Source organism: Pseudophryne corroboree, chromosome 11 (assembly GCF_028390025.1).
Source record: "Pseudophryne corroboree isolate aPseCor3 chromosome 11, aPseCor3.hap2, whole genome shotgun sequence".
NCBI classification, from domain to species: domain Eukaryota; kingdom Metazoa; phylum Chordata; class Amphibia; order Anura; family Myobatrachidae; genus Pseudophryne; species Pseudophryne corroboree.
In genome coordinates this window covers 330230736-330374914 of record NC_086454.1, presented here as the reverse complement: position 1 = coordinate 330374914, position 144179 = coordinate 330230736, and the positions used below count along the sequence as shown (strand labels likewise).

Here is a 144179-nt window from a genome sequence, read left to right as displayed (position 1 = left end):
TCCGACAGCGTCATGATGACGTTCGGGCGCGCTCGGGTTAACCGAGCAAGGCGGGAAGATCCGAGTCGCTCGGACCCGTGAAAAAAAAAGTGAAGTTCGTGCGGGTTCGGATTCAAAGAAACCGAACCCGCTCATCTCTAGTGGTAAGGGGAGACTGGGAGTGACTGGAAAGCCCCCAGGAGATGCTGCGGCTGGAGGGAGGAGGGGGTCATAGCATGCACGTGGCGCGGACCTCGCGGCTAAAGGGCACTGTGGTAAGGGGAGACTGGGAGTGACTGGTTAGCTCCCAGGAGACGCTGCGGCTGGAGGTAGGAGGGGGTCGGAGCCTACAAGCAGCGCGGACTTCTGCAGCGCTGCCCGCCGACTAAAGTGTGGGAAGGAGCTGGGCGCACCTCACTGCGGGTGGCAGCGCTGCAGCTAGCGGTGGGGTTTGCCGGGGCTGGAAATAACAGAGGCAGTACGGAACCTGCACAGCGGCAGGTGCCCCACAAAACTGCAGCTAAGAAGCGTGGAGTGTGCCAGAAAATGACGCTCCTCCGCGCCAGAGAGACCCTGCTGAGTATGCCGATGTGGGGGGTCAAGCACACAGTGAGCCGGTGCCCGTCTGTCTGTATGACATACCCCTCACACACACCCATACCTCCCAAATGTCCCGATTTTCGCGGGACAGTCCCATTTTTTGGGGTCTGTCCCGCTGTCCCACCCGCGGGTCGCAGTGTCCCGCGGTGGGGGGGGGGGGGGCAGTTGGGAAGCTCCTGTACTCGCTGTTCTGCTTAGCAGAGCAGCGGTGAATAGTGGAGACAGAGGGAGAGGGGGCATCAGGGGGTACGGATTAAGGGGGGGTTCCAGCAGCAGAGCCAGATTAAGGGGGGGGGGGCAGGGGGTATGTACCGTTGACCCCACAGTTTTAGGGGGCCCCCGGCTCGAGTAGCTCTGTCCCAGCTCAGAAGCTCCCCCGTCCTGCCAGCAACAACGGCAGCATTGTGCTACAGTCAGCACACGCTGCTGCATATTGGCATGTCTGTGGTGTTATAGGGAGGCAGCAGTCTCCCTGCTTTCTTCTGCCTGTGCGGGTGTGTAGGGGGGAGCAACCACCTCCTCTGGATTTAGCCCTAGCTGAGGGGCCTAAATCCCATTAAAAAAAAATATTCAGGAATTTGCATAAGGGGGCGTGGCCGCGCGTCCCGCGATTAGGCCACACCCCCAACCCACAGCAGGCACAGCAATGAGATAGGGCTCCCCTGTCTCAAGTGCCCTGGGCCCCCCGGACTCATAATCAGCCCCTGGGGGCATGCCAGCAGCTCACAGAGCGCTGGGCATGCCCCCTCACTGACGAAAACGGGGACCCTCCCGTGAAGCCACGCCCCCTTTTCACCGAGTGTGTGTCCCTCCTTCTGCCTGAAGAAAACTCCTGAAGAAAGCTGGGAGGTGTGCACCCCTGCCTGTGCCATGCCCATACTATCTGCTTCTGCTCCTAGTCTCCTATAGATTTGGCCAGATCTGTGACTCATTTGACTAACTCCGCCCAGTGTTGTGACTCCGCCCAGTGTTAGCAAATGAGTCACAAAGTCACAGATCTGGGCTATTATATAGGAGATATATATATATATATATATATATATATATATATATATATATATACTTTTAAACCATATATGCATCCTATTTAGATTTAAGCTTTCCACCCTTTTCCAAGATTGTCTATCTGCTACTTTGCTAATAATATTATAACAATAACCCTGGGATTATTAGTGGATATATTTCTGCACATATAAGGGGGCATTGTTTCTTGGACTCATTGGATAATGTATACTATCAGAGATATATCATTTACAGCAAATTAAATTTTTTCCTCACAAAATACATAAATAAATACAATCTATGAGAGATTAATAAATATCAAGGTTAATATAATTCTTTCACCCTAGAATTCTGTGCTCTCTCATCGGCTTATATCAGTATAATACGGACAGCAGAAGCGCACTTCTTACACCATTCTCACTCCTGTGCAAACATCTGAGGGGCCTCTCATCTTCTATTCTATGTCTTAAAATACGATTGACAGTAGAATCCCGGGATGATTAACGCTTGCGAATTCTATTTTTTCAGAAATTTTCCACTCTGATATTCTTTGTTTGTGATCTGCATCACCATCAGCATGGAATAGGGGGACTGATGTATTAACCTGGAGAAAGTATAAGGAAGTGATAAACCAGTGATATGTGCAAGGTGATAAAGCCACCAGCCAATCAGCTCCAATATGTAAATTAATAGTTAGGATCTGATTGGCTGGTGCCTTTAACACATTGGCCCTCATTCCGAGTTGTTCGCTCGCAAGCCGATTTTAGCAGGTTTGCACACGCTAAGCCGCCGCCTACTGGGAGTGAATCTTAGCTTATCAAAATTGCGAACGAAAGATTAGCAGAATTGCAAATAGACACTTCTTAGCAGTTTCTGAGTAGCTCCACACTTACTCGGCATCTGCGATCAGTTCAGTGCTTGTCGTTCCTGGTTTGACGTCACAAACACACCCAGCGTTCGCCCAGACACTCCTCCGCTTCTTCAGCCACTCCCGCGATTTTTCCCAGAAACTGTAGCGTTTTTTCGCACACACCCATAAAACGGCCAGTTTCCGCCCAGAAACACCCACTTCCTGTCAATCACATTACGATCACCAGAACAAAGAAAAAAACTCGTTATGCCGTGAGTAAAATACCTAACTGCATAGCAAATTTACTTGGCGCAGTCGCAATGCGAACATTGCACATGCGCAATTAGCAGAAAATCGCTGCGATGCGAAGAAAATTACCAAGCGAACAACTCGGAATGACCACCATTGCACATATCACTGGTTTATCACTTCCTTATGCCTTCTCCAGGTTAATACATCTGCCCCAAGGATTCCTATCTCACTACTATCCATCCATATACCACTTCAATTGTGACAATTGCTTCACATTTATGAACTATGGGGATTTTTTACTTATTATTAATTTTTATGATTATTTTTCATTTTGGGCACACTGATTTTGAGCATATTATGGTGATAACTGTATCTTCATTTAGGGACCTCTCCCCTGTACTCTCATTAACTCATGCCCAACACAGGGTACACTGAGTGTTAACAGCAGATACAGGTCTTGGGACCAGTACATATGCTCCAGGAGGTTCTCTCATTGAAAATTCAATGTTCTTGTAGCAAATTGTCAAGAGCAGAAACCCGGCATATGTTACATATTGCGCCCCACTTCCTTCTAACTTTTTTCTCTGTCCTCTGTTTAATTTTATGATTTGAATTATTTGGATTAGAATCTTCCAAATTAGGAAGAAGATATATTATCCTATACTGTCCATAGTTGATTGCAGCTAATTTACACTGTAATTACCATGAAAGAATTTAAGCCTTATAAATTATCACGAAACAATCATTCTTTTCCACGGGATCCGGATTGAAAGTCGACAGTAACTAGGTCGACAATGTCTAGGTCGACCACTACTTGGTCGACAGTAACTAGGGCGACAGGGTGTCTAGGTCGACAGGGTCTTTAGGTCGACATGTTCTAGGTCGACAGGTCAAAAGGTCGACATGAGTTTTTCACAATTTTTTTCTTTTTTTTGAACCTTTTCATACTTAATGATCCACGTGGACTATGATTGGAACGGTAATCTGTGCCGAGCGAAGCAAAGGCACCATGCCCGAAGCATGGCGAGCGAAGCGAGCCATGCGAGGGGACGCGGTGCACTAATTGGGGTTCCCGGTCACTCTACGAAGAAAACGACACCAAAATAACATTAAAAACTCATGTCGACCTTTTGACCTGTCGACCCAGAACATGTCGACCTAAAGACCCTGTCGACCTAGACACCCTGTCGACCTAGTTACTGTCGACCAAATAGTGGTCGACCTAGACATTGTCGACCTAGTTACTGTCGACTTTCAATACCACACCCCTTTTCCACACAGGGCAGACAGAGAGACAGTATACATTTGGCAACAATGTTGTTCTAGAGGGCGACTGTAAAAATATCTCCTGAAAAGGATTGATATTATTTCTTGATCTGAAGGGAGTGTTACACTGTCATTATGTTTCATGGCTATTGAATCATTTAACTGGTTCCTATAAAACCACCACATTACTTTGTTCCAATTTAGGAACATAGATAGAGGTCCATAAATTGAAATCCTACAATGCTTTTTAGAATGACATGTTATATGTGTGTATGTTAAAGTGAGTCTTTTTTTATTTAATTAAAAGTTAAGTTTTATTATATAAGAGTGCCCCATAAAAAAGAGTTGTCTTTTCTACTTACGACAATTTATATACTTTTACAACTCCAGGGAGCACCACCGGCCCTACAAAACAAAAGTAAAATTTGTTCCTCTCCTAGGATATGACAAATAGGTATAATTAATTTATCTCTCTACAATACCGGTTTACTTACATATTATCTATACCTAGTGCGCTAATCTATCTCCCAAAACATACCTTCTTCCCCTCCTACCAGACTCAGTTTAGAAAATGCGACCGACGCAGCCGGTCACATCTCTGGAAGCTCCTGAAGAGTTTTCTGCATTTACTTTTAACGTTTGTTATTTTCAGGCAACACTGGAGGGCAGCAGCCTGCCTGCTTCTTGGGACCCCACTAAGGGTTAATGGACCCGTTCCCCACTGACAGAACACTGAGCTCCTGAGGGAACTATTCGCAATCCCCACCACAGCGAGCGTACATTCCCGCAGCACGCCACCACCCCTAACAGCCAGAAGAAAGAGTGGTGAATACAAAGTTGGCGTCCCGGCAAGCGGGTCATCGGCCATTATGGCGGCATTAGGGTACGTAGACGCACGGCTTCTACACGCAGCGGAATGAGTCTCCAGACTTAGTACACTGTTGTGTACACCGTACCCAGACTGGCAATACAGGCTTAAAAGGGGGCTTACTCCATTTTACGCACTTAGGGGGTCATTCAGACCTGATCGCATGCTAGTTTTTTTCGCTGCACTGTGATCAGGTCTGAACTGCACACGCGTATACACCGCAATGCGCACGTGCACTGCATGGATACAAAGCGTATTATTGCTGTGCAATGGGTTTTACGAAGAATCCATTTGCACAGCCGATTGTAAGGTGATTGACAGGGAGAAGGCGTTTGTGGATGTCAACTAACCATTTTTTGGGAGTGTTTAGAAAAACGCGTGTCCAAGCGTTTGCAGGGCGGGTGTTTGACGTCAATTCCGGGACCAGAAGGGTTGACGTGATCGCAAGGGTTAAGTTCTGAGCAACTCAGAAACTGCACAAATATTTTTTGTACTGCCCAGCTGCACATGCGAGCGCACACTTGCAAAGCGAATATACACTCCCCTATGGGCGGGGACTATCTGCTCATAGCAGTGCAAAAAATCCCTAGCGAGCGATCAGGTTTGAATTAGGCCCTTAGACACTAAGCCAGTATAAAGAAGAGCGGTAAGACTGTGCACCATTGCAGGGGCGGGGCTTCAATATGAGCGGATCCAGCAGCTCACAGGCGCCATTTTTCCTCACTGCAGCAGCACAGATGCTGACAACAGGGTCGCGCAGCTCTTCCGGAGAGACTCCAGATTACCTCAGCGGTATCAGGGTGTCATAGCAGGGGGGAGCTATATACTAGGGTACTAAGTCCCTAATCTAGATACTTTGTCTGCGACCCGGCTAAGCTTGGCTTTAGCGATAAGGGCACCATGTGCTGGTTCTCTTCTCTCTCTGTGTCTATCGGGAAGGGCTCTTTGTAGGTTAATTGTGTATTTAACCTTTTCCTGTGTTTGCACTGTTACTGCTGCAGTATGTCAGGCAAACTGTGTGTTTCATGTAAGGCACAGCGTTCCTCTTCCCCAGGGGGTTCACTAGTGTGTACTCACTGTAGTATCCCTTCTCAGGCTAGTGGGGCGGGGCCAGCATGGCTGGACTCCATTCGGGGGATGATTTCCACCATCTCTACTAAATTATCTCGTAATAAGAAAGAGACGCAATATTTGAGAAAATCTATGACTGCGTTTATGCAAAAGGACTCGGTACACAGACCAGCGTCTCAGTCCTCTACCATTGATCCGCAAAAACATACTTTGGCCCATATCCTGCATTCTGACTCTGATGATGACGGGACAGAAATGGAGGAAGGTGAGGTGGACATAGAGGTAGGGGAGGGTATTATGTCGCAAGGTGTAGAGGCTCTCATAGAGTCTATCAGAGAAGTTCTAAATATTCCTGCAAAGGTGACAGAGGAGTCTGAGGAATCTTACTTTAATGTAAAGAAAAAATCCTCAGCCACTTTTCCTGTTTCAAAGGAATTAAATACCCTGTTTGAAGAACCACAGGTTAATCCAGACAAGAAAAATGTAAAATTCCTAGGCGGTTATTATCACCTTTCCTTTTCCTCCTGAAGATAGGGAAAAAATGGGAAAATCCACCGATAGTGGATATGTCAGTCTCCAGGCGCTCACATAAAATAGTAGTACCTGTTCCTGGTGCAGCCTCCCTAAAGGACACAGCTGATCGTAAGATTGAGACTACCCTCAAATCTTTGTATACTGCTGCAGGGGTGGCCCAGACAGAGCCGGCCCTAGCCAATTTGATGCCCTAGACAAGATTCTGAATGCCCCCCCACCCCATGGAGATAATGGGTGACTGAGAGACTGAAACAGGGAGATTTTGGGGAGTGACTGGTGAAGCAGGCTTGACAGGGGGATGGAAACAGGGAGATAGTGGGTGACTGGGGAGGCAAATGGAGACAGGGAAAGGGTTAGGACAGGGGGAACAGGGACCAGACATAATAGAGGGGACAAGAGAAAGTGGTGACAGGGACATGACAGTGGGGACAGGACAAGGACAGAGGTGAAAGGGCAAGAAAGAGGTGACAGTGACAGGACAGTGATGGCAGAACAAAAGGCAGGATAGTGGTGACAGGGACAGTACAGAAGTGACAAGGCCAGGACAGAGGTCACATTGGCAGGGATAGAACAGAGGTGTCAGGATCAGGACAGAGGGGACCGGAGAAAGGAGTGACAGGAACATGACAGAGGTGACAGGGCAAGGACAGACAGGATATGGACAAGACAGAGGGGACAGGAGAGTGGCGTGATAGCGCAGAGACAGGAATTCCCACAGCCCCTTCCCCGATGCGCATGGTGGCAGGCTGGAGGTGCTGTCTGGCGGGATACGAGGACGACCAGCAACAGTCACGCCACAGCTGCAGATATGATTCCAGACAGGCAGCTCCGGGAACAAATAGCGGGCAGCTGACTTCCGGGGGCGGAGCCAGCTGGCATGGCCGCTTTTTAATCCTGCTCCTCCACGCTGCCTGAACTATCGGGGATAATCCTTCCCTGTTTGGGGTTCTGCAAGGACCCGATTTATACCACACTGCTGTGGAATCTTCCGTGCACCCGTGGATGCCCATATTGTGCCCGTCCGTGGATATTTACCCCGAAGTCAAGCCATCAGCAGAGATGGCCCGCATAACCGCCGGCGTGGTGCTGGCGCGAAGCCGTGCTCCTGCACACTAACAACCTCTTGTTGCTGCCTGTGACCGTATGGCTCCCTTCACCGCCCTGTATGCCACCCGACCCTTGGAAGTTACCTGCGGTCTACCCTTACAGCCCTGAGGCGGCTGGTTGTGGATCCGGTGTGGGACACTGTCTGGCGGGAAACCTGGTGACTGAGCCGAAGACTCGGTGGGCATTGTGGCCTGGGACTCCTACCTTCTCATTATCGCTGGTGCCCGTGGGCTACGCGCCGGCTGACGGGGGCCCCCCCTGCCTCGGGGAGCTCACTGCGGCTCACCTGCTGGAGTGACGCGGCTGCTCTCCACCCCGGCTCTGCACGTTTCTCACGACACTGGCTGACGCTGGAGCCCCGCTGCTGTGGACACCATCACCGCCATAACCTTGATCTGCCTGGATGCGACATCAGTCTGTGGATGCCCCCAGAGCTGCTACAGAGGTAGATGACCCTGACTGGGTATTTGCTGCAGTGCCTTCAGTTGTGGGGTGTCTGGGCTCCTCATACGAACCCTGCTTCCTGTGTCCCGGTCCTCTGACTCCTGGATCCGTCTCCTTCCCGGCTGACCCTCCTTCATTGCTCCTGCCCTGATTCCTGGACATTTATACCTATCCCGGAGGAACTTTGCGGTGGTGCTGGGTGGCAATATTCCTGAACACAGGCGGAAGCGAACGCGGGGTGCTCGGATCCTGACCCAATGTTCTGCTAAGGAGGCAGCGTGGGAGTCTATACCGAGCTCATCACAACGCGCCTGCCTGATCCGCAATTCCACGCTGCTCTGATACTCTCCCCCAGGTACTAATACTGTTTGTGTGACCCCATCTTTTTTCCATTAACACTTCTTATAACTGCCTACACTCCCCCTATACTTTAATCCGTTCCCTTCTTGTGTGTGCTCCATACCCCCCCCCCCCCCTACATGTTCTACCTCCCCACTCAGTGATCCCTCTTGCACCCTTCTTTTCTCTGATACCCTCATAACTCCTGGACAATTGGACCAATATTGTGTCCGTGATCTCAGGGACGTACAGGGAGAGATGCTCTGAGCTGTACTGTGGACTGTTCTTAACCAGGCTCCAACTGTTTCTCACATTTAACTAACTGAAGGTGTGAACTGTCCTATATACTGAAGGGACACGTATCTGTCCTCTTGAATTGCAGGACTGTTATAAAAAAAAAATTCTCTTATTATTTTATTTCTATTTTCTTTCTCTTCTTCTCTCACCTTAACATTGATTGCCCGCCTGTATATATATATGCGTACAACCTGCACACTGAGATATTGATATTCTTTTCTGTGATTATATTGCCACCTGGTGGCTGGTTTGAAAATACTTGTTATAGAATCCGCAGTGCTGCACTTTACCACTGGAGAGAAACATTTAAGATCTTTTGCAGTGGAAAACTTTTACGATGCTGTTTACCTATTTATCTTGATATGTGACTTCCTTGTTGCCACTGTATGTAATATCTTTTGGGTCTCAATGTTTGTGCTTCAACTACTACTCAGAATATTATACAACTACCTAAGCACACTCACTGTTATATTACGCTTAGGGTAATTTTTACTCTAGTATTTACTGTTTGATTTTTAGGATGTGACCTCACTGATTCTCAGGAAAGCGGTCTCTTTTCTATTTTGTTATATCAATTCCGGGTTGGAACTGCTTTATCCATTGATACTTTGAAGTTTGGGTTACTTATCTTTTAGCTTGGTGTATGGACAAGTTCCTTAACAAGCCACCCAGAACTACTCGTACTATGGTTAATCCCAAAAAAACGCCAGCGAAGTCTGGCCCTTCTCCACCTTCACCGCAGGGTGGCTCCTCTCCCATACATTCAGCGGGGGAGAGAGGAGGACCTCATGCACCATCTTCGGACGTGGCATCGTCATTACTTAATGTGTTAATGCCAAAAATAGAGGAGAAATTTGAACTACTCATGCCTATGATAGACGAAAAATTTCAAAATTTCCACCCCAGATTTGAGGCTAAATTTGACCAACTTATGCCTAAAATTGATAAAAGGTTAGACAAATTACAAACGTCCTTAGATTCAGCTTTAACCTCCTTGACTGACCACACTAATAGGCTGGGCGCACTGGAACAAATGGTTAGTGACGTTGAAGATGACTTACTTGCCATTCAGTCGTCCAACACATCTACTATGGCCTCCTACCAAGCGATTGTCGACAAAGTGGACGACCTAGAAAATCGACACAGGCAAAATAACCTCCGCTTTGTGGGTATCCCCAAACAGGTTAGAGGGTCGGCCCTGATAGATTTTATAGGTATACAGCTGGTCGAGGCGCTCAACCTCCGTAGTGACATGGACGCCCCTCGCATTGAACGAGCCCATAGGTTGGGCCCAGAGCGTGATGGACCTGATAGGAGGCCCCGCCCAGTAATTGCCAAATTTCTGGACTACCGTGACAAGGAGAGGATTCTAGCTGCTTTTAAACGCAATCGTGACCTGGTCGTTGAGGATCATCGTATCCTCATTTTCCAGAACTTCTCCGTCGCGGTGGCCCAGAAAAGTAAAGAGTTCTAACCGCTTAGTAAGTTCCTAGTTGATAACAACAAGCGCTTTGCATTGTTGTACCCAGCCAAATTAAAAATCACCGAGAATGGGCAGACATTTATTTTTGACAATCCGACTGAAGCCCGGGCCCACTTACAACCGACTCGCCAATCTAGGAGCCCGCCTACTTGATCATACTTAGGTTCCTCCCCTCATTAATTAGCCTTTATGGCTTTCTGGAATTGAGATGATATGCTCTCCTGACTTTGTGATAATCGATACTTTTGGTTTTACCACTTATATGTTACGCTTTCAGCTGTTACGATGTTTATTTTCTATGTTTGGTATTGTTTATGTCTATGCTTGCCACCCACTGAAATGTTATTCAGGGGCTGGCGTGGAGTTTATTTGGATGGGAAAAAGTTTGAAAATTTTCTTTTGAAGCTAAATTTTTCATGGTTGTACTCATTGTGCATGATTTTATTTTCTATGTTAGGCCCGGATCCGTACCTATTATACACCCTTGGGGTTTACCCTGCTTGCTGGGACAGGAGTGACCCCACGTCCGATAGTTGTACTCGTATCTGCATGCACCCCTTGACAGGTATAGGATGACGACTCCCCGTCCTAGGCCACACAACTCTCTCCAACGACTGCCCTGTTCCATCAAAATTACCTCATGGAATGTGGGGGGTCTCAAGACCCCAATAAAACGCAAAAAAGTGACCTCCGCCCTTAAAAAACTCAAGCCTGATATTGTCTATATTCAAGAGACGCATTGGAAGAGGGGGAGGATTCTACACTACGCGATAGGTGGATAGATGATTGCTTCTCTGCGCCTTACCGTACTAGCAATAGTTCTGGCACGACACCTCCCCTATACTATCTTGAATACGGACCTAGATCCAGAGGGTCGTTATATTCTTATGGATGTTCAGATGTATGATGCTAAATTCACTCTGCTCAATCTGTATGCTCCTAACGTTGTTCAGCCAGCTTTTTACCAACGTATCTCGCAACTACTCCATAGTAGAAGCAATCACGAACTCATAATAGGCGGTGATTTCAACACAATTTTGGACCCTTCGGTGGATAAATGTCCGACCCCGGTGAACAGGACGGCCCCTCAATGGTGCCAGATTTCTCGATTGCTCGTGGATCATTCCTTAATTGACCCATGGAGGATGTTTAATCCCACGGATAGGTCTTACACGTTTCATTCGGCGGTCCATGGGTCCTTCTCCCGCATAGATTATATACTGTTTTCCACGCCTTTGCTCTCTGACATTATGGATGCCCAGATAGGGGATATTGTTGTCTCCGACCACGCACTGGTGTCAGTTACGCTCAGTGCTCGCTCCATGGGCTCACGCCCTCTCTTCTGGCGATTCCCCTCTTACCTTTTCCACTCAGAACAGTTCAAAAGGTTTCTCAGATTGAAATGGGCGGAGTTCTCGGATGATAATCTGGAACACTGGGACAACCCTGTCTTATTTTGGGAAACGTCCAAGGTGGTGATGAGGGGGCACATTATGTCATATGTAGCGAATAGAAATCGGGTAAATAAGGCACAACATGATGACTTGCTACATACTATGCGGGCGCACCTGGCAGCATACATCTCAGACCCTACTTCCCTCACTCACAGTGCCTATGTTGAGTCCCGCCGACTGTATGATAGCTTCTTGGTAGCACAAGCTCAGCAAAAACTGGACTACACTAAACAAAAATATTTTCGCTGGGGAAACAAAACGGGGACTTTGCTGGCAAACATGACTAAAAGCTTTAAGCGGAGTGGACACATTTCTATTATACTTGACAGTCGCACTGATACGCTACACACTAAAACTGCGGACATCGTACGGACATTCCAGGACTATTTTCGTCAGCTTTACACACCAACCCCACATGACCCGGTTTTGTCGACTAAACTACTAGATGAGGCGAATCTCCCTTGTATAACACCCTTACAGAGGGAGGACCTCGAGAGAGAGCGATTACAGAGGAGGAGATTGCTAAGGCAATCTCTTTTATGCATCTCAACAAAGCGCCGGGACCAGATGGATATTCTATAGAATATTACAAACTCCTGCATCATGATGCTATCCCAGCGATACATGCCATATATAGACATATCCAATCAGAATCTCCTATGTACCCCACTTTCAATCAGGCTTTCACAACTCTTCTACCAAAGCCCAATAAAAATCATTCCCTACCATCTTCTTACCGGCCCATCACACTTTTGAACGTTGACTTCAAAATTTTAGCTAAGATAATGGCAGACAGGCTCCAATCCTTTTTAGCGTCCATGCTCACAAACCACCAACTGGGCTTTACCAAGGGCAGACACTCAGTGAAAGGAATTCGTACTGCCATAGCTGCAGTGATGGCGGCGAACCTCCAGACTGATACTCCGAATATGCTTTTGAGCCTAGATGCGACTAAAGCATTTGATATGGTCTCTTGGCCCTATCTATACGATATACTAGAGAGAAGGGGTTTTGGACTAACATTCCAATCCTTAATAAAAAATTTCTATACCCAACCATACACCTCATTATTGATTAATGGGACAAAGGGGGATAATATCGAGCTTACCAGAGGGACGAGACAGGGTTGCCCCCTTTCGCCCCTGCTTTTTAACTTGGTATTGGATCCTATGCTACGGGTACTACAGAATTGGTCTCAATTCAGAGGCATTAGTATTGGGGTGGAGGAGGTAAAGATATCGGCATTTGCCGACGATGTCCTCTTGTTCCTGTCGGAGCCAAGGAGGGCCCTGGGGCCGCTGATGGAACGTGTTACAGAATTTGGACGGGTATCGGGGTTCGAGGTTAACTTTGAAAAATCCACGGCCCTGTATTTAAAGCCAGGCTACGTGCGCCCGGCTTGGTTCAGGGAGGCCACAGTTGGATGGACAACTAAAGCGATTACTTACCTAGGGGTACAGATCCCGAAAAATTTGAACAACCTGTACAGTCTTAATCTGAAACAAATCGTGCGCAGTATGAGGGAAGATACTGAACGTTGGAGACATCTTAAAATATCATATTTGGGCAGGGTGAACTTGGTGAAAATGATTCTATTTCCTAGGCTTTTATACCCATTGCAATCCCTTCCTATCTTACTGTCTAGGAATGCCACGGCAGAAATTAACAAAATAATACGTACATTCATTTGGAATGGTAAGCGAGCACGAATTAGCTTGGTGAAATTGCAGCAACGTAGACACAATGGAGGTGTAAATCTTCCCAATGTGTTGGAATATAGTTACGCCTCCCACTTACGTTATTTGAGAGATTGGCTACACGGGGTGAATATGTACTCCAATACGGTCTTAGAGTCTGCCTTCTTGGGTGGTGGTAGTATTATCTCCTTCTTGCACTTACACGAGGAAGAGATACCCACTTCGGTTCAAGCGAATCCGCTACTGATGTCCACTCGGAAAGTCTGGCACATCCTACGACGTAAATGCTCCTTTAACCCGCATGCGTCCCTTTTCCTCCCCCTAGTCCGCAATAATCGTTTTCAGGATGGAAACGCGAGTCATCCTTTCACTCTCTGGGAAAGGTATGGCATTACTTCCATACGACAAATTACAAGTGGTGAGTCGCGAAAACCACTCACGCTGGTACAGGCAGTGGCACTCTTTCCAATACTGAATAGGTTCCCCTTAGCATACCTACAAGCCCAACATTACGTGGCTGCTGTCTCTAGATTATTGTCCCCACAGGACTATGACAACCCGTTAGATAAATTGCTACTGACTGGGAACCCCTCTTCCAAGGCGATCTCCACTCATTACTCATTCTTACACACGCCCTTACAATATGCTGACGTGACGACGGGAATGGCGCAATGGACAGACCATTTTCCGTCCCTTAATGTGACGAAATTGTTGAAGTATTTTGAATTATCCATCAGACTGATACCTGCTGCATCCTACACCGAACTCTTTTTGAACGTGTGGCATAGAACATATCTGTCGCCACACCGTAGACATCTAATGGGTTTATTAGAAGACTCTTCATGCCCTAGATGTGGTATACAGCGGGCTGAGTTGTTTCACTGCCTATGGGGGTGCCCTATAATCCGGAGATTCTGGGTCCAGATATGGAGATATGTTACCCAACACCTAGTTAATTATTTACCGCTTACCCCAGAATGGGCAATATTTGGTATGATGCCGGAAGGTACTAGGGTGGCACAGGGCGTTAAAAAGTTGTTGATGATAATCTCGGCAGCTGCCAAAAAATGTATTTTACAGATGTGGATACAGCCCTCTGCCCCGCCAATATCACTTTTCCTAGGGAAGATCTTTCACATTTTCAGAATGGAATGGCTGGAGGCTTCTTTACAAAAGGAAAAGTTTACAATAAAATTTTTCGAAACGTGGGAAAGTTATATAGAAACCCCGTCCCACCCATTGAAGGAACAGGTGTGGAAATGTTTCCACAACACTTTGTGGTACGAAACTAGAGTTTATGAACAGGACCCCACAGTTTCATTTGTGGCTGGTTAGTTTATTACTACGCTTAATTTAGGGGGGAACATAATGTCTTGCCCTGGGCGAGAGTGGATGTAGATGTTGGTGTAGGTATGAATCCGGGCTCATTCTGTTTGTTTTCGATATTTGAAAGACACTTTGTCGTGACTTATATATGTATACTGGTCCCCACAATGGATCACGATGCTACTTTGTCTTTATTATATGATAGACCAGTGTTCATGCTATAGATCTTACTAATTGTATACTTCACTATACTTTGATGTGAATCTTTGTTATGCTTCAATTGAAATAAAAAAGAATTGGAAAAAAAAATAGCGGGCAGCTCAAGTTGACATGTGTGTGTATGTGTGTATATATTATATACACACATATATATGCAACCTGCCAAAATTACACAGTGGACATTACCACTTTTGAATAATGTGATTCAAATGGCTTACATTTTAAAACAAATATGGTACCGGCCAGGTCCGCCCCTGCACTTTGAAAGATTCTGCTTTGCTGTGGGTGGTAGAAGGGCTGTGGCTCAGCCTCAGTGGTGGTGCAGTGCTGGAGTCTGTCTGACTCCACAAAGGACCATGGAAGGAGGAGCTGCTGCTGTCGGGCATGCGCAGCAGCCCTCCTCCCGGAGCGGCGGCCATATTTGTTAGGGGCAGCAATGCTGGACCACCTAGACTGCCCCTTAGAAGCGCCGGAGCCGTCCGTATCTGTAGGTACACTCGCTACACCTGCTCCGGCGCTACAGCGGGCGGCTCTGCTCTGATATGCAAGAGCAGAGCCGCTGGCGGCGCCGATCAGCGTGTGCCCCACTGACCACCAATAGCATCTGAGAATGCCCTTAGACAAAGGCAGATGCCCTAGGCAATTGCCTATTCTGCCTATGCCTGGGGCCGGCTCTGCCCCTACTTGATTTTCCACAAGGACAGACCTGAACTCAGGACTCGTCAGCAATTCCTTCCTAAGGTGGTGTCGGCGTTTCACATCAACCAGACGATTGTGGTTTCGGTTGTTGCAGACACCTCTACTGTTTCAAAGTCCTTGGACGTTGTACGGGCTTTGAAGGTATAGGTAAAGAGAACGGCTCGTACCAGGAAGTCAGACTCGCTGTTTGTTCTCTATGATGCCAACAAGATTGGGTGCCCTGTTTCAAAGCAATCGATTGCACGCTGGATCAGGCTCACTATCCAGCATGCTTATTCCACAGCAGGTTTGCCGATTCCAAAATCTGTTCAGGCCCACTCTACTAGGTCGGTGGGTTCCTCCTGGGCAGCTGCCCGGGATGTCTCTGCTTTACAGCTCTGCCGAGCAGCTACTTGGTCAGGTTTGAACACGTTTGCAAAGTTTTACAATTTCGATACCTTGTGTGTATGGGTGTCAGCCTGCAGGCCGCTGTGCGTATATGTGTGTGTGTCAGCCACTGTGCGTATGGGTGTCAGGCCGCTGTGCGTATATGTGTGTGTGTCAGCCACTGTGCGTATGGGTGTCAGGCCGCTGTGCGTATGGGTGTCAGGCCGCTGTGCGTATATGTGTGTGTGTCAGCCGCTGTATTTATGGGTGTCAGGCCGCTGTGCGTATATGTGTGTCAGCCACTGTGCGTATGGGTGTCAGGCCACTGTGCGTATGGGTGTCAGGCCGCTGTGTGTATATGTGTGTGTGTCAGCCGCTGTGCGTATTGGTGTCAGGCCGCTGGGCGTATGGGTGTCAGGTCGCTGTGCGTATATGTGTGTGTATCAGCCGCTGTGTGTATGGGTGTCAGGCTGCTGTGCGTATATGTGTGTGTGTGTCAGCCACTGTGCGTATGGGTGTCAGGCCGCTGTGCGTATGGGTGTCAGGCCGCTGTGCGTATATGTGTATGTGTCAGCCGCTGTGTGTATGGGTGTCAGGCCACTGTGCGTATATATGTGTGTGTGTCAGCCACTGTGCGTATGGGTGTCAGGCCGCTGTGCGTATGGGTGTCAGGCCGCTGTGCGTATATGTGTGTGTGTCAGCCGCTGTGTGTATGGGTGTCAGGCCGCTGTGCGTACAGTATATGTGTGTGTGTCAGGCCGCTGTGCACATATGTGTGTGTGTCAGGCCACTGTGCGTATATGTGTGTGTGTCAGCCGCTGTGTGTATGGGTGTCAGGCCGCTGTGCGTATATGTGTGTGTGTCAGGCCGCTGTGCGTATATGTGTGTGTGTGTCAGGCCACTGTGCGTATATGTCTGTGTGTGTCAGCCGCTGTGTGTATGGGTGTCAGGCCGCTGTGCGTATATGTGTGTGTGTCAGGCCGCTGTGCGTATATGTGTGTGTGTGTCAGGCCGCTGTGCGTATGTGTGTGTGTGTGTGTGTGTGTGTGTGTCAGCTGCTGTGTGTATGGGTGCCAGGCATAGGCGTGTGCTGCTAATTTTATGAAGGGGTGCACCGCAGGAGGGGCGTGTCTAGCACTATTTTACATTCTCTCAGTAAAATCACATGGCTTAATCTGATTTCTCCCTAGTTCCTAATAATGAAGTAGATATAATACACCCCAGAGAAATAAAATGAAACATAATGGTGTGACCACCGCCTGGTACTGACTGTCTGCTACAGCGTAACCTTGATCCCTAGCTGCCGCTGCACTCTATCGCTGCTTACACTTCCCCAGTGTGGGACATTATGAAAAGTACGGAAGATTTAGGGGGCCGAACATTTGAGTTTTAACATAACACAAGTACAGTTTAAAATATGCACATGTGTCATCACAGCCACATCTGCCTCTTTCTATGACATCACACTCTTCCTCTGTATGACACCAGCATTTGTCACACATGTCCCCATGCTCACCAGCTACTGACAGTAGTGCCCCTTATACACATTATGCCACACAGTATGAGCCGAAATCCACATTATGCCACACAGTATGAGCAAAATTCACATTATGTCACACGGTATGAGCCGAAATCCTCATTATGCCACACAGTATGAGCCAAATTCACATTATGTCACACAGTATGAGTCACATTATGCCACACAGTATGAGCTGAAATCCACATTATGCCACACAGTATGAGCCAAATTCACATTATGTCACACAGTATGAGCCAAATTCACATTATGTCACACAGTATGAGCCAAATTCACATTATGTCACACAGCATGAGCCAAATTCACATTATGTCACACAGCATGAGTCAAATTCACATTATGCCACACAGTATGAGCCAAATTCACATTATGGGGATCATTCCGAGTTTATCGCTCGCTAGCTAGTTTTAGCAGCTGTGCAAACGCTATGCCGCCGCCCACTGGGGAGTGTATTTTAGCTTAGCAGAAGTGCGAACGCATGTGCAGCCGAGCTCTGCAAAAACAGTTTGTGCAGTTTCAGAGTAGCTCTGAACCTACAAAAATGGGTATACCAAAGTAAAATGTCGGGCGCTAGAATGGGGTGTTTTCCTAGCTGCTGTATAAGGGAGATAGTCAGTCTCCCTACATATACATAAAGTAAAAGAAAAGGAAAACAGCGCTAGATTCAAATTCCTGAACACATTTAATATATTGGTGTTAAAAAGATAAGATTAAGATAAAAATTAAAATTAAGCTAATAAATCTCACATGAGAATATAATGTCCATTGACAAATGGGGATAAGGAAAAAAATTGACTATATACTGCTGTTGTATTTGCAACACCTTATGACCGTGTTCCTGATAGATTAGTCAGATTCACACAGGAGGACTTAAAGATGTCAAAATGTCCAATGTTACCAGCCTTGTGTTCCTATATGAGGATCCAGTAGCTGTGCCCCGAGTAGTTGTGACCCCTGTCGCTGTGCCCCCTGTAGCGTTGTCTCCAGTAGCTGTGCCCCTTGTAGCAGTGCCCCCAGTAGTTGTGCCCCCTGTAGTTGTGTCCCCTGTAGTTGTGTCCCCTGTAGCTGTGCCCTGAGTAGTTGTGCCCCCAGTCGCTGTGCCCCCTGTAGCTTTGTCTCCAGTAGCTGTGCCCCTTGTAGCAGTGCCCCCAGTAGTTGTGCCCCCTGTAGTTGTGCCCCCTGTTGCTGTGCCCCTTGTAGCTGTGCCCCCTGTAGCTATGACCCTTGTAGCTGTGCCCCTTGTAGCAGTACCCCGAGTAGTTGTGACCCCTGTAGTTGTGCCCCCTGTTGCTGTGCCCCTTGTAGCTGTGCCCCCTGTAGCTTTGCTCCCAGTAGCTGTGCCCCCAGTAGTTGTGACCCCTGTAGTTGTGCCCCCTGTTGCTGTGCCCCTTGTAGCTGTGCCCCCTGTAGCTATGACCCTTGTAGCTGTGCCCCTTGTAGCAGTACCCTGAGTAGTTGTGACCCCTGTAGTTGTGCCCCCTGTTGCTGTGCCCCTTGTAGCTGTGCCCCCTGTAGCTTTGCTCCCAGTAGCTGTGCCCCCAGTAGTTGTGACCCCTGTAGTTGTGTCCCCTGTAGCTGTGCCCCTAATGGCTGTGCCCCCAGTAGTTGTGACCCCTGTAATTGTGCCCCCAGTTGCTGTGCCCCTTGTAGCATTGCCCCAAGTAGCTGTGACCCCAGTAGCTGTGACCCCAGTAGCAGTGCCCCCAGTAGCAGTGCCCCGAGTAGTTGTGAACCCTGTAGTTGTGCCCCCAGTCACTGTGCCCCCTGTAGCTTTGCCCCCAATAGCTGTGCCCCTTGTAGCAGTGCCCCGAGTAGTTGTGCCCCCTGTAGCTGTGCCCCCTGTAGTTGTAACCCCTGTAGTTGTGCCCCCAGTCACTGTGCCCCTTGTACCTGTGCCCCTTGTAGCTGTGCCCCCTATAGCTGTGCCCCCTTGCTTTACTCCTTGTAGCAGTACCCCGAGTAGTTGTGACCCCTGTAGTTGTGCCCCCTGTAGTTGTGCCTCCTGTAGCTGTGCCTCCTGTAGCTGTGCCCCTTGTAGCAGTACCCTGAGTAGTTGTGACCCCTGTAGTTGTGCCCCCAGTCGCTGTGCCCCTTGTAGCTGTGCCCCCTGTAGGTTTGCCTCCAGTAGCTGTGCCCCTTGTAGCTGTGCCCCCAGTAGTTGTGACCCCTGTAATTGTGCCCCCTGTAGCTATGACGCTAGTAGCTGTGTCTCTTGTAGCTGTGCCCCCAGTCACTGTGCCCCCTAGCTGTGCCAGTGCCCCAAAGCCCAAACACACACACATAAAAGAAACCACACACACAATACTTACCGCTCCTACAGCGCTGCCCTCCGTCTCCGTCCGCCGGCTCCTCTCAGCTATGGGAGAGACGTCATGATGTCTCTCCCATAGTAGCGCCTCTCAGACACTAAGGGTCAATTATGAGCTCTAGTGTCAGTCAGCGATACCGGCTGCAGCGGGCACCCGGACAGCCCACGACGCCTGCTGCAGCCGGGAACGGGGGGATTAGTATGCGGCTCACTGCTGATTGGACAGCGGATCCAGCACTGGATCTGCTGGGCCAATCACATCTGGGGGACTGACAGGGGCATGCACTGCCTCCCCTGCCTCCCCTGACTGCACGTCCCTGCTACAATACTGACATCCATGTTTACACACAACATTCCCCCATACTGACATCTATGTCTACTCTGCACATTGCCCTCCTCAAATACTGACATACATGCACGCAGGGGTGTAAGGGTGACGGCTGGCCTCTTTCAGCCAGCGGCACAGATCGCCCCTGTCAGCCAGCCACCGCTGTCACTCAGAGGCAGAGAGGAGGAGCCAGGGTCGGGGAGAGACGAGAGAGGAAGCCCCCATTGCTCCTCCTCCTGACCCCTGGCTACTGGCTAGTTTGCGTCTACAAGTTACTGAGCATTTTTGTCACGGCTCATGGAGCGGTGCGCTCCCCCACCCCCTGCGCACCCCACTCTCATTACGCCTATGAGTGTGGAAGCGCTCAGCATACCCCTGGCTGTGGCCGGTGCAGCAGAGCGGGGAGTCACACATCCAGGAATGAGCAGCAATCTGGGCTCGGCGGTGGGCCACGACGATCACCACTGACCAGGCGTGGAGTGTGGGGGGTGCCAGTGCCGGACATTAAGGGGTGCCTGTGCACACCAGGCACCCCCCGTGTGCACGCCTATGGTGCCAGGCCGCTGTGCGCATATGTGTGTGTCAGCCGCTGTGTGTGGGGGTGCCAGTCCACTGTGCATATATGTGTGTGTGTGTGTGTCAGACCGCTGTGCGTATATGTGTGTGTGTCAGGCCACTGTGCGTATATATGTGTGTGTCAGGCCAATGTGCGTATGTGTGTGTGTATCAGCTGCTGTGCGTATGTGTGTGTGTGTGAGCCAATGTGTGTGTGGGTGCCAGGCCGCTGTGCGTATAGGTGCGTGTGTGTGGGTGCTGTGCATATGTGTGTGTCAGCCGCTGTGTGTGTGGATGCCAGGCCATGGTGCGTATGTGTGTATGTCAGGCCGCTGTGCATATATGTGTGTGTGTCAGCCGATGTGTGTGTGGGTGCCAGGCTGCTGTGTGAATATGTGTGTGTGTGTGTGTGGGGGGGGGGGGGGGGTACTGTACATATATGTGTGTGAGTCAGCCGCTGTGTGTGTGGGTGCCAGGCCGCTGTGCGTATATGTGAGTGTGTCAGGCCACTGAGCGTATATGTGTGTAAGTTAGCCGCTGTGTGTGTGGGTGCCAGGCCGCTGTGCGCATATGGTGCGTATGTGTGTTTGTCAGGCCGCTGTGCATATATGTGTGTGTGTCAGGCCACTGAGCGTATATGTGTGTAAGTTAGCCGCTGTATGTGAGGGTGCCAGGCCGCTGTGCGCATATGGTGCGTATGTGTGTTTGTCAGGCCGCTGTGCATATATGTGTGTGTGTCAGCCGATGTGTGTGTGTGGGTGCCAGGCTGCTGTGCATATATGTGTGTGTGTGTCAGCCGATGTGTGTGTGGGTGCCAGGCTGCTGTGTGAATATGTGTGTGTGTGGGTACTGTACATATGTGTGTGAGTCAGCTGCTGTGTGTGTGGGTGCCAGGCCGCTGTGCGTATATGTGAGTGTGTCAGGCCGCTGTGCGTATATGTGTGTAAGTTAGCCGCTGTGTGTGTGGGTGCCAGGCCGTGGTGCATATGTGTGTGTGTCAGGCCGCTGTGCATATATGTGTGTGTGTCAGCCAATGTGTGTGTGGGTGCCAGGCTGCTGTGTGAATATGTGTGTGTGTGGGTACTGTACATATGTGTGTGAGTCAGCCGCTGTGTGTTTGGGTGCCAGGCTGCTGTGTGAATATGTGTGTGTGTGTGTGTGTGTGTGTGTGTGTGTGTGTGTGTGTGTGTGTGTGTGTGTGGGGGTACTGTACATATGTGTGTGTGAGTCAGACCGCTGTGCGTATATGTGTGTGTGTGTGTCAGGCCACTGTGCATATATATGTGTGTGTCAGGCCAATGTGCGTATGTGTGTGTGTATCAGCTGCTGTGTGTGTGGGTGCCAGGCCGCTGTGCGTATGTGTGTGTGTGTGTGTGTGTGTGTGTGTGTGTCATCCAATGTGTGTATGTGGGTGCCAGGCCGCTGTGCGTATATGTGCGTGTGTGTGGGTGCTGTGCATATGTGTGTGTCAGCCGCTGTGTGTGTGGATGCCAGGCCATGGTGCGTATGTGTGTGTGTCAGGCCGCTGTGCATATATGTGTGTGTGTCAGCCGATGTGTGTGTGGGTGCCAGGCTGCTGTGTGAATGTGTGTGTGTGTGGGTACTGTACATATGTGTGTGAGTCAGCCGCTGTGTGTGTGGGTGCCAGGCCGCTATGTGTATATGTGAGTGTGTCAGGCCGCTGTGCGTATATGTGTGTAAGTTAGCCGCTGTGTGTGTGGGTGCCAGGCCGTGGTGCATATGTGTGTGTGTCAGGACGCTGTGCATATATGTGTGTGTGTCAGCCAATGTGTGTGTGGGTGCCAGGCCGCTGTGCATATATGTGTGTGTGTCAGCCGATGTGTGTGTGGGTGCCAGGCTGCTGTGTGAATATGTGTGAGTGTGTGTGGGTACTATACATATATGTGTGTGAGTTAGCCGCTGTGTGTGTGGGTGCCAGGCCGCTGTGCGTATATGTGAGTGTGTCAGGCCACTGAGCGTATATGTGTGTAAGTTAGCCGCTGTGTGTGTGGGTGCCAGGCTGCTTTGCGCATATGGTGCGTATGTGTGTTTGTCAGGCCGCTGTGCATTTATGTGTGTGTGTCAGCCGATGTGTGTGTGGGTGCCAGGCTGCTGTGCATATATGTGTGTGTGTGTCAGCCGATGTGTGTGTGGGTGCCAGGCTGCTGTGTGAATATGTGTGTGTGTGTGGGTACTGTACATATGTGTGTGAGTCAGCCGCTGTGTGTTTGGGTGCCAGGCTGCTGTGTGAATATGTGTGTGTGTGGGTACTGTACATATGTGTGTGAGTTAGCCGCTGTGTGGCTGACTCAGCCAGGCCGCTGTGCGTATATGTGAGTATGTCAGGCCGCTGTGCGTATATGTGTGTAAGTTAGCCGCTGTGTGTGTGGGTGCCAGGCTGTGGTGCATATGTGTGTGTGTGTCAGGCCGCTGTGCATATATGTGTGTGTGTCAGCCAATGTGTGTGTGGGTGCCAGGCCGCTGTGCATATATGTGTGTGTGTCAGCCGATGTGTGTGTGGGTGCCAGGCTGCTGTGTGAATATGTGTGTGTGTGGGTACTGTACATATGTGTGTGTGAGTCAGCCGCTGTGTGTGTGGGTGCCAGGCCGCTGTGCGTATATGTGAGTGTGTCAGGCCACTGTGTGTGTATATGTGTGTAAGTTAGCCGCTGTGTGTGTGGGTGCCAGGCCGCTGTTTGCATATGTGTGTGTGTCAGGCCGCTGTGCGTATATGTGTGTGTCAGGCCGCTGTGTGTATATGTGTGTGTGTCAGGCCACTGTGTGTATATGTGTGCATGTGTGTGTCAGGCTGTTGTGCTGTGTGTAATGTTACTGGCAGTAGGAGGAGGTAGAAAAACATTTGCTGTTGGCTGTAACAATAATCTACTGTAAACCTGTGTCTGTGTATGTAGCAAATAAAACATTGGGGATTTTGTTATATTTTGATCAAAACATTTAAGCTTGCAGCCCACGTCAGGGGCCCCAACCATTCTGCTAGTCCCTACACTAGCCTATATGCTCAGCTCACCTTTACATTGCAGTTACATGTACTCCCCTCCTAGCTACAGAGTGGAACATCTATACAGAGCTGGCGTGTGATCTGCTCCTAATTAGGCCTGTCATAGCCTTAATTGTAAGATGCCATGATAGCACTAGGCAAACTATTTTCAAACAAAAAACAAAACAAAAATATGCCCGCACTCGGTGTTACCCATATTGTACATGGTACCAGCTGCGTGGCAGTATTAATGCCATATATTTTTATAAAACTGAAAGACATTTTATGTGGGCTGTAACAATAATATACTGCAAATCTGTGTGCATATAACAAATAAATTAGAGGAGGTTTTATCATGTTTTGATCACAATATTTAAGCTTGCAGCCCACGTCAAGGGACCCCAATATTCTGCAAGTCCCTCACCTGGCCTATATGCATTTAGGCAGCAGGTGGTGCTTCTACCGGGAGCATAAGGCAGCTGGTATTGCTACTGCCGGGATGAGGAGGCAGCAGGTGGTGCTTCTACCGGGAGCAGGCGGTAGCTGGTGGTGCTGCTGCCGGGATGAGGAGGCAGCTGGTGGTGCTGCTGCCGGGAGGAGGAGGCAGCTGGTGGTGCTGCTGCCGGGAGGAGGAGGCAGCTGGTGGTGCTTGTGCTTGGAGGAGGAGGCAGCTGGTGGTGCTGCTGCCTAGAGGAAGATGCAGCGGCTGCTGGTTTGTCTTACGCAGTTCATTGTTGTCCACATGTCACTGGTAAAGGAGAATCCTGTGAACAGGCTCTCATCCTCTGCAGATATTGCAGATTCTGTAAGTGAGAGCAGGTCATCCACCGGTATAACTTCAGCCATTGTCTCTGGGGCAGGATACATGGTAAATGGGGGAGTTATCCTGCCGGCCTCTAGCTTCTCCCAGTTTATGGACTTGAAGAATGGATGACATGAGATGTTACTACAGCGATTCAGTCTCTCCTCTGGGTCTTTGCATAAGAGTCTTTCAATGAGGTCCCTAATCTCTGGATGGAGATTGTTCGGATAGCATGGAGCATCATGCATGATAGACAGCGCAATCTTGGTGGAATCATTGCCAGCATGAAAGGGGTATACTCCGGTAGCCATTTCAAATAATACTACCCCGAATGAAAAGAGGTCTACCATGATGTTATATGGGAAGTTACAGATAACCTCTGGGGCCATGTAATACAGAGTCCCAGTTTGTCCTGAGATTTTCATGTCGTCATGGACATTCATCACAGAGAGTCCAAAATCTGCGATTTTCACATGGCCAGATGCATCCAGAAGTATATTGTCTGTCTTAATGTCCCTGTGGACAATGCCTCTTGTGTGCAGGAATTGCAGCCCACAGAGTATTTCTGCTGCAAAAAATCTGATGGTAGGAACATCAAATGGTCCTCTGCTCTGTATTAATTGGAAGAGGTCTCCACCACTCAGGTACTCCATTACAAAGAATACATGGCCCGGTGTGTGGAATGCAGCATATGTGTGTGGGAAAAGTGCACTCTCCCCAGTTATTTTCAGCACCTCTCTCTCTACACACATGGAGTATTTCTTAATGCTGTTCAATACTTTCCTCTTTTCTATTACTTTCACTGCCAGACGCTGTTTGCTGGTGTAATGGGAAGCTAGGAATACCTTCCCGAAGCCGCCCTCTCCAAGCATTCTGTGGAAGGTCAAACTGGCTAGCACGTGAGACGCAGCTGATGTTTCTGGGGTGCTGGCTACGGATATCCCACTTGCACCTGCTGATCTCTTATTTTTGTGGCCAGTTTCCTCACTTGTGTGAGTTCTCTTTATGCCTCTCCGTCCAGATGCCTGGGGTATGATGGGCACACTGGGTCCCTCGTCTGGACTGTCACGATGTTCCTCCTCTTTCTTTTTCTTACATGGTCCACTGTCCTCTGTCCTGTCTGAGGATCTTTTAGTGGCCACTTTCTTAAGCATGTCCTCAGTTTTGCCGCTGCTGGTCTTTCTCACCTTCCTCATAGTTGGGGACTCCTCTGATGACTCTCTTTTTCTCTTATTTTGAAGAGTCTTTGATGCTTTCTCAGTTGACTGATTCTCCTCACGCACCTGAATGTCTGCAGACATTACGATTTTGGAAACATTGCCTTTCTCCTCACATCCATCCTCCTTCTTCCTCTTGCTAGGAGCCGCTAGCTCCTTTGTAGCAGACCCGTTGTTATTTGGTCGCTTTCTCTTTTTTGGACTCATATTGTAGAAACAATACAAACAATTTTGCCAAGGGCAAAGAAAAGCAGCTTCACACTAGAATAGGTGAAGATACAATAATGTAAATGAGGTTCGTGAGCCCCTGAGCCAGCAGCCAGTGACATCACAAAGCTTCGTGACATCATCAGCAGCATTGTGACATCATCAGCAGCTGCTGTAGGCCCAGTGTCACTGCTTGCTACCTGCTGTCCTTATAATATAAACAGGTTTAATGTAAGAAAACTCCCTCACAACCTTGGTGCTCTAGGATGAGAATTTTTGGGGCCATTATTGTACTTCCTTTTCCCTGGTAGAGTCAGGTGATAGTAAACACGAAGGAAAAACTTCCGCACACATCATATTATCTTCCAATATTTGTTATTGAACCATATAAGGCCTGCAGACTTATTTTACACAGATTAATAAATTATAATTATTATGCAATAACAGACAGGAAATAGCGTCAGTCCGTCGATAATGTATGTGGGGGTCTTACAATCTATACAGTAATATATGTACGGTACATTGTCAAATTAAAGTTACATTTATTTATCCCACATCTACCTTCACTTTTTTACATGAATCATTTAAAAATACTTTTAATAATAAAATCTTACGCCCTAGGGGATACTGGGAATCCATTAGTACCATGGGGTATAGACGGGTCAATTTGGATCCATGGGCACTATAGAAGTTTGGTTATGTGTGCTGGCTCCTCCCTCTATGCTGCTCCTACCAGACTCAGTTTAGAAAATGTGCCCGGAGGAGCCGCTCACATCTCTGGAAGCTCCTGAAGAGTTTTCTGCATTTATTTTTAAAGTTTGTTATTTTCAGGCAGGACTGGATGGCAGCAGCCTGCCTGCTTCCTGGGACCCCACCAGTGGCGGATCTAGACTTAAATTTTAAGGGAAGCGGTTTAAGAATTATGACTCCTCCCCCTAATCATAGCCCCTCCCTCTTAGTAATGCCCTTCCCGTTCGCTTCTAAATTTCCTATTGTTGCCATTACTAATAAAATGTTGCCAGTTAGTGGAGAGAGAACCCTGCACACTGGTGATACAGACTGGCGAATCGCCATTCCTTCCATCAGGGGTGGTAGAGGCTAAGACAGTAGGGCAATTTAAACATGCATGGGATAGATATAAGGATATTCTTATAAAGAAATAAGGATCAGATAAGGTTAGAGATAAAAAATAATGTAAAAAAAAAAAGGGGCAGACTAGATGGGCCAAGTGGTTCTTATCTGCCGACAAATTCTGTTTCTACAGCACACAGAATGAGCCGAAATTCACATTATAGCACACTGTATGAGCTGAAATTCACATTGTAGCACACAGTATGATCCAAAATTCACATTATAGCACACTGAATGAGCCGAAATTCACATTGTAGCACACAGTATGATCCAAAATTCACATTATAGCACGCAGAATAAGCCAAAATTCACGTTATAGCACGCAGAATGAGCCAAAATTCACATTATAGCACACTGAATGAGCTGAAATTTACATCATAGCACACTGTATGAGCCGAAATTAACATTATAGCACGCAGAATAAGCCAAAATTCACGTTATAGCACGCAGAATGAGCCAAAATTCACATTATAGCACACTGAATGAGCTGAAATTTACATTATAGCACACTGTATGAGCCGAAATTCACATTATAGCACGCAGAATGAGCCAAAATTCACGTTATAGCACGCAGAATGAGACAAAATTCACATCATAGCACACTGAATGAGCCGAAATGCACATCATAGCACACTGAATGAGCCGAAATGCACATCATAGCACGCAGAATGAGCCGAAATGCACATTATAGCACGCAGAATGAGCCGAAATGCACATTATAGCACGCAGAATGAGCCAAAATGCACATTATAGCACGCAGAATGAGCCAAAATTCACGTTATAGCACGCAGAATGAGCCAAAATTCACGTTATAGCACGCAGAATGAGCCAAAATTCACGTTATAGCACACTGAATGAGCCGAAATACACATTATAGCACACTGGATGTGCCGAAATTCAGATAATAGCACGCAGAATGAGCCAAAATTCACGTTATAGCACGCAGAATGAGCCGAAATTCACATCATAGCACACTGAATGAGCCGAAATGCACATCATAGCACACTGAATGAGCCAAAATGCACATCATAGCACGCAGAATGTGCCGAAATGCACATCATAGCACGCAGAATGAGCCGAAATGCACATTATAGCATGCAGAATGAGCCAAAATTCACATTATAGCACGCAGAATGAGCCAAAATTCACATCATAACATGCAGAATGAGCCAAAATTCACGTTATAGCACACTGAATGAGCCAAAATTCACAATATAGCACACTGAATGAGCCGAAATACACATTATAGCACACTGGATGTGCCGAAATTCAGATAATAGCACGCAGAATGAGCCAAAATTCACGTTATAGCACGCAGAATGAGCCGAAATTCACATCATAGCACGCTGAATGAGCCGAAATGCACATCATAGCACACTGAATGAGCCAAAATGCACATCATAGCACGCAGAATGTGCCGAAATGCACATCATAGCACGCAGAATGAGCCGAAATGCACATTATAGCACGCAGAATGTGCCAAAATTCACATTATAGCACGCAGAATGAGCCAAAATTCACATCATAGCATGCAGATTGAGCCAAAATTCACGTTATAGCACGCAGAATGAGCCAAAATTCACAATATAGCACACTGAATGAGCCGAAATTCACATTATAGCACACTGGATGAGCCGAAATTCACATTATAGAACGCAGAATGAGCCAAAATTCACGTTATAGCACGCAGAATGAGACAAAATTCACATCATAGCACACTGAATGAGCCGAAATGCACATCATAGCACACTGAATGAGCCGAAATGCACATTATAGCACGCAGAATGAGCCAAAATTCACATTATAGCACGCAGAATGAGCCAAAATTCACGTTATAGCACGCAGAATGAGCCAAAATTCACATTATAGCATGCAGAATGAGCCAAAATTCACGTTATAGCACGCAGAATGAGCCAAAATTCACGTTATAGCACACTGAATGAGCCAAAATTCACGTTATAGCACACTGAATGAGCCGAAATTCACATTATAGCACACTGGATGAGCCGAAATGCACATCATAGCACGCAGAATGAGCCGAAATGCACATCATAGCACGCAGAATGAGCCGAAATGCACATTATAGCACGCAGAATGAGCCAAAATTCACATTATAGCACGCAGAATGAGCCAAAATTCACGTTATAGCACGCAGAATGAGCCAAAATTCACGTTATAGCACGCAGAATGAGCCAAAATTCACGTTATAGCACGCAGAATGAGCCGAAATTCACATCATAGCACACTGAATGAGCCGAAATGCACATCATAGCACACTGAATGAGCCAAAATGCACATCATAGCATGCAGAATGAGCCGAAATGCAAATCATAGCACGCAGAATGAGCCGAAATGCACATTATAGCACGCAGAATGAGCCAAAATTCACATTATAGCACGCAGAATGAGCCAAAATTCACGTTATAGCACGCAGAATGAGCCAAAATTCACAATATAGCACACTGAATGAGACGAAATTCACATTATAGCACACTGGATGAGCCGAAATTCACATTATAGCACGCAGAATGAGCCAAAATTCACGTTATAGCACGCAGAATGAGTCGAAATACACATCATAGCACACTGAATGAGACGAAATGCACATCATAGCACACTGAATGAGCCGAAACGCACATCATAGCACGCAGAATGAGCCGAAATGCACATCATAGCACGCAGAATGAGCCGAAATGCACATTATAGCACGCAGAATGAGCCAAAATTCACGTTATAGCACGCAGAATGAGCCAAAAATCACGTTATAGCACGCAGAATGAGCCAAAATTCACAATATAGCACACTGAATGAGCCGAAATTCACATTATAGCACACTGCATGAGCCGAAATTCACATTATAGAACGCAGAATGAGCCAAAATTCACGTTATAGCACGCAGAATGAGCCGAAATTCACATCATAGCACACTGAATGAGCCGAAATGCACATCATAGCACACTGAATGAGCCGAAATGCACATCATAACACGCAGAATGAGCCAAAATGCACATCATAGCACGCAGAATGAGCCGAAATGCACATTATAGCACGCAGAATGAGCCAAAATTCACGTTATAGCACGCAGAATGAGCCAAAATTCACGTTATAGCACGCAGAATGAGCCAAAATTCACAATATAGCACACTGAATGAGCCGAAATTCACATTATAGCACACTGGATGAGCCGAAATTCACATTATAGCACGCAGAATGAGCCAAAATTCACGTTATAGCATGCAGAATGAGTCGAAATACACATCATAGCACACTGAATGAGACGAAATGCACATCATAGCACACTGAATGAGCCGAAACGCACATCATAGCACGCAGAATGAGCCGAAATGCACATCATAGCACGCAGAATGAGCCGAAATGCACATTATAGCACGCAGAATGAGCAAAAATTCACGTTATAGCACGCAGAATGAGCCAAAATTCACGTTATAGCGCACTGAATGAGCCGAAATTCACATCATAGCACACTGAATGAGCCGAAATGCACATCATAGCACACTGAATGAGCCGAAATGCACATCATAGCACGCAGAATGAGCCAAAATGCACATCATAGCACGCAGAATGAGCCGAAATGCACATTATAGCACGCAGAATGAGCCAAAATTCACGTTATAGCACGCAGAATGAGCCAAAATTCACGTTATAGCACGCAGAATGAGCCGAAATTCACATTATAGCACACTGGATGAGCCGAAATTCACATTATAGCACGCAGAATGAGCCAAAATTCACGTTATAGCACGCAGAAAGAGTCGAAATACACATCATAGCACACTGAATGAGACGAAATGCACATCATAGCACACTAAATGAGCCGAAACGCACATCATAGCACGCAGAATGAGCCGAAATGCACATCATAGCACGCAGAATGAGCCGAAATGCACATCATAGCACGCAGAATGAGCCGAAATGCACATTATAGCACGCAGAATGAGCCAAAATTCACGTTATAGCACGCAGAATGAGCCAAAATTCACGTTATAGCACACTGAATGAGCCGAAATTCACATTATAGCACACTGAATGAGCCGAAATTCACATTATAGCACACTGAATGAGATGAAATTCACGTTATAGCACGCAGAATGAGCCGAAATGCACATCATAGCACGCAGAATGAGCCAAAATGCACATTATAGCACGCAGAATGAGCCAAAATTCACGTTATAGCACGCAGAATGAGCTAAAATTCACGTTATAGCACGTAGAATGAGCCAAAATTCACATTATAGCACACTGAATGAGCCGAAATTCACATTATAGCACGCAGAATGAGCCAAAATTCACATTATAGCACACTGACTGGTCCGAAATTCACATTATAGCACACTGAATGAGCCGAAATTCACATTATAGCATGCAGAATGAGCCAAAATTCACATTATAGCACGCAGAATGTGCCAAAATTCACATTATAGCACAATGAATGAGCCTAAATTCACATCAGAGCACAATGTATGAGCCGAAATTCACATTACAGCATGTAGAATGAGCCGAAATTCACATTACAGTACACTGAATGAGCCAAAATAATGCAGGGACATATACACTTTAATTAGGAGAAGAGGGGGGAGACATGGAACACAGGCACTTTAGCTAGGAGCGGAGGGGGGAGACATGGAACACAGAGGACACACACACACACACACACACACACACACACACACACTTACTTTAGCTTGGAGAGTAGGAGACATGGCTGGCATACACTGACAGTGACACCTGCTGCAGCCAGCAGCATGAGGAGTTGGATGGAGGCCGGGTGCCGCCGCAGCATTGGGAACGAGGTGGAGAGCGGTGCAGCGCGGCGGGGGACGGGGACAGAGAGAGAGCGTCCTGACGCGCGTACAGGAAGGAAAGGGCGTGGTCAGAACAGAGGCCGCTCAGCCGCTGTATGCGCGTCAGGACGCTCTCTCTCTCTCCCCTTCCCCCGCCACGCTGCACTGCTCTCCACCACGTTCCCAACACCGCGTCGGGACCCGGCCTCCATGCCGGTGCCGGTATGTGTAGGGGGGGCGTTCGCCCTAATCGCCCACCGCTAAATCCGCCACTGGACCCCACTAAGGGTTAATGGTCCCGTTCCCCGCTGACAGGACATTAGCTCCTGAGGGAACTATTCGAAAACCCCACCACGGCGAGCGTACATTCCCGCAGCACGCCCTCACCCCTTACAGCCAGAATAATAATAATTGTTTGCTAGATTAAAAACATTTTTTTCCCCTAAAAACATTTTTTCTTTGGCATATATGGAATATGTATGTATGTGTATGTGTATGCATGTATATATATGTATGTATATGTGCATATATATATATATATTTTTTTTTTATATATATAAAATCCGCGCTGAACTGGACAAACACTAGAATCTCTATAAATATAAAGAATATTTATATAAATTATGAATACATTAGTATGGTTGGTAGATGTACATTTCATAAGAAAACTATGCCGCTTTTTCGTTTGATTTTTGGATACAACAAACTACATATCCCATGAATCATTAAGTTGCATCCGGTCTAACCTAATTGGAGGAAACCCGATGCACACTGTGATTGGATGACGGGACTATACCTGGACAGGTAAATATTGCATCTGTAAGGTAGGATTCCACATTCCCTGATGAAGCCGCCCAGGTGAAACGTGCACGTAGGAGACACAGCGCACGTGCACGCCACCGTTACTGCTCTGGCGCATGGGTCAGACCCGTCGGAGTTAGAATCACTTGTCATCGGCGCTACCATGCAGAACCATCCCCAGTGATGACCAGACATAGAGGGGACAGCTATATTAACGGCGCCCGCCGGACACCAATTACAGTGAGTGCCTCTGATCACAGACACACGGGGAACGGGAAGCCACACCTGATGCACCTGCCGATTAAGAACAAGTGCCTCCAGTGACGAGCGCTGAAGCAGGACTGTTAGACGTGCGCGCCAAGCCGCCGGGTCCATAGCAACGGGGACGCCATAGGCGGACCGCGTTCCCCGTTGCAGTTTGTGATTAATTAAGTGTTCACACATGTTCTCTGGTCGTGCAGCAAGGCAGCTGCACGAGATTGTGTGTAATTGGGGCTCTGTGCTCTTATTGGAGGGTTCTCTGTTATATGCCTCCTCAGTGCCTCACACAGACGCCGGTGATAGCTTCCTGCATGCTGCTCATGTTTGGTGAACGTCTGTTCCTGGTTAGCTGTGTCTGGTCCCTCCAGTTCTCTGAGTTCCTGAATCTTGGAGTTAGTCACCTGGTCCCAAGGAGTTCTTCTGGTCCTCATTTACCTGTGGCAGTCGATTGAGGTTCCCACTTGGTTTCGTGAGTGGCGGCCCTGCCGCGTGTTGCGGCCTAGGCCACTTTTAGTATTGTTTTCTTGTACTGGTGCATTTGCGGAGGTTTCCGCTTCCATAGTCCTCTTCGGTACTCGGCGGTACCGTGTAGGAGAATGGACAAGTGGAATATTTTGGTTGTTCTTTTCCTTGGCGGTAAGCCGCGCATACTTTTAGTTTCAGGTTTGCCAGTAGCCCCTGGCCTTGTTGTTTAGTTAGAGGGCCCCTTGTCATCACCCTGTCTCAGTTCACTCTTTGTCTCTCATTAAGACCTGAGGGGACATCGGAGTTGGGCTGACGTAATCCGCCCTTCAAACGCGGCTGCCATGGGCCCAAGAAACCATAGTCTCGCAAGAGTGTACTGACAGCACGGGTGAGACAACGGAGGTAGGGTGCCAGGGGCTATTCCCATTCCGTTTCCCTTTCCCAGCATTACGTCCTGGTATTCAGGTCCCACCGTATAAGATCTCCCCTGACCTGAGTATCAGGATCATAACAGGACTGCAATCAATTGCATGAGATAAGTACAGTCTCCTCAGCAGCACACTTACAGGAATTATTAACAGAGGATAGTGATAATCAATTTTTCTCAAACGGCTGTATATTAGTTCTATAGGAATTTATACTAGTGTTTGAGTAAATTACCTCTATACATATGTTATTTGGGGGCATGCAGTTAAGACGCTGTTAGCAAATGAGATGCCTATATATATATATATATATATATATATATATATATATATACTTTTAAACCATATATGCATCCTATTTAGATTTAAGTTTTCCACCCTTTTCCAGGATTGTCTATCTGCTACTTTGCTAATAATATTATAACAATAACCCTGGGATTATTAGTGGATATATTTCTGCACATATAAGGGGGCATTGTTTCTTGGACTCATTGGATAATGTATACTATCAGAGATATATCATTTACAGCAAATTAAATTTTTTCCTCACAAAATACATAAATAAATAAATACAATCTATGAGAGATTAATAAATATCAAGGTTAATATAATTCTTTCACCCTAGAATTCTGTGCTCTCTCATCAGATTATATCAGTATAATACGGACAGCAGAAGCGCACTTCTTACACCATTCTCACTCCTGTGCAAACATCTGAGGGGCCTCTCATCTTCTATTCTATGTCTTAAGATACGATTGACAGTAGAATCCCGGGATGATTAACGCTTGCGAATTCTATTTTTTCCTAGATTTTCCACTCTGATATTCTTTGTTTGTGATCTGCATCACCATCAGCATGGAATAGGGGGGCTGATGTATTAACCTGGAGAAAGTATAAGGAAGTGATAAACCAGTGATATGTGCAAGGTGATAAAGCCACCAGCCAATCAGCTCCAATATGTAAATTAATAGTTAGGATCTGATTGGCTGGTGCCTTTAACACATTGGCCCTCATTCCGAGTTGTTCGCTCGCAAGCCGATTTTAGCAAGTTTGCACACGCTAAGCCGCCGCCTACTGGGAGTGAATCTTAGCTTATCAAAATTGCGAATGAAAGATTAGCAGAATTGCGAATAGACACTTCTTAGCAGTTTCTGAGTAGCTCCACACTTACTCGGCATCTGCGATCAGTTCAGTGCTTGTCATTCCTGGTTTGACGTCACAAACACACCCAGCGTTCGCCCAGACACTCCTCCGTTTCTTCAGCCACTCCCACGATTTTTCCCAGAAACTGTAGCATTTTTTCGCACACACCCATAAAACGGACAGTTTCCGCCCAGATACACCCACTTCCTGTCAATCACATTACAATCACCAGAACAAAGTAAAAAACTTGTAATGCCGTGAGTAAAATACCTAACTGTATAGCAAATTTTCTTGGCGCAGTCGCAATGCGAACATTGCGCATGCGCAATTAGCGGAAAATCGCTGCGATGCAAAGAAAATTACCGAGCGAACAACTCGGAATGGCCACCATTGCACATACATATCACTGGTTTATCACTTCCTTATGCTTTCTCCAGGTTAATACATCCAGGTTAATACATCTTCCCCAAGGATTCATATCTCACTACTATCCATCCATATACCACTTCAATTGTGACAATTGCTTCACATTTATGAACTATGGGGATTTTTTACTTATTATTCATTTTTATGATTATTTTTCATTTTGGGCACACTGATTTTGAGCATATTATGGTGATAAATGTATCTTCATTTAGGGACCTCTCCCCTGTACTCTCATTAACTCATGCCCAACACAGGGTATACTGAGGAATAACAGCAGATACAGGTCTTGGGACCAGTACATATGCTCCAGGAGGTTCTCTCATTGAAAATTCAATGTTCTTGTAGCAAATTGTCAAGAGCAGAAACCCGGCATATGTTACATATTGCGCCCCACTTCCTTCTAACTTTTTTCTCTGTCCTCTGTTTAATTTTATGATTTGAATTATTTGGATTAGAATCTTCCAAATTAGGAAGAAGATATATTATCCTATACTGTCTATAGTTGATTGCAGCTAATTTACACTGTAATTACCATGAAAGAATTTAAGCCTTATAAATTATCATGAAACAATCATTCTTTTCCACGGGATCCGGATTGAAAGTCGACAGTAACTAGGTCGACAATGTCTAGATCGACCACTATTTGGTCGACAGTAACTAGGGCGACAGGGTGTCTAGGTCGACAGGCAGTGGCGGATCCAGGGGGGGGGGCACTCGGGCCCGTGCCCCACCTGTCATTTGTGGCTCCCCGTCCCCCGTCCCCCCCCCGCGGCGTCAGCGCCGCACAGGGAGATGACGGGCGCCCGCTGAGATTGTGTTACCAGCGGGCGCCCGTCTCCCTGCACAGCGGTAGCCGGAGGCAGGAGCTCAGTACTGAGCTCCGGCTTCCGGCGCTGTCACTGCGCCGTGCGCTATGGGAGAGACGTCAGTCATGACGTCTCTCTCATAGTACTGAGGAGAGGACGCCAGCCAGAAGGAGGACTGCAGCGGCGCGGGAACGGGGCTCGGTAAGTATTATGTTTTTTTCTTCCTTAATGCAGCGGGGGCATCTCCTGGGGGAAACTACGGGGGGACATTACTACTGGGGGGGGGCACCAACAAGGGGCATTACTACTGGGGGGGGCATCAACAAGGGGCATTACTACTGAGGGGGGGCATTACTACTGGGGGCATTATAACTGGGGGCATCACTACTGGGGGGGCTGCTACTGGGGGCATTATTACTGGGGGGGGGGCAGCTACTGGGGGCATTATTACTGGGGGGCACCTACAGGGGGCATTACTACTTGGGGGCTAAACTACAGGGGGAGCCAAACTACTGGGGGCATAACTACAGGGGCCAAACTATTGGGGGCATTACTACTGGAGGCTAAACTATAAGGGGGGCATAACTGCAGAAGCTAAACTGCAATGGGGCAAACTACAGGGGGGCATTACTACTGGTGGCTAAACTATAAGGGGGGCATAACTACAGGGGCTAAACTACAATGGGGCAAACTATAGGGGGGCATTACTACTGGTGGCTAAACTACTGGGGTCATAACTGCAGGGGCATTACCACTGGGGGCATAATGACTGGGGGCATTACTACAGGCAACATTACTACTGGGGGCAATACGGGCATTGCATAAGGGACACCACTACTATGGGGTCTATATAAGGGGCACTACCAGTACAGTGGACATTGCATAATGAGGGCTACAACTGTGGGCATTGTATAAGAAGCGCCACCTCACATGCACCGAAGCCGCACGCAAATGTACTTGCCCCTTCCATGGTGCCCCCCCCTATCATTTTCTTCTGGATCCGCCCCTGTCGACAGGGTCTTTAGGTCGACATGTTCTAGGTTGACAGGTCAAAAGGTCGACATGAGTTTTTCACAATTTTTTTCTTTTTTTGAACCTTTTCATACTTAATGATCCACGTGGACTATGATTGGAACGGTAATCTGTGCCGAGCGAAGCGGTAGCGGAGTGAAGGCACCATGCCCGAAGCATGGCGAGTGAAGCGAGCCATGCGAGGGGACGCGGTGCACTAATTGGGGTTCCTGGTCACTCTACGAAGAAAACGACACCAAAATAACATTAAAAACTCATGTCGACCTTTTGACCTGTCGACCTAGAACATGTCGACCTAAAGACCCTGTCGCCCTAGACACCCTGTCGACCTTGTTACTGTCAACCAATAGTGGTCGACCTAGACATTGTCGACCTAATTACTGTTGACTTTCAATACCACACCCCTTTTCCACACAGGGCAGACAGAGAGACAGTATACATTTGGCAACAATGTTGTTCTAGAGGGCGACTGTAAAAATATCTCCTGAAAAGGATTGATATTATTTCTTGATCTGAAGGGAGTGTTACACTGTCATTATGTTTCATGGCTATTGAATCATTTAACTGGTTCCTATAAAACCACCACATTACTTTGTTCCAATTTAGGAACATAGATAGAGGTCCATAAATTGAAATCCTACAATGCTTTTTAGAATGACATGTTATATGTGTGTATGTTAAAGTGAGTCTTTTTGATTTAATTAAAAGTTAAGTTTTATTATATAAGAGTGCCCCATAAAAAAGTTGTCTATTCTACTTACGACAATTTATATACTTTTACAACTCCAGGGAGCACCACCTGCCCTACAAAACAAAAGTAAAAATATCATTTGTTCCTCTCCTAGGATATGACAAATAGGTATAATTAATTTATCTCTCTACAATACCGGTTTACTTACATATTATCTATACCTAGTGCGCTAATCTATCTCCCAAAACATACCTTCTTCCCCTCCTACCAGACTCAGTTTAGAAAATGCGACCGACGCAGCCGGTCACATCTCTGGAAGCTCCTGAAGAGTTTTCTGCATTTATTTTTAAAGTTTGTTATTTTCAGGCAACACTGGAGGGCAGCAGCCTGCCTGCTTCTTGGGACCCCACTAAGGGTTAATGGTCCCGTTCCCCACTGACAGGACACTGAGCTCCTGAGGGAACTATTCGCAATCCCCACCACAGCGAGCGTACATTCCCGCAGCACGCCACCACCCCTAACACCCAGAAGAAAGAGTGGTGAGTACAAAGTTGGCGTCCCGGCAAGCGGGTCATCGGCCATTATGGCGGCATTAGGGTATGTAGACGCACGGCTTCTACACGCAGCGGAATGAGTCTCCAGACTTAGTACACTGTTGTGTACACCGTACCCAGACTGGCAATACAGGCTTAAAAGGGGGCTTACTCCATTTTACGCACTTAGGGGGTCATTCAGACCTGATTGCATGCTAGTTTTTTTCGCTGCACTGTGATCAGGTCTGAACTGCACATGCGTATACACCGCAATGCGCACGTGCACTGCACGGATACAAAGCATATTATTGCTGTGCAATGGGTTTTACGAAGAATCCATTTGCACAGCCGATTGCAAGGTGATTGACAGGGAGAAGGCGTTTGTGGATGTCAACTGACCAATTTTTGGGAGTGTTTAGAAAAACGCGTGTCCAAGCGTTTGCAGGGCGGGTGTTTGACGTCAATTCCGGGACCAGAAGGGTTGACGTGATCGCAAGGGTTAAGTTCTGAGCAACTCAGAAACTGCACAAATATTTTTTGTTCTGCCCAGGTGCACATGCGAGCGCACACTTGCAAAGCGAATATACACTCCCCTATGGGCGGGGACTATCTGCTCATAGCAGTGCAAAAAATCCCTAGCGAGCGGTCAGGTTTGAATTAGGCCCTTAGACACTAAGCCAGTATAAAGAAGAGCGGGAAGACTGTGCACCATTGCAGGGGTGGGGCTTCAATATGAGCGGATCCAGCAGCTCACAGGCGCCATTTTTCCTCACTGCAGCAGCACAGACGCTGACAACAGGGTCGCGCAGCTCTTCCGGAGAGACTCCAGATTACCTCAGCGGTATCAGGGTGTCATAGCAGAGGGGAGCTATATACTAGGGTACTAAGTCCCTAATCTAGATACTTTGTCTGCGACCCGGCTAAGCTTGGCTTTAGCGATAAGGGCACCATGTGCTGGTTCTCTTCTCTCTCTGTGTCTCTCTGTAAGGGCTCTTTGTAGGTTAATTGTGTATTTAACCTTTTCCTGTGTTTGCACTGTTACTGCTGCAGTATGTCAGGCAAACTGTGTGTTTCATGTAAGGCACAGTGTTCCTCTTCCCCAGGGGGTTCACTAGTGTGTACTCACTGTAGTATCCCTTCTCAGGCTAGTGGGGCGGGGCCAGCATGGCTGGACTCCATTCGGGGGATGATTTCCACCATCTCTACTAAATTATATCGTAATAAGAAAGAGACGCAATGGCCCTCATTCCGAGTTGTTCGCTCGCAAGGCGATTTTAGCAGCATTGCACACGCTAAGCCCCCGCCTACTGGGAGTGAATCTTAGCTTCTTAAAATTGCGAACGAAAGATTCGCAATATTGCGAAAAGACATCTCTGTGCAGTTTCTGAGTAGCTCCAGACTTACTCGGCATCTGCGATCTGTTCAGTGCTTGTCGTTCCTGGTTTGACGTCACAAACACACCCAGCGTTCGCCCAGACACTCCTCCGTTTCTCCAGCCACTCCCGCGTTTTTCCAAGAAACGGTAGCGTTTTTTCCCACACGCCCAAAAAACGGCCTGTTTCCGCCCAGTAACACCCACTTCCTGTCAATCTCACTCCGATCGCCTGAGCGATGAAAAAGCCGTGAGTAAAATACCTAACTTCTTAGCAGATTTACTTGTCGCAGTCACAGTGCGAACATTGCGCATGCGCACTAAGTGGGAAATCGCTGCGATGCGAAGAAATTTTCCGAGCGAACAACTCGGAATGACCACCAATATTTGAGAAAATCTATGACTGCGTTTATGCAAAAGGACTCGGTACACAGACCAGCGTCTCAGTCCTCTACCATTGATCCGCAAAAACATACTTTGGCCCATATCCTGGATTCTGACTCTGATGATGACGGGACAGAAATGGAGGAAGGTGAGGTGGACATAGAGGTAGGGGAGGGTATTATGTCGCAAGGTGTAGAGGCTCTCATAGAGTCTATCAGAGAAGTTCTAAATATTCCTGCAAAGGTGACAGAGGAGTCTGAGGAATCTTACTTTAATGTAAAGAAAAAATCCTCAGCCACTTTTCCTGTTTCAAAGGAATTAAATACCCTGTTTGAAGAACCACAGGTTACTCCAGACAAGAAAAATGTAAAATTCCTAGGCGGTTATTATCACCTTTCCTTTTCCTCCTGAAGATAGGGAAAAAATGGGAAAATCCACCGATAATGGATATGTCAGTCTCCTGGCGCTCACATAAAATAGTAGTACCTGTTCCTGGTGCAGCCTCCCTAAAGGACACAGCTGATCGTAAGATTGAGACTACCCTCAAATCGTTGTGTACTGCTGCAGGGGTGGCCCAGACAGAGCCGGCCCTAGCCAATTTGATGCCCTAGACAAGATTCTGAATGCCCCCCCACCCCATGGAGATAATGGGTGACTGAGAGACTGAAACAGGGAGATTTTGGGGAGTGACTGGTGAAGCAGGCGTGACAGGGGGATGGTAACAGGGAGATAGTGGGTGACTGGGGAGGCAAATGGAGACAGGGAAGGGGTTAGGACAGGGGGAACAGGGACCAGACAGAATAGAGGGGACAAGAGAAAATGGTGACAGGGACATAACAGTGGGGACAGGACAAGGACAGAGGTGAAAGGGCAAGAAAGAGGTGACAGTGACAGGACAGTGATGGCAGAACAAAAGGCAGGACAGTGGTGACAGGGACAGTACAGAAGTGACAAGGCCAGGACAGAGGTCACATTGGCAGGGATAGAACAGAGGTGTCAGGATCAGGACAGAGGGGACCGGAGAAAGGAGTGACAGGAACATGACAGAGGTGACAGGGCAAGGACAGACAGGATATGGACAAGACAGAGGGGACAGGAGAGTGGCGTGATAGCGCAGAGACAGGAATTCCCACAGCCGCTTCCCCGATGCGCATGGGCGCTGTCATTTTGTATTCGTCAGGAGGCTACCTAGTGGCAGGCTGGAGGTGCTGTCTGGCGGGATACGAGGATGGCCAGCAACAGTCGCACCACAGCTGCAGATATGATTCCAGACAGGCAGCTCCGGGAACAAATAGCGGGCAGCTCAAGTTGACATGTGTGTGTATGTGTGTATATATTATATACACACATATATATGCAACCTGCCAAAATTACACAGTGGACATTACCACTTTTTAATAATTTGATTCAAATGGCTTACGTTTTAAAACAAATATGGTACCGGCCAGGTCCGCCCCTGCACTTTGAAAGATTCTGCTTTGCTGTGGTGGTAGAAGGGCTGTGGCTCAGCCTCAGTGGTGGTGCAGTGCTGGAGTCTGTCTGACTCCACAAAGGACCATGGAAGGAGGAGCTGCTGCTGTCGGGCATGCGCAGCAGCCCTCCTCCCGGAGCGGCGGCCATATTTGTTAGGGGCAGCAACGCTGGACCACCTAGACTGCCCCTTAGAAGCGCCGGGGCCGTCCGTATCTATAGGTACACTCGCTACACCTGGCGGCTCTGCTCTGATATGCAAGAGCAGAGCCGCCGGCGGCGCCGATCAGCGTGTGCCCCACGGACCACCAATAGCATCTGAGAATACCCTTAGACAAAGGCAGATGCCCTAGGCAATTGCCTAATCTGCCTATGCCTGGGGCCGGCTCTGCCCCTACTTGATTTTCCACAAGGACAGAGCTGAACTCAGGACTCGTCAGCAATTCCTTTCTAAGGTGGTGTCGGCGTTTCACATCAACCAGACGATTGTGGTTTCGGTTGTTGCAGACACCTCTATTGTTTCAAAGTCCTTGGACGTTGTACGGGCTTTGAAGGTATAGGTAAAGAGAACGGCTCGTACCAGGAAGTCAGACTCGCTGTTTGTTCTCTATGATGCCAACAAGATTGGGTGCCCTGCTTCAAAGCAATCGATTGCACGCTGGATCAGGCTCACTATCCAGCATGCTTATTCCACAGCAGGTTTGCCGATTCCAAAATCTGTTCAGGCCCACTCTACTAGGTCGGTGGGTTCCTCCTGGGCAGCTGCCCGGGATGTCTCTGCTTTACAGCTCTGCCGAGCAGCTACTTGGTCAGGTTTGAACACGTTTGCAAAGTTTTACAATTTCGATACCTTGTGTGTATGGGTGTCAGGCCGCTGTGCGTATATGTGTGTGTGTGTGTGTGTGTGTGTGTGTGTGTCAGCCACTGTGCGTATGGGTGTCAGGCCGCTGTGTGTATGGGTGTCAGGCCGCTGTGCGATATGTGTGTGTGTGTCAGCCACTGTGCGTATGGGTGTCAGGCCGCTGTGCGTATGGGTGTCAGGCCGCTGTGCGTATATGTGTGTGTGTCAGGCGATGTGTGTATGGGTGTCAGGCCGCTGTGCGTATGGGTGTCAGGCCGCTGTGCGTATATGTGTGTGTGTCAGCTGCTGTGTGTATGGGTGTCAGGCCGCTGTGCGTATATGTGTGTCAGCCACTGTGCGTATGGGTGTCAGGCCGCTGTGCGTATATGTGTATGTGTCAGCCGCTGTGTGTATGGGTGTCAGGCCGCTGTGCGTATATGTGTGTCAGGTAACTGTGCGTATGGGTGTCAGGCCGCTGTGCGTATATGTGTATGTGTCATCCGCTGTGTGTATGGGTGTCAGGCCGCTGTGCGTATATGTGTGTGTCAGCCACTGTGCGTATGGGTGTCAGGCCGCTGTGTGTATATGTGTGTGTGTCAGCCACTGTGCGTATGGGTGTCAGGCCGCTGGGCGTATGGGTGTCACGCCGCTGTGCGTATATGTGTGTGTGTCAGCCGCTGTGTGTATGGGTGTCAGGCCGCTGTGCGTATATGTGTGTGTGTCAGCCACTGTGTGTATGGGTGTCAGGCCGCTGTGCGTATATGTGTATGTGTCAGCCGCTGTGTGTATGGGTGTCAGGCCGCTGTGCGTATATGTGTGTGTGTCAGCCACTGTGCGTATGGGTGTCAGGCCGCTGTGCGTATGGGTGTCAGGCCGCTGTGCGTATATGTGTGTGTGTCAGCCGCTGTGTGTATGGGTGTCAGGCCGCTGTGCGTATATGTGTGTGTGTCAGGCCGCTGTGCATATATGTGTGTGTGTGTCAGGCCACTGTGCGTATATGTGTGTGTCAGCCGCTGTGTGTATGGGTGTCGGGCCGCTGTGCGTATATGTGTGTGTGTCAGGCCGCTGTGCGTATATGTGTGTGTGTGTCAGGCCGCTGTGCGTATATGTGTGTGTGTGTCAGCTGCTGTGTGTATGGGTGCCAGGAATAGGCGTGTGCTGCTAATTTTATGAAGGTGTGCACCGCAGGAGGGGCGTGTCTAGCACTATTTTACATTCTCTCAGTAAAATCACATGGCTTAATCTAATTTCTCCCTAGTTCCTAATAATGAAGTAGATATAATACACCCCAGAGAAATAAAATGAAACATAATGGTGTGACCACCGCCTGGTACTGACTGTCTGCTACAGCAAGACCCTGATCCCTAGCTGCCGCTGCACTCTATAACTGCTTTCACTTCCCCAACCTATCCCTGACCCAGTGGCGGAACTAGAGAGTGGTGGGCAGAGGTGCATATGTACCCCCCACACCTCACTCCTTTCACCCCCAAGCACTTACACCCTAATTTTGAGTGGGACATTATGAAAAGTACGGAAGATTTAGGGGGCCGAACATTTGAGTTTTAACATAACACAAGTACAGTTTAAAATATGCACATGTGTCATCACAGCCTCATCTGCCTCTTTCTATGACATCACACTCCGCCTCTGTATGACACCAGCATTTGTCACACATGTCCCCATGCTCACCAGCTACTGACAGTAGTGCCCCTTATACACATTATGCCACACAGTATGAGCCGAAATCCACATTATGCCACACAGTATGAGCAAAATTCACATTATGTCACACGGTATGAGCCGAAATCCACATTATGCCACACAGTATGAGCCAAATTCACATTATGTCACACAGTATGAGTCACATTATGCCACACAGTATGAGCTGAAATCCACATTATGCCACACAGTATGAGCCAAATTCACATTATGTCACACAGCATGAGTCAAATTCACATTATGCCACACAGTATGAGTCAAATTCACATTATGCCACACAGTATGAGCCGAAATCCACATTATGCCACACAGTATGAGCAAAATTCACATTATGTCACACGGTATGAGCCGAAATCCACATTATGCCACACAGTATGAGCCAAATTCACATTATGTCACACAGTATGAGCCAAATTCACATTATGTCACACAGTATGAGTCAAATTCACATTATGTCACACAGCATGAGCCAAATTCACATTATGCCACACAGTATGAGCTGAAATCCACATTATACCACACAGTATGAGCCAAATTCACATTATGTCACACAGTATGAGCCAAATTCACATTATGTCACACAGTATGAGCCAAATTCACATTATGTCACACAGCATGAGCCAAATTCACATTATGTCACACAGCATGAGTCAAATTCACATTATGTCACACAGTATGAGCCAAATTCACATTATGTCACACAGTGTGAGCCAAATTCACATTATGTCACACAGCATGAGCCAAATTCACATTATGCCACACAGTATGAGCCAAATTCACATTATGGGGATCATTCCGAGTTTATAGCTCGCTAGCTAGTTTTAGCAGCTGTGCAAACGCTATGCCGCCGCCCACTGGGGAGTGTATTTTAGCTTAGCAGAAGTGCGAACGCATGTGCAGCCGAGCTCTGCAAAAACAGTTTGTGCAGTTTCAGAGTAGCTCTGAACCTACAAAAATGGGTATACCAAAGTAAATTGTCGGGCGCTAGAATGGGGTGTTTTCCTAGCTGCTGTATAAGGGAGATAGTCAGTCTCCCTACATATACATAAAGTAAAAGAAAAGGAAAACAGCGCTAGATTCAAATTCCTGAACACATTTAATATATTGGTGTTAAAAAGATAAGATTAAGATAAAAATTTAAATTAAGCTAATAAATCTCACATGAGAATATAATGTCCATTAACAAATGGGGATAAGGAAAAAAATTGACTATATACTGCTGTTGTATTTGCAACACCTTATGACCGTGTTCCTGATAGATTAGTCAGATTCACACATGAGGACTTAAGATGTCAAAATGTCCAATGTTACCAGCCTTGTGTTCCTATATGAGGATCCAGTAGCTGTGCCCCGAGTAGTTGTGACCCCTGTCGCTGTGCCCCCTGTAGCGTTGTCTCCAGTAGCTGTGCCCCTTGTAGCAGTGCCCCCAGTAGTTGTGCCCCCTGTAGTTGTGTCCCCTGTAGTTGTGTCCCCTGTAGCTGTGCCCTGAGTAGTTGTGCCCCCAGTCGCTGTGCCCCCTGTAGCTTTGTCTCCAGTAGCTGTGCCCCTTGTAGCAGTGCCCCCAGTAGTTGTGCCCCCTGTAGTTGTGTCCCCTGTAGTTGTGCCCCCTGTTGCTGTGCCCCTTGTAGCTGTGCCCCCTGTAGCTATGACCCTTGTAGCTGTGCCCCTTGTAGCAGTACCCCGAGTAGTTGTGACCCCTGTAGTTGTGTCCCCTGTAGCAGTGCCCCCAGTAGCTGTGGCCCTTGTAGCAGTGCCCCCAGTAGTTGTGCCCCCTGTAGTTGTGCCCCTTGTAGCTGTGCCCCCTGTAGCTATGACCCTTGTAGCTGTGCCCCTTGTAGCAGTACCCCGAGTAGTTGTGACCCCTGTAGTTGTGCCCCCTGTTGCTGTGCCCCTTGTAGCTGTGCCCCCTGTAGCTTTGCTCCCAGTAGCTGTGCCCCCAGTAGTTGTGACCCCTGTAGTTGTGTCCCCTGTAGCTGTGCCCCTAATGGCTGTGCCCCCAGTAGTTGTGACCCCTGTAATTGTGCCCCCAGTTGCTGTGCCCCTTGTAGCATTGCCCCAAGTAGCTGTGACCCCAGTAGCTGTGACCCCAGTAGCAGTGCCCCCAGTAGCAGTGCCCCGAGTAGTTGTGAACCCTGTAGTTGTGCCCCCAGTCACTGTGCCCCCTGTAGCTTTGCCCCCAATAGCTGTGCCCCTTGTAGCAGTGCCCCAAGTAGTTGTGCCCCCTGTAGCTGTGCCCCCTGTAGTTGTAACCCCTGTAGTTGTGCCCCCAGTCACTGTGCCCCTTGTAGCTGTGCCCCTTTTAGCTGTGCCCCCTATAGCTGTGCCCCCTTGCTTTACTCCTTGTAGTAGTACCCCGAGTAGTTGTGACCCCTGTAGTTGTGCCCCCTGTAGTTGTGCCTCCTGTAGCTGTGCCTCCTGTAGCTGTGCCCCTTGTAGCAGTACCCTGAGTAGTTGTGACCCCTGTAGTTGTGCCCCCAGTCGCTGTGCCCCTTGTAGCTGTGCCCCCTGTAGGTTTGCCTCCAGTAGCTGTGCCCCCTGTAGGTTTGCCTCCAGTAGCTGTGCCCCTTGTGGCTGTGCTCCCCAGTAGTTGTGACCCCTGTAATTATGCCCCCTGTAGCTATGACGCTTGTAGCTGTGCCTCTTGTAGCTGTGCCCCCAGTCACTGTGCCCCCTAGCCGTGCCAGTGCCCCAAAGCCCAAACACACACACACAGTACTTACCGCTCCTACAGCGCTGCCCTCCGCTTCCGTCCGCCGGCTCCTCTCTGCTATGGGAGAGACGTCATGATGTCTCTCCCATAGTAGCGCCTCTCAGACACTAAGGGTCAATTATGAACTCTAGTGTCAGTCAGCGACACCGGCTGCAGCGGGCACCCGCACAGCCCACGACGCCTGCTGCAGCCGGGAACGGGGGGATTAGTATGCGGCTCACTGCTGATTGGACAGCGGATCCAGCACTGGATCTGCTGGGTCAATCACATCTGGGGGACTGACAGGGGCATGCACTGCCTCCCCTGCCTGCATGTCCCTGCTACAATACTGACATCCATGTCTACACACAACATTCCCCCATACTGACATCTATGTCTACTCTGCACATTTCCCTCCTCAAATACTGACATACATGCACGCAGGGGTGTAAGGGTGACGGCTGGCCTCTTTCAGCCAGCGGCACAGATCGCCCCTGTCAGCCAGCCACCGCTGTCACTCAGAGGCAGAGAGGAGGAGCCAGGGTCGGGGAGAGACGAGAGAGGAAGCCCCCATTGCTCCTCCTCCTGACCCCTGGCTACTGGCTAGTTTGCGTCTACAAGTTACTGAGCATTTTTGTCACGGCTCATGGAGCGGTGCGCTCCCCCACCCCCTGCGCACCCCACTCTCATTACGCCTATGAGTGCGGAAGCGCTCAGCATACCCCTGGCGTTGGCCGGTGCAGCAGAGTGGGGAGTCACACATCCAGGAATGAGCAGCAAGCTGGGCTCGGCGGTGGGCCACGACGATCACCACTGACCAGGCGTGGAGTGTGGGGGGTGCCAGCGCCGGACATTAAGGGGTGCCTGTGCACACCAGGCACCCCCCGTGTGCACGCCTATGGTGCCAGGCCACTGTGCGCATATGTGTGTGTCAGCTGCTGTGTGTGGGAGTGCAAGTCCACTGTGCATATATGTGTGTGTGTGTCAGACCGCTGTGCGTATATGTGTGTGTGTCAGGCCACTGTGCGTATATATGTGTGTGTCAGGCCAATGTGCGTATGTGTGTGTGTATCAGCTGCTGTGCGTATGTGTGTGTGTGTGTGAGCCAATGTGGTTGTGGGTGCCAGGCCGCTGTGCGTATAGGTGCGTGTGTGTGGGTGCTGTGCATATGTGTGTGTCAGCCGCTGTGTGTGTGGATGCCAGGCCACGGTGCGTATGTGTGTATGTCAGGCCGCTGTGCATATATGTGTGTGTGTCAGCCGATGTGTGTGTGGGTGCCAGGCTGCTGTGTGAATATGTGTGTGTGTGTGTGTGTGTGTGTGTGTGTGTGTGGGTACTGTACATATATGTGTGTGTCAGCCGCTGTGTGTGTGGGTGCCAGGCCGCTGTGCGTATATGTGAGAGTGTCAGGCCACTGAGCGTATATGTGTGTAAGTTAGCCGCTGTATGTGTGGGTGCCAGGCCGCTGTGCGCATATGGTGCGTATGTGTGTTTGTCAGGCCGCTGTGCATATATGTGTGTGTGTGTGTCAGCCGATGTGTGTGTGTGGGTGCCAGGCTGCTGTGCATATATGTGTGTGTGTGTGTGTGTGTGTCAGCCGATGTGTGTGTGGGTGCCAGGCTGCTGTGTGAATATGTGTGTGTGTGGGTACTGTAAATATGTGTGTGAGTCAGCTGCCGTGTTTGTGGGTGCCAGGCCGCTGTGCGTATATGTGAGTGTGTCAGCCCGCTGCGCGTATATATGTGTGTAAGTTAGCCGCTGTGTGTGTGGGTGCCAGGCCGTGGTGCATATGTGTGTGTGTCAGGCCGCTGTGCATATATGTGTGTGTGTCAGCCAATGTGTGTGTGGGTGCCAGGCCGCTGTGCATATATGTGTGTGTGTCAGCCGATGTGTGTGTGGGTGCCAGGCTGCGTTGTGAATGTGTGTGTGTGTGTGTGTGTGTGTGTGTGTGGGTACTGTACATATGTGTGTGTGAGTCAGACCGCTGTGCGTATATGTGTGTGTGTGTGTGTCAGGCCACTGTGCATATATATGTGTGTGTCAGGCCAATGTGCGTATGTGTGTGTATTAGCTGCTGTGTGTGTGGGTGCCAGGCCGCTGTGCGTATCATCCAATGTGTGTGTGTGGGTGCCAGGCCGCTGTGCGTATATGTGCGTGTGTGTGGGTGCTGTGCATATGTGTGTGTCAGCCGCTGTGTGTGTGGATGCCAGGCCATGGTGCGTATGTGTGTGTGTCAGGCTGCTGTGCATATATGTGTGTGTGTCAGCCGATGTGTGTGTGGGTGCCAGGCTGCTGTGTGAATGTGTGTGTGTGTGGGGGTACTGTACATATGTGTGTGAGTCAGCCGCTGTGTGTGTGGGTGCCAGGCCGCTATGCGTATATGTGAGTGTGTCAGGCCGCTGTGCGTATATGTGTGTAAGTTAGCCGCTGTGTCTGTGGGTGACAGGCCGTGGTGCATATGTGTGTGTGTCAGGACGCTGTGCATATATGTGTGTGTGTCAGCCAATGTGTGTGTGGGTGCCAGGCCGCTGTGCATATATGTGTGTGTGTCAGCCGATGTGTGTGTGGGTGCCAGGCTGCTGTGTGAATATGTGTGAGTGTGTGTGGGTACTATACATATATGTGTGTGAGTTAGCCGCTGTGTGTGTGGGTGCCAGGCCGCTGTACGTATATGTGAGTGTGTCAGGCCACTGAGCGTATATGTGTGTAAGTTAGCCGCTGTGTGTGTGTGGGTGCCAGGCCGCTTTGCGCATATGGTGCGTATGTGTGTTTGTCAGGCCGCTGTGCATTTATGTGTGTGTGTCAGCCGATGTGTGTGTGGGGGCCAGGCTGCTGTGCATATATGTGTGTGTGTGTGTGTGTGTCAGCCGATGTGTGTGTGGGTGCCAGGCTGCTGTGTGAATATGTGTGTGTGTGGGTACTGTACAGATGTGTGTGAGTCAGCCGCTGTGTGTGTGGGTGCCAGGCTGCTGTGTGAATATGTGTGTGTGGGTACTGTACATATGTGTGTGAGTCAGCCGCTGTGTGGCTGACTCAGCCAGGCCGCTGTGCGTATATGTGAGTATGTCAGGCCGCTGTGCGTATATGTGTGTAAGTTAGCCGCTGTGTGTGTGGGTGCCAGGCCGTGGTGCATATGTGTGTGTGTCAGGCCGCTGTGCATATATGTTTGTGTGTCAGCCAATGTGTGTGTGGGTGCCAGGCCGCTGTGCATATATGTGTGTGTGTCAGCCGATGTGTGTGTGGGTGCCAGGCTGCTATGTGAATGTGTGTGTGTGTGTGTGTGTGTGTGTGTGTGTGTGTGTGTGTGGGTACTGTACATATGTGTGTGTGAGTCAGCCGCTGTGTGTGTGCTTGCCAGGATGCTGTGTGTATATGTGAGTGTGTCAGGCCACTGTGTGTATATGTGTGTAAGTTAGCCGCTGTGTGTGTGGGTGCCAGGCTGCTGTGCGTATGTGTGTGTGTTTCAGGCCGCTGTGCGTATATGTGTATGTGTCAGGCCGCTGTGTGTATATGTGTGTGTGTCAGGCCACTGTGTGTATATGTGTGCATGTGTGTGTCAGGCTGTTGTGCTGTGTGTAATGTTACTGGCAGTAGGAGGAGGTAGAAAAACATTTGCTGTTGGCTGTAACAATAATCTACTGTAAACCTGTGTCTGTGTATGTAGCAAATAAAACATTGGGGATTTTGTTATATTTTGATCAAAACATTTAAGCTTGCAGCCCACGTCAGGGGCCCCAACCATTCTGCTAGTCCCTACACTAGCCTATATGCTCAGCTCACCTTTACATTGCAGTTACATGTACTCCCCTCCTAGCTACAGAGTGGAACATCTATACAGAGCTGGCGTGTGATCTGCTCCTAATTAGGCCTGTCATAGCCTTAATTGTAAGATGCCATGATAGCACTAGGCAAAATATTTTCAAACAAAAAACAAAACAAAAATATGCCCGCACTCGGTGTTACCCATATTGTACATGGTACCAGCTGCGTGGCAGTATTAATGCCATATATTTTTATAAAACTGAAAGACATTTTATGTGGGCTGTAACAATAATATACTGCAAATCTGTGTGCATATAACAAATAAATTAGAGGAGGTTTTATCATGTTTTGATCAAAATATTTAAGCTTGCAGCCCACGTCAAGGGACCCCAATATTCTGCAAGTCCCTCACCTGGCCTATATGCATTTAGGCAGCAGGTGGTGCTTCTACCGGGAGCATAAGGCAGCTGGTATTGCTACTGCCGGGATGAGGAGGCAGCAGGTGGTGCTTCTACCGGGAGCAGACGGCAGCTGGTGGTGCTGCTGCCGGGATGAGGAGGCAGCTGGTGGTGCTGCTGCCGGGAGGAGGAGGCAGCTGGTGGTGCTGCTGCCGGGATGAGGAGGCAGCTGGTGGTGCTTGTGCTTGGAGGAGGAGGCAGCTGGTGGTGCTACTGCCTAGAGGAGGATGCAGCGGCTGCTGGTTTGTCTTACGCAGTTCATTGTTGTCCACATGTCACTGGTAAAGGAGAATCCTGTGAACAGGCTCTCATCCTCTGCAGATATTGCAGATTCTGTAAGTGAGAGCAGGTCATCCACCGGTATAACTTCAGCCATTGTCTCTGGGGCAGGATACATGGTAAATGGGGGAGTTATCCTGCCGGCCTCTAGCTTCTCCCAGTTTATGGACTTGAAGAATGGATGACATGAGATGTTACTACAGCGATTCAGTCTCTCCTCTGGGTCTTTGCATAAGAGTCTTTCAATGAGGTCCCTAATCTCTGGATGGAGATTGCTCGGATAGCATGGAGCATCATGCATGATAGACAGCGCAATCTTGGTGGAATCATTGCCAGCATGAAAGGGGTATACTCCGGTAGCCATTTCAAATAATACTACCCCGAATGAAAAGAGGTCTACCATGATGTTATATGGGAAGTTACAGATAACCTCTGGGGCCATGTAATACAGAGTCCCAGTTTGTCCTGAGATTTTCATGTCGTCATGGACATTCATCACAGAGAGTCCAAAATCTGCGATTTTCACATGGCCAGATGCATCCAGAAGTATATTGTCTGTCTTAATGTCCCTGTGGACAATGCCTCTTGTGTGCAGGAACTGCAGCCCACAGAGTATTTCTGCTGCAAAAAATCTGATGGTAGGAACATCAAATGGTCCTCTGCTCTGTATTAATTGGAAGAGGTCTCCACCACTCAGGTACTCCATTACAAAGAATACATGGCCCGGTGTGTGGAATGCAGCATATGTGTGTGGGAAAAGTGCACTCTCCCCAGTTATTTTCAGCACCTCTCTCTCTACACACATGGAGTATTTCTTAATGCTGTTCAATACTTTCCTCTTTTCTATTACTTTCACTGCCAGGCGCTGTTTGCTGGTGTAATGGGAAGCTAGGAACACCTTCCCGAAGCCGCCCTCTCCAAGCATTCTGTGGAAGGTCAAACTGGCTAGCACGTGAGACGCAGCTGATGTTTCTGGGGTGCTGGCTACGGATATCCCACTTGCACCTGCTGATCTCTTATTTTTGTGGCCAGTTTCCTCACTTGTGTGAGTTCTCTTTATGCCCCTCCGTCCAGATGCCTGGGGTATGATGGGCACACTGGGTCCCTCGTCTGGACTGTCACGATGTTCCTCCTCTTTCTTTATCTTACACGGTCCACTGTCCTCTGTCCTGTCTGAGGATCTTTTAGTGGCCACTTTCTTAAGCATGTCCTCAGTTTTGCCGCTGCTGGTCTTTCTCACCTTCCTCATAGTTGGGGACTCCTCTGATGACTCTCTTTTTCTCTTATTTTGAAGAGTCTTTGATGCTTTCTCAGTTGACTGATTCTCCTCACGCACCTGAATGTCTGCAGACATTACGATTTTTGAAACATTGCCTTTCTCCTCACATCCATCCTCCTTCTTCCTCTTGCTAGGAGCCGCTAGCTCCTTTGTAGCAGACCCGTTGTTATTTGGTCGCTTTCTCTTTTTTGGACTCATATTGTAGAAACAATACAAACAATTTTGCCAAGGGCAAAGAAAAGCAGCTTCACACTAGAATAGGTGAAGATACAATAATGTAAATGAGGTTCGTGAGCCCCTGAGCCAGCAGCCAGTGACATCACAAAGCTTCGTGACATCATCAGCAGCATTGTGACATCATCAGCAGCTGCTGTAGGCCCAGTGTCACTGCTTGCTACCTGCTGTCCTTATAATATAAACAGGTTTAATGTAAGAAAACTCCCACACAACCTTGATGCTCTAGGATGAGAATTTTTGGGGCCATTATTGTACTTCCTTTTCCCTGGTAGAGTCAGGTGATAGTAAACACGAAGGAAAAACTTCCGCACACATCATATTATCTTCCAATATTTGTTATTGAACCATATAAGGCCTGCAGACTTATTTTACACAGATTAATAAATTATAATTATTATGCAATAACAGACAGAAAATAGCGTCAGTCCGTCGATAATGTATGTGGGGGTCTTACAATCTATACAGTAATATATGTACGGTACATTGTCAAATTAAAGTTACATTTATTTATCCCACATCTACCTTCACTTTTTTACATGAATCATTTAAAAATACTTTTAATAATACAATCTTACGCCCTAGGGGATACTGGGAATCCATTAGTACCATGGGGTATAGACGGGTCAACTTGGATCCATGGGCACTATAGAAGTTTGGTTATGTGTGCTGGCTCCTCCCTCTATGCTGCTCCTACCAGACTCAGTTTAGAAAATGTGCCCGGAGGAGCCGCTCACATCTCTGGAAGCTCCTGAAGAGTTTTCTGCATTTATTTTTAAAGTTTGTTATTTTCAGGCAGTACTGGATGGCAGCAGCCTGCCTGCTTCCTGGGACCCCACCAGTGGCGGATCTAGACTTAACTTTTAGGGGAAGCGGTTTAAGAATTATGACTCCTCCCCCTAATCATAGCCCCTCCCTCTTAGTAATGCCCTTCCCGTTCGCTTCTAAATTTCCTATTGTTGCCATTACTAATAAAATGTTGCCAGTTAGTGGAGAGAGAACCCTGCACACTGGTGATACAGACTGGCGAATCGCTATTCCTTCCATCAGGGGTGGTAGAGGCGAAGACAGTAGGGCAATTTAAACATGCATGGGATAGATATAAGGATATTCTTATAAAGAAATAAGGATCAGATAAGGTTAGAGATAAAAAATAATGTAAAAAAAAAAAGGGGCAGACTAGATGGGCCAAGTGGTTCTTATCTGCCGACAAATTCTGTTTCTACAGCACACAGAATGAGCCGAAATTCACATTATAGCACACTGTATGAGCTGAAATTCACATTGTAGCACACAGTATGATCCAAAATTCACATTATAGCACACTGAATGAGCCGAAATTCACATTGTAGCACACAGTATGATCCAAAATTCACATTATAGCACACTGTATGAGCCGAAATTAACATTATAGCATGCAGAATAAGCCAAAATTCACGTTATAGCACGCAGAATGAGCCAAAATTCACATTATAGCACACTGAATGAGCTGAAATTTACATTATAGCACACTGTATGAGCCGAAATTCACATTATAGCACGCAGAATGAGCCAAAATTCACGTTATAGCACGCAGAATGAGACAAAATTCACATCATAGCACACTGAATGAGCCGAAATGCACATCATAGCACACTGAATGAGCCGAAATGCACATCATAGCACGCAGAATGAGCCGAAATGCACATCATAGCACGCAGAATGAGCCGAAATGCACATTATAGCACGCAGAATGAGCCGAAATGCACATTATAGCCCGCAGAATGAGCCAAAATTCACGTTATAGCACGCAGAATGAGCCAAAATTCACAATATAGCACACTGAATGAGCCGAAATTCACATTATAGCACGCAGAATGAGCCAAAATTCACATTATAGCACGCAGAATGAGCCAAAATTCATGTTATAGCACGCAGAATGAGCCAAAATTCACATTATAGCACGCAGAATGAGCCAAAATTCACGTTATAGCACGCAGAATGAGCCGAAATTCACATCATAGCACACTGAATGAGCCGAAATGCACATCATAGCACACTGAATGAGCCAAAATGCACATCATAGCACGCAGAAAGAGCCGAAATGCACATCATAGCACGCAGAATGAGCCGAAATGCACATTATAGCACGCAGAATGAGCCGAAATGCACATTATAGCCCGCAGAATGAGCCAAAATTCACGTTATAGCACGCAGAATGAGCCAAAATTCACAATATAGCACACTGAATGAGCCGAAATTCACATTATAGCACACTGGATGAGCCGAAATTCACATTATAGAAAGCAGAATGAGCCAAAATTCACGTTATAGCACGCAGAATGAGCCGAAATTCACATCATAGCACACTGAATGAGCCGAAATGCACATCATAGCACACTGAATGAGCCGAAATGCACATCATAGCACGCAGAATGAGCCAAAATGCACATCATAGCACGCAGAATGAGCCGAAATGCACATTATAGCACGCAGAATGAGCCAAAATTCACGTTATAGCACGCAGAATGAGCCAAAATTCACGTTATAGCACGCAGAATGAGCCAAAATTCACAATATAGCACACTGAATGAGCCGAAATTCACATTATAGCACACTGGATGAGCCGAAATTCACATTATAGCATGCAGAATGAGCCAAAATTCACGTTATAGCACGCAGAATGAGCCGAAATACACATCATAGCACACTGAATGAGACGAAATGCACATCATAGCACACTGAATGAGACGAAACGCACATCATAGCATGCAGAATGAGCCGAAATGCACATCATAGCATGCAGAATGAGCCGAAATGCACATTATAGCACGCAGAATGAGCCAAAATTCACGTTATAGCACGCAGAATGAGCCAAAATTCACGTTATAGCACACTGAATGAGCCGAAATTCACATTATAGCACACTGAATGAGCCGAAATTCACATTATAGCACACGGAATGAGACGAAATTCTCATTATAGCACGCAGAATGAGCCGAAATGCACATCATAGCACGCAGAATGAGCCAAAATGCACATTATAGCACGCAGAATGAGCCAAAATTCACGTTATAGCACGCAGAATGAGCTAAAATTCACGTTATAGCACGTAGAATGAGCCAAAATTCACATTATAGCACACTGAATGAGCCGAAATTCACATTATAGCACGCAGAATGAGCCAAAATTCACATTATAGCACACTGACTGGTCTGAAATTCACATTATAGCACACTGAATGAGCCGAAATTCACATTATAGCATGCAGAATGAGCCAAAATTCACATTATAGCACGCAGAATGTGCCAAAATTCACATTATAGCACACTGAATGAGCCGAAATTCACATCATAGCACAATGTATGAGACAAAATTCACATTACAGCATGTAGAATGAGCCGAAATTCACATTACAGTACACTGAATGAGCCAAAATAATGCAGGGACATAAACACTTTAGTTAGGAGAAGAGGGGGGAGACATGGAACACAGGCACTTTAGCTAGGAGCGGAGGGGGGAGACATGGAACACAGAGGACACACACACACACACACACACACACACACACACACACTTACTTTAGCTTGGAGGGTAGGAGACATGGCTGGCATACACTGACAGTGACACCTGCTGCAGCCAGCAGCATGAGGAGTTAGATGGAGGCCGGGTGCCGCCGCGGCATTGGGAACGAGGTGGAGAGCGGTGCAGCGCGGCGGGGGACGGGGACAGAGAGAGAGCGTCCTGACGCGCGTACAGGAAGGAAAGGGCGTGGTCAGAACAGAGGCCGCTCAGCCGCTGTATGCGCGTCAGGACGCTCTCTCTCTCTCCCCTTCCCCCGCCACGCTGCACTGCTCTCCACCACGTTCCCAACACCGCGTCGGGACCCGGCCTCCATCCCGGTGCCGGTATGTGTAGGGGGGGCGGTCGCCCTAATCGCCCACCGCTAAATCCGCCACTGGACCCCACTAAGGGTTAATGGTCCCGTTCCCCGCTGACAGGACATTAGCTCCTGAGGGAACTATTCGCAAACCCCACCACGGCGAGCGTACATTCCCGCAGCACGCCCCCACCCCTAACAGCCAGAATAATAATAATTGTTTGTTAGATTAAAAACATTTTTTCCCCCTAAAAACATTTTTTCTTTGGCATATATGGAATATGTATGTATGTGTATGTGTATGCATGTATATATATGTATGTATATGTGCATATATATATATTTTTTTTTATATATAAAATCCGCGCTGAACTGGACAAACACTAGAATCTCTATAAATATAAAGAATATTTATATAAATTATGAATACATTAGTATGGTTGGTAGATGTACATTTCATAAGAAAACTATGCCGCTTTTTCGTTTGATTTTTGGATACAACAAACTACATATCCCATGAATCATTAAGTTGCATCCGGTCTAACCTAATTGGAGGAAACCCGATGCACACTGTGATTGGATGACGGGACTATACCTGGACAGGTAAATATTGCATCTGTAAGGTAGGATTCCACATTCCCTGATGAAGCCGCCCAGGTGAAACGTGCACGTAGGAGACACAGCGCACGTGCACGCCACCGTTACTGCTCTGGCGCATGGGTCAGACCCGTCGGAGTTAGAATCACTTGTCATCGGCGCTACCATGCAGGACCATCCCCAGTGATGACCAGACATAGAGGGGACAGCTATATTAACGGCGCCCGCCGGACACCAATTACAGTGAGTGCCTCTGATCACAGACACACGGGGAACGGGAAGCCACACCTGATGCACCTGCCGATTAAGAACAAGTGCCTCCAGTGACGAGCGCTGAAGGAGGACTGTTAGGCGCCGCGGTTCGCGGCTTCCTCCTTGCCCGGCGCCTAGCAACTAGGGACGCCGCGCGCTGAGCCGCCGGGTCCCTAGCAACGCTAGGACGCCATGCGCGCTGAGCCGCCGGGTTCCCAGCAATGCTAGGACGCTGTGCACGCCGAGCCGCCGGGTCCATAGCAACGGGGACGCCATAGGCGGACCGCGTTCCCCGTTGCAGTTTGTGATTAATTAAGTGTTCACACATGTTCTCTGGTCATGCAGCAAGGCAGCTGCATGAGATTGTGTGTAATTGGGGCTCTGTGCTCTTATTGGAGGGTTCTCTGTTATATGCCTCCTCAGTGCCTCACACAGACGCCGGTGATAGCTTCCTGCATGCTGCTCATGTTTGGTCAACGTCTGTTCCTGGTTAGCTGTGTCTGGTCCCTCCAGTTCTCTGAGTTCCTGAATCTTGGAGTTAGTCATCTGGTCCCAAGGAGTTCTTCTGGTCCTCATTTACCTGTGGCAGTCGATTGAGGTTCCTACTTGGTTTCGTGAGTGGCGGCCCTGCCGCGTGTTGCGGCCTAGGCCACTTTTAGTATTGTTTTCTTGTACTGGTGCATTTGCGGAGGTTTCCGCTTCCATAGTCCTCTCCGGTACTCGGCGGTGCCGTGTAGGAGAGTGGACAAGTGGAATATTTTGGTTGTTCTTTTCCTTGGCGGTAAGCCGCGCATACTTTTAGTTTCAGGTTTGCCAGTAGCCCCTGGCCTTGTTGTTTAGTTAGAGGGCCCCTTGTCATCACCCTGTCTCAGTTCACTCTTTGTCTCTCATTAAGACCTGAGGAGGCATCGGAGTTGGGCAGACGTAATCCGCCCTTCAAACGCGGCTGCCATGGGCCCAAGAAACCATAGTCTCGCAAGAATGTACTGACAGCACGGGTGAGACAACGGAGGTAGGGTGCCAGGGGCTATTCCCATTCCGTTTCCCTTTCCCAGCATTACGTCCTGGTATTCAGGTCCCACCGTATAAGATCTCCCCTGACCTGAGTATCAGGATCATAACAGGACTGCAATCAATTGCATGAGATAAGTACAGTCTCCTCAGCAGCACACTTACAGGAATTATTAACAGAGGATAGTGATAATCAATTTTTCTCAAACGGCTGTATATTAGTTCTATAGGAATTTATACTAGTGTTTGAGTAAATTACCTCTATACATATGTTATTTGGGGGCATGCAGTTAAGACGCTGTTAGCAAATGAGATGCCTATATATATATATATATATATATATATATATATATATACTTTTAAACCATATATGCATCCTATTTAGATTTAAGTTTTCCACCCTTTTCCAGGATTGTCTATCTGCTACTTTGCTAATAATATTATAACAATAACCCTGGGATTATTAGTGGATATATTTCTGCACATATAAGGGGGCATTGTTTCTTGGACTCATTGGATAATGTATACTATCAGAGATGTATCATTTACAGCAAATTACATTTTTTCTCACAAAATACATAAATAAATACAATCTATGAGAGATTAATAAATATCAAGGTTAATATAATTCTTTCACCCTAGAATTCTGTGCTCTCTCATCGGCTTATATCAGTATAATACGGACAGCAGAAGCGCACTTCTTACACCATTCTCACTCCTGTGCAAACATCTGAGGGGCCTTTTATCTTCTATTCTATGTCTTAAGATACGATTGACAGTAGAATCCCGGGATGATTAACGCTTGCGAATTCTATTTTTTCCTAGATTTTCCACTCTGATATTCTTTGTTTGTGATCTGCATCACCATCAGCATGGAATAGGGGGGCTGATGTATTAACCTGGAGAAAGTATAAGGAAGTGATAAACCAGTGATATGTGCAAGGTGATAAAGCCACCAGCCAATCAGCTCCAATATGTAAATTAATAGTTAGGATCTGATTGGCTGGTGCCTTTAACACATTGGCCCTCATTCCGAGTTGTTCGCTCGCAAGCCGATTTTAGCAAGTTTGCACACGCTAAGCCGCCGCCTACTGGGAGTGAATCTTAGCTTATCAAAATTGCGAATGAAAGATTAGCAGAATTGCGAATAGACACTTCTTAGCAGTTTCTGAGTAGCTCCACACTTACTCGGCATCTGCGATCAGTTCAGTGCTTGTCATTCCTGGTTTGACGTCACAAACACACCCAGCGTTCGCCCAGACACTCCTCCGTTTCTTCAGCCACTCCCACGATTTTTCCCAGAAACTGTAGCGTTTTTTCGCACACACCCATAAAACGGACAGTTTCCGCCCAGAAACACCCACTTCCTGTCAATCACATTACGATCACCAGAACAAAGTAAAAAACTCGTAATGCCGTGAGTAAAATACCTAACTGTATAGCAAATTTACTTGGCGCAGTCGCAATGCGAACATTGCGCATGCGCAATTAGCGGAAAATCGCTGCGATGCAAAGAAAATTACCGAGCGAACAACTCGGAATGGCCACCATTGCACATATCACTGGTTTATCACTTCATTATGCCTTCTCCAGGTTAATACATCTTCCCCAAGGATTCCTATCTCACTACTATCCATCCATATACCACTTCAATTGTGACAATTGCTTCACATTTATGAACTATGGGGATTTTTTACTTATTATTCATTTTTATGATTATTTTTCATTTTGGGCACACTGATTTTGAGCATATTATGGTGATAAATGTATCTTCATTTAGGGACCTCTCCCCTGTACTCTCATTAACTCATGCCCAACACAGGGTATACTGAGGGTTAACAGCAGATACAGGTCTTGGGACCAGTACATATGCTCCAGGAGGTTCTCTCATTGAAAATTCAATGTTCTTGTAGCAAATTGTCAAAAGCAGAAACCCGGCATATGTTACATATTGCGCCCCACTTCCTTCTAACTTTTTTCTCTGTCCTCTGTTTAATTTTATGATTTGAATTATTTGGATTAGAATCTTCCAAATTAGGAAGAAGATATATTATCCTATACTGTCCATAGTTGATTGCAGCTAATTTACACTGTAATTACCATGAAAGAATTTAAGCCTAATAAATTATCATGAAACAATCATTCTTTTCCACGTGATCCGGATTGAAAGTCGACAGTAACTAGGTCGACAATGTCTAGATCGACCACTATTTGGTTGACAGTAACTAGGGCGACAGGGTGCCTAGGTCGACAGGGTCTTTAGGTCGACATGTTCTAGGTCGACAGGTCAAAAGGTCGACATGAGTTTTTCACTTTTTTTCTTTTTTTTAACCTTTTCATACTTAATGATCCACGTGGACTATGATTGGAACGGTAATCTGTGCCGAGCGAAGCGCTAGCGGAGCGAAGGCACCATGCCCGAAGCATGGCGAGCGAAGCGAGCCATGCAAGGGGACGCGGTGCACTAATTGGGGTTCCCGGTCACTCTACGAAGAAAACGACACCAAAATAACATTAAAAACTCATGTCGACCTTTTGACCTGTCGACCTAGAACATGTCGACCTAAAGACCCTGTCGACCTAGACACCCTGTCGACCTAGTTACTGTCAACCAATAGTGGTCGACCTAGACATTGTCGACCTAATTACTGTTGACTTTCAATACCACACCCCTTTTCCACACAGGGCAGACAGAGAGACAGTATACATTTGGCAACAATGTTGTTCTAGAGGGCGACTGTAAAAATATCTCCTGAAAAGGATTGATATTATTTCTTGATCTCAAGGGAGTGTTACACTGTCATTATGTTTCATGGCTATTGAATCATTTAACTGGTTCCTATAAAACCACCACATTACTTTGTTCCAATTTAGGAACATACTGTAGATAGAGGTCCATAGATTGAAATCCTACAATGCTTTTTAGAATGACATGTTATATGTGTGTATGTTAAAGTGAGTCTTTTTGATTTAATTAAAAGTTAAGTTTTATTATATAAGAGTGCCCCATAAAAAAGAGTTGTCTTTTCTACTTACAACAATTTATATACTTTTACAACTCCAGGGAGCACCACTGGGCCTACAAAACAAAAGTAAAAATATCATTTGTTCCTCTCCTAGGATATGACAAATAGGTATAATTAATTTATCTCTCTACAATACCGGTTTACTTACATATTATCTATACCTAGTGCGCTAATCTATCTCCCAAAACATACCTTCTTCCCCTCCTACCAGACTCAGTTTAGAAAATGCGACCGACGCAGCCGGTCACATCTCTGGAAGCTCCTGAAGAGTTTTCTGCATTTATTTTTAAAGTTTGTTATTTTCAGGCAACACTGGATGGCAGCAGCCTGCCTGCTTCGTGGGACCCCACTAAGGGTTAATGGTCCCGTTCCCCACTGACAGAACACTGAGCTCCTGAGGGAACTATTCACAATCCTCACCACAGCGAGCGGACATTCCCGCAGCACGCCACCACCCCTAACACCCAGAAGAAAGAGTGGTGAGTACAAAGTTGGCGTCCCGGCAAGCAGGTCACCGGCCATTATGGCGGCATTAGGGTATGTAGACGCACGGCTTCTACACGCAGCGGAATGAGTCTCCAGACTTAGTACACTGTTGTGTACACCGTACCCAGACTGGCAATACAGGCTTAAAAGGGGGCTTACTCCATTTTACGCACTTAGGGGGTCATTCAGTCCTGATTGCATGCTAGTTTTTTTCGCTGCGCTGTGATCCGGTCTGAACTGCACATGCGTATACACCGCAATGTGCACGTGCACTGCACGGATACAAAGCGTATTATTGCTGTGCAATGGGTTTTACGAAGAATCCATTTGCACAGCCGATTGCAAGGTGATTGACAGGGAGAAGGCGTTTGTGGGTGTCAACTGACCATTTTTTGGAAGTGTTTAGAAAAACGCATGTCCAAGCGCTTGCAGGGCGGGTGTTTGACGTCAATTCCGGGACCAGACAGGCTGAAGTGACCGCAAGGGTTAAGTTCTGAGCAACTCAGAAATTGCACAAATATTTTTTGTACCGCCCAGCTGCACAAGCGAGCGCACACTTGCAAAGCGAATATACACTCCCCTATGGGCGGGGACTATCTGCTCATAGCAGTGCAAAAAATCCCTAGCGAGCGGTCAGGTTTGAATTAGGCGCTTAGACACTAAGCCAGTATAAAGAAGAGCGGGAAGACTGTGCACCATTGCAGGGGCGGGGCTTCAATATGAGCAGATCCAGCAGCTCACAGGCGCCATTTTTCCTCACTGCAGCAACACAGACGCTGACTGCAGGGACGCGCAGCTCTTCCGGAGAGACTCCAGATTACCTCACCGGGACCAGGGTGTCATAGCGGGGGGAGCTATATACTAGGGGGGTGTGGTTCATCAAATCGACAGTACCTAGGTCGACAATGTTTAGGTCAACCACCATAGGTCGACAGTCACTAGGTCAACATGGATGGAAGGTCGACAGGGTTGGAAGATCGACATGTGCTAGGTCGACAGGTCTAAAGGTCGACATGAGGATTTATTTTTTTGGTGTCGTTTTCTTCGTAGAGTGACCGGGATCCCAAATTAGTGCACCGCGTCCCCTCACATGGCTCGCTTCGCTCACCATGCTTCAGGCATGGTGCCTTCGCACTGCTACCGCTTCGCTCGGCACAGATTACTGTTCCAATCGTAGTCCACGTGGATCGTTAAGTATGAAAAAAATTCAAAAAAAGAAAAAAAATGTGAAAAACTCATGTCGACCTTTAGGCCTGTCGACCTAGCACATGTCGACCTAGAAACCCTGTCGACCTTCCATCCATGTCGACCTAGTGACTGTCGACCTATAGTGGCCGACCTAAACATTGTCGACCTAGATACTGTCGATCTTCAGACCGAATCCCATACTAGGGTACTAAGTCCCTAATCTAGATACTTTGTCTGTGACCCGGCTAAGCTTGGCTTTAGCAATAAGGGCACCATGTGCTGGTGCTCTTCTCTCTCTGTGTCTATCGGGAAGGGCTCTTTGTAGGTTAATTGTGTATTTAACCTTTTCCTGTGTTTGCACTGTTACTGCTGCAGTATGTTAGGCAAACTGTGTGTTTCATGTAAGGCACAGTGTTCCTCTTCCCCAGGGGGTTCACTAGTGTGTACTCACTGTAGTATCCCTTCTCAGGCTAGTGGGGCGGGGCCAGCATGGCTGGACTCCATTCGGGGGATGATTTCCACCATCTCTACTAAATTATCTCGTAATAAGAAAGAGACGCAATATTTGAGGAAGTCTATGACTGCGTTTATGCAAAAGGACTCGGTACACAGACCAGCGTCTCAGTCCTCTACCATTGGTCCGCAAAAACGTACTTTTGCCCATATCCTGCATTCTGACTCTGATGATGACGTAACAGAAATGGAGGAAGGTGAGGTGGACATAGAGGTAGGGGAGGGTATTATGTCGCAAGGTGTAGAGGCTCTCATAGAGTCTATCAGAGAAGTTCTAAATATTCCTGCAAAGGTGACAGAGGAGTCTGAGGAATCTTACTTTAATGTAAAGAAAAAATCCTCAGCCACTTTTCCTGTTTCAAAGGAATTAAATACCCTGTTTGAAGAACCACAGGTTAATCCAGACAAGAAAAATGTAAAATTCCTAGGCGGTTATTATCACCTTTTCCTTTTCCTCCTGAAGATAGGAAAAAAATGGGAAAATCCACCGATAGTGGATATGTCAGTCTCCAGGCGCTCACATAAAATAGTAGTACCTGTTCCTGGTGCAGCCTCCCTAAAGGACACAGCTGATCGTAAGATTGAGACTACCCTCAAATCTTTGTATACTGCTGCAGGGGTGGCCCAGACAGAGCCGGCACTAGCCAATTTGATGCCCTAGGCAAGATTCTGAATGGTTACCCCCCCCCCCCCCCCACCCCATGGAGATAATGGGCAACTGAGAGACTGAAACAGGGAGATTTTGGGGAGTGACTGGTGAAGCAGGCGTGACAGGAGGATGGTAACAGGGAGATAGTGGGTGACTGGGGAGGCAAATGGAGACAGGGAAGGGGTTAGGACATGGGGAACAGGGACCAGACAGAATAGAGGGGACAGGAGAAAGTGGTGACAGGGACATGACAGTGGGGACAGGACAAGGACAGAGGTGAAAGTGCAAGAAAGAGGTGACAGTGACAGGACAGTGATGGCAGAACAAAAGGCAGGATAGTGGTGACAGGGACAGTACAGAAGTGACAGGGCCAGGACAGAGGTCACATTGGCAGGGCTAGAACAGAGGTGTCAGGATCAGGACAGAGGGGACCGGAGAAAGGAGTGACAGGAACATGACAGAGGTGACAGGTCAAGTACAGACAGGATATGGACAAGACAGAGGGGACAGGAGAGTGGCGTGATAGCGCAGAGATAGGAATTCCCACAGCCGCTTCCCCGATGCGCATGGGCGCTGTCATTTTGTATTCGTCAGGAGGCTACCTAGTGGCAGGCTGGAGGTGCTGTCTGGCGGGATACGAGGATGGCCAGCAACAGTCGCACCACAGCTGCAGATATGATTCCAGACAGGCAGCTCCGGGAACAAATAGCGGGCAGCTCAAGTTGACATGTGTGTGTATATATTATATACACACATATATATATGCAACCTGCCAAAATTACACAGTGGACATTACCACTTTTGAATAATTTGATTCAAATGGCTTACGTTTAAAAACAAATATGGTACCGGCCAGGTCCGTCCCTGCACTTTGAAAGATGCTGCTTTGCTGTGGGTGGTAGAAGGGCTGTGGCTCAGCCTCAGTGGTGGTGCAGTGCTGGAGTCTGTCTGACTCCACAAAGTACCATGGGAGGAGGAGCTGCTGCTGTCGGGCATGCGCAGCAGCCCTCCTCCTGGAGCGGCGGCCATATTTGTTAGGGGCAGCAACGCTGGACCACCTAGACTGGCCCTTAGAAGCGGTGGAGCCGTCCGTATCTGTAGGTACACTCGCTACACCTGCTCCGGCGCTACAGCGGGCGGCTCTGCTCTGATATGCAAGAGCAGAGACGCCGGCGGCGCCGATCAGCGTGTGCCCCACGGACCACCAATAGCATCTGAGAATGCCCTTAGACAAAGGCAGATGCCCTAGGCCAGGCTTTCCCAACCACGGTCCTCAAGGCACACCAACAGTGCAGGTTTTAGTGATATCCAGGCTGCAGCACAGATGGTTCAATCAAAATAACTGAGCTACTAATTAAGTCACCTGTGCTGAAGCCTGGATATCACTAAAACATGCACTGTTAGTGTGCCTTGAGGACCGTGGTTGGGAGAGCCTGCCCTAGGCAATTGCCTATTCTGCCTATGCCTGGGGCTGGCTCTGCCCCTACTTTATTTTCCACAAGGACAGAGCTGAACTCAGGACTCGTCAGCAATTCCTTCCTAAGGTGGTGTCGGCGTTTCACATCAACCAGACGATTGTGGTTTCGGATGCTGCAGACACCTCTACTGTTTCAAGGTCCTTGGATGTTGTACGGCTTTGAAGGTATAGGTAAAGAGAACGGCTCGTACCAGGAAGTCAGACTCGCTGTTTGTTCTCTATGAGGCCAATAAGATTGGGTGCCCTGCTTCAAAGCAATCAATTGCACGCTGGATCAGGCTCACTATCCAACATGCTTATTCCACAGCAGGTTTGCCGATTCCAAAATCTGTTCAGGCCCACTCTACTAGGCCGGTGGGTTCCTCCTGGGCAGCTACTTGGTCAGGTTTGAACACGTTTGCTAAGTTCTACAATTTCGATACCTTGTGTGTGTGTGTGTCAGCCACTGTGCGTATGGTTGTCAGGCCACTGTGCGTATATGTGTGTGTGTCAGCCGCTGTGTGTATGGGTGTCAGGCCACTGTGCGTATATGTGTGTGTGTCAGGCCGCTGTGCGTATATGTGTGTGTGTCAGGCCACTGTGCGTATATGTGTGTGTGTCAGGCCGCTGTGCGTATATGTGTGTGTGTCAGGCCGCTGTGCGTATATGTGTGTGTGTCAGGCCGCTGTGCGTATATGTGTGTGTGTCAGGCCGCTGTGCGTATATGTGTGTGTCAGGCACTGTGTGTATGGGTGTCAGGCCACTGTGCGTATATGTGTGTGTGTCAGCCACTGTGCGTATGGGTGTCAGGCCGCTGTGCGTATATGTGTGTGTGTGTTAGCCGATGTGTGTATGGGTGTCAGGCCGCTGTGCGTATATGTGTGTGTGTCAGCCACTGTGCGTATGGGTGTCAGGCCGCTGTGCGTATAGGTGTCAGGCCGCTGTGCGTATATGTGTGTGTGTCAGCCACTGTGCGTATGGGTGTCAGGCCGCTGTGCGTAGATGTGTGTGTGTCAGGCCGCTGTGCGCATATGTGTGTGTGTCAGGCCGCTGTGCGTATATGTGTGTGTGTGTGTGTGTGTCAGCTGCTGTGTGTATGGGTGCCAGGCATAGGGGTGTGCTGCTAATTTTATTAAGGGGTGCACCGCCCAGGGACGTCTAGCACTATTTTACATTCTCTCAGTAAAATCACATGGCTTAATCTGATTTCTCCCTAGTTCCTAATAATGAAGTAGATATAATACACCCCAGAGAAATAAAATGAAACATAATGGTGTGACCACCGCCTGGTACTGACTGTCTGCTACAGCGTAACCCTGAGTCCTAGCTGCCGCTGCACTCTATAACTGCTTACACTTCCCCATCCTATCCCTGACCCAGTGGCGGAACTAGAGAGTGGTGGGCCGAGGTGCAACATAACACATGTACAGTTTAAAATATGCACATGTGTCATCACAGCCATATCTGCCTCTTTCTATGCCATCACACTCCTCCTCTGTATGACACCAGCATTTGTCACACATGTCCCCATGCTCACCAGCTACTGACAGTAGTGCCCCTTATACACATTATGCCACACAGTATGAGCCGAAATCCACATTATGCCACAAAGTATGAGCCAAATTCACATTATGTCACACAGTATGAGCCAAATTCACATTATGTCACACAGTATGAGCCAAATTCACATTATGTCACACAGTATGCCAAATTCACATTATGACTAATTAAATAATGATAAATTTATTTAAGAACATATAACATCAATTTCATGTGTATTGACAGATAATAACTGTTGCAACAGATAATTAAAATAAAATATGGTACCAAAATTCAAAAAAATAAAAAATAAAAAATTAGGGCCAAGGTCAACACTGCTTATTTGTGAAGAAAAAGATTTTTTTCCGAAATGCTGGGTATGTTGCAAGAGGCCTTATCCTAGGGAAATAGATATACGGTGTTACCAGTTCACTTGTGGTGGGTCCTCCAATCGGTTAGCACTCGGTTAGCACTCCATTCATACGGAGTGCTAACCGATTGGAGGACCCACCACAAGTGAACTGGTAACACCGTATATCTATTTCCCTAGGATAAGGCCTCTTGCAACATACCCAGCATTTCGGAAAAAAATCTTTCTTCACAAATAAGCAGTGTTGACCTTGGCCCTAAATTTTAATTTTTGATTTTTTTGAATTTTGGTACCATATTTTATTTTAATTATCTGTTGCAACAGTTATTATCTGTCAATACACATGAAATTGATGTTATATGTTCTTAAATAAATTTATCATTATTTAATTAGTCATTAGCGCTGAATTGTTTTTATCTTCTCTGTTTCTAACAAGGGTTTAACTAGCCCTTCCATTCAGCAGCTTGAGGACTCACAACACATGTCAGCGCCTTCTCTACCTTGGTAGTATATTTTCCAAATTCACATTATGCCACACAGTATGAGCCAAATTCACATTATGCCACACAGTATGAGCCAAATTCACATTATGTCACACAGTATGAGCCGAAAATCCACATTATGTCACACAGTATGAGCCAAATTCACATTATGTCACACAGTATGCCAAATTCACATTATGCCACATAGTATTAGCCAAATTCACATTATGCCACACAGTATGAGCCAAATTCACATTATGTCACACAGTATGAGCCGAAATCCACATTATGTCACACAGTATGAGCCAAATTCACATTATGTCACACAGTATGCCAAATTCACATTATGCCACACAGTATGAGCCAAATTCATATTATGCCACACAGTATGAGCCAAATTCACATTATGCCACACAGTATGAGCCAAATTCACATTATGTCACACAGTATGAGCCAAATTCACATTATGTCACACAGTATGAGCCAAATTCACATTATGCCACACAGTATAAGCCAAATTCACATTATGTCACACAGTACGAGCCAAATTCACATTATGTCACACAGTACGAGCCAAATTCACATTATGTCACACAGTATGCCAAATTCACATTATGCCACACAGTATGAGCCAAATTCACATTATGCCACACAGTATGAGCCAAATTCACATTATGGGGGTCATTCCGAGTTGATCGCTCGCTAGCTAGTGTTAGCAGCCGTGCAAACGCTATGCCGCCGCCCACTTGGGAGTGTATTTTAGCTTAGCAGTTGTGTGAATGCATGTGCAGCAGAGCTCTGCAAAAACAGTTTGTGCAGTTTCAGAGTAGCTCTGAACCTACTCAGCTCTTGTGATCACTTCAGCCTATTGGTGTCCGGATTTGACGTCATACACCCGCCCAGCGAACGCCCAGCCACGCCTGCATTTTTTCAGACACACCTGCATTTTTGCAAACAGTCCCTGAAAACGGTCAGTTGATACCCAGAAATGGCCCCTTTCTGTCAATCTTCTTGCAGCTGTCAGTGCAACGGAAATCTTCGCTACAACCTGTGCACAACCACAAAGGGCTTTGTACCCGTACGACACGCGTGCGCATTGCGGCCCTTATGCATGCGCAGAAATGCCGATTTTTCACCTGATCGCTGCGCTGTGAAAATTGGCAGCGAGCGATCAACTCAGAATGACCCCCTAAGTCACATGGTATGAGACAAAATTCACATTACCCCACTCAGTATGAGCCAAAATTCACTTTATGTCATATGGTCTGAGCCAAATTCACATTATGCCACACAGTATGAGCCAAATTCACATTATGCCACATGGTATGAACCAAATTCACATTATATTGCACAGTATGAGCAGAAATTCACATTATGTTACACGATATGAGCCAAATATATATATATATATATATATACAGTAGAGGTGGGTGCACGTCCCCTCCCATACTGACATCATGTCTGCACACATCCCCTCCTGCCCTACAATACTGACATCCATGTCTACACACAACATTCCCCCGTACTGACATCTATGTCTACTCTGCACATTGCCCTCCTCAAATACTGACATACATGCACGCAGGGGTGTAATGGTGACGGGCTGGCCTTTCAGGCTCCATCCTGTACCTCTTTCAGCCAGCGGCACAGATCGCTCCTGTCAGCCAGCCGCCGCTGTCACTCAGAGGCATAGAGGAGGAGCCAGGGTCGGGGAGATACGAGAGAGGAAGCCCCCACTGATCTTTCTCCTGACCCCTGGCTGCTGGCTAGTTTGCGTCCACAAGTTACTGATCATTTTTGTCACGGCTCACGGAGCGGTGCGCTCCCCCACCCCCTGCGCACCCCACTCTCATTACGCCTATGAGTGCGGCAGCGCTCAGCATACCCCTGGCGACAGCCGGTGCAGCAGAACGGGGAGACACACATCCAGGAATGAGCAGCAAGCTGGGCTCGGCGGTGGGCCACGACCAGGGGTTAAAGTGAGCCGGAACGGGGCGGTACTGCGTTCCATCAGTTCCACTTGGAGACGGAACTCAGTTCCGCCTCCTCCGGCTCACCTAACCCGCTGTGTTGCACTTAAGGGAGAAGCCGGGGCGCCCGGCTCTCTCTTTCACAGCGCCAGCCGGAGGCAGGAGCTCAGTACTGAGCTCCGGCTTCCGACTCAGTGGGTGCGCGCTACGGGAGAGACATCATGACGTCTCTCTCACAGTGCTCAGGAGCAGACGCCGAGAGGACTGCAGCGGTCGGACGTGGGAGTGGGGCAAGGTGAGTATGGTGTTTTGTTTTGTTTTTATGTGTGTGTAGCTACTGGGGGCAAGCTACTGGGGGGCTAACTACAAGGGGGCAAGCTACTGAGGGCAAACTCGTGGGGCACATTACTACTGGGGCACATTACTACAGGGGTGCATTATTAATGAGGGCATTACTACAGGGGGGCATTACTACTGGGGGCATTACTACTGGGGCATATTACTGCTGGGGTCATAACTACAGGGGTTAAACTGCTAGGGGCATTATTACAGGTGGGCATTACTACAGGGGGGCATTATTACTGGGGGCATTACTACAGGGGGCATTATGACAGGGGGTATTATTACTGGGGTCATAACTACAGGGGACAAAACTGCCTGGGGAATTACTACAGGAGGCATTATTACTGGGGGCATAACAACAGGGGTTAAACTACTGGGGGCATTACCACTGTGAGGCTAAACTAAAGGGGAGGTAAACTACTGGGGTCATAACTGCAAGGGCATTACCACTTGGGGCATAACTACAGGGGCTAAACTACAGGGGGCTAAATGACTGGGGGCATTACTACAGGCGACATTACTACTGGGGGCAATACTACACTGGGCATTACCATTAAGGGCATTACTAATGGGGGCACTACTAATGAGGGCATTGTAAAGGGGGCACTTCACAAGGGGCATCACTCTTGGGGACATAAGGGGCACTACTATTGTGCGCATTGCATAAGGGGCACCACTACTATGGGCTCTATATAAGGGGCACTACCACTGTGGGCACTAGCAGTACAGTGGACATTGCATAAGGGGCACTACTGCTATGGGCATTGTATAAGGGGCGCTACTACTGTGTGCATTATGTGTATTAGGGGTGCTACTACTGTGGGCATTATGTGTATTAGGGGTGCTACTACTGTGGGCATTATGTGTATTAGGGGTGCTACTACTGTGGGCATTCTTACTATTGTGCGACCACGCCCCTTTATTTTTGAGACCACACCCCTTTTTTGGGCTACGCGAGTTCCACCCCCTCTAGGACCACTTTGAGCACTGGCCACGACGATCACCACTGAGCAGGTGTGGAGTGTGGGGGTGCCAGTGCCGGACATTAGGGGGTGCCTGTGCGCACCAGGCACCCCCCGTGCGCCCGCCTATGCTCACTTCTATCAGAACACTGGAACCACTCAGTGTTCCACAGATATATATCAATAATATTAAACAAGGAAGACACTTCTATCTTATGGAGATACTTCCTCAGTAAATTCAGAACACCTAGCCTGCATGTTGCTGGACTGCAGTAGGGTTACCAATAAATTATCCTGATAGTGTTTTTTTCTGTGAATCAAGTGATAATTAGTAAAAAAAAGTAAACGGCCATACACACTGGTCGATTTCTCTAAAAGATATGAACGATATCGTTCATAAATGAAGGACAAATCGTTAATATCTTTCAGTGTGGATGCTTCAGCGATGAACGATGCGTGTTCCTGCAATCGTTCATCGTTGAACGATCATCATTTAAACATACCAGTCAATCTGGAAGATATAGATGTCTGTACTCTCATTTAGTCCAAATTGCCTATTGATATCGTCCAGTGTGTAGTCATAATCGACCATCGAAGTATCGCTGGTCGACAGGGCCGTAACTACCTGTGTGCAGTTGCCCTGAGTGCGCACTGCCAGCGGCTTATAATGAGTCAAATTGACTCATTACAAGCCGCCTGTTCTGTGCCATGCGCCGCGCTGGAGGAGAGCAGCAGTGCCGGAAGCAGGGAAGGAGGAGGAGGGAGGGGGACTGGAGCCGCAGCAGCGCTATGTCATTGGTAGTAGCGCCACTGCAGCTGTCCTCACTCCTTCCGTATTGGCTGCCCGGCGCTGCTGTGAATGCTGGGATGCGCTTCCCTCATCCCAGCATTCACAGTGGCGGGCAGCCAATGCGAAAGGAGAGGGGGCTGCTGCAGCGGTGCCTCCACCAATTACATAGCGCTGCTGCGGCTCCAGTCCCCCTCCCTCCTCCTCCTTCTCCGCTGCCTGGGAATGGATCTGCCTGCACGAGGAGCCTGACTGCTAGCAGGGAGAGATGGTAAGTATCTCTCTCTCTCTCTCTCTCTCTCTCTCTCTCTCTCTCTATCTCTATCTCTCTTTCTCTTCTGTCTACCACAATGTGTAAAGAGGGGGACTGGCTGCCGTAATGTGTAAAAAGAAATTTGCTGTCTGCCGTAATGTTTAAAAAGGGGGCGCTGTCTGCCGTAATGTGTAAAAAGGGGGACGCTGCCTGCTGTAATGTGTAAAAAGGGGGACTGTCTGCCGTAATGTGTAAAAAGGGGACGCTGCCTGCTGTAATGTGTAAAAAGGGGGACTGTCTGCCGTTATGTGTAAAAAGGGGGACGCTGTCTGCCGTAATGTGTAAAAAGGGGGACGCTGTCTGCCGTAATGTGTAAAAAGGGGGACGCTGTCTGCCGTAATGTGTAAAAAGGGGGACGCTGTCTGCCGTAATGTGTAAAAAGGGGGACGCTGTCTGCCGTAATGTGTAAAAAGAGGGACGCTGCCTGCTGTAATGTGTAAAAAGGGGGACTGTCTGCCGTAATGTGTAAAAAGGGGACGCTGCCTTCTGTAATGTGTAAAAAGGGGGACTGTCTGCCGTAATGTGTAAAAAGGGGGACGCTGCCTGCTGTAATGTGTAAAAAGGGGGACGCTGCCTGCTGTAATGTGTAAAAAGGGGGACTGTCTGCCGTAATGTGTAAAAAGGGGACGCTGCCTGCTGTAATGTTTAAAAAGGGGGACGCTGTCTGCCGTAATGTGTAAAAAGGCACGCTGTCTGCCATAATGTGTAATACGGGGACGCTGTCTGCCGTAATGTGTAAAAAGGCGCTCTACCTGCTGTAGTGGCGCTTCTGTGCAGCGTAATTTGAATAATGGAGACTACTGTGCACCTTAGTACGAATTGGTATTATTTTGTGGCCACGCCCCTTCCCCATGAAGCCACGCCTCTATATATTTTTTGCGCACCTGCAGCGCGGACTGCCCCTATCTTGCATGGGGGGCAGGGGGGGGCGCGACACTGCCGTTTCTTGTACACAGCGCTAAAATGTCTACTTACGGCACTGCTGGTCGATATATATCGATTACATCACCCAGTGTGTAGGGCCCTTAAGAACTAGCCATTAAGGTGGCTACTGTCAACTTTCTCTAAACTGTAATGGTGTTCCCTGCAATTCCCCCAGCATTTGAATGATGAATTAGCTTATTGATGAATAACTCCACAAGAGGACAGCAAGCTGAATTGCTACGTGCCCGTGATGCGGTTTTACAAACACAGTACAAGTTAAAAGTCTGTAGCGTGCAATCGCTAATACATACTATTGTTTGAGAAAAGCAACAATAAAATGCGCATGCTGCCTGTTCAGAAATATGTGTAATAGCGACATGTCCAGTATACAGCTGATGTTGCATATATGTGAAGATATACCCAGGACAACAGTTTATTTTTTAATCAAAAAAATAAAGAGATGTGCTATTCACAAAAAATGAACTGTGGAAACTCGATTCCAACCCTTGAAAATAATTTCAGGGCCATCAATTACTATGCAATGCATATTATGCCAAGCAAACACTATTAAGTGAGTAATCTGAATCTGATCAATAGGAATCTCAAATTGTCCCTCAACTCTGTGGCGCATGCGCAAGAACTAGCGTAGTGTTGACTGCGCCTGCGCCAGACTTCAGCCTGCGGTGGAGCGCTGTGCGAGCGCGCATGCGCAGTGCGATTCGCTGGCTCCGGCGCTTGCGCAGTGTGCTGGTTACACAGAGCCGGCCAGCGGCGGCGGCGCAGTTACCGGGTGTGCGGGAGTACCTCCATCGCTCGGCCATGTCTGACTGCGACTCAGAGGATTACTCTTCCTCCGAGGATGAGGATTATGTTCCCTCAGGTACGTGGTGACTGATAGTGATGTATCCTGGTACCCCGGTTATAGCCAGGTTTGTTTGCTGGTGGGGAACTACAAGTCCCAGCAAGTATTGACCTTGCAGCAGGAGGGCCAGTCTGTACCTGATCACAAAGACACATATTCCTACTGGGGATGGTGACAGTGTGCAGTAGCCACAAGCAGATTACATATGGGAGGAAAGCAATACTTTCCATGCAGCATCCAGGTCTAATTGGGGGATGTTCTGTTATCAGGGTACCTCTGCCCCTGCCAGGCGCTTACACAGACCACTGGGGTATTACTGCACATACACACACATTTATATTGCTGCAGCGTTCCCATCATGTCAGCGGTATGTGACTGTATTCAGAGATGGAGGCAACTCTGATTCTTTATCAGCCGACTGCGTTTTACTACGCATGTGCTGCGATGGTCTTGCGACGGCGGTCTCTGAAAGGATTTATATGCAAAGTGGTTGAGAGGCAGGGGCCATTTGCAGGAGGTAACAGGGGAGTGGCCGCAGGATCGCAGGCGTGTTGCGACCGTTTTGGGAAATGTTACAGCCTTTGACTGCAGTGCTGTACACGGTTGCAATGGCTCCGGCTTCTGGCTGCCATGCTGCGTGACCTTAGGGCGACCCAGAAGCCCAGTAATCGACTGATCTATGGTTGACGCAGTGTCTTTGTACACAAGGCCGCTGTCGGGTGTCTCAGTATAAATGCAGGAGGCTGCGGCACTTGCAGATTTTTGCACAGGATCAGCGTAGACATTCACAGCTGCGGCGGCATTAGCGCACATCTGTGAATCAGGCCCTGTTGTCAAAGCCTGGGCACCAATGAGCTTGCCTGTTGTACCCACCATACTGTACCGATCTTCAATGCTGATGGCGGCTATGTCAGGTGGCAGCAACCGGCTTTGGCGGACGTTCATTGCTGTAGTCTTCACGTTAGGCTGTTTTAGCAGGGCGCCGCTCCTTGCCCGATTTTTAAACGGCAAATTGCGACCTGCCTTTTAGCGTTGCCCTGCTAAAGCAGAGTGCCTGGTTTTGCTGCATGCGTGCAGTGTCTATTCACATTAAGGGGAGAGCTTGAGGGAAGACCGGCACCTCCACAAGGTGTACCCGATGGCTGGGCACACCCAAACTAGAGACGCTGACAAGGCCGTGCCCCCCTTTTTGAATGTGCAAAGATACTGTCCCCGAACCTCTGTGCCCTTCCCACATCCTAGCAGGAACACTATGGGGGTCATTCAGAGATGATCGTAGCTGTGCGAAATTTACCACAGCTACGATCATTCACACTGACATGCGGGGGGATGCCCAGCACAGGGCTAGCCCGCCCCGCATGTCAGTGCCTGCCCCCCCCCCCCCCCGCCAGAATTGCAAAGGAATCGCACAGCGGCGATGCCTTTGCACTTCAAGACTAGCTCCCGACCAGCGCAGCTTTAGCACCCCGGCCTGCAGCGGCTGCGTGTGGTGTCACGCAGGCGGCTGCGGCCCCCCTCCCGTTCGGTCCGGCCACGCCTGTGTTGGCCGGATGTGGACACGTAACGGCGGGCAAACACCGTTTTGTCCCCCCCGCCCAGCGACCGCCTCTGCCTGTCAATCAGCGCCGGCACATTTAGCTCGGATTAAATAGCGCCAAGAAGAAGCTCCCGGTGCTATTCAATTCAGCGCACTGTTGTGGTGGAGAAGGCCGGTTCTCGCGGACTAAACAGGTAGTTTAGTCACGAGAATCAGCATTCTCCGACTTAAGCGTCCAGTGCTATGCTGATTCCGCTGCGCTAAAACAGCATTGCGCCAGTGCTTTTGTGGGATTCTGCCGGGGTGCAAGCAGAACTCTTCTAGTCGGTTATCACATGGCGCTGAATTGAATAACTGGGAGCTCCCTCCCGGTTGACTTGACCTTTGTGGTTTACGAGTACATATATATTGACGATAAGATGGCGCTACACTGCTACATTTTATAAATATATTACAGGTTGAGTATCCCTTATCCAAAATTCAAAATCCCACAATTTTGGGTCCCCTACTGAGATAATGATGTGTATTATATATATATTATCTTTAAACATATATATTTATAAGTAACCTGTATAGAGAGAGAGAGAGATCACAGCTCTGTTATCATATATGGTTTTGGTTGCAAACTCTCACAATTGCCGACAAACTGTCCGCCCCCTGTTTGTTTAGCTGTAACATAGAGTTTTTAAATAAAGCTTTGCAATTGTTATTATTATATTATTAAAGTAATGGAGCGCTACGGTGTTGAAATAATAATGTAAGGCTGTTATTATGGTTCGGTCAAATGCTGAAAAAGATAAGGTTAAAAGTAATGTTTAAGCTCTTTTGGTGGAATTTGTTTAAAAAGTCCCGATAGCACAGAGTATGTCCACTTTTGTCAACACTATTGTGAGGGCCCAGGCGGAAGAGACGCCGGCAGAGACTGGAAACACGCTATCGCAACCAGAGGACCGGAGGTAGGGTAGGGAGAGTTAGAATACCTGCCTGGGCCCTCACAATAGTGTTGACAAAAGTGGACATACGCTGTGCTATCGGGACTTTTTAAACAAATAAGTCTTACATTATTATTTCAACACCGTAGCGCTCCATTATTTTAATATTCTAATTACCAGACCAATATGGATTTGCTTTAGAAGAGCGCAGTACACTTCTTAAATATATTGTACAATTTTTATTATTCTTATTTATTTATTTATTTAGTGTCTTGCTCACAGACTTAATCTGTGTACAGGAAAATTAATAATGAAAGTCTGCACGTTGAATAATGGAAATAAGTGCCTCATGTTACAAGCTATTAATAAAGGGGGTAATTCAGACCTGATCGCAGCAGCAAATTTGTTAGCAGTTGGGCAAAACCATGTGCACTGCAGGTGGGGCAGATGTAACATGTGCAGAGAAAGTTAGATTTGGGTGGGTTATATTGTTTCTGTGCAGGGTAAATACTGGCTGCTTTATTTTTACACTGCAATTTAGATTCAGTTTGAACACACCCCACCCAAATCTAAAGGTGGTTACACACTGATAGATATATCTGCTGATCAATTGATCTGCAGATATATCTATGGACGGATCGGGCAGTGTGTTGAGCATACACACTCCCTGATCCGTCGGGGACTGACGTCATGAACTGGGCGGGCGTGTACACACGCCCACCCAGTTCAGCTGTCAATCACCACCGCCTGCCGCAGCATGTGTACGGGTGGTCAGCCGACCACCCGTACACACACAGCGACTCACCAATATATCGGTAGATATATTGGCCGTCGGCTGTGCTGCAGGGCCGACGCGATGTGTCTGTGAACGACAGAGTTCACAGACATATTGCCCATACACACTGGCCAACGGACCCAGCGATATATCGGCCGTTCAAGAGTATGGCCGATATATCGGCCAGTGTGTACCCACACTAACTCTCTCTGCACATGTTACATCTGTCCCCTCTGCAGTGCACATAGCTTTGCCCAACTGCTAACAAATTTGCTGCTGCGATCAGGTCTGAATTAGGCCCAAAATACAGCAGAAAACGCCTAACAAGAGGATTTGTTTTATACCATAGGTGGAGAATACAGTGAAGATGACGTGAATGAGTTGGTGAAGGAAGATGATGAACCAGAGGACGGAGAAGGAAAAGTGTCGCGGAAAACAGAAAAGAAGAATAATAATTCTATTTTATCAAGGTGTCCTATTGTATAAAATAGTATACACCAGAGGCAGACACCCTGTGGCCCTCTTCCTCTAGCAATCACTGGCAGAACATGCTGGGACTTGTAGTCCCCCATTAGCTAAAGTGATGCACATACGATGCATAAACATGGTATATATTTTTATGTGATGTCAGAATCGCCATCATTTAGCTAATCCTAGGTTAGAAAAATATATTTTCTGTGCGATTTTCTTTAGAGGTTGATTGCAGCATGCACAGATGTTGGGTTGGCGAGCACTGTGGGGTTAAAGCGGTCCTGGCGTTTGCTGGGCAGAACCCAGTTGGGGAGATGACATCGTATGATTCAGGGTATAACGAAGTACAACTTTATTTAATAACAGATACATATCCAAGGTTGCAGAATGAAACTTTATATACTCCATCCCTTTGTTCAGTTACCGATTAGCCAGTTTTATAAATGTCCCTCAATAGACTTATGTAGCAACATGGCCCAGAGTGCAGAGATCCGCTGTAACTCATAGCATCAGATCAGGTAGCAGGCTACTGTAATCATGCATACGTTGCTACACGTTTACATTGGGATGCGTTTAATTTACCGGCTATCGGGATCCTGGCGATCAAGATACCGCCGCCGAAATCCCGCCAACAGACTATGCCGCCAGCCAGAATCCCGAAGCAACAGGGCTATTCCCACTCGTGGGTGTCCACGACCCACATAGTGTAGGAATAGGTCCTGCGGCGAGCGCAGTGAGCCACCAAGCCCGTAGCGTGGCAAGCGCAGTGAGCTCACAAGGGGACTCTTCGCACTCGCTCCGGTACCGGTATTCTGACGGGCAGGATGTCGCTGTCTGGATATTGACAGCCGGCATCCTGTCTGCCGGTCATCTGGGTATGAGTCGTCGGGTCGACAGTCATTAGGTCGACCACTGTTGGTCAACATGGTCATTAGGTCGACATGTACTAGGTCAACAGGTCAAAATGTCGACATGAGGGGTTCCTCCCCCCCCCCCCCCCCCCCCCCCCCACTTTTTTTGGTGTCGTGTTCTTCGGAACCCCAATTAGTGCACCGTGTCCCCTCGCATGGCGAGTGAAGCTTCGGGCAAGGTGCCTCGCTCCGCTACAGCTGCGCTCATCACAGATTACCGTTCCCAGTCGTAGTCCTCGTGGATCGTAAAGTATGAAAAAGTCCAAAAATTGAAGAAGAAAAGAAAAAGGGGGGAAAAACTCATGTCACCTTTTGAACTGTCGACCTAACGACTGTCGACCTAAGTGGTATTGACTTAATGACCGTATCCCGGTCATCCATGCCAAAAACGGTTTACATTTCCCGGGATTGGCCATTTTTTATTCCCGATACCCGGGATTGAAAAAATGGCCCGGTATTGGCTTCCCTACTGGTTAGATGTATAGACCATTGCCTGCAGTTATGTAGCTAGTAATTTGCACAGCTTGTTTTTATTCTATAAGATTGCTATCTGTTAAGCACATTTGAAGAAGTAGTCTATTCTTTCTAAGGAAACGGAAGAGAGGCGTGCTGGTTCTAAATTCTGAAGACTGCGCTGGTAAAAGTGTGGACGCAGCTGACATCTCTGATGAAGACCATGCAAGGGAGTTTGATGAGGAAAAGAAACAGAAACTGGAGGAGGCTCGGAAGAAGAGAGAAGATTCCCTCTGGTCTAGTTTTCTTTCTGATGTCGGCCAAAAAGCAAAAATCCAGACTCCAGCACCAAGCACCCAGAACAGCCAGGTATGGTGGCTACACTTTCTGTGTGTCTCTCTGGCACCATGCAGATCATAGACAGCAGAAGATGCATGCATGACTAGGGCTGCGATGATGAGCTATGGTGATATGATCTGTAATGTACCCCCCTCCCCCCCGTCGCTGTGTGATGCAACAAAACCGCTTCACGAGACGGCACAGATTAATTTGATGTGTCACATTTGTATATCTGTGTACGACTGAGTATGAATGTGTATACCAAGCACAATGGAACTTGGCATGAAAATCCCCCTGTGGCCGCTGCATTGTAGAACTTCATGTACAATCCTGCTCAAATGCATGACCCCATTCATTCTGGTTTTCTACACTGCTTGCTTATAAACATGTCCATTTCTGATGGTTAGCGCTGGTGGCTATTGCTGTACATGGGTCTGGGACTTACCCCTCTGGCTTCTTCGTGACCATGGTTCATTTTTAAATTCTTCATCTTATTGAGTTTTCTCTTTCATCCACCCCAGTCTCCCCTATACCCCAACCCCTTCCTGCTGCCTCAGTTTCTTTTTAAAGCCCAACAGAGCTTTTATCATATGCTTCTGCAGCTGGTTAAGCTCTTCCTTTTTACTTTATTTTATTGATCTTATACTAGGGTGGTCAGTGGCACCACTGCAGATGTAGCACTTATGCCAACTGCTCCAGTGGGACCTGGCCCGGTGGCAGGTGTGCTGACAACTGGGTGAGTGACACTGGCTGGCCCCCTGTCCGGTCAGTCCTGTGTACAGACCTCCCTTCAGAGGGTGTTCTACAGCCGGCTGTCCTTTGTTTCCCCTGTGCCACCATGGGATTTTGGTTTGGTCCTACAGGTTCTATTCCATCCCTTTCATGATGTTGCGTTACGTCAGTGTGGTCCTTCGGCCCCTATTGACTTTTCTTCCAGTGGTTGTTATCTGTTTCCACAGGACAATGGTGGTCCTGGCTCTTCCTGTAGAGGAAGGATCAGCGTGAACTAGCGTCCTTCAGAAATTTGGACGTTGTGTAGGATATCTGTACTTCTGTGGCAGGTCAACCTTTCGGAGGCACGGGTTCTTGTTAATGCTCTATGATATGTACATACGTAGTGTGCCTTTCCCCAAGCACTTGCTATCTTGCCGGCTTAGGACAATCACCTGTCAGACATTTGTTTGGCACACATGCCTGTTCAGAACTAGCTGAAGTCCTGTTCGTGTTAGTCACTTGGTCCCTACTGGCCGACTCGGTGTGGAACCTCAGTAGTTTTCCAAGGCTGCTTTTGGGTCCTCTGTACATGGTTCCTTACTCTACAACTTTTGGCACCTTCGCCTGTTTCGGCTAGTTTCGGGCAAAGGATCCTAGGCACAGCACAGGAGCCACTCCCTCCTTCAAAAAAGGACCACTTTGGATGTCCCAATTTACTCCAGTGTCCCCTCTTGATGAAAGAGATAACAAGATTTTGGTTTATACTGATAAATCCTTTTCTCTGAATCCATAGGGGACACTGGACGCCTGCCCTTACGCACCTGCCTTTGCTAGGGGTTGTTACCAGAGTTGTGGTGGTCCAGGTCTACACTTCCTATAAGTGTCTGGTTGCCTGGTTCTCTTCCTCCTATCTGTCATTTGGGCTTTGTTAGTAATAGTGATGTTATTACTGTTAGTAATAACTGAGTGTTGCAGGCAGGGGGTGGGATAGAGGGGAGGAGGAGCCAGGGCTGTGCAAAAACGTAACCTTTTGGTGCCCAGACTCCTCCAACTCCACCTATACCCAACGTACTCCAGTGTCCCCCATGGAATCGCAGGATTTTTCAGGTAAGAACCTTTTTTGACCTGCAGATATGCTTGATTGGTTTGTAGTCTGGAAATGAATCTTGTGTACAATGCCTGTGTGAGGCAAAGTGTTCCTGGCATAGAGAACAGTTTCTAGAGTCACATCACCTTTCCTGCCTCTCGCTGTCTCTTTACAACACATTAAGTTCCTGTTATCATTAATGTGCAAGTGCTAAGGGCCTCATCCTGAGTCGCACCCAATGCCGATGCTTACGGAGTTGAACATCCCTAAAAACCACTACAGCGTGTGCGTCTCACAGAGCACACACACAGAGGCACAGGTGCAACGCATAGTATCAGAAATGTGTTGTACGGGGGCGTGGCCTGGATACTGAAGGCAGCAGATGTGCCTCACATGAGCTCCTGCAGTTAGCAATATATATATCCTATTATATAGCCCTTTGCTGTCCCTATCTCCAGCAGAGTGGACTCCGGCCCCTCCCGACCACCCAGAGGTGCCCCTGAAGGAGCCGCGGAATCGGGGAGCACCTTTAGGAGCTCCCGCGGCCTGCGGGCGTCCTCCGGACCGGGACCTCAATTTTTTCCCCGGACCGGAAGGCCTTCCGAGACCAGAGAAGTGGCGCTGTGGATCCCCCCCCCATACCTCTTGGTGACGGAGCAGCGACTACGTGCTCCGCGAGGCAGCCACGGGAGACCGGCAGCCGTGCTCTGTCCCTGGCCAGCCGGAGCCGTCAGGCATGAGACGGAGAGAAGCGGCGCCCGGCGGTCACGTGTGACGGGAGACCTGACCTGAGCTCGGAGCTTGCTCCTGCACTTGGCGCCCAGTGATACACCGCAGGCGGACCTGCGGGTACGGGTGCAGTGGAGACCTCAGAGCTGCGTTCTCGAACAGGGAGATAGTGCATCACCCACACTCCCCTCACAAATTTAATCTGACAGGGTACATTTATATCACCTCCACAGTCTGAAGCCCCTGCATAACTGCTGGCCCATGCTATTCCATGCAATACGGGCCCCTCTATACTGTGATCATTCATAAGAGATAAAGTTGGCTCCTTGGATCTCAAAGGCAAACAGAACTGCCTTGCCCCAGCCACCCGGAGGATTGAGCTGTAAACTGCGTCCCCAGCACCTCACACTGACCAGCGGCCATCTTGTCTCCACTGCTGCAGTCTGCTCTCAGAAGACCGGAGACAGAGGGAGACGGGAGCTGCACTGTCACGGCTGCGGATCGTCGATGGTGCGGTGAGGAACTCTCCCCTCCTGACTCCCTGTGCCCTGAACACCTTCTCCCGCTGCCTGCGGACCCGCGGGGCCATTGGTTCCCTAGCTATGTGTCTGCCTGCCTAATGTAGCCCTGAGGCCACGTGGGGGTCCTTGCATGGCGACGATCCACATGCTGCATACTGCTGAGGATATGTGAAAGTGTATTTCTATATTGCTCTACTAGAAGACCGATCTCATGGTGAGAGGGATTAAGAAAAATAAGGCCAAGACCAAGCCGGACGCGACCCCATCCCCTGCGATTCGACGTTCGTCAGACCTACGTCAGTTCTTATCTACTCCAAACTCAATCCCCACTACTTCCTCAACTGTCCCGACCTCCCCGAATCCACACAGTCCGGCGGACGACATGTCATCCCCCGGGCCTCCTCAGGCCCCCTCTCTGTCTGCGGAGATAAGCGAGATATTATCTCATGTGAGATCACTCCCCACGAAGCAAGATTTCTCAGCCTTGGAGTCTCGCTTACTTTCCACCATCACTCAGGAAGTGACAGCGCTCCGACAAGATATGTCCCAAATTGCGACTCGTGTTGATGTCTTGGAACGCCATGAATAGTCTACTGTGGACTTTCTGACTAAATTTCGGGAGGCGCTATCTCAACAACGGGACGATATTTCTTTTCTAAAATCACGCATTGAGGATATGGATAATCGCGGCCGGCGAAATAATATCAGAGTCAGGGGCTTACCTGAGAGTGTCCAACAAGCTGACCTGACAACCGCCTTAACTACGATATTTGGAGAACTTATTGACCTGGATCCGAATAAGGACATTATATTTGATAGAGCTCACCGAGCCCTCCGTCCTCGTGGCTTACCCTCCGATAGACCACGAGACGTGATTTGCAGGCTCCACTATTATGTCCAAAAAGAGGAAATAATGAGGTCGGCCCGTCAGCTGGACAGCATCGACTTTCAAGGAGACAAGATTCAGATATTTCCTGACCTTGCCTGGTCGACCTTACAACAACGTCGAGCCCTGAAACCTCTTACAAACTCTCTCAGGAAACTCGAGCTAAAATACAGATGGGGCTTCCCTTTCTCCCTCCAGGTCTCTCATGGTGGCAAAGTCGCGAGTCTCTCCAGACCTTTGGATTCACAGGCCTTCTTCACGATTTTAGGAATTCCTCCGGTATCGTTACCAGATTGGGACGCTTTTCACCACCTACCGGAACTGCCTGTTGTGCTCCCTCCAGATGACGCGTGGCAACAAGTTCGTTCCCCACGGAGGCGGGGAGCTAATCCTGGTCCACGTTCTTCAGAACCTCCCTAAATGAGAAGTCTCGTTTCGAGTGGACGTAAACTTACTTGCTACCCATGTTATACACTGAGTTTTTGTTGTTGTTGTTTTTTCCTAAATAATGCCATGTGTTGCTCTCACATGAGATCGGTTTTTGTAACTTAGTAATAGTATGCAGTCGCCGTGGTTTCAAAGATAAGCGATGTGGTATCGTCGACATGTTATTTCGGTTTAATTTTATACCGAACTCATTATCTTGTTGAAGATACTCCCATACACAATTGACCAACCTTCATGAAACCTGGTCTGATAGTCTAAGGATTATATGTACACTTTTATATAAGCTTTTATATTTTTTATTTTTGTGTCACTTATGCCTTTGTGCACACCTCAGTAATATCACACATTTGTTTAGATTCTATCTTGTGGTTGGTCGCTGTCCCGGACCCCCCGTAAGACCCCCATTATGCTGCACCCCCTGTCTCTTTGGACTGGGAGTCGGCAGGATTCCGCTCCTGTCCTTTTTGCAGCAGTCCTTCTTATAGTATTATCATCTCGGTTTTATTATCAAAGTATTTTACGGCGTGGATTCCCACGCTGCATCCTTTTTTTCTTCTTTTCTCTTCTTTCCCTTTTCTCCTATTTCTTTCCCTTGCTGCTCTTCCTTTCCCTCCCCCAATGTCTGCCGTAGGAAAGACTATTGTGAAGCAATTAGATCCGCCTGATAATGGGGGTGAAAGATCTACATGTAACTACCCTTAACGTCAAAGGGTTGAATGTTCCTGAGAAAAGGTCTAAACTTCTTAAATGGCTTAGAGATGAGAAAGCTGACGTTGCTTTTATTCAGGAAACACATTTCAAGATGGGACATGTGCCGTCCCTAAAATGTCACTATTATCCTCATGTTTTCCTGTCTAATAACTCTACTGGTAAGACATTGGGCGTGGCTATATTACTGGCTCGCCACCTACCTGTTCTTAATGTGGCCTCCCATAGAATAGCTGAGGGTAGGGGGTTGTTGGTGAAATGCGACATACACGGTCAACGTTTCTCTTTTCTGAACATATACGCTCCCAACGCTAAACAGCCTTCCTTTATATCCTCAGTACTAGATAACGCGGAACCTCTCTTGGAGGGGGTGGTGGTGATGGGAGGTGATTTAAATTGGACCCTAGACCCCCGCCAGGACAATTCTAAAAAGAACTCTTGCAGGCCGGAGAAGGAGCATAGGGGAGTGAGACGCACCCTGCTTGACCACCAGCTGATTGACACATGGAGACTGACACATCCTACTGAGATAGATTATTCCTTTTTCTCACACCCACACCAGACATATTCTAGAATTGATTACTTGTTTCTGAGCCACCGGCACCTACACCTCCTTTCTGATGCCTCTATAGGACAGATTGTGTGGTCAGATCATGCCCCAGTTAACCTCACATTACGCTTGCCTCACAGTACACATCGCCAATGGTCCTGGCGTTTTAACGACACTTTTCTGCAGGACGCAGATTGTAGGTCCCGAATCGACAACGCTTTAGATTCTTATATTAGTACCAATGACTTAGATGATATTTCCAAAGTCTCAGTCTGGGAAGCTCACAAATGTGTCATTAGAGGGGTTTGTGTTCAGATAGGTTCCTTCCGCAAAAAGCAGAGGGAGAAACTTAGGGGTGATTTATTGTCTAAAATACAATCTCTCGAGCTCCTACACAAAAAATCCCAGACCCCACAACATTATGCCGATCTTGAAGCTGCTAGGGCAGATCTGAATAAGTTACTCTCTGATAGAATCAAGTTTTCTTATCGGAAGTGCCGTAGCAGATACTATCAATGGGGCAATAAACCTGGGAAATTACTAGCCAAAGCACTTAGAGAACAACGTGCTCTTACTTTTATTCACACGATTAAAAATAGCCACGGACAATCCCAACACCAGACACCTCACATCGCTAGGGCCTTTAGGGCATATTATTCCACCCTGTACAACCTCTCCGGCCCGACCGGAAGAATTGATAAGTTGTCCCATAAAACAGCTATAGCTGATTACTTACGGGCCTTAGACTTCCCCACACTAGCCACAAAAGAAGTAGAAGATCTAGACGCCCCGTTTTCTACTGAGGAGGTTCAGAAAGCTATTGAATCCTCCCCCAACGGCAAGAGCCCCGGTCCCGATGGATACACCACTGCCTATTACAAAGCTTTTAAAGAGAAATTAGTCCCTATGCTCACGAGAGCCTTTAACACCATATCAGATCAATTGCTTTTTTCCCCACAATCTCTTGAAGCCCATATTGCAGTTCTACCCAAAGAGGGTAAAGACCCCAGTCTTTGCTCCAGTTACCGGCCAATCTCACTGTTAAATATAGACATAAAACTTTTTGCTAAACTGATCGCAAACCGCCTCAAACTATTATTACCTGGTCTGATTCATGGTGATCAAGCGGGATTTGTTTTAGGCCGAGAAGCTAGGGATAACACCTCTAAAGTGCTCAACATGATTCATTATGCTGGCCAGCTTTCATCCCCATCAATCATACTGTCGACCGATGCCGAAAAAGCATTCGACAGAGTGGACTGGGACTTTCTGGCTGGTATACTGAAGCATCTAGGACTCGGCAACGCCTGTCTTCACAGAATTTTATCTCTCTACACCTCCCCGTCTGCCAAAATTAGGATTAATGGCTCCCTTTCTGATTCTTTTCCAATCTCCAATGGCACGCGACAAGGCTGTCCACTATCCCCATTGCTCTTTGTCCTTTATATGGAAACATTAGCGCGAAGCATTAGGGCGAACCCGAGTATTTCAGGCCTGTTGGTTAAAGGGACAGAATACAAACTGGCATTATATGCCGACGACCTACTCGCTATAATCACAAAACCGGTCACTTCTTTGCCAAACTTGATGGTAGAATTCGATAAGTTTGGAGCCCTCTCTAACTTCAAAATAACTTATTCTAAATCTATTGCCATGAATTTAACTACTCCTCCTGATATAGTAGAAGGCTTGAAACAGGCCTTCCCTTTTATTTGGCATGATCACAAATTAAAATACCTGGGGGTGTTACTGACCAACGATTTATCCAAACTATTCTCCCTGAATTTTATTCCCCTATTGGCTAAGCTTCGCCTAGACCTCCAGAAATGGAAGAAATTAAGACTGTCTTGGTTCGGCAGGATTAACGTTGTCAAAATGAATACCCTCCCTAGGATACTATTCTTTCTCCAGACACTTCCGATACACATCCCCCGGCTTTGGCTCCGAGACGTCCAGAATCTTATTCGTGCGTTTGTTTGGGGCTGTAAGACACCCATGTTTAAACACGACATCTTATTTAGGAGAAAACACCACGGAGGGCAACAACTCCCACATATTCCTAACTACTACCACGCGGTACATTTGAATAGGATTCTGGAATGGACACGTGCTAAAGACCGCAAACAATGGGTCCTATTAGAGGAGGGCTGTTTCCCACATTATATTGAAATTGCACCTTGGCTCCCCACCCTTCCGAAGGTTTCACACCCCACGGTCTCCCCTACGCTCAAATTATGGGCCACGCTGAGATCCCAGAGCCACATATCCTCCAAATGGTCCCCTCTAACCTCCCTTCTCTATAACCCCGAGTTTGCTCCAGGCCTTCACGGGACAGCTTTCACTCCATGGGCGGAAGCCGGGATTTTTAGAGTCGGTCAGCGGGTGAGCTCGGGTAGGGTGCGCTCCTTCTCAGATGTTCAGTCTTCTTGGAACCTACATAGTGCGGAGTTTTGAAGGTTCCTGCAGGTTCATCATTTCATATCATCCTCTAAGAACCTCTCTGATATAACCAGGGACCTCACCGCGTTTGAAAGCCTATGCACCTCTCCCAGCTCTCCCACACATACAATCTCACAAATCTATGTGCTTATCATGGAAAACTTTTTCCCGCAACCCCCTACCTTTCTGGCTTCCTGGGAGAGGGAACTATCAGGGCTACCTTCGCAGATTAACTGGGAATCCGTATTTAATAACGCCCAGGCGAGTTCTCTATGCTTATCGACACTTGAGACCCTCTATAAACTTATATATAGGTGGTATAGGACTCCTTGTGTTCTTAATAAAATGTTTCCCTCTCTCTCGAACCTGTGTTGGAGATGCAAAAATGCCCCAGGGAGCTTCATACATATTTCTCTAACGTCCTAAGTGGATGCTGGGACTCCGTAAGGACCATGGGGAATAGCGGCTCCGCAGGAGACTGGGCACAAAAGTAAAAGCTTGAACTAGCTGGTGTGCACTGGCTCCTCCCCCTATGACCCTCCTCCAAGCCTCAGTTAGATTTTTGTGCCCGAACGAGAAGGGTGCATGCTAGGTGGCTCTCCTGAGCTGCTTAGAGTAAAAGTTTATTTTATTTTTTTTTATTTTCAGTGAGTCCTGCTGGCAACAGGCTCACTGCATCGTGGGACTAAGGGGAGAAGAAACGAACTCACCTGCGTGCAGAGTGGATTGGGTTTCTTAGGCTACTGGACATTAGCTCCAGAGGGACGATCACAGGTTCAGCCTGGATGGGTCCCGGAGCCGCGCCGCCGGCCCCCTTACAGAGCCAGAAGAACGAAGAGGTCCGGTGAAATCGGCGGCAGAAGACGTTCCTGTCTTCAACTAAGGTAGCGCACAGCACTGCAGCTGTGCGCCATTGCTCTCAGCACACTTCACACTCCGGTCACTGAGGGTGCAGGGCGCTGGGGGGGAGCGCCCTGAGACGCAATAAAAACAGAAATACCTTAGGATGGCAAAAGAAATACATCACATATAGCTCCTGGGCTATATGGATGTATTTAACCCCTGCCAGTTTTCCAGAAAAAAGCGGGAGATAAGGCCGTCGTGAAGGGGCGGAGCCTATCTCCTCAGCACACAAGCGCCATTTTCCCTCACAGTTCCGCTGGAAGGACGGCTCCCTGACTCTCCCCTGCAGTCCCTACAGAATCAGGGTAAAAACGAGAGAGGGGGGGCACTATTGGCAGCTAAATTATAAACAGCAGCTATAAAAGGGAGTAACACTTATATAAGGTTATCCCTATATATATATATATATATATATATATATATATATATATATAGCGCTCTGGTGTGTGCTGGCAAACTCTCCCTCTGTCTCCCCAAAGGGCTAGTGGGGTCCTGTCCTCTATCAGAGCATTCCCTGTGTGTGTGCTGGGTGTCGGTACGATTGTGTCGACATGTATGAGGAGGAAAATGATGTGGAAGCAGAGCAATTGCCTGTATTAGTGATGTCACCCCCTAGGGAGTCGACACCTGACTGGATGGTTGTATTTAAAGAACTACGTGACAATGTCAGCACTTTACAAAAAACTGTTGACGACATGAGACAGCCGACAAATCAATTAGTGCCTGTCCAGGCGTCTCAGACACCGTCAGGGGCGATAAAACGCCCGTTACCTCAGTGGGTCGACACAGACCCAGACACGGATACTGAGTCCAGTGTCGACGGTGAGGAGACAAACGTAATGTCCAGTAGGGCCACACGTTACATGATCACGGCAATGAAGGAGGCATTGAACATTTCTGACACTACAAGTACCACAAAGAAGGGTATTATGTGGGGAGTGAAAAAACTACCAGTAGCTTTTCCTGAGTCAGATGAATTAAATGAGGTGTGTGATAAAGCGTGGGTTTCCCCCGATAGAAATTAGCACTTTTTTAATAAATTATTGGCACTATACCCTTTCCCGCCAGAGGTTAGGGCGCGTTGGGAAACACCCCCTAGAGTAGATAAAGCGCTCACACGTTTATCTAAACAAGTAGCGTTACCGTCTCCTGATACGGCCGCCCTCAAAGAACCAGCGGATAGAAGGCAGAAAATATCCTGAAGGGTATATACACACATACTGGTGTTATACTGCGACCAGCAATCGCATCAGCCTGGATGTGCAGTGCTGGAGTGGCGTGGTCGGATTCCCTGACTGAAAATATTGATACCCTGGATAGGGACAGTATATTACTAACTATAGAGCATTTGAAGGATGCATTACTATATATGCGTGATGCACAGAGGGATATTTGCACCCTGGCATCAAGAGTGAGTGCTATGTCCTTTTCTGCCAGAAGAGCGTTATGGACGCGACAGTGGTCAGGGGATGCGGATTCCAAACGACATATGGAAGTATTGCCGTTTAAAGGGGAGGAGTTATTTGGGGCCGGTCTATCGGACCTGGTGGCCACGGCAACGGCCGGAAAGTCCACCTTTTTACCCCAGGTCACCTCTCAGCAGAAAAAGACACCGTCTTTTCAAACTCAGTCCTTTCGTTCCCATAAGTACAGGCGGGCAAAAGGCCACTCATTTCTGCCCCGGGGCAGAGGAAGAGGAAAAAGACTGCACCAGGCAGCCTCTTCCCAGGAGCAGAAGCCCTCCTCTGCTTCTGCCAAGTCTTCAGCATGACGCTGGGGCTTTACAAGCGGAGTCGGACACGGTGGGGGCCCGTCTCAAAAATTTCAACGCGCAGTGGGCTCACTCGCAAGTGGACCCCTGGATTCTGCAGGTAGTATCACAGGGGTACAAACTGGAATTCGAGACGTCTCCCCCTCGCCGGTTCCTGAAGTCTGCTCTACCAAAGTCTCCCTCCGACAGGGAGGCAGTTTTGGAAGCCATTCACAAGCTGTATTCCCAGCAGGTGATAATCAAGGTACCTCTCCTACAACAGGGAAAGGGGTATTATTCCACGCTGTTTGTGGTACCGAAGCCGGACGGCTCGGTGAGACCAATTTTAAATCTAAAATCCTTGAACACTTACATAAAGAGGTTCAAATTCAAGATGGAGTCACTCAGAGCAGTGATAGCAAACCTGGAAGAAGGGGACTATATGGTGTCTCTGGACATCAAAGATGCTTATCTCCACGTCCCAATCTACCCTTCTCACCAAGGGTACCTCAGGTTTGTAGTACAAAACTGTCATCAGTTTCAGACGCTGCCGTTTGGATTGTCCACGGCACCTCGGGTCTTTACCAAGGTAATGGCCGAAATGATGATTCTTCTTCGAAGAAAAGGCGTTTTAATTATCCCTTACTTGGACGATCTCCTGATAAGGGCAAGGTCCAGGGAACAGTTAGAAGTCTGAGTAGCACTATCTCAGTTAGTGTTACGTCAGCACGGGTGGATTCTAAATATTCCAAAATCGCAGCTGATTCCAACGACACGTCTCCTGTTCCTAGGAATGATTCTGGACACAGTCCAGAAAAAGGTGTTTCTCCCAGAGGAGAAGGCCAGGGAGTTATCCGAGCTAGTCAGGAATCTCCTAAAACCAGGCCAGGTGTCAGTGCATCAGTGCACGAGGGTCCTGGGAAAAATGGTGGCTTCTTACGAAGCGATTCCATTCGGAAGATTCCATGCAAGAACGTTTCAGTGGGATCTTCTGGAAAAATGGTCCGGATCGCATCTTCAGATGCATCAGCGGATAACCCTGTCGCCAAGGACAAGGGTGTCTCTTCTGTGGTGGCTGCAGAGTGCTCATCTACTAGAGGGCCGCAGATTCGGCATTCAGGATTGGATCCTGGTGACCACAGATGCCAGCCTGAGAGGCTGGGGAGCAGTCACACAGGGACAAAATTTCCAGGGCTTGTGGTCAAGCATGGAAACATCTCTTCATATAAACATTCTGGAACTAAGGGCCATTTACAATGCCCTAAGTCAAGCAAAACCCCTGCTTCAGGGTCAGGCGGTATTGATCCAATCGGACAACATCACGTCAGTCGCCCACGTAAACAGACAGGGCGGCACGAGAAGCAGGAGGGCGATGGCAGAAGCTGCGAGGATTCTTCGCTGGGCGGAGAATCATGTGATAGCACTGTCAGCAGTGTTCATTCCGGGAGTGGACAACTGGGAAGCGGACTTCCTCAGCAGACACGACCTTCACCCGGGGGAGTGGGGACTTCATCCAGAAGTCTTCCAAGAGATGGTAAACCGTTGGGAAAAACCAAAGGTGGACATGATGGCGTCCCGTCTCAACAAAAAACTAGACAGATATTGCGCCAGGTCAAGGGACCCTCAGGCAATAGCGGTGGACGCTCTGGTAACACCATGGGTGTACCAGTCAGTGTATGTGTTCCCTCCTCTGCCTCTCATACCAAAAGTACTGAAAATCATAAAAAGGAGAGGAGTAAGAACTATACTCGTGGTTCCGGATTGGCCAAGAAGGACTTGGTACCCGGAACTTCAAGAGATGCTCACGGAGGACCCGTGGCCTCTACCTCTAAGAAAGGACCTGCTCCAGCAGGGACCTTGTCTGTTCCAAGACTTACCGCGGCTGCGTTTGACGGCATGGCGGTTGAACGCCGGATCCTGAAGGAAAAAGGCATTCCAGAAGAAGTCATCCCTACCCTGATAAAGGCCAGGAAGGATGTAACCGCGAAACATTATCACCGCATTTGGCGAAAATATGTTGCGTGGTGTGAGGCCAAAGAGGCCCCTACAGAGGAATTTCAACTGGGTTGCTTCCTACATTTCCTGCAAACAGGACTGTCTATGGGCCTAAAATTAGGGTCCATTAAGGTTCAAATTTCGGCCCTGTCGATTTTCTTCCAAAAAGAACTGGCTTAAGTGCCTGAAGTCCAGACGTTTGTCAAAGGGGTACTGCATATACAGCCTCCTTTTGTGCCCCCGGTGGCACCTTGGGATCTCAATGTGGTTTTGGGGTTCCTAAAATCACATTGGTTTGAACCACTCACCACTGTGGAATTAAAATATCTCACATGGAAGGTGGTAATGCTGTTAGCCCTGGCTTCAGCCAGGCGTGTCTCAGAATTGGCGGCTTTATCTTATAAAAGCCCTTACCTGATTTTTCACACGGATAGGGCAGAATTGAGGACTCGTCCTCAATTTCTCCCAAAGGTGGTTTCAGCGTTTCACGTGAACCAGCCTATTGTGGTGCCTGCGGCTACTAGGGACTTGGAGGACTCCAAGTTACTGGACGTCGTCAGGGCCCTGAAAATATATATTTCCAGGACGGCTGGAGTCAGGAAATCTGACTCGCTGTTTATCCTGTATGCACCCAACAAGCTGGGTGCTCCTGCTTCTAAGCAGACGATTGCTCGTTGGATTTGTAGTACAATTTAGCTTGCACATTCTGTGGCAGGCCTGCCACAGCCAAAATCTGTAAAAGCCCATTCCACAAGGAAGGTGGGCTCATCTTGGGCGGCTGCCCGAGGGGTCTCGGCTTTACAACTTTGCCGAGCAGCTACTTGGTCAGGGGCAAACACGTTTGCTAAATTCTACAAATTTGATACCCTGGCTAAGGAGGACCTGGAGTTCTCTCATTCGGTGCTGCAGAGTCATCCGCACTCTCCCGCCCGTTTGGGAGCTTTGGTATAATCCCCATGGTCCTTACGGAGTCCCAGCATCCACTTAGGACGTTAGAGAAAATAAGAATTTACTTACCGATAATTCTATTTCTCATAGTCCGTAGTGGATGCTGGGCGCCCATCCCAAGTGCGGATTGTCTGCAATACTTGTATATAGTTATTGTTACAAAATTCGGGTTATTATTGTTGTGAGCCATCTTTTCAGAGGCTCCTTCGTTTATCATACTGTTAACTGGGTTCAGATCACAGGTTGTACGGTGTGATTGGTGTGGCTGGTATGAGTCTTACCCGGGATTCAATATCCTTCCTTATTATGTACGCTCGTCCGGGCACAGTATCCTAACTGAGGCTTGGAGGAGGGTCATAGGGGGAGGAGCCAGTGCACACCAGCTAGTTCAAGCTTTTACTTTTGTGCCCAGTCTCCTGCGGAGCCGCTATTCCCCATGGTCCTTACGGAGTCCCAGCATCCACTACGGACTATGAGAAATCGAATTATCGGTAAGTAAATTCTTATTTTGGTGGGACTGCCCTCTCATAACCCCATTTTGGGCAGAGGCTTTTAAATGCACCGAACAGATAGTGGGAGATAAGATCCCGAAAGACCCAGGTTTTTGGCTCCTCAATCACACCCCCACGGGAACACACTCCTACAAACATTCACTGTTTAGACACCTTAGCAACGCAGCAAAAGCGGTTGTTCCACTCCTTTGGAGATCCACCTCACCACCCTCGATTAAATTATGGATCTCAAAGGTCGATTACTTTTTAGATATGGAAGACCTTCTCATCCGGGAAAACCGTTAACTTTATAGCTATTTGGTTTCCCTGGTACGACTTTAAAGACACACCTCTGTATCGGTCCTATATGACGACATAACCCTTCTCATATTCATATCCATATTCATATCTCGATTATGATGTCTCTTTAATATGGCTCAAACCCTCAAATGGTGGAGATCCCCTCCCCCCCGTCCCCCAAACAACCTGTCCCTACTGTGCAGACTCTCACACCTGACTCTACCCGTCTTAATTTTCCCTCTCTTTTTCTTTTTTCTTCTTCTCTTCTCTCTCTTTTTCCTCTTTCCCATTTTCCTATACTTTTTTGTTAAAATGTTTCTCATTTGTAAGTTTTGATGTTGTAAGCGATGCAGACAAATTATTTTTCTACTCTGGGCGCTTTATGTATATTGGACTGACATATATGATATGTGATGTTTTTGTCCCTCCTTCTTTATTTTTGGGAAAGTATTGCTGTAATGTTTTGTCTGCTGCTTTACTTAATAAAAAACAGTTTACACAAAAAAGAAATGTGTTGTACATGTGCTGGGCGGTGACTGGGAAGTGGCTATTTAGATGCATGCGTCCTATGGGCGTGTTATGGGGTGTCGCTGAAGTGTTTGCAGACACAGTTGTGTAGTTGCTCACATTAGAGGCATACTCTGACGGAGAATCTCCACCTTGCATGGGGCTAGTGTAAGTTTCCATGGTGCCACCGTCTGTTGAAGCCAAAGACGCAGCAAGCATCTCTAGCTGCTGAAAGAGGGGGCGCCCCACACCGTGTGCAATCAGACGCACACTTACACACCGGGGATTCGCTGAGACTAGCCCTGGCACTGTTATGTACTGAGTCCATCATTTTATAGTGTTGCTAGAAAGTCCCATCCCCAAATAATGTAACTGAGTATTATATCACATTCCAGACCATATTTAAAAACCAAAAACCTAAAAAACAATACTAATGAAAGGAAGATGCCGGACCTTATGTGTTACTATAAGGCGTTCCAGCGTTGGCATTTGGTCACATGCATAACACTCTGCTCACGTATGCTATCGTTACTGACATTTCTCTTGTCACTTAGACGCAGTCGGAGAAACCCGAGGATTCCAATGTGTCTTCAGAACAAGATGCAGAGACCGCGCCGGCGTCCAAGAAAGTGACCATTACTAAAGTGTTTGATTTCGCTGGTGAAGAAGTCCAGTAAGTAGCGCAATGTTCTACAGATATCCGTTATATTGTAAGGTAGGAGTCTGTCACAGGTAACTGGGAGGTTGTCTGACAATGTCTTTCATTTATGGTGTGTACATTCCTTCCTACAGCTTGTAATATATTGCTTGTTCTTTCTAGCCTCCCTCTGTGCTTTCTAGTAGTTTCAGTTGCCCTTGTATACGACACAGAGCTGCTGTCTGGATAAAATGATATAATCTCAAAGAGCACGAGCGTTACATCATGTCCCATATGGCAGTGAATGGTGCGTGTTCTGTATAAATATACAGCTGAAAAGCACAGATAGGAGCCGGGAAGAAAAAGCAATGTGTTCTGTAAAAGCCGCGTGATCCAATAAATTAAAGTTGTCTTTAGGTGAAAAATGTGTGACCCTTTTTACCACCTGCCTGGCATAGTCGCATGTAAGACAACCGGAGCCAGGAGTACGTTACCTGGCCATGACGCATCACATGCGACGCGATGCTCTCGTTGTGTGCTGCTCCTGCTGCGTGTCCTGGACGCCCAGCAGTGACGCGGTAGTCTCGGGGGAAAAAAATAGTCAGTTAAGTGGATAAGAATGTTAGAATGTATTGGTCTTTTGTATTGGAGTCGACCATACATCAGCCTAACAACCTGCAGTCCAGTGCTGGGGGCCGGACAGGAGCATCCGGTCACATGATGTTCTACCTTACTAATGTGCCCAGTAAGCTTCCATAAACGTGCGTCTTTCTATAGCATACATAGCGCTGCATAAAGTTTCCTCTGACCCCATGTATGAGACCAGAACGGCTGATAATGAATAGATTTAGATTTATTTACATTTTGCTGTTTTACCTTCCCGATATTACCCATTGTCAGTGGTGGCAGATCCCGTTCACAGAGTCATAAATAGGGCAAGGCCGAGCGGGCGGCACGGTTGCTGTCCGGATGGTGCGCGTGTACAGCTGGCAGGCTGCTTTAGGTTGCACCTTGCCACATATAGAAAGCTGCCGGGTGCGTTTCCTCCCACCCCCTGGCGCTTGTTGTTGGACGTCATGCAGGGGGTGGAGTCTGCCAGCACAGGGCGCCTATGAGATGCTATGGCGCTGCCTGTAAGCCTTCAGCTGCCCATGGTACCAGCAGAGTGTCGGGGTGTCTGATCCCTACAGTCCTATTACTTGTGGAATACAGGCTACTGCCAGCCTTTGTTTCTGTGGGGTCCTCATACTCTGCCTAGTACATAAAGGATGTCTATGTTCCTTCATACATATACTCCTCCCCGTCCACACATGGAAACTCCCCGCAGCTGGATAATGGCGGCACTATAGGCTTTGTCTCAGAAGTGGATAAGGGGGGTCATTCCGAGTTGTTCGCTCGCAAGCTGCTTTTAGCAGCTTTGCACACGCTAAGCCGCCGCCTACTGGGAGTGAATCTTCGCTTATCAAAATTGCGAACGAAAGATTCGCAATATTGCGAAAAGACTTCTCTGTGCAGTTTCTGAGTAGCTCGAGACTTACTCTTCCAGTGCGATCAGTTCAGTGCTTGTCGTTCCTGGTTTGACGTCACAAACACACCCAGCGTTCGCCCAGACACTCCTCCGTTTCTCCAGCCACTACCGCGTTTTTCCCAGAAACGGTAGCGTTTTTTCACACACTCCCATAAAACGGCCAGTTTCCGCCCAGAAACACCCACTTCCTGTCAATCACATTACGATCACCAGAACGAAGAAAAAACCTTGTAATGCCGTGAGTAAAATACCTAACTGCATAGCAAATTTACTTGGCGCAGTCGCACTGCGGACATTGTGCATGCGCATTAGTGACTAATCGCTCCGTTGCGAGAAAAAAATAACGAGCGAGCAACTCGGAATGACCCCCAAGGTTTGGAGCGCAATAATTATTGGCAGTGCTATTTGTGTAGGAAAATAGGTTTAGGTACTGTGGGTGGTGATGTCGGTGGAGCTACGAAAGAGGCGGATCATCAATTGGTGCATAAACTTTTTTTTTTTAAACACATAATGCCCCCAGTAGTGCCAGTTACACATAGCCCCCAGTAGTGCCAGTTACACATAGCCCCCAGTAGTGCCAGTTACACATAGCCCCCAGTAGTGCCAGTTACACATAGCCCCCAGTAGTGCCAGTTACACAATGCCCCCAGTAGTGCCAGTTACACATAGCCCCCAGTAGTGCCAGTTACACATAGCCCCCAGTAGTGCCAGTTACACATAGCCCCCAGTAGTGCCAGTTACACATAGCCCCCAGTAGTGCCAGTTACACACAGCCCCCAGTAGTGCCAGTTACACATAGCCCCCAGTAGTGCCAGTTACACATAGCCCCCAGTAGTGCCAGTTACACATAGCCCCCAGTAGTGCCAGTAACACGTAGCCCCCAGTAGTGCCAGTCACACGTAGCCCCCAGTAGTGCCAGTCACACGTAGCCCCCAGTAGTGCCAGTTACACGTAGCCCCCAGTAGTGCCAGTTACACGTAGCCCCCAGTAGTGCCAGTTACACGTAGCCCCCAGTAGTGCCAGTTACACGTAGCCCCCAGTAGAGCCTGTTACACGTAGCCCCCAGTAGTGCCTGTTACACGTAGCCCCCAGTAGTGCCTGTTACACGTAGCCCCCAGTAGTGCCTGTTACACGTAGCCCCCAGTAGTGCCTGTTACACGTAGCCCCCAGTAGTGCCAGTTACACGTAGCCCCCAGTAGTGCCAGTTACACGTAGCCCCCAGTAGTGCCAGTTACACGTAGCCCCCAGTAGTTCCAGTCACACGTAGCCCCCAGTAGTGCCAGTCACACACAGCCCCCAGTAGTGCCAGTTACACACAGCCCCCAGTAGTGCCAGTTACACACAGCCCCCAGTAGTGCCAGTTACACACAGCCCCCAGTAGTGCCAATTACACATAGCCCCCAGTAGTGCCAATTACACATAGCCCCCAGTAGTGCCAGTTACACATAGCCCCCAGTAGTGCCAATTACACATAGCCCCCAGTAGTGCCAGTTACACATAGCCCCCAGTAGTGCCAGTTACACATAGCCCCCAGTAGTGCCAGTTACACATAGCCCCCAGTAGTGCCAGTTACACACAGCCCCCAGTAGTGCCAGTCACACACAGCCCCCAGTAGTGCCAGTTACACATAGCCCCCAGTAGTGCCAGTCACACACAGCCCCCAGTAGTGCCAGTCACACACAGCCCCCAGTAGTGCCAGTCACACACAGCCCCCAGTAGTGCCAGTCACACATAGCCCCCAGTAGTGCCAGTCACACATAGCCCCCAGTAGTGCCAGTCACACATAGCCCCCAGTAGTGCCAGTCACACATAGCCCCCAGTAGTGCCAGTCACACATAGCCCCCAGTAGTGCCAGTCACACATAGCCCCCAGTAGTGCCAGTTACACACAGCCCCCAGTAGTGCCAGTCACACACAGCCCCCAGTAGTGCCAGTCACACACAGCCCCCAGTAGTGCCAGTCACACACAGCCCCCAGTAGTGCCAGTTACACACAGCCCCCAGTAGTGCCAGTTACACATAGCCCCCAGTAGTGCCAGTCACACATAGCCCCCAGTAGTGCCAGTTACACATAGCCCCCAGTAGTAATGCTCACCCCTCTTGCTGCTGCCTCCACGTCTCCTGTCTGTGAGCCTGCCTGAGGGGAGGAGAGCTCAGTGCGCATCTTTCCTTCCCCTCGATGTGTCCCGTCTCCCACAGATATTTGTAACATGTAGCCAATCAGGGTCCATCGCTGCCGGTGTGCAAGCTTTGGTTGGGCACTGAAGGCGGGACACAGCGAGGGGAAGGAGAGAAGCGCTGCACTCTCCTCCCCTCAGGCAGGCTCACAGAAACGGGACGCAGAGGCAGCAGCAATGGGGAAGTGCCAGGCCGGGCCGCAGATATTCCGGAATGCCATTCCTGGTGATGTCATTTTAGAAGAGACCTTTAGGAACAGCGTTTCCCGGAGCATTCCGGCCCAAAAATAGCCCTGAAATCATATCTGCAATTCACTATGGGCTGGTGCACATTTAGAGAACTGTGGGGCAGATTTATTAAGCCTGGAGAAGTGATAAAGCAGTGATAAGTACAAGATGATAACGCACCAGCCAGTCAGCTCCAATATGTAAATTGACAGGAGCTGATTGGCTGGTGCATTATTACCTTCCACTTACCATTGCTTTATCACTTCTCCAGGCTTAATACATCTGCCCCAGTATTTCCATGTCCCATATGAAGCTGATATTTTAAAGCTGTCATCCCTTTAGCAATGCATTTGTATATACATGAATTCCCTTTGCTTAAGTAATTCATTATATTGTTATACATTCTAATGTGCTGTACACTCCCACCTGTTCACTTCACTCCACAAACAAATGCCACCTCTCCCCCCAACTGATAACTTCCACTCTCGTCTCCATGATTTTGTCTGTGCTGCTCCCTACCACAGGAACTCTCTCCCTATCAGACTCTCCAACTCTCCACAGAGCTTTAAACGGGCTCTTAACATACAGTACACTACTTTATGGCAGCCTTCCAGCTCTCATCCTGACGCTCTATGCTCCTCGCTCACTATCTCTCTCCTGTGTCACCTCTGTCTGTCTGCCCCCCCCCCCCCCCCCCCCTTAGAAAGTAAGCTCGCAAGAACAGCTCCCTCATGTTCTTCTTTCCCTCACTTACTCCTTTACTCCTCCCCACTGTCCAGACCAACACCAAAACTGTGCCCTCAGCCGATGCTGCTTATTTGGGTTTTACGACTGCTGATGTTTATAAACCTTGTTCATGTTCTTGTCCATGTTTTATACTGTAAATATTTTTTTCTTCTTGTTTTGTTCATACTGTTTGTTTATGTGCTTTGTAAGGCGCTGCAGACCCCTTGTGGTGCAATAGTAATAATAGTAATGATGATGATGATAATAATATGTAGCAGTATTTTATCTTTCCACCACTAGGTGGTGCAGTGACGCAATCAGACTGAAGTTTAATGATTACAGTTTAGGCAAAGGGTTTCCTGCTGCCCTAATACTGACTCTGGCTAACAGTCATTCAAGAGGCCTGGTAAAGGAATTTGTATGGTGAAAATCAGCTCACATTATCCTGGCAGTGACGCAGCCCCTCGGGGCCTCTTAATGATCATGAGCTGTATTCTGCCTCTCCTAATGTTACTTTTCACCTCCTGCATTTGAGAGTGGTTTCCAGTGGGGCCTCAGACCTGAGGATAAGAGGGATCTCATCCCATTTACCAGCCGATGAAGTCAGTGAGCTCAGGACTCCTGCAGAGCTGAAAACGTGGTTCTCCTGGAGGCTTTCTTCAGAACTCGCCAATGACGTGATACACTAGGAAAATCCACTACAGTCACACACTTTGGGGGCTCCTGCTAATTATATTACTGTTCTGCTTGTTTCTGTTATCTGCTACATGATGAATGAAATATATAGTGTGTTACTGTACGTTGGGCCTGATTCCGATTTGTATGGAATTGCACAGCCACAGGGAAGCGCAGGAGATAGATGCCTCCTTCATGCATCTGTGAGATCAGAGTGCTGCGTCTGAGGATGCAGCATCGGAACACCATCGCACCCATTGGTTGCGACTCATGAAGGTAGAAGCCCTCGGTCAGTCTGCGGAAGCTGAAGCTCACTCAGACTGGCCACAGGATCTGGACAGCCGGGAAGGCTGCTTCTGACGACGCAGACCCAGGGCCTGGCATGCTCACATAACAGGGGGTGGCACACTCCTGTTTTCGAGAACGATGCCAGTTGCCCCCCCCCCCTAACTACACCCCCCAGATGCTGCGAGCGATAACGCAAGATCCGTCCTACACATTCGCAGAAACCATCAGATTTATATGTAACCAGACATTGCTGCTAATGTATTGAACACAACTATTGTTGATTTCAGTCTGACAGTAGATAATTATGTTAATATTAGAGAACGTCTGTATATATTGTAACCCCCTCCCCCCACATCCAAACGCACACCAATTGCTTGTAATACATTTCTCCACCAGTCTCCTCATCCATTGTAATTCATTCCTACCTCCCCGTAATTCATTATCTTTCCTCTTCTCACCACCAGTAATTCATTGTGCCTCCCCCCACCCTGCAGTTCATTCACTACCACTTCCATCTCCTGTCATTTTATTGTCTGCCAAGCTCCTAACTTTGTCTCCCTTCTTCCCCTGTAATTCCTTCTCCCTCTCTCCCTCCATCCCCTGTAATTCATTCTCCCTGCCACCCTCCTTCCCCTGTAATTCATTCTCCCTGCCACCCTCCTTCCCCTGTAATTCATTCTCCCTCCTTCCCCTGTAATTCATTCTCCCCGCCTCCCTCCTTCCCCTGTAATTCATTCTCCCTGCCACCCTCCTTCCCCTGTAATTCATTCTCCCTGCCACCCTCCTTCCCCTGTAATTCATTCTCCCTCCTTCCCCTGTAATTCATTCTCCCTCCTTCCCCTGTAATTCATTCTCCCGCCTCCCTCCTTCCCCTGTAATTCATTCTCCCCGCCTCCCTCCTTCCCCTCTAATTCATTCTCCCCGCCTCCCTCCTTCCCCTCTAATTCATTCTCCCCGCCTCCCTCCTTCCCCTGTAATTCATTCTCCCCGCCTCCATCCTTCCCCTGTAATTCAGTCTCCCTGTAATTCATTCTCCCCGCCTCCCTCCTTCCCCTGTAACTCATTCTCCCTGCCTCCCTCCTTCCCCTGTAATTTATTCACCCCGCCTCCCTCCTTCCCCTGTAATTCATTCTCCCTGCCACCCTCCTTCCCCTGTAATTCATTCTCCCTCCTTCCCCTGTAATTCATTCTCCCCGCCTCCCTCCTTCCCCTGTAATTCATTCGCCCCGCCTCCCTCCTTCCCCTGTAATTCATTCTCCCTGCCACCCTCCTTCCCCTGTAATTCATTCTCCCTGCCACCCTCCTTCCCCTGTAATTCATTCTCCCTCCTTCCCCTGTAATTCATTCTCCCCGCCTCCCTCCTTCCCCTGTAATCCATTCTCCCTGCCTCCCTCCTTCCCCTGTAATTCATTCTCCCCGCCTCCCTCCTTCCCCTGTAATTCATTCTCCCCGCCTCCCTCCTTCCCCTGTAATTCATTCTCCCCGCCTCCCTCCTTCCCCTGTAATTCATTCTCCCTGCCACCCTCCTTCCCCTGTAATTCATTCTCCCTCCTTCCCCTGTAATTCATTCTCCCTCCTTCCCCTGTAATTCATTCTCCCTCCTTCCCCTGTAATTCATTCTCCCCGCCTCCCTCCTTCCCCTGTAATTCATTCTCCCCGCCTCCCTCCTTCCCCTCTAATTCATTCTCCCCGCCTCCCTCCTTCCCCTCTAATTCATTCTCCCCGCCTCCCTCCTTCCCCTCTAATTCATTCTCCCCGCCTCCCTCCTTCCCCTGTAATACATTCTCCCCGCCTCCCTCCTTCCCCTGTAATTCATTCTCCCCGCCTCCCTCCTTCCCCTGTAATTCATTCTCCCTGCCACCCTCCTTCCCCTGTAATCCATTCTCCCTCCTTGCCCTGTAATTCATTCTCCCTGCCGCCCTCCTTCCCCTGTAGTTACTACTCCCCGCCTCCCTCCTTCCCCTGTAATTCATTCTCCCCGCCTCCCTCCTTCCCCTGTAATTCATTCTCCCCGCCTCCCTCCTTCCCCTGTAATTCATTCTCCCTGCCACCCTCCTTCCCCTGTAATTCATTTTCCCCGCCTCCCTCCTTCCCCTGTAATTCATTCTCCCTCCTTCCCCTGTAATTCATTCTCCCCGTCTTCCTCCTTCCCCTGTAATTCATTCTCCCTGCCACCCTCCTTCCCCTGTAATTCATTCTCCCCGCCTCCCTCCTTCCCCTGTAATTCATTCTCCCCGCCTCCCTCCTTCCCCTGTAATTCATTCTCCCCGCCTCCCTCCTTCCCCTGTAATTCATTCTCCCTGCCACCCTCCTTCCCCTGTAATTCATTCTCCCCGCCTCCCTCCTTCCCCTGTAATTCATTCTCCCTCCTTCCCCTGTAATTCATTCTCCCTGTCTTCCTCCTTCCCCTGTAATTCATTCTCCCCGCCTCCCTCCTTCCCCTGTAATTCATTCTCCCCGCCTCCCTCCTTCCCCTGTAATTCATTCTCCCTGCCACCCTCCTTCCCCTGTAATCCATTCTCCCTCCTTGCCCTGTAATTCATTCTCCCTGCCGCCCTCCTTCCCCTGTAGTTACTTCTCCCCGCCTCCCTCCTTCCCCTGTAATTCATTCTCCCCGCCTCCCTCCTTCCCCTGTAATTCATTCTCCCTGCCACCCTCCATCCCCTGTAATTCATTCTCCCCGCCTCCCTCCTTCCCCTGTAATTCATTCTCCCTCCTTCCCCTGTAATTCATTCTCCCCGTCTTCCTCCTTCCCCTGTAATTCTTTCTCCCCGCCTCCCTCCTTCCCCTGTAGTTCCTTCTCCCCGCATCCCTCCTTCCCCTGTAATTCATTCTCCCCGCCTCCCTCCTTCCCCTGTAATTCATTCTCCCCGCCTCCCTCCTTCCCCTGTAATTCATTCTCCCCGCCTCCCTCCTTCCCCTGTAATTAATTCTCCCCGCCTCCCTCCTTCCCCTGTAATCCATTCTCCCTGCCACCCTCCTTCCCCTGTAATTCATTCTCCCCGCCTCCCTCCTTCCCCTGTAATTCATTCTCCCCGCCTCCCTCCTTCCCCTGTAATTCATTCTCCCCGCCTCCCTCCTTCCCCTGTAATTCATTCTCCCCGCCTTCCTCCTTCCCCTGTAATTCAGTCTCCCTGTAATTCATTCTCCCCGCCTCCCTCCTTCCCCTGTAATTCATTCTCCCTGCCTCCCTCCTTCCCCTGTAATTCATTCTCCCCGCCTCCCTCCTTCCCCTGTAATTCATTCTCCCCGCCTCCCTCCTTCCCCTGTAATTCATTCTCCCCGCCTCCCTCCTTCCCCTGTAATTCATTCTCCCCGCCTCCCTCCTTCCCCTGTAATTCATTCTCCCCGCCTCCCTCCTTCCCCTGTAATTCATTCTCCCCGCCTCCCTCCTTCCCCTGTAATTCATTCTCCCCGCCTCCCTCCTTCCCCTGTAATTCATTCTCCCCGCCTCCCTCCTTCCCCTGTAATTTATTCACCCCGCCTCCCTCCCCCTGTAATTCATTCTCCCCGCCTCCCTCCTTCCCCTGTAATTCATTCTCCCCGCCTCCCTCCTTCCCCTGTAATTCATTCTCCCCGCCTTCCTCCTTCCCCTGTAATTCAGTCTCCCTGTAATTCATTCTCCCCGCCTCCCTCCTTCCCCTGTAATTCATTCTCCCCGCCTCCCTCCTTCCCCTGTAATTCATTCTCCCCGCCTCCCTCCTTCCCCTGTAATTCATTCTCCCCGCCTCCCTCCTTCCCCTGTAATTCATTCTCCCCGCCTCCCTCCTTCCCCTGTAATTCATTCTCCCCGCCTCCCTCCTTCCCCTGTAATTCATTCTCCCCGCCTCCCTCCTTCCCCTGTAATTCATTCTCCCCGCCATCCTCCTTCCCCTGTAATTCATTCTCCCCGCCTCCCTCCTTCCCCTGTAATTCATTCTCCCCGCCTCCCTCCTTCCCCTGTAATTCATTCTCCCCGCCACCCTCCTTCCCCTGTAATTCATTCTCCCCGCCACCCTCCTTCCCCTGTAATTCATTCTCCCCGCCTCCCTCCTTCCCCTGTAATTCATTCTCCCCGCCTCCCTCCTTCCCCTGTAATTCATTCTCCCTGCCACCCTCCTTCCCCTGTAATCCATTCTCCCTCCTTCCCCTGTAATTCATTCTCCCTGCCGCCCTCCTTCCCCTGTAATTCATTCGCCCCGCCTCCCTCCTTCCCCTGTAATTCATTCTCCCCGCCACCCTCCTTCCCCTGTAATTCATTCTCCCTGCCACCCTCCTTCCCCTGTAATTCATTCTCCCTCCTTCCCCTGTAATTCATTCTCCCCGTCTTCCTCCTTCCCCTGTAATTCATTCTCCCCGCCTCCCTCCTTCCCCTGTAATTCATTCTCCCCGCCTCCCTCCTTCCCCTGTAATTCATTCTCCCCGCCTCCCTCCTTCCCCTGTAATTCATTCTCCCCGCCTCCCTCCTTCCCCTGTAATTCATTCTCCCTGCCACCCTCCTTCCCCTGTAATCCATTCTCCCTCCTTCCCCTGTAATTCATTCTCCCTGCCGCCCTCCTTCCCCTGTAGTTACTTCTCCCTGCCGCCCTCCTTCCCCTGTAGTTACTTCTCCCCGCCTCCCTCCTTCCCCTGTAATTCATTCTCCCCGCCTCCCTCCTTCCCCTGTAATTCATTCTCCCTGCCACCCTCCTTCCCCTGTAATTCATTCTCCCTGCCACCCTCCTTCCCCTGTAATTCATTCTCCCCGCCTCCCTCCTTCCTCTGTAATTCATTCTCCCTCCTTCCCCTGTAATTCATTCTCCCCGTCTTCCTCCTTCCCCTGTAATTCATTCTCCCCGCCTCCCTCCTTCCCCTGTAATTCATTCTCCCCGCCTCCCTCCTTCCCCTGTAATTCATTCTCCCTGCCACCCTCCTTCCCCTGTAATCCATTCTCCCTCCTTCCCCTGTAATTCATTCTCCCTGCCGCCCTCCTTCCCCTGTAATTCATTCTCCCCGCCACCCTCCTTCCCCTGTAATTCATTCTCCCCGCCTCCCTCCTTCCCCTGTAATTCATTCTCCCCGCCTCCCTCCTTCCCCTGTAATTCATTCTCCCTGCCACCCTCCTTCCCCTGTAATCCATTCTCCCTCCTTCCCCTGTAATTCATTCTCCCTGCCGCCCTCCTTCCCCTGTAATTCATTCTCCCTGCCGCCCTCCTTCCCCTGTAATTCATTCGCCCCGCCTCCCTCCTTCCCCTGTAATTCATTCTCCCCGCCACCCTCCTTCCCCTGTAATTCATTCTCCCTGCCACCCTCCTTCCCCTGTAATTCATTCTCCCTCCTTCCCCTGTAATTCATTCTCCCCGTCTTCCTCCTTCCCCTGTAATTCATTCTCCCCGCCTCCCTCCTTCCCCTGTAATTCATTCTCCCCGCCTCCCTCCTTCCCCTGTAATTCATTCTCCCCGCCTCCCTCCTTCCCCTGTAATTCATTCTCCCCGCCTCCCTCCTTCCCCTGTAATTCATTCTCCCTGCCACCCTCCTTCCCCTGTAATCCATTCTCCCTCCTTGCCCTGTAATTCATTCTCCCTGCCGCCCTCCTTCCCCTGTAGTTACTTCTCCCCGCCTCCCTCCTTCCCCTGTAATTCATTCTCCCCGCCTCCCTCCTTCCCCTGTAATTCATTCTCCCTCCTTCCCCTGTAATTCATTCTCCCCGTCTTCCTCCTTCCCCTGTAATTCATTCTCCCCGCCTCCCTCCTTCCCCTGTAATTCATTCTCCCCGCCTCCCTCCTTCCCCTGTAATTCATTCTCCCTCCTTCCCCTGTAATTCTTTCTCCCCGCCTCCCTCCTTCCCCTGTAATTCTTTCTCCCCGCCTCCCTCCTTCCCCTGTAGTTCCTTCTCCCCGCCTCCCTCCTTCCCCTGTAATTCCTTCTCCCCGCCTCCCTCCTTCCCCTGTAATTCTTTCTCCCCGCCTCCCTCCTTCCCCTGTAGTTCCTTCTCCCCGCCTCCCTCCTTCCCCTGTAATTCCTTCTCCCCGCCCCCCTCCTTCCCCTGTAATTCCTTCTCCCCGCCTCCCTCCTTCCCCTGTAATTCATTCTCCGTCTCCCTCCTTCCCCTGTAATTCATTCTCCGTCTCCCTCCTTCCCCTGTAATTCATTCTCCGTCTCCCTCCTTCTCCTGTAATTCATTCTCCGTCTCCCTCCTTCTCCTGTAATTCATTCTCCGTCTCCCTCCATCCCCTGTAATTCATTCTCCGTCTCCCTCCTTCCCCTGTAATTCATTCTCCGTCTCCCTCCTTCCCCTGTAATTCATTCTCTGCCTCCCTCCTTCCCCTGTAATTCATTCTCCGTCTCCCTCCTTCCCCTGTAATTCATTCTCCGTCTCCCTCCTTCCCCTGTAATTCATTCTCCGCCTCCCTCCTTCCCCTGTAATTCATTCTCCCATCACATACAGTATACTCTCCCCCTTTCCTCCTCTCCTCTCCTCTCCCCTGTAATGCGTCCTCTTAACTCACTTACAAGCTTTGCGAATAATAACTACAACAACAATAATATTTCTTATGTTATATATGGCTCTGCCACATGTATTATTTTAGCTCTACCACATGTATTATTTAAAGATGGAATTATTTTTTATTGTTGTAAATTCAGTTCGTCCTTAATGGAAATTAAACTCGAGTAGATTTTAATTTATGAAGCATGAAGCTACAACATGCTGTTTACTGTTACGCTCTTATCTTTCCAATTTTGATTGAATCTACCACCCACCCATTTTAAGTAGTAGTTATGACCCTAGCTCCTCTCCTTGTCACCTCTGTGCAGAACAGGTGTAATAGAGCTTGGGTGTGTGCAGTTTGCTGCTGTCTCTGTCCTTTTCCGCAGTGCTTATGCCCTGGTCTAGGGTAAGTGGGATGCAGATTTGCAATGTGTGGGAGAACAAGTTCCACCCCACCTTAAATTCCATTCTTTTACAAACCTGGAAACATAGAATTTGGCGGCAGGTAAGAACCAATTGGCCCATCTAGTTTGCTCCTTTTTGACCTTTTGGTAACCTCAACCCTATTTGATCCTTAGTTCGTTGTAGGGACGTATTTATGACTATCCCAAGCATGTTTGCATTGCTCTACTGTCTTTGCCTCTACCACCTCTGATGGGAGGCTATTCCACCTATCCACTACCCTTGTTGAGTGCCTCAGTTTAGCTTTATATATGAACATTTCCATTTGTTTGATAGCTAATCCACCAACTCATTTCCTCCCCATACCCCTGCATGTGGGTGACCTGTAATTTGACATCTAAGATACTCCGTATTCCCCTTTATCCGGACTTCTCCTTCCATCCGTCTCTGTAAAGGATGGAGGCTCTTACACAACAGCACTCAGCTCTCTCTGCAGTTAGTCAGTGATATACCAGGACTTACCTACATGCCAGTGCTCATCTGTGCTAGAGTTTTACATAATACAACATAATCCTGTGCACCGTCTGTTATTCCCATGTTGATGTAAAGTCCGTATACTTAGTACAGGTTGAGTATCCCATATCCAAATATTCTGAAATACGGAATATTCCGAAATACGGACTTTTTTGAGTGAGATAGTGAAATCTTTGTTTTTTGATGGCTCAATGTACACAAACTTTGTTTAATACACAAAGTTATTAAAAATATTGTATTAAATGACCTTCAGGCTGTGTGTATAAGGTGTATGTGAAACATAAATGAATTGTGTGAATGTAGACACACTTTGTTTAATGTACAAAGTTATAAAAAAATATTGGCTAAAATGACCTTCAGGCTGTGTGTATAAGGTGTATAGGAAACATAAATGAATTCTGTGCTTAGACTTGGGTCCCATCACCATGATATCTCATTATGGTATGCAATTCTTCCAAAATATGGAAAAATCCAATATCCAAAATACTTCTGGTCCCAAGCATTTTGGATAAGGGATACTCAACCTGTACTTTTATTTCTACAAATGGTAATCTAAAATGTGCTGATAAGCAAAGTCATAATTCAGGAAAAATAAAGATACAAATCGCAGCATAAGGTAAATTAGACATAATGAAAAATTAATTGTAAGAAAAACTGGTGCCAGAAATAGGAATAATCCAGCAGTAATGATTATAAGAAGAAAACACTCGCTGTTACCTAATAATAATAATAGCAGGTATCTAAAATGCTGTCATCTGACATATAAATAGATCAACAAAACACTGAATACGAGCTCTGTTGGAAATACTAGGTGCAACTTGGAGTTAAATCAGATTAGCAGCTGGTATATATAGCACCCGTTTCTGCGGGCCTCCACTGGCTACCAGCAGCCTCCAAATAGGAAAGGGGAGTCCCTCGGGTTTGATAAGTAGACAGGTGTTATTGCTGACTCCTCAGCTCTGTAAATAATATCCGAACACCAGTGTTGGTCCAAGCAGTACAGGATTTGGGCTGTGACTGCTGCAGACATAGAAGTGTATGATGCCTCCTGCAGCTGACGCGTTTTTTGTGCGGTAGAACTTTTCTCAAGGGAATCACTGATACCTCTGAGCACGTGCCGCTGCCCAGGAACAACTTCTATACCCGAAGATGGCTGTGTATTACAGTGTAGCTTTTTACTAAAAAAAAAATGTGCCTTGAATGTAAGAAATGCTTTAGGTTCTGAAAACTCTTCTTCTGAGTGAACTGTATTGTCATAAAAGACTAACTGTGTCCTCTTATCTCCCCACCAGGGTGACTAGAGAAGTGGATTCCTCGTCCAGGGAAGCCAAGGCGTTTATCAAACAGCAGAAAGATCAGCTGGATCCGAATCCCATTCCTCCTAAAACCAGTATAGCAGCTAGCTCAGGGTGAGTTCTTCTGCAGCGTATCACAGCAATATTCCCTGTCCTGTGACCACTGATTCTCCCACATATACACACACACTGCCCTGTGACTGCTGACTCTCCCACATATACACACACTCTGCCCTGTGACTGCTGACTCTCCCACATATACATACACTGCCCTGTGACTGCTGACTCTCCCACATATACACACACTCTGCCCTGTGACTGCTGACTCTCCCACATATACATACACTCTGCCCTGTGACCGCTGACTCTCCCACATATACACTCCCTCTGCCCTGTGACCGCTGACTCTCCCACATATACATACTCTGCCCTGTGACCGCTGACTCTGCCACATATACACTCACTCTGCCCTGTGACTGCTGACTCTCCCACATATACACTCCCTCTGCCCTGTGACCACTGACTCTCCCACATATACACACACTCTGCCCTGTGACCGCTGACTCTCTCACATATACACTCACTCTGCCCTGTGACCGCTGACTCTCCCACATATACATACTCTGCCCTGTGACCGCTGACTCTCCCACATATACATACTCTGCCCTGTGACCGCTGACTCTGCCACATATACACTCACTCTGCCCTGTGACTGCTGACTCTCCCACATATACACACACTCTGCCCTGTGACCGCTGACTCTCCCACATATACACACACTGCCCTGTGACCGCTGACTCTCCCACATATACATACTCTGCCCTGTGACCGCTGACTCTCTCACATATACACTCCCTCTGCCCTGTGACCGCTGACTCTCCCACATATACACTCCCTCTGCCCTGTGACCGCTGACTCTCCCACATATACACTCCCTCTGCCCTGTGACCGCTGACTCTCCCACATATACACACACTCTGCCCTGTGACCGCTGACTCTCCCACATATACACTCACTCTGCCCTGTGACCGCTGACTCCCACATATACAAACTCTGCCCTGTGACCGCTGACTCTCCCACATATACACTCGCTCTGCCCTGTGACCGCTGACTCTCTGACATATACACTCCCTCTGCCCTGTGACCGCTGACTCTGCCACATATACACACACTCTGCCCTGTGACCGCTGACTCTCCTACATATACACACTCTGCCCTGTGATCGCTGACTCTCCCACATAGACACACACTTCCCTGTGACCGCTGACTCTCCTACATAGACACGCACTTTGCCCTGTGACTGCTGACTCTCCCAAATAGATACACACTCTGCCCTGTGACTGCTTTGTCCCACATATACACACACACTGCCCTGTGACTGCATTGTCCCACATATATACACACTCTGTCCTGTGACCGCTGACTCTTTAGACAAATATTTCCACAACAATGTCCGTTCTATTCTCTCTCTCAGTGGTACAACTATATACTTGTGCTCGGTAGTAGAAAAGATTAAAGGGTACCGAGTTTAAAGGGAACCGAGTTTAAAGGGAACCTATATGGCTTTGAACGACTGTACTTTATAGCCTGAGGCTGACTTAATGAACTGTTTTGCAGCCTGCCATTAATCTTGGAGGATGCGAAAACCTGTTATTAATAATAGATTTTATGACGGGCTTTGCTCTCCAGCCTACTCAATACCTGACTGTAGTCAGCCCCTGTTAAACTAATCGACTGCCAGCCTTGACGCCTGATCTTCATAATACTTTCCAGTGGGCTGCGGCTGTCTTTATGCGCTAGTTAGCGGTGAGATCATTCGGTCAGTAGGGAGATGCTGTCGGAATCGCAGAAATGTGGTTTGTGTAAATGCCGTACGACTGTGGGCTTTAAAGAGGGCAGTTCTCTGCCAGCCATTGTTTTTGTTTTGTCTTTTTACCCATTTAACCCTTTCTCTGTCGCATGGCTCCGATTACTCTGGCAGAACACTGGCTTCTTTGCATAGAAAAGGAAACGGACCATGTTGCTAAACTACCCACAAAACGCTATAATTGCCAGCATTGGCAATCTGCACCAGTATGTATTATTAGCATTTGTGTTTGTTTCTAAGCAGCCCCAGTGCTCTGCAGCAGCAAAGCATGGGAAATACATGGACTGTTTTTGTCATCTTTATTACAAGACACTGCTTTAATACTGAATACATTAAATTAAGATAAAATATATCCTTATAGCATCCCTTTAAAATATGGCTGTGCAGAATTATAGCTAACCAAGTTTTTTTTTTGTTTTTTTTTTACTTGAAGCCCGAGGTGCGTGGCTTCATCACCCAGTGTCTGTGACCAAACGTGCTGGGGGCATAGGTTCTTGGACCCTCTCCAAAAGGAGAAGGGCCCCGTTACTCCCCTAACCCTCAGAGCCCGAAGGCCTACTGAGGGACAAAAAGGGACTGTGGGTCCCCCCTTGCCGAAGCGCGGAGGGACCCTCGTGTGTCCCCAGGGTTGGCCAAAGCTTCCCCCTGGGGACCGAAATCAGCCTCTGGCCCTCCCCAAAAGGAGAGGGCCTCAGCAACTTAGGAGAGAGGGTGGCCCATAAGGGTCTCACCTAAACCCCAAACGAAACCGTGACGTGACACACTACAAAAAACATAAAAAGTGCTAGTGCTGTGCACCAAGTACTGCAGTAACTGCTGTGTACCCATAGATGGCGCTGATGATCTTTCAGACATGAAAACCACGTAACTGATTTTTCAGACACAGCCTGTAAGATGAGAGCTAGAAGCTGGCCACACACATTGGCCCCCACAGTAAAAAACCCCACACATATATTGGCCTCCACAGGGAAAAAAAACCCCACATACATTGTCCTCCAAAGTAAAAACAAACACAGACAGTGGCCTTACCAGAAAAAACAATCACATTGCTTCCCACATAAATCAATGACATTGCTCCCCACACAGATTAATCATATTGCTTCCCACATGAATTAATCACATATCTCCCCACATAAATCATATTGCTCCCCACAGGAAAAATAAAATAACAGATATTGCCCCCTACCAGTCATCTGTCCTCCTCGCTGTCCCTCAGTGGCGGGGGTTGCTCACTGTGCTACGAGCACTGAGCAGCGGGCAAGTGTGGATGTGGACAGGCGGGAATTGTGCAGCACCATGTTTTTATACAGCACCATGGGGGTTATTCCGATCCAATCGCAAGCTGCGCTTCTTCGCAGCTGTGCGATTGGGTCGGAACTGCGCATGCGCGGCGGCCGCAATGTGCAGGCGGATCGTTGTGTCGCTGGGCAGCGATGCCTCCAACGAAGAAAGCGGTCGCAGCGGCGACCGCAAGAAGATTGACAGGAGGAAGGCGGATCCGGGCGTCAACTCACCGTTTTCGGGGCGTCGAGATCCGAACGCAGGCGTTTGGAGGGCGGATGTCTGACGTCAATTCTGGGACCTGCAACGCTGAAGTGATCGCACAGGGTGAGTAACTCTTACCCTAGTCTACTTCTGCACAAAACTTTTCTTGCATAGCAGGGCTGCACAAGCGATCGCAGCCTTGCTATGCAAAAATTCACTCCCCCATAGGCGGCGTCTAGTTGATCGCACGGGCTGCAAAAAGTTGCTACGTGCGATCAACTCTGAATTACCCCCCCATGTCCCTTATGTAGGAAGGAACCCGCAAGTGTTATAATTTATCACTCAGATCACCCCCAACCTGCAGACCTGCGTAGCTCTGATATCCTGTTAGTTTCTGCATCTCTGACATGCCACCGGTGGATTGTATATATCTCCTGTGCTGTGCTGGGACAAGACAGCATGGTGCAGCAGTGTGTGTGTGAGTGAGTGGGTGGGCGGGAGCACGAGAATGAGACATGCGGTGCGTGACCTATGCGTCACCATATATCACGGGCCTGGCAGTCGCGGAAGAGCAATGCTGGCCGTGCAGGCATATCAGGCTGCCGGCTGCTGCAGGACTGTCTGGCGGGTGGCAGGTCTCTGGTGGCCGGTGGCGGGTCTGTGCATCAGGCACCTCTGGCGGCGGCGGCACACCTGTTGAAAAAGGCTGGGTTAGTGCCTTATATCTCTCTCCATGCTTTGATACCTACCCCTCATAGTGCGGTATTAGTAGGTGCCGGGGATTGGGACCTGTGGGATAGTAGCCGCAGATAGGCTTACTCACCTTGGGTGTATTTTACATGTGGGAATATGGCTGTTGTGGGAGAACATATCTTTTCAGGAGCTTACACCCATTTTGCGTCCAGCTTTGCATCTGTTTCTACGTCCTTAAGTTATTTATGCGTTATCTGTCGTTGCCGTGGTGAAATACGTGGTGTCACTGCCGTGGTGAAATGCGTGTTGTCACTGCCGTGGTGAAATGCGTGTGGTCACTGCCGTGGTTACAGAACGCTATAGAAACCTATATTGTCTGGTGTAGCTGGGATGGAGTCTGAGAAAGTGACTTCCTGTGATATCTACACAGCGAGGTACAGATCTGCTGTATTCTGACTGTCCCTTTCTGCCTGCGGTGAGAGCGTCAGGGAGCGTCACTTACCATGAAGTGGACAGAATCATGTAGCAGTATGAAACCAGTGTAACAAAGGGGTCAGGTGCCAGGTGTAAGGAGTTGGGCACAAACCATGACCAAAGGGAATTGCTGCAGGTTGGGTGGAGTAGTCTCATCCATTCAGATGCCCACAGAGACAGCAGTCACCGTCCGACTGCATTATTAACCATCGCGTGAGTGGGTACAGGATGCCCGGCCTCAGACTTATCACTCTCCTGGCCCCCCCGGGGTATCAGATGCCTGTCACAGAATACAGATGGTTCTGGCTGGTTGAATCCCCTGTGGCATCAGTGAATGGATATAACTGGGGTTACGTCCTGTATGTAACACGCGCCTGCCGCTGCTATACGTGCACCGTACCAGTGTTTTGTGCTTTGCGAATCCCGTGTTGTCAGGCGCAGTACGGCTACAGACTTCAAGTGATTGACAGTCTGCAGCCGGTTGTGGGTGGGGAGAGTTGCTGCCAGTTCCCAAAATGGAGACATGTCACCTCCGTATGTGAGTGTGCCAAGGCCAGAGTCTTAGGGGTATATTCAATTGAAGTCGAAAACTGCCGTCTGTCGAAAAGACGGCAGTTTTCGACTTTTTTTAGGTCGGAAGGGGTTCCAACCTATTCAATATTTTCGACAAGTTGAAAAATTCGACTTATCGAAAAGCACATGGATCGGCAGAATAGCTGCCGATCCACGTGCTTGTGTCGAAAGCTGGGCCAAAACCGACATGTTTTGGCCCCCTTTTCGACCATCTCAGTCAGACATCAAAAGATGTCAGACTGAGATGCGGACCCAGAGGAGTAGAGGGGGAGGAGCCGCAGGGAGACTGGGGACTGCCGCGGGCAAACAGCGGAGATCAGCGTTACAGTAGCGCTGCAGCAGGATGAAACACACCCGCGCCGCTCATGGCAGCGTCCACCCGGCTCCAGCAAGCTTGCTGGAGCCGGGTGGACACTGCTGTGAGGTCGGGCAGCTGTGTGACATCCATTTGTAGCGCTACTGTAGCGCTGATCTCCTCTGGCTGCCGGTGTCTGTCCCCCGCTGGTCTCCCCGCGGCTCGCCCCCCTCTCCTCCTCTGCGTCCCTCATCTTAATTCGACTTGAAAAAGTCAAATTAAGATGAGATTTGAATAGGGGTTGTCGGATCCATTCCGACAAATACATGTCGGAATGGATCCAACTTTAATTGAAATACCCATATGTCTTCCAATGGAGGTTTCTTGGCCTCAGTGATGGAACTGTGGCGGCCGGTCTGCATGACCTCAGGGACCAATCAGCTGGCTGATGGCGTAGCAGGTGATCCAATCCTCAGACACAGGTCTGGATCACACCTGCATGCAGAAGGCATCTACTTGTACCATATGTAATCATCACAGGAAGCAGCTGCTCTGCCTACTCCCTCCACATCGGAATAGGGCTCATTATGCCATAAATAGACCTTTATGGAATGTATTACTGCTGTAATGAATGTAGGGCCTAATTCAAGGTTGATTGCAAAACAACCTTTTCCTCTAATGGGTAAAACCATGTGCAGATATAACAAGTGCAGAGAGAGTTAGATTTGGATGGGGTGTTTTAAACTGAAATCTAAATTGCAGTGTAAAAATAAAGCAGCCAGTATTTACCCTGCACAGAAACAATATAACCCACCCAAATCTAACTCTCTCTGCACATGTTACATCTGCCACACCTGCAGTGCTCATGGTTTTGCCCATTAGAGGAAAATGTTTTGCAATCAACCTTGAATTAAACCCATAATCTCCTACTTTAAAGCAATGTAGGAAACTTAAAGAAAACGTATATTCACTAAATCCCCTCTGTTCTATATAGCAGCCCTTCCCTTGCTAGGGGCTCCTACCACTCCCTCTCTTAGTAAGGACCCGTTACTCATGCAGCTGCCCTTATGGAGAAACACTTAGAGAGCAGCGTGGAAGGTAATCCTCAGTTTCTGGCTGTACGTGCCCTGCTAAATAGAGCATATTGGGGGGGGGGGTTCCTTCCCTGGGATTATTATGAGCAGAAGGGAGAGGATTCAGCAGACTGCTGGAATTACTGACCCATTTCTCTGACGTCCTAGTGGATGCTGGGGACTCCGTAAGGACCATGGGGAATAGACGGGCTCCGCAGGAGACTGGGCACTCTAAAAGAAAGATTAGGTACTCTCTGGTGTGCACTGGCTCCTCCCTCTATGCCCCTCCTCCAGACCTCAGTTAGAATCTGTGCCCGGCCAGAGCTGGATGCACCTAGTGGGCTCTCCTGAGCCTGCTAGTAAAGAAAGTAATGTTAGGTTTTTTATTTTCAGTGAGATCTGCTGGCAACAGACTCACTGCTACGTGGGACCGAGGGGAGAGAAGCAAACGTACCTGTTCACAGCTAGGTTGCGCTTCTTAGGCTACTGGACACCATTAGCTCCAGAGGGTTCGAACACAGGCAAAGGTCCTCGGTCGTCCGTTCCCGGAGCCGCGCCGCCGTCCCCCTCGCAGAGCCAGAAGATCAGAAGTTGGTGATGAAATCGGCGGCTGAAGACTCCTGTCTTCATTAAGATAGCGCACAGCACCGCAGCTGTGCGCCATTGCTCCCACTGCACACCACACACTCCGGTCACTGTAGGGTGCACGGCGCTGGGGGGGGGCGCCCTGGGCAGCAATAAGAATACCTTTGGCATAAAAAAGACACATAATACAGTCTGTGGCTGTATATGTGTAAAACCCCCGCCATTTTTTAGTCAGAAACAGCGGGACAGAAGCCCGCCGCTGAGGGGCGGGGCTTTCTTCCTCAGCACACCAGCGCCATTTCTCTTCACAGCTCCGCTGGAAGGACGCTCCCCAGGCTCTCCCCTGCAGTCTCCTGGCACTAAGAGGGTAAAAAGAGAGGGGGGGCACACAAATTTAGGCAAAAGGTGTATTGATACAGCAGCTATTGGGAAAAATTAACTTCTGGTAGTGTGTATCCCTGTGTATATAGCGCTGTGGTGTGTGCTGGCATACTCTTTCTCTGTCTCCCCATAGACCTTGTGGGGTCCTGTCCTCAGTCAGAGCATTCCCTGTGTGTGTGCTGTGTGTCGGTACGGCTGTGTCGACATGTTTGATGAGGAGGGTTACGTGGAGGCGAAGCAAATGCAGATAAATGTGGTGTCGCCCCCGTCGGTGCCGACACCTGATTGGATGGATATGTGGAAGGTCTTAAATGACAATGTAAACTCATTACATAAGAGATTTGATTATGTTGCTGCCGGGGGACAGCCGGGCTCTCAACCCGGGCCTGCCCAGGCGCCTCAGAGGCCGTCAGCGTCTCAAAAACGCCCACTATCTCAGTTGGTTGACACAGATGTCGACACGGAGTCCGACTCCAGCGTCAACGAGGATGAGGCACTATTACAGCCCAAAATGACTAAGGCCATCCGATACATGATTATTGCAATGAAAAATGTATTACACATTTCAGAGGCTGACCCTGTCCCTGACAAGAGGGTAAATATGTTTGGGGAGAAAAAGCAGCCAGTGACTTTTCCCCCGTCACATGAATGAAATGAGTTATGTGAAGAAGCGTGGTCTTCCCCTGATAAGAAAGTGGTGATTCCCAAGAGAATACTAATGGCGTACCCTTTCCCGCCAACGGATAGGTTACGCTGGGAATCCTCCCCTAGGGTTGACAAGGCCCTGACGCGCTTATCTAAAAGAGTGGCCCTGCCGTCTCAGGATACGGCCGCCCTAAAGGAACCTGCGGATAGGAAGCAGTAAGGTATCTTGAAGTCAGTGTATACACACTCTGGTACTCTACTGAGACTGGCTATTGCTTCAGCTTGGATGTGCAGTGCTGTTGCAGCATGGACAGATACTCTGTCAGAGGGGTTGGATACCCTGGACAGGGATACCGTATTGCTAACACTTAGCCATATTAAAGATGTCGTCTTATATATGCGGGATGCCCAGAGGGACATTTGCCTGCTGGGCTCTCGAATAAATACAATGTCCATTTCTGCCAGGAGGGTCTTATGGACTCAGCAATGGACAGGGGATGCCGACTCTAAAAAAACACATGGAGGTTTTGCCTTTTAAGGGTGAGGAATTGTTTGGGGACGGTCTCTCGGACCTCGTATCCACAGCGACAGCTGGAAAGTCGACTTTCTTGCCACAGGTTACCTCACAGCCTAAGAAAGCACCGTATTACCAAATGCAGTCCTTTCGTTCTTAAAAAAAGCAAGAGAGTCAGAGGTGCATCCTTTCTTGCCAGAGGCAGGGGTAGAGGAAAGAAGCTGCACCATGCAGCCAGTTCTCAGGAACAAAAGTCCTCCCCTGCTTCCACTAAGTCCACCGCATGACGCTGGGGCTCCATAGGCGGAGCCAGGAGCGGTTGGGGCGCGTCTCCAAATTTTCTGCAACCAGTGGGTTCGCTCACAAGTGGATCCTTGGGCTATACAAATTGTATCTCAGGGATACAAGCTGGAATTCGAAGTGACGCCCCCTCACCGTTACCTAAAATCCGCCTTGCCAGCTTCTCCCACGGGGAGGGAGATAGTCCTGACGGCTATTCACAAGCTGTACCTCCAGCAAGTGATAATAATGGTACCCCCCCTTCAGCAGGGAAGGGGTTACTATTCCACACTGTTTGTGGTACCGAAACCGGACGGTTCGGTAAGACCCATTCTAAATTTAAAATCCTTGAACATTTACATGAAAAAGTTCAAGTTCAAAATGGAATCGCTCAGAGCGGTCATTGCCAGCCTGGAAGAGGGGGGTTTTATGGTATCTCTGGACATCAAGGATGCGTACTTGCATGTCCCCATTTATCCGCCTCACCAGGAGTACCTCAGGTTTGTGGTACAGGACTGTCATCACCAATTCCAGACGTTGCCGTTTGGTCTATCCACGGCACAGAGAGTCTTTACCAAGGTAATGGCGGAGATGATGGTACTCCTCCGGAAGCAAGGAGTTACAGTTATCCCGTACTTGGACGATCTCCTCATAAAGGCGAGGTCCAGAGAGCAGTTGTTGGTCAGCGTAGCGCACTCTCAGGAAGTGTTGCTACGGCACGGCTGGATTCTGAATATTCCAAAGTCGCAGCTGATTCCTACGACGCGTCTGCCCTTCCTGGGCATGTTTCTGGACACAGAACAGAAGAAGGTATTTCTCCCGGAGGAGAAGGCTCAGGAGATAGTGACCATGGTCAGGGATCTCCTGAAACCAAAGCAGGTGTCGGTGCATCACTGCACGCGAGTCCTGGGAAAGATGGTAGCGTCATACGAAGCCATTCCTTTCGGCAGGTTCCATGCCAGGATCTTTCAGTGGGATCTGTTGGACAAGTGGTCCGGATCGCATCTTCAGATGCATCGGCTGATCGCCCTGTCCCCGAGGGCCAGGGTGTCTCTTCTGTGGTGGCTGCAGAGTGCTCATCTTCTCGAGGGCCGCAGGTTCGGCATACAGGACTGGGTCCTGGTGGCCACGGATGCAAGCCTCCGCGGATGGGGGGCAGTCACTCAGGGAAGAAACTTCCAGGGGCTGTGGTCAAGTCAGGAGACTCGTCTGCACATAAACATACTGGAATTAAGGGCCATATACAGCGCCCTGAGTCAAGCGGAGCCCCTGCTTCGAGACCAACCAGTGCTGATTCAGTCAGACAACATCACGGCAGTCGCCCATGTAAACCGACAGGGCGGCACAAGAAGCAGGGTGGCGATGGCGGAAGCCACAAGGATTCTTCGTTGGGCGGAGAATCACGTACAAGCACTGTCAGCAGTGTTCATTCCGGGAGTGGACAACTGGGAAGCAGACTTCCTCAGCAGGCACGACCTCCACCCGGGAGAGTGGGGACTTCATCAAGAAGTCTTCGAGCAGATTGCAAATCGGTGGGAACGGCCACAGGTGGACATGATGGCGTCCCGCCTAAACAAAAAGCTAAAAAAATATTGCGCCAGGGCAAGGGACCCTCAGGCGATAGCTGTGGACGCACTGGTAACTCCGTGGGTGTTCCAGTCGGTATATGTGTTTCTTCCTCTTCCTCTCATACACAAGGTCCTGAGAATAGTAAGAAAAAGAGGAGTGAGAACGATACTCATTGTTCCGGATTGGCCAAGAAGGACTTGGTACCCAGAACTTCAAGAGATGGTCACAGAGGACCCATGGCCTCTGCTTCTCAGACAGGACCTGTTGCAGCAGGGGCCCTGTCTGTTCCAAGACTTACCGCGGCTGCGTTTGACGGCATGGCGGTTGAACGCCGGATCCTAGCGGAAAAGGGTATACCGGATGAAGTAATTCCTACGCTGATAAGAGCTAGGAAGGATGTGACAGCAAAGCATCATCACCGCATATGGCGGAAATATGTTGCTTGGTGTGAGGCCAGGAAGGCCCCTACAGAGGACTTCCAGTTGGGTCATTTTCTGCATTTCCTACAGTCAGGTGTGACTATGGGCCTCAAATTAGGGTCCATAAAGGTTCAGATCTCGGCCCTATCCATTTTCTTTCAAAAAGAACTGGCTTCACTGCCTGAGGTTCAGATGTTTGTGAAGGGAGTGCTGCATATTCAGCCTCCTTTTGTGCCACCAGTGGCACCTTGGGATCTTAACGTTGTGTTGGATTTCCTGAAATCCCACTGGTTTGAGCCACTTAAGACCGTGGAGCTAAAATATCTCACGTGGAAAGTGGTCATGCTATTGGCCTTAGCTTCGGCTAGGCGTGTGTCAGAATTGGCGGCTTTGTCATGTAAAAGCCCCTATCTGATCTTCCATATGGACAGGGCAGAATTGAGGACTTGTCCCCTATTTCTCCCTAAGGTGGTATCATCGTTTCATTTGAACCAACCTATTGTGGTGCCTGCGGCTACTAGGGACTTGGAGGATTCCAAGGTGCTGGACGTAGTCCGGGCTTTGAAAATGTATGTTTCCAGAACGGCGGGAGTCAGAAAGTCTGACTCGCTGTTTATTCTGTATGCAGCCAACAAGGTTGGCGCTCCTGCTTTGAAGCAGACTATTGCTCGCTGGATCTGTAGCACGATTCAGCTGGCTCACTCTGCGGCTGGATTGCCGCATCCAAAATCAGTAAAAGCCCATTCCACAAGGAAGGTGGACTCTTCTTGGGCGGCTGCCCGAGGGGTCTCGGCTTTACAGCTTTGCCGAGCTGCTACTTGGTCGGGTTCAAACACATTTGCTAAGTTCTACAAATTTGATACCCTGGCTGAGGAGGACCTTGAGTTTGCTCATTCGGTGCTGCAGAGTCGTCCGCACTCTCCCGCCCGTTTGGGAGCTTTGGTATAATCCCCATGGTCCTTACGGAGTCCCCAGCATCCACTAGGACGTCAGAGAAAATAAGAATTTACTCACTGGTAATTCTATTTCTCGTAGTCCGTAGTGGATGCTGGGCGCCCGTCCCAAGTGCGGACTTCTTCTGCAATACGTGTATATAGTTATTGCTTACTAAAGGGTTATTGTTATGAGCCATCCGTTGATTGAGGCTCAGTTGTTGTTCATACTGTTAACTGGGTATGGTTATCACAAGTTATACGGTGTGATTGGTGTGGCTGGTATGAGTCTTACCCTGGATTCCTAATCCTTTCCTTGTAGTGTCAGCTCTTCCGGGCACAGTTTCCCTAACTGAGGTCTGGAGGAGGGGCATAGAGGGAGGAGCCAGTGCACACCAGATAGTACCTAATCTTTCTTTTAGAGTGCCCAGTCTCCTGCGGAGCCCGTCTAATCCCCATGGTCCTTACGGAGTCCCCAGCATCCACTACGGACTACGAGAAATAGAATTACCGGTGAGTAAATTCTTATTTTTTCTGGTGTTTTTATGGCAGTAATGTCAGAATTGACAAGGTGGAATACCCTGCCCAGTTATCATTTGTGCTGTGTTACCATCTTATGAGTTCCTTATGAGGCAGTACAGTATAGCTTTTCCTCCTGTTTCCTCTGTGCTGCTGCAGTGTGAAGAGACCGGGGGGCGTCGGCAGCATTCTGGGAAAATTGGGCTCCAAGAAGCAGAAGATGAGCACACTGGAGAAGTCCAAGCTGGATTGGGAATCTTTCAAAGATCAAGAGGGGATTGGAGAAGAGTTGGCCATCCACAACCGGGGCAAACATGGGTAAGGATATTAGCCAACGTTGTCTCTGCAGACAGAGGCTGGAGCAGGGCGGGTGATGCAGTGGGAAGTAGGGGCTGGGTTCGGCCCACATTTGATGTGTCTTTTTTTAGGGGCATTTATTCAGCCATAGAACAATATGCAAATAAGGCCCCTGGGGTAAAACTACCCTGGATCTAGTAATTACTAATAATGTGGACATTATATCAAACACAAAAGTTGGGGAGACTTTGGGTAACAGTGATCACTATATGATCACATTCGACAACAGTTTCAGGAAACATAGCTACAGGGGTTCCACCAAAACTTTTAACTTTAGGAAGGCTAATTTCAGTATGCTTAGATGTGCACTTAATAACAAGAACACTTCGGAAATGTAGGATGTTTTAAAAGGGTTGTTGGATAGCAATATTCATAACTTTATTCCCATGGGCAGTAAACGCAGGAGTATTAAACTCAAACCAATGTGGCTTAACAAGAAGGTTAAGGCAGAAATGGATAAAAAAAAGCGGGCTTTCAAAGCATTTAAATCTAATGGAAAGGAGGCGTCTTTCAAGTAGAGTGTAATAAATGCAAAAAGCAATAAGAGCAGCTAAAATGGAAAATGAAAAGCAAATCGCTGTAGAGAGTAAAACCAATCCTAAAAAGTTTTTTAAATACATAAACGGTAAAAGGTTAAAAAAGGAGACTATAGGTCCATTAAAAGATGAATTAGGAGAATTGATAAATGATGACGAAATAAAAGCGGAAATACTGAACAAATTCTTTTCATCAGTATTCACCAGTGAAGAACTGATGGTGGGAGTAGAGCATAACAATTGTGACAGTAATGATTCATGGTTAGATACTTGTTTAAGCGAAGTAGTAGTCCGGGAGAGACTAAGCAAAATTAAGATTAAAAAATCACCTGGTCTTGATGGACTTCACCCGAGGGTTTTTATGGAGCTTAGTTCACAACTAGCACGACCCCTATACTTGATTTTCAATAGTTCAATTAGATCAGGCATGGTCCATAAGGATTGGCGTATAGCTGAGGTAGTACCATTATTTACAAAGGGATCCAAAAATCTTCCGGTAAACTACAGACCAAGTTAGTTTAACATCTATAGTGGGGAAAATATTGGAAGGAATTCTAAGGGACGTCATACAGGAGTATCTAAAGTCCGCTAGGATTATTAGCAAGAACCAGCATGGGTTTGTGAGGGACAGGTCATGTCAGACTAACTTAATTAGCTTCTACGAGGAAGTGAGCAATAATCTTGATCAAGGAAAAGCAGTGGATGTGGTCTTCCTAGATTTTGCAAAAGCCTTCGATACAGTTCCTCACAGGAGACTGATGATCAAATTAAAGGAGATTGGCCTAGGAAAACTATTTGCACATGGATAAGCAACTGGTTGGATAGCAGGGTACAGCGAGTAGTGGTCAACGGGAAGTCCTCAACCTGGTACCCAGTAGTCAGCGGAATACCACAAGGCTCCGTACTCGGACCACTACTGTTCAACATATTTATCAATGACCTAGAAATAGGCCTGGAAAGCACAGTGTCAATCTTTGCAGATGATACTAAACTGTGTAAGGTAATTAATTCAGAATTGGATGTGGAGTCCTTGCAGAATGATCTATCTAAACTTGAACTCTGGGCGTCTCAATGGAAAATGAGGTTCAATACAGACAAATGCAAGGTTATGCATTTCAGACTAAAAACAAACTTGCATCCTACATATTAAATGGGGAACCCCTAGGGGAAACAGAGTTGGAAAAAGAATTGGGGGTATTCATTGATAATAGGCTTAATAACCGTACACAATGTCAAAACGCAGTAAAGAAGGCAAGTAAGGTGCTAGCGTGCATAAAAAGGGGAATTGAGACAAGGGACTCGGATGTAATCATGCCGCTGTATAAGGCATTGGTACGTCCGCACCTGGAATATTGTGTTCAGTTTTGGGCACCATTGTATAAAAAGACATCCGTGAACTCGAAAGTGTTCAAAGGCGAGCTACTAAATTTATTAAAGGCCTAGAAGGACTGGACTATAAGGAAAGACTTACTAGGCTGAATATGTTGTACACTAGAAAAGAGGCGCCTAAGAGGAGATCTTATTAATATCTTCAAATATGTAAAGGGACATCACAAAGAGTTATCAGAGGAATTATTTATTAAAAGAACACAGTTTAGGACACGTGGGCACTCGCTGCGACTGGAGGAGAGAAAGTTCTGAACGCAACGGAGGAAATGGTTCTTCACTGTTAGGGCAATCAGGATGTGGAATTTCCTGCCAGGGAAGGTAGTAATGGCGGACTCTGTAATTGGATTTAAAAAAGGAATGGATACATTTCTGAATGAAAAAGCTATCCAAGGTTATAATACTTAAAATATCAACGTGGTTAATCCGGGGGTAACATGAGTTATAGTAGCTAACTAGTCATAAAACATTATTCAGCAAGTATGCAGAATCATCACAACTTAAAACAGGTTGAACACGATGGGCAATTTGCCTCTATTCAACCTGAAATACTATGTTACTATGTAAACGGATATTACGTCATGCTAGCAGGAGCCGGATTAACAATAGGGCACCCGGAGTAGTCGCCCAGGGGCCACACACACTTGGGGGCCCCCACAAATAGCTACATCACCAGCGTGGGGGGCCCTGTGGTATATGTGACCTGGTATATATGTAACATAATGGGCACTACAGTGTGTTACTACATTTGTGGTGCGGGAAGTATTTACACATACTGTGGCCTCTCACGTAATTACTACTGTTCTAATGAGACTTGCTGTACGCGTTTCAGGTACATCGAGAGGAAAGCCTTCTTGGAAAGAGTAGATTACCGACAATTTGAACTGGAACGGGAAATCAGACTTAAAAATATGAAGCCGGCGTAGATTTTACAGACTTTTGGAGATATGGAAATGCTACCGGTGGCTTTTCTGTGTTCCGGATGTCGGAGCGCCAGCAGCAGGCTACAGAACGGGGGCTGAGGTCACTTCCTGGCAACGTGGGGTTTGGAAAATGTATATATTTGGACTGTAATCGGAACGTTTTGTCTTCTACGCTCTGCAGGAGTTTATTTTTACTGATGTTGAAATGTTTTTGGGTGTTTTAAATAATATAAAAAATATAAAAAATCAGAATTAGTGCCGTTCTGTCACTGAATGGTTTAAAAGACTATGAAATAACAGGCGTATCTTTGTCAGTGACCAGTTCAGGTAATTTTATAGCATGTGGAGTGTTAGGGAATTGGTTGGAAAAGTGAATTTGTTACTCCCAGCAAAAAACCCAAAACACATTAGATTTACATCTGAATTGGTGCATACATTGCTTGTCGTAAACTGCATACGTGTCTACACTACAGAGCAAAGGCAGCAGCTGATTGGCTGGTACTTCATCTCTCTCTTTAGTACATCTCCCCCCCATACTTTATTTATTTTATTTTTTGTAGGCACAGCTAAAAAACATTCTTTATTACTGAAACATTCCAAAACTGCAGTATACAGGTGTCATCATTATGAAATCATATACTGTGTTTATTAAAGCATTAGTGCAATACGAAAACCTGACCCACGTTGCAGTAAAGCTGCAGAGTAATCCGTTATCAATCAGGAATAATGAAGTAGATTAATAATAAATTAACATGACATATAAAAGAAACAGACAAATCTAAGGTGAACATTATAGTGACTTCCTTGTTTCACCCTTGTGCTTTTGTAACAAAACGGATGTTATGTGATTAAAAAAAAGTTTACAAATATTTTTTTTATGGCACAAAAGTGATTTGGCATCTTGGGATGTGTTTAATAATTCCAGGAGTTAAAGGAGTGTACATTTTATACACAAGACATCGTTATTAGTGACTTTCAATATTATAGTGATTATGTGCGATATAGGGGGTCATTCCAAGTTGATCGATAGCTGGCGTTGTTCGCAGCGCAGCGATCAGACTAAAAATCTGCATTTCTGCGCATGCACAACGTACGGGTACAAAGCTCTTTGTGGCTGTGTACAGGTTCTAGCAAAGTTTTCATTCGCACTGACGGCCGCAAGAAGATTAACAGGAAGGGGGCGTTTCTGGGTGTCAACTGACCGTTTTCAGGGAGTGTTTGCAAAAACGCAGGCGTGTCTGAAAAAACGCAGGCGTGGCTGGGCGTTCGCTGGATGGGTGTATGACGTCAAATCCGGACACGAATAGACTGAAGTGATCGCAAGCGCTTAGAGCTACTCAGAAACTGCACAAACTGTTTTTGCAGAGCTCGGCTGCACATGCGTTCGCACTTCTGCTAAGCTAAAATACACTCTCCAGTGGGCGGCGGCATAGCGTTTGCACGGCTGCTAAAAACTGCTAGCGAGCAATCAACTCTGAATGACCCCCATAGTGTAGAATAAAACAGGCCAGAGAAGGTTGCAGTACAATTTCATTAAGTTGATGCATCTGAAGGATGTATTTCCCATGCACTGTTGCATGTGTACTGTCAGTTGTGTGTTAAACAATACCAATTTTTGTTGTGAAAATTATATATTATTCCATTTAAGAGCTACATTTTCTTTGATAGTAATCTCACTTAACACATTACAAAATATTAAATCTCAAAGAGAAGAATGTTGTATTACACTTTACCCAGCCAGCTGGGATAAACCACTCATAATTGCTTCATTTTATCATTCATAACTGATCAGTAGCATCAATCCCTCTAGTTCCCGTCTCGTAGTGTACTCAGTGAGTCTTCGGAGGCTGAATAAAACTGCCCAGGATCCTCTACGGACTACAAGAAAAGGATTTACCGGTAGGTAACCAAAATCCTATTTTCTCTTACGTCCTAGAGGATGCTGGGGTCCACATTAGTACCATGGGGATGTACCAAAGCTCCCAGAACGGGAGGGAGAGCGCGGAGGCTCCTGCAGAACAGATTGACCAAACTTGAGGTCCTCAGAGGCCAAAGTATCAAACTTGTAAAACTTAGCAAACGTGTTCGACCCAGACCAAGTAGTCGCCCGGCAAAGTTGCACTGCCGAGACACCCCGGGCAGCCGCCCAGGAAGAACCCACCTTACAAATAGAGTGGGCCTTAACAGACTTTGGACACGGCAAACCTGCCATAGAATAAGCGTGCTGGATAGTGAACCTAATCCAGCGATAAATAGTCTGCTTAGTAGCAGGACACCCAATTTTCTTGGGATCATATAGGACAAACAGAGAGTCCGACTTTCTGTGACGAGAAGTTCTCTTCAAATAAATCGTCAAAGCCCTCGCAACATCCAAGGACTTTGAGGTAATTGAGGAGTCAGTAGCCACTGGCACCACAATAGGTTGGTTGATATGAAAAGCCAACACAACCTTCGGAGGAAATTGCTGTCCTGAGCTCAGCTCTATCTTTGTGGAAACTCAAGTAGGGGCTCTTGCAGGACAATGCCCCCAATTCTGACACACGTCTAGCAGATGCTAAAACCTCCTGTAAAGGCTCAAACCCATCCGACTGCAGGAACTGCAGCACCACATTAAGATCCCAAGGTGCCGTAGGAGGCACAAAGGGAGGCTGGATGTGCAGAACCCCTTTCAAGAATGTCTGAACTTCAGGGAGTGTAGCCAATTGTTTCTGGAAGAAAATGGACAAAGCTGAAATCTGGACTTTTATGGAGCCTGCTTGCAGAAAAAGGAGAAACCACCCTAGTTGAAACTCCACCGTAGGAAACTTCTTGGATTCACACCAAGACACGTACTTTTTCCAAATTCGATGGTAATGTTTAGACGTTACTCCTTCCCTAGCCTGCATCAGGGTAGGAATAACCTTGTTCAGAATACCCTTCCGAGCTAAGATCTGGCGTTCAACCTCCATGCCGTCAAACGTAGCCGTGGTAAGTCTTGATAAGCGAAGTTGCAGAAGGTCCTTGCGAAGAGAAAGAGGCCTCGGATCTTCCAGCAGTAACTCCAGAAGATCCGCGTACCCAGCCCTTCTTGGCCAGTCTGGAGCAATGAGGATTGCCTGAACTCTTATTCTTTTTATTAGTTTGAGAATCCTTGGGATGAGTGGAAGTGGAGGGAACACATACACTGACTTGAACACCCACGGAGTCACCATGGCGTCCACTGCCTGTGGGTCTCTCGACCTGGAACAGTACCTCCAAAGCTTCTTGTTGAGGCAGGAGGCCATCATGTCTATTTGAGGTACACCCCAAAGACCTGTCACCTCTGCGAACACCTCTAGGTGGAAGCCCCACTCTCCTGGATGGAGATTGTTTCTGCTGAGGAAGTCCGCTTCCCAGTTGTCCACTCCCGGAATGAAGATTGCTGACAGTGCCACCGCATGTTTTTCTGCCCAGAAGATGATTCTTGTCACCTCTGACATTGCAGCCCTGATCTTCGTTCTGCCCTGTCGGTTTATGTAGGCCACTGTTGTTACATTGTCTGACGGAACTTAAATGGCCTGATCTTTTAGAAGATGTGCCGCCTGTAGAAGACCGTTGTACACGGCCCTTAGTTCCAGAATGTTTATCGGGAGGATGGATTCCAGACTTGACCACCTTCCTTGGAAGTTTTCCCCTTGGGCGACTGCACTCCAACCTCTGAGACGTGCATCCGTGGTTAGAAGGATCCAATTCTGAATCCCGAACCTGCGTCCCTCTAGTAGGTGAGAAGTTTGCAGCCCACCAGAGCGAGATTCTGGCTTTCGGTGACAGACGTATCCTCTGGTGCATGTGAAGATGAGAACCCGACCATTTGTCCAGGAGATCTAGTTGGAAGGACCGTGCATGAAATCTTCCGCACTGTAGAGCCTCATAGGAGGCAACCATCTTTCCCAGAAGGCAAATGCACTGATGAACTGACACCCGGGCTAGCTTCAGGACATCCCAGACCACTGTTTGTATCACCAACGCTTTCTCCGCCGGTAGAAACACCCTCTGTACTTCCGTGTCGAGGATCATCCCTAGGAAGGACAGCCTCCTTGTCGGCTCCAAATGTGACTTTGGAAGATTCAGGATCCTTCCATGATCCTGGAGTAGTTGAGTTGGGAGAGCAATGCTCTGTAACAACTTCTCCCTGGAAGACGCCTTTATTAGCAGATCTTCCAGATAAGGAATTATGTTCACACCCTGCTTGCGGAGGAGTAGCATAATTTCTGCATGACCTTGGTTAACACCCTCGGTGCCGTGGAGATGCCAAACGGCAGTGCCTGGAACTGATAGTGACAGTCCAGTAGCGCAAGTCTTAGATCAGCCTGGTGAGGCGGCCAGATTGGAATATGAAGGTACGCATCCTTGATATTTAGGGGTACCAGAAATGCCCCCTCCTCCAGACGTGAGATCACCACTCTCAGAGACTCCATCTTGAATTTGAAGTCCCTCAAATAAGGGTTCAATGACTTTGGGTTCAATATTGGCCTGACCGAACCATCCGGTTTCGGTACCACAAACAGGTTTGAATAATAACCCTTGTTTGCTAGGGGAGGTGGAACTGGAACAATGACATTTGACTTTAGCAATTTTTGAATGGCTTTCTGTAGGATAGCACTTTCTGTTAGCAAAGCTGGTAAACCTGATTTGAAGAATCTGTGAGGTGGGAGTTCTTGAAACTCCAGTCTGTACCCCTGGATAACAATATCCTGTACCCAGGGATCCAGGCATGAGGACGCCAAGACATGACTGAATATTCTTAGGCTTGCTCCCACCTGCCCGATCTCCAGGCTGGGAGGTCCACCGTCATGCCGAAGATTTTGAGGAAGCAGAACCAGGTTTCTGTTCCTGTGAACCTGTTGGTGTAGGTGTTCTGGATTTCCCCCGACCTCCTCTGAAGAAAGTGGAAGGGGGTTTGGACTTTTTAACGTTCGCGGTCCGAAATGACTGCATTGTAGACGTAGGATAAGATTTCCTAATCGGCGGTGTTGCAGAGGGAAGAAAAGTTGACTTACCCGCAGTTGCCGTGGAGATCCATGCATCTAATGCTTCCCCAAACAGAGCCTGACCTGTGAAGGGTAGGTTCTCCACACTCTTTTTGAATCAGAATCCGCAGACCATTGGCGCAGCCAGAGTCCCCTGCATGCCGAGACAGCCATGGAAGAAGCTCTCGCACTAAGATGTCCAAGGTCCTTCATGGCTTCCACCATGAAACTTGCAGAATCCTGTATGTGACGTAAAAACAATTCAATGTCACTTCTATCCATAGAATCTAATTCCTCTAGTAAAGTGCCTGACCACTTTACTATGGCCTTAGAAATCCATGCACAAGCAATAGTGGGTCATAAAGCTACGCCATTAGCTGTGTATAATGATTTGAGTGTAGTCTCAATCTTGCGGTCAGCCGGCTCTTTTAAAGCGGTGGACCAGGGACAGGTAAAACCACCTTTTTAGACAAGCTAGATACAGAAGCGTCTACTACAGGGGGGTTTTCCCACTTTTTCCTGTCCTCAGGGAAAGGAAAAGCAATGAGAACCCTTTTTGGGATCTGAAACTTTTTCTTCGGGTTTTCCCAGGATTTTTCAACAGTGCGTTTAATTCATGAGACGCAGGGAATGTAAGAGATTTAATTATTGTCTGTAAAATAAGCCTCCTCTACCTGCTCAGGTACCTTATCAGTAATGTGTAAAATGTCCCTAATAGCCTCAATCATGAGTTGCACCCCTTAGCAAGGGATGCCTCCCCCCCCCCCCCCCCCCCCACTCCCCATCCCAAGTACATCACCATCCCCTGAATTAGAGTCAGTGTCTGTGTCAGCTTGCATTATCTGGGCAAGAGCACGCTTTTTAGGGTATATGCCAGAGGCTTTTGAGGAGGCAGTGGGAGCTGAATACGACAAAACCTCTACAGATTGGGGGTCATTCCGAGTTGTTCGCTCTGTATTTTTTTCTCGCAACGGAGCGATTAGTCGCTAATGCGCATGCGCAATGTCCGCAGTGCGACTGCGCCAAGTAAATTCGCTATCCAGTTAGGTATTTTACTCACGGCATTACGAGGTTTTTTCTTCGTTCTGGTGATCGTAATGTGATTGGCAGGAAGTGGGTGTTTCTGGGCGGAAACTGTCCGTTTTATGGGTGTGTGCGAAAAAACGCTACCGTTTCTGGGAAAAACGCGGGAGTGGCTGGAGAAACGGAGGAGTGTCTGGGCGAACGCTGGGTGTGTTTGTGACGTCAAACCAGGAACGACAAGCACTGAACTGATCGCAGATGCCGAGTAAGTCTGGAGCTACTCAGAAACTGCTAAGAAGTGTCTATTCGCAATTCTGCTAATCTTTCGTTCGCAATTTTGATAATCTAAGATTCACTGCCAGTAGGCGGCGGCTTAGCGTGTGCAAAGCTGCTAAAAGCAGCTTGTGAGCGAACAACTCGGAATGACCCCCATTGTCTTAAAACCTGCGTTTCAGTCTCATTATGAGCTATGAGCTATCCTAGATGAAATGTGGGATATCATTCCCCGGATAGAAGCCACCCATTGGGGTTCGGATTCAGAAGCCTGGAACAGTATGTTACATTCCTGAGTACATGGAATAGAATCTTCAGGAGAAGATACATACTCTGCAGCACAAGACACAGAGTTCCTGGACATGGTAATGTGAGATAGATCAACACATACACAACTGGAAAATGTAGACACAGTTTCCTCCAGAGAACCGAGAACAGAGGAAGGCGCCAAAATGCCTCTGGTCCCGCTGTGAGGTAGCTCAGCCCCCCAATGGCGCCGGAGCTACAGTGATTTTTTTTTATACTGGCAGTGTCTCCTGTTTGCTTCGAAACATCACACAAAGCACAAGTGCTAGTTCAAGCTATTTTTAGCCAGTCTACACGGGGGAGCTCTAACGGGACCCCCCCCCCCCCTCTCCCAGGAGGGTCTTGTATGCCATGCCCGCATTCATCCGCACTTTGAACCGGGGGCCCCCTTAGCGGTGCCCCCGGTTTGTACTCCCCATAGACGTCATCTTCAGGCAATGTTAGGGGTGTGTACGGCGTGCTGCGATTGAGACAGACAAGGCGCAGTGCCCCGCTGAGAACAACCCCTCAGGACGGTGGTCATGCAGCGGAGAAGCGGCTCTGCACCTCGCAAGGCCGGTGACCGTCCCCCCCCCTCCAACTCCCACGGTGCAGGCATGCTGTTGCCCAAACAGTATACCGAAAATAACAAACTTTAAAAGAAATTGAAGAAAACTTTCTGGAGCTGCAGTGTGCGCATCCTCTCCTGAGGGCACTTTTTTCTAAAACTGCCTGTGGGAGGGGCATAGAGGGGAGGAGCCAGCACACCCAGTGAAGAAATTTCAAGTGCACCGGCTCCTTTGGACCCCGTCTATACCCACCGTACTAAGTCTCCTCAATATCCCTTATGGATGCTAGAGAAACACTGTGATTCTTTACATAAACATTGTAAGAGCAGATATTGTATCAATAAAATACAACACCTCCAAGAAGCAAATGTAAAGTGACAGCGCATTACATTATCAAAAGTGCAAAGTGTCAAAATACAAAATAAAGTGCAAATTAGCTAGAATTACAAGTACTGTTTTAAATATGCATTAGTAAAACATCTATACTGGAAATAGCATAGTCTCTAATTACTGTATGTGCCATATAATAAACTAGGTGATTCATCACGCCCTACGGGCACTCTTCACACCGTCGTAAGGGGCTACGCCCCCTTAACCCTTGCACACCCTTGTGGCGTGCAATATTTTTATTATATGGAGTATTACATCCAATCATAATTGTGTGAGTGGTTAAATATTGCACGGACAAAGGACGTGCAATGGTTAAGGGGTGGAAGCCCCTTGCAATGGCGTGAACAGCGCACGCAGGGCCTGATGAATCACCTAGTAGGTGCTTTGGTTGGGGGAGTAGGGGGTGCGGGGAAGAGGCGGATGGGATCCTGGGGTGCCGCGGGAGGGGCGGTTGCGGTGGTGCCGCAGGCGGGGGAGGGGCTGGTGCGGTGGTGCCGCAGGTGGGGGAGGTGCTGGTGCGGTGGTGCCGCAGGTGGGGGAGGGTGTATGGGTGCTGCGGGTGGTGGTCCAGAGCCACTGCATGTGGGGGAGGAGCAGTTGCGGGGTTATCCCGGGTGGGGGAGGGGTGGATGCAGTGGTGCAGTGGGAGGTATGGGTGCGGGGGTCGCTGCGGGTGGGGGAGGGGGTGTGTGGGGGTGCCACGGATGGGACCCGGAGGTACTGTGAGTGGGGGAGCGGCAGATAATGCTTATCCTACTTCTCCTGACAGCAGCTAATCTGCTGTCTTCCTTTTGGCAGTGGCTCTCCCGGAGACTCGCACAGCAGCCAGTCACTATTGTTAGTGTCGGTGTCCCAACGCGCCGCATTACAGGGAAGAAGATGTACGCAATAAACTACAGCTCCCAGCAGCCCTAAGGGCCGGAATGCTTCTGTGCTAAGGGCTGCTGGGAGCTGTAGTTTATTTAGTGCATCTACTTCCCTGTAATGTGGCGCGTTGGGACACTGGTGATAACAATAGAGACTGGCTGGCAAAACTGAGTGACTGGCTGAATCAATGTAAAAGGTGAGAGTGCTGGTCAGTGTCAGTCAGGGCCGGATTAACAATGGGGCGGATGGAGCTGCAGCTCCAGGCCCCCTCTTCAAAATAGGCCCACAGGATCCCCTGCAGATGGAAACAGGAAAAAAAAGTTTTCCTGTTCAGTAGCCGTCTGATGTCCCGCCCCCTGAAACTGCAACTCAACTACAAACCCCTTCCCCTATACCTCTTGAGATAAGGCACAAGCGCCGCCCCTCCAGCGTGCAAGACAGCAGCAGCCAGCAGCGGACTTGCCTTCCTGGAGGTCGGGTGACTTTCTCTGCCGGGCCGGCTCCTGCTGCTTGCTGAATGGTAGGGTTTTTTCTTTCAAAGGGGCGTGGTTACGGACCCGTGATTAGGCCACGCCCCCGACTGTCCCTGGCCTGGACTGTCTGTATGCAGCTCTGCTTACTTCACCTGTGTCCGGGAGGAGAAAGCGAGCAGAGTGTGTGCATGCGTGTGGTGCCTGGAGAGGGCAGGCTTTGTGTGTATGGGGGGGTGCTGGTGGGAACAGGCTGTGTATGTGTGTGTAGGGACTGGGGGGGCAGGCTGTGTATGTAGGGACTGGGGGGGCAGGCTGTGTATGTGTGTGTGTAGGGACTGGGGGGGGGGGGGGGGGGGAGACAGGCTGTGTATGTGTGTGTGTAGGGACTGGGGGGGGGGGGGGGGCAGGCTGTGTATGTGTGTGTGTAGGGACTGGGGGGGCAGGCTGTGTATGTGTGTGTGTAGGGACTGGGGGGGCAGGCTGTGTATGTAGGGACTGGGGGGGCAGGCTGTGTATGTGTGTGTGTAGGGACTGGGGGGGGGGGACAGGCTGTGTATGTGTGTGTAGGGACTGGGGGGGCAGGCTGTGTATGTAGGGACTGGGGGGGCAGGCTGTGTATGTGTGTGTGTAGGGACTGGGGGGGGGGGGACAGGCTGTGTATGTGTGTGTGTGTAGGGACTGGGGGGGGGGGGACAGGCTGTGTATGTGTGTGTGTGTAGGGACTGGGGGGGCAGGCTGTGTATGTGTGTGTAGGGACTGGGGGGGCAGGCTGTGTATGTAGGGACTGGGGGGGCAGGCTGTGTATGTGTGTGTGTAGGGGGGGGGGACAGGCTGTGTATGTGTGTGTGTGTAGGGACTGGGGGGGCAGGCTGTGTATGTGTGTAGGGACTGGGGGGGCAGGCTGTGTATGTGTGTGTGTAGGGACTGGGGGGGGGGGGGGGACAGGCTGTGTATGTGTGTGTGTAGGGACTGGGGGGGCAGGGCTGTGTATGTGTGTAGGGACTGGGGGGGCAGGCTGTGTATGTGTGTGTGTAGGGACTGGGGGGGGGGGGACAGGCTGTGTATGTGTGTGTGTAGGGACTGGGGGGGCAGGCTGTGTATGTGTGTGTGTAGGGACTGGGGGGAGGCTGGGGGCAGGCTGTGTATGTGTGTAGGGACTGGGGGGGGCAGGCTGTGTATGTAGGGACTGGGGGGGGGCAGGCTGTGTATGTAGGGACTGGGGGGGCAGGCTGTGTATGTGTGTGTGTGTGTAGGGACTGGGGGGGGGGGACAGGCTGTGTATGTGTGTAGGGACTGGGGGGGGCAAGGCTGGTGTATGTGTGTGTGTGTAGGGACTGGGGGGGGGGACAGGCTGTGTATGTGTGTGTGTAGGGGACTGGGGGGGCAGGCTGTGTATGTGTGTGTAGGGACTGGGGGGGCAGGCTGTGTATGTAGGGACTGGGGGGGCAGGCTGTGTATGTGTGTGTGTAGGGACTGGGGGGGGGGACAGGCTGTGTATGTGTGTGTGTAGGGACTGGGGGGGCACGCTGTGTATGTGTGTAGGGACTGGGGGGGCAGGCTGTGTATGTGTGTGTGTGTAGGGGACTGGGGGGGGGGGGGACAGGCTGTGTATGTGTGTGTGTAGGGACTGGGGGGGCAGGCTGTGTATGTGTGTAGGGACTGGGGGGGCAGGCTGTGTAATGTAGGGACTGGGGGGGCAGGCTGTGTATGTAGGGACTGGGGGGGCCAGGCTGTGTATGTGTGTGTGTAGGGACTGGGGGGGGGGGGGGGACAGGCTGTTGTGTGTGTTGTATGTGTGTAGGGACTGGGGGGGCAGGCTGTGTATGTGTGTGTGTAGGGACTGGGGGGGGGGGGGGAGACAGGCTGTGTATGTGTGTGTGTAGGGACTGGGGGGGGCAGGCTGTGTATGTGTGTGTAGGGACTGGGGGGGCAGGCTGTGTATGTAGGGACTGGGGGGGCAGGCTGTGTATGTGTGTGTGTAGGGACTGGGGGGGCAGGCTGTGTATGTGTGTAGGGACTGGGGGGGCAGGCTGTGTATGTGTGTGTGTAGGGACTGGGGGGGGGGGGACAGGCTGTGTATGTGTGTGTGTAGGGACTGGGGGGGCAGGCTGTGTATGTGTGTGTAGGGACTGGGGGGGCAGGCTGTGTATGTGTGTGTGTAGGGACTGGGGGGGGGGGGGGACAGGCTGTGTATGTGTGTGTGTAGGGACTGGGGGGGCAGGCTGTGTATGTGTGTGTAGGGACTGGGGGGGCAGGCTGTGTATGTAGGGACTGGGGGGGCAGGCTGTGTATGTGTGTGTGTAGGGACTGGGGGGGGGGGAACAGGCTGTGTATGTGTGTGTGTAGGGACTGGGGGGGCAGGCTGTGTATGTGTGTAGGGACTGGGGGGGCAGGCTGTGTATGTGTGTGTGTAGGGACTGGGGGGGGGGGGACAGGCTGTGTATGTGTGTGTGTAGGGGACTGGGGGGGGCAGGCTGTGTATGTGTGTGTAGGGACTGGGGGGGCAGGCTGTGTATGTAGGGACTGGGGGGGGCAGGCTGTGTATGTGTGTGTAGGGACTGGGGGGGGGGGAACAGGCTGTGTATGTGTGTGTGTAGGGACTGGGGGGGCAGGCTGTGTATGTGTGTAGGGACTGGGGGGGCAGGCTGTGTATGTGTGTGTGTAGGGACTGGGGGGGGGGGGGGACAGGCTGTGTATGTGTGTGTGTAGGGACTGGGGGGGCAGGCTGTGTATGTGTGTGTAGGGACTGGGGGGGCAGGCTGTGTATGTAGGGACTGGGGGGGGCAGGCTGTGTATGTGTGTGTGTAGGGACTGGGGGGGGGGGGAACAGGCTGTGTATGTGTGTGTGTAGGGACTGGGGGGGCAGGCTGTGTATGTGTGTAGGGACTGGGGGGGCAGGCTGTGTATGTGTGTGTGTAGGGACTGGGGGGGGGGGACAGGCTGTGTATGTGTGTGTGTAGGGACTGGGGGGGCAGGCTGTGTATGTAGGGACTGGGGGGGCAGGCTGTGTATGTATGTGTGTGTGTAGGGACTGGGGGGGGGGACAGGCTGTGTATGTGTGTGTGTAGGGACTGGGGGGGACAGGCTGTGTATGTGTGTGTGTAGGGACTGGAGGAGGGGGACAGGCTGTGTATGTGTGTAGGGACTAGCGGGGGGGGGGGGGGGGCAGGCTGTGTGTGTGTAGGGACTGGGGGGGGGGGAACAGGCTGTGTATGTGTGTGTGTAGGGACTGGGGGGGCAGGCTGTGTATGTGTGTAGGGACTGGGGGGGCAGCTGTGTATGTGTGTGTGTAGGGACTGGGGGGGGGGGGGGGGACAGGCTGTGTATGTGTGTGTGTAGGGACTGGGGGGGCAGGCTGTGTATGTGTGTGTAGGGACTGGGGGGGCAGGCTGTGTATGTAGGGACTGGGGGGCAGGCTGTGTATGTGTGTGTGTAGGGACTGGGGGGGCAGGCTGTGTATGTGTGTAGGGACTGGGGGGGCAGGCTGTGTATGTGTGTGTGTAGGGACTGGGGGGGGGGGGGGGGACAGGCTGTGTATGTGTGTGTGTAGGGACTGGGGGGCAGGCTGTGTATGTAGGGACTGGGGGGGCAGGCTGTGTATGTATGTGTGTGTGTAGGGACTGGGGGGGGGGGACAGGCTGTGTATGTGTGTGTGTAGGGACTGGGGGGACAGGCTGTGTATGTGTGTGTGTAGGGACTGGAGGAGGGGACAGGCTGTGTATGTGTGTAGGGACTAGCGGGGGGGGGGGGGGCAGGCTGTGTGTGTGTGTGCAGGGCATAGGTGCCGATTCCGTGGATGCTTGGGCCTGGGAGCACCCACAGAAAATGATTAGCATCCAGTGCCGGCGTTTAGAGCAGCAGGCTCAGGGCACCGTACCGCACGGACAGCACAGCAGTAGTAGCACACTACAGCCCTGGGAGCTGCCTGTATTCCCAGATGTGCATCCCAATCCCCACTGCCGTGGAGCAAAGGTGACGGTGAATAGGCACGGACCAGCTAACATCCTATGTGAGGATTGTCCAAGTCTCCTCACTGGGAAGATTTTGTCCCCGTCCCCTTGTTTGATCACTCCTGTTAGATGAACCTTTACTACCTGCCGCCGGCTCTGCACCTCCTGCTATGGGATGGGAAACTGGAGCAACATCCTGTAAATCTTCTGGGTGTCTCTCTCAGCCGTTTACTAGGTACTGTGTAATCTGTAGTGGGGTGCCATGTTGACTATGTTTATACAAATATGTTTTGTTTTTTTATTAATGTGTACAGTCTTTTGTTGTAAGGCATATGTGAGACCCACAGTTGTTTAATTTTTTTGAGCTTTATCTCATTTCAAATTACCCTTCCTCTAACACCCCGTTAGCATCCCCGCCCTCACCCTCCGTCCAACTCCCCTACAGCGTCCCTGCACTTACCCTCCCTGTAACTTTCCGTCAGCGTCCCTGCCCTCACCCTCCATGTAACTTTCCCTTAGCGTCCCTGCCCTCACCCTCCATGTAACTTTCCGTCAGCGTCCCTGCCCTCGCCCTCCTTGTAACTCTCCTTCAGCGTCCCTGCCCTCACCCTCCCTGTAGGTCCTCCCTCAGAGTCCCTGCCCTCACACTCCCTCTAACTACCCCTCAGCGTCACTGCCCTCACACTCAGCCGAAGAGGGGGGGGGGTTGACTTTGACGGGTGTTGGGTGCCACGCTTCAAGTTGCTGGCGCCGCTGCTTGTCATTGTGTGATAAGCACAGCAGCAGCCGACAGAAACAGAGCACGGAGAGCGCCTCTCCCATCCGGCGCCTCCCTGCTTTGCAGACCCTGCTGAGCGGCTTGCACCAGGCCTGACAGCGTGTATATATAGATATATATAGAGTGAGAGAGATAGAAGAAAGAATGGAAATGTATTACCACCAGAAAAAAGTATAACCTGCATCACATGCTGTAGTAAAGGCTAGGGCATGGGTCTTCAACCTGCGGCCCTCTCAGCATGCCCTGCCACAGTTTTGCTATTAAGGTATGCTAAAACTGAGGCAGGGCATGATGGGTTGTGTAGTTTCACAGCAGCTGGAGGGCCGCAAGTTGAAGACCCATGGGTTAGGGTGTGGATCATAGGGTCGACCACACTTAGGTCACCAGTCATCAGGTCAACCACTATTAGTCGACAGCAACTAGGTCGACACCTGAAATAGGTTGATGCGGTCATTAGGTCGACATGGAAAAAGGTTGACATGAGTTTTTTTTTTTTTAAATGATGTTGTTTTCTTCGTAAAGTGACCGGGAACCCCAGTTAGTGCACTGTGTCTCCTTGCATGGCTGACAATGTAGTCCACGTGGATCGTAACATATGAAAAAGTTTAAAAAAGAATAAAAAAAACAAAACTCATGTCGACCCTTATCCATGTCGACCTAGTGACCAGGTCGGCCTAATGCATGTCGACCAATAGTGGTCGAACTAATGACTGTCGACCTAAGTGTGGCTGATGTAGAGACCGGATACCAAAGGCTATGAATTATATATTCACCTAAAGTGTCAACGCTTTGATGCCCTTCTGGAACAATTTCCAGACCACCAACAATTGCACAAGCCGATCTCAATGCAGAAAGTACCGGCATTTACTTGTCGGCTTGAGATCGGCTGCACTAATTATTGGCAGTCTTGAAAATGGTCCGGAAGGAGACTTGAAACATTGATGCCGACATTGTGAACATGTCAATATTCTGCAGAAGTTGACATAGTCCATGCTGACATTTCAAAAATGTTGACATCATAACTTCTAACATTGGATTTGCTGACACGGTGACTGCATCCCATAAATACAATACCACACTTTAGTGCACAATTCATTATACACAACACAGCTGTAGTGATGCGTCGCAACCAAAATGTTGCCTTTAAAATTAAAACGTGCCATACTCCGTAATCAGCAACCTGCTACAGCACGCAGACACTAGGGGATACATTTACTAAAGGTTCTAAAAAGGAAAAGTGGTGATGTTGCCCATAGCAATCAATCAGATGCTGTCTATCATATTTCTAGGATGCATTAGAGAAATGATAGACAGAATTTGAATGGTTACTATGGGCAACATCACCAATTTTCATTTTTAGAATCTTTAGTAAATGAACCACTAGGACCCAGGATGGCTTTGACTCAGGCAAAGAACAATGGGGGTCATTCCGACCCGATCACTCTCGCTGCAGTTTGTCGCAGCGATCGGGTCGGAACTGCACATGCGCCGGCGCCGCAGTGTGCCGGCACATGGCAGCTTTCGTTACCTAGCGATCGCCTCTGAGACAGAGGTGGTCACTAGGCGGGAGGGGGCTGAACGGCGGAGTTAAGCCGCCGTTTAGGGGGAGCGGTCCGGCCAACGCAGGTGTGGCCGGACCGTTGGGGGGGGGGGGGGGGCGGGCCGCGGCGGCGGCTACATGACGTCACACGCAGCCGCTGCAGCCAGCGGGAGCGACAAGCAACTCCCGGCCAGCCGCAGGAGCTGCGCTGGCCGGGAGTTACTCCTCAAATACAAAGGCATCGCCACTGTGCGATGCTTTTGTATTTGTGCGGGGGGGCCAGCACTGACATGCGGGGCGAACTAGCCCTGTGCTGGGCATCCCCCGCATGTCTGAGTGCCTGATCGTGGCTGTGATAAATTTAGCCCAGCTACGATCAACTCGGAATGACCCCCAATGTGTGGCGGGCCCTGCATGAGTCACAAACCTGCTGTTGCTGGTCACACCCCCTGCGGCGGTACACAATAGGCCCTTCATAAATTTCAGCTCCAGGCCCATGTGGTCCTTAATCTGGCACTGGTGTCAGTGACACTACACACAGGCCGGCGCTAGCCGCTCAGCAAAGGGATGCAGTGCAGGGAGGCACCAGGAAGGAGAGGCGTTCTCCCTGCTCTGCATCCCTGTGCTGAGCTTCTGCTGCTATCCCTGCTGCTGCCGGCTGCTGTCACACATGCAGCGACGCCAGCAGCACAAAACCTCCTCTCCCCCTCGGTTTAGGCAGCACAAAGCCTCCTCTCCCCCCTCCCCTCCCCTGTGTGACACTCAGTGGCCAGACAGGAGCCAAAAGGAGCAGAGCAGGATGGGAATAAGGGGCGGAGCTAGACGGGACCATGCTGCAGCAGGAGGATGAGCTGCTACAGCTTCGGCCAGCCAGACTTCATTAGATAAGTGTCTGGAAAGAGAGTGTGTGTGTGTGTGTGTGTGTGTGTGTGTGTGTGTGTGTGTGTGTGTGTGTGTGTGTGTGTGTGTATGTATACAGTGTCTGTATACTGTATATATGTGCGACTGTGTATGTGTGTAATGTATGTACAGTATGTATGTGTGAGTGTTTGTATATATATATATATATATATGTCGTGTGTGATAATGTGTGTAAGCGTCACTGCTACAGGGGGCGTTACGTGTGTAAGCATCACTGCTACAGGGGGCGTTATGTGTATAAGCGTCACTGGTACAGGGGTGCGTTACGTGTGTAAGCGTCAATGGTACAGGGGGGGCGTTACTTGTGTAGGTGTCACTGGTACAAGGGGCGTTACGTGTGTAAGCGTCACTGCTAAAGGGGGTGTTACTTGTGTAAGCGTCACTGGTACAGGGGGCATTACATGTGTAAGCGTCTCTGGTACAGGGGGCATTACATGTGTAAGTGTCTCTACTACAGGGGTCATTATGTGCGCTGTGCGTTTGTAAAGTATGCGAGGGTGCAAATTTTTTAGTTTGTAGGGGGGCGCCGAACACCCTAGCACCGGCCCTGACTGCACACCCACTGCACTGCACAGCACTGTCACCTTTTACATTGATTCAGCGTCCATACATTACCCTCTGTGATATCACCCTCTCTATCCATTACATTAACCATCTCAGGGTTTCCAGGCCGGCAGCCCAGGTGCTGTGTTGTGGAGTTAGGGCCTCTGGGGATCTGTGCGCGGCTGTGGTGGGGAGGCACTTCTATGACATCACACGCAGAGCAGGCTTCGGGGCTCAGAGAGTATGCGGCGCAGGGAGGCCTATGAAAGCCTTCTGCTGCGCCGCTTTCATACACATCTATGCCGGTGGCCGCAGCAGCTTTTGTTTCACCTGCGCCGCGGCTAGGGAGTGGGGATTGTTGATGGCGGAGGGGGCAGGCGGACTGGCAGCAGGACATAGGATGCTGCAGTAAAAGGATGTTTTTTCCCCTATGTACAGCGCAGAGACTTGCTACAGATGCAGTGGCATACCCTCCAGCTGCACCTTTTTGGCAGGTACAGTCCCTTTTTTTATGGTCTGTACCGTTTTTTGACTCTCCAAGCTTCCATTGAAAGTATATGAATGTTTATCAATTTTTATGTGTAAAGTGTTGGAGGGTGTGTTGCTGCAGATGCAGTGGGACTATTTTGGGGTGTGGGTCTGGAGCTGCAGCTCCATCAGCCCCATTGCTAATCCTGCTCTGTGAAAAGGCAAAGGGCAGAGCCTCCCATTGGAAGTAACCTGTGTGGGAGGGCGTTTCTCGCCCAATCAGCTGTGGACTGGGTGTGATAGACCTGCTGCTAACCCAATGAGAGCTCCTAGCCATGCCCAGCATTAGAGGTCCAGACACAGAGTCACAGGGCTATTATATAGGAGATTCATATAAAATACTGCCATCTTGTGGCTAAACTAGTTAAAAAAACCTCTTTATAAGCTGGCTGATAGAAACTACCTACAATAAAAGATGTTTTAACTTAATAACTACAAATTCATCCCAACTTTGTAAACTACTATTGTACGAACTTAAAGAAAATGGCTCAATGTCAGGGATTCATTCAGGCCATTGGGGGCTACACAATCCAGACGGAAAATCCATCTGGATTCAAGTTGTAATAAAAGTTTCCCCCGATCCCCTACACACACACAACCCCACACACACACAAACACACACGCCGAGGGGCTGGAACATGATCAATGGTCTTATACTTAAGACTAGACAAATTTTGTTTAAAATGTGCGATATGTCGAGCCACTGGTTGTTCGCTATTCCCGTGGTCAAAGCTGCTCTAATTGCTGACCTATGTTTTGACAACGGGGAGTAGCGAACAACCAGTGTCTGCAATAGTAGTTTACAAATTTGGGATGACTTTGTAGTTATTACGTTAAAACATCTTTTATTGTAGGTAGTTTCTATCAGCCAGCTTGTATAGAGTTTTTTTAGCTAGTTTAGCAACAAGATGGCAGTATTTTATATGACTTTATTATATGGCACATACAGTAATTTGAGACTATGTAATTTGCACTTTATTTGTATTTTGACACTTTGCCCTTTTGATAATGTAATGCGCTGTCACTTTACATTTGCTTCTTGGAGGTGTTGTATTTTATTGAAACAATATCTGCTATTACAATGTTTATGTAAAGAATCACGGTGTTTTAATAAAGTTTTCTTTGCGTCTAGTTGGTTACCATGGTCCCCGGAACCGGACGAGTGACGTCAATTCCGGTGTGAAGGAAGGTGCGGTGTCCGGAAGTGCTCGCTGCGGGAAGGCGGCCGCAGGGACCTGGGACTCACTGACACAAACAAGGGGGAAAGGTCACTGTTCAATTTCTGTATTTAATGACACTAATGTTACACTGGTTTGTATGTAGAAGTCCCCGAAACGTCACCTTAATAAAGCACACCCTGTGGGGTCTTTATGCACTGTTACCACTGGTTACAAGTCTCTGAGTGCCGCCCGGTATATGGACTGTATGTGTAGCTTGGGGCTGTACCCCACAGGAGGGCACCAGAGCCAGCGATTAGATAGACCAGAGTGCCTGAGCAAATTGACTACTAACCATAGTTACCTACTTTGCTGCCTCCTCCTCCGGGAGGAGGCAGCGTTGTAGGTGTATGGGGGGCGTGGCCGGCACAGGATAGGCGGTCCGGGGGCGTGGCCGGCAGCAGGATGGGCGGTCCGGGGACGTTACATCAGGGTCGTGTCATCGTGACTCCGCCCCCCGCTGTGCCGAGAAACGAGCCGCGCTACAATGACGCGATTCAGCGCGAATCGCGTCATCGGACCCCCTCGGGCCGCCCGCTTGTTCTCTGCTGCGGGCGGCCGAGGGGGAAAGCGGGAGGCTTGCCCACCTTTCCGGGGGGCCGGG

At 48.8% G+C, this 144179-nt stretch overlaps 2 protein-coding genes across 2 annotated transcripts; one reads left to right on the top strand and one right to left on the bottom strand.

The window, feature by feature from the left end:
- Positions 1-23995: 23995 nt before the first annotated feature.
- LOC134968779 (uncharacterized) lies at positions 23996-52877 on the bottom strand. Its single transcript, XM_063944264.1, has 2 exons — positions 51237-52877; positions 23996-25859 (listed from the first exon to the last, which is right to left on the bottom strand). Exons 1-2 carry the CDS (start codon positions 52770-52772, stop codon positions 24267-24269), a joined length of 3129 nt encoding a protein of 1042 aa, XP_063800334.1. The 5' UTR covers positions 52773-52877; the 3' UTR covers positions 23996-24266.
- Positions 52878-74238: 21361 nt separating this feature from the next.
- Positions 74239-126099, top strand: CFDP1 (craniofacial development protein 1). Its single transcript, XM_063945750.1, has 7 exons — positions 74239-74414; positions 77990-78110; positions 79613-79844; positions 95344-95462; positions 109723-109839; positions 122188-122346; positions 125140-126099. Exons 1-7 carry the CDS (start codon positions 74240-74242, stop codon positions 125231-125233), a joined length of 1017 nt encoding a protein of 338 aa, XP_063801820.1. The 5' UTR covers position 74239; the 3' UTR covers positions 125234-126099.
- The last annotated feature ends 18080 nt before the right edge of the window (positions 126100-144179 follow it).

Excerpts from the sequence above, each read along its gene's own strand:
- LOC134968779 (XM_063944264.1), bottom strand. The coding sequence starts at position 52,772 with ATGAGTCCAAAAAAGAGAAAGCGACCAAATAACAACGGGTCTGCTACA. Across the intron at positions 25,860-51,236 it reads GCAGCCGCTGCATCCTCCTC|TGTGAAGCTGCTTTTCTTTG; the intron begins TAGGCAGTAGCA and ends CACCTATTCTAG.
- CFDP1 (XM_063945750.1), top strand. The coding sequence starts at position 74,240 with ATGCGCAGTGCGATTCGCTGGCTCCGGCGCTTGCGCAGTGTGCTGGTT. Across the intron at positions 95,463-109,722 it reads TTCGCTGGTGAAGAAGTCCA|GGTGACTAGAGAAGTGGATT; the intron begins GTAAGTAGCGCA and ends TCTCCCCACCAG. Across the intron at positions 122,347-125,139 it reads CACAACCGGGGCAAACATGG|GTACATCGAGAGGAAAGCCT; the intron begins GTAAGGATATTA and ends TACGCGTTTCAG.